The 144,179-nt window shown below is 39.4% G+C and overlaps 1 protein-coding gene and 1 long non-coding RNA gene across 3 annotated transcripts; both read right to left on the bottom strand.

Moving 5' to 3' along the window:
- On the bottom strand, positions 8,037–11,606 carry LOC110394151. 2 transcript variants are annotated; one of them, XR_002435394.1, is made up of 4 exons: positions 11,469–11,606; positions 8,697–10,290; positions 8,311–8,359; positions 8,037–8,226 (listed from the first exon to the last, which is right to left on the bottom strand). It is a non-coding gene; the product is annotated as an uncharacterized LOC110394151 (long non-coding RNA). The 2 variants fall into 2 exon arrangements; XR_002435391.1 differs by having other exon boundaries at positions 8,311–10,290.
- On the bottom strand, positions 72,181–136,963 carry POU6F2 (POU class 6 homeobox 2). The gene is made up of 7 exons (XM_021386363.1): positions 136,886–136,963; positions 132,394–132,540; positions 130,665–130,881; positions 94,503–94,783; positions 84,432–84,600; positions 76,083–76,251; positions 72,181–72,819 (listed from the first exon to the last, which is right to left on the bottom strand). Exons 1-7 carry the CDS (start codon positions 136,961–136,963, stop codon positions 72,423–72,425), a joined length of 1,458 nt encoding a protein of 485 aa, XP_021242038.1. The 3' UTR covers positions 72,181–72,422.

Here is a 144,179-nt window from a genome sequence, read left to right as displayed (position 1 = left end):
TCTCGCTCTGAGTTATGCTCAGCCACCTGGAGGTGATGATGCTCAGGAATTTATTCTCCTGCCTTCCCTTGAATGCGATGTTACCACTTTTCCCAGTTGCTTTCTCTGTAAGTACAGATATGGTCATCCTTAATAATTTTTGTTGATGTCAATGGAAGGTGTTATCTTCAATAGCAACTGCAGAGTCTAAGCAGCTAAAAGAATGGGGAATTTGATATTTAAATAAGATCTATCATTGCACATGCCATGTCTTGAATGTTACTCACTAGCCTGGAAAAGACCAAGCATAATTTCTCCAAATTTGTTTTACAAGATGTAACTTTATATACTTATATGCAGATACCTGCCTTTACTTTGCCACTGTATTTTTCTCGGCAGAAAACCAATGCAGTTCATTTACCCCTGCAAAAACCTGCCATCTATACAAGTAGCATTAGACATTTTTTTCCATTGAATTATTACAGTCCAGTGCTTGTCACCCAAGTTACTCATAGAAATGCACTGCTATTCAGACACTTACAGATTTCTGTGGGTTTGTGGTCAGAGTTGAGGCAGTTTTTAGTGTGCAGGATTACAGAGAAGGAGAACTTTCTCATCACATTTTCACAGTGGAAGACTTGCTAGGTCTTTAAGAAAACTGAAACACCAGTGGTCACGTTACCAGATCAGGCCCAGACTTTAGAGTAATGATGTGGCGCATCCAAAATCCAGAACTGCCACCTTTGCTTATCCAAAAGCTCCAATGAGTAGAGCACTCTGTGGTTGTTTGCAAGCAAGCAGGCTTGGCTCATCTTTCAAATAGCAATAAAGAGCTCCAGAGGTCTTCAAAGAGCTAGAAACAAAGAACCGCCTTCTGTTTTGTGAAACAAATGAGGTTCATGCCTTCATCTTCAGCAAATGATGCATGACATTTTGTCACTGAGATGATGACTAATTCTGACTAAACAATTTTACAGGTAATGCAACAATTATGTGGTGAAGTAGAAGTTAATTCAGCACCACCCAAAGGCCAGTATCAAATACACAGCAATGTGGCAGTGGTCTACCTTACAGAACCTGAAGTGAAAGGAAAGCAGATTTGAGACCATTTGTGCACAAAGAGGGCAAAAAGCTCTCTATAGAAAAAGAGATACTTTATATCTTCTTAAACCAGCTTCCAGTCCCTTCTCTAACTCTCATGTAGACACTGAATGACTGTTAAACATGTTTCAGGGCAATAGCTTTATTTGGATATTTCATCTATGGTGAAAAACACCTCTTAAAATGGGGACTGATACAATTCTACATGTGTAGCAATTACAGTGTGTGGTGTAAGCTTTGATAGTATCACCCATCTGTAGACTATTAGCATCAGGGTCTATTTGTTATTTCTAAACAGGCTATAAATTAAATTTAACTATCAGTTCTGTTCCCAGAACATCAGAATCTCACATTTTAGGGTCTTTTTTTTTTTTGAATAATTTAACTAATTTAATTATCTCTCTTTCTGAGAGAGAAAATATTCTCTATCTTATTCTGTTGGAGAACCACCTTTATCATAACATTTGGCAAAGACATTTCCAATTTATTAAAGTTACTATGATTTAATAATTTGGCCAAAGAACATCTTCAGGCCCTCTGAGAATCCTCTTTGCACATGTAAAATGTGTCCCTTTTTTCCAGGGAGAAATAAAGTGGTTTCTAAATGTTTTACTAATGTGCTAAAAAATGTATTAATGAACATTTTATCCTCGTGCAATATTAGCTTCTGAAAAAAAAATCAGAATATATTAGGGCATAAGATGGTGCAGCTGGTGGCTACGTGAAAACATAAAATATTATTTTGTCTGTCACACTCTCATTCCTGTGCAATGGCTGCTTTCTCTTTTCAGAGGCTCAAGCAACACAGAAAAAACTTTGTTTGCTGAGTGACTGATGGAGTAATGAAAATTAATAGCAGCCCCTATAAACACCATTGATTTTTTAAAGTCTAAAAGACTGACACCTTATCTTTGTATTTGAAACAAGTGTATGTCTGTGTGTTGTAATAGATGTAGGTATGCATGTATACTCTGATACCTGTGAGCATTGTCTGCAGACTCTGAGGCGCCCAGGGGCATATTTCAAATTCACTTCAACAAGGGCACCAGGCTGTGTTATAAGGATTTCGTAAAACTCCATCCCTTTGAATCTTGTAAGTAATCTCTTGGATATCCTACAGGCTTTCTTTCATAAAGCTTTCAACACAGAGTTGAGTGGGTTGTGCATGTGTGTGCGAAGCTTCCCTGATTGAAATGCCAATATTCTCTCTTGTGCTGCACTCTGAAATTTACTATTGCAATAAAATGGAAGCAGTCCCTGGCATACCAAACTGAAGTGGCTATGAAGAACAACAGCTAAAACCCCTCATTTATTTCATGGTTTCAGTTTAATTGACATCAGCATTCAATCCTTCCTACTGTCCTATTCATTGTCTCCCTCTCCTGGAGATTCAGTCTGGAGTCAGTATACAGCAAACTGACTACTGAACTGCAGCACCTTCCCCACTGAAAGGAAGGAAAAGGAATTCACACTGTAGTTAGAATCATAAGTATCTAACTATTTGTTTTTCTCCCAGCCAATTCATCTTTTTTTTTTTTTTTTTTTTTTTTTTAAAGCAACATATAGTTATTTCATAAAACTACAGCAAACACCCATCTCCCAGTCCAAGTCTCTGTTGAGGGAAACTATGCTAAAAGGATATTTTTATCTGTCTCCAAATAACCTGCCAGAGTGTAATAACAAACATTTCTGAATAATTCTAGGAGTGAGCCTAGGGGAGCAATAACTGTATTAGGGGTGAGGCAAGGGGCTCAGCTGAAGTGCATCTATGCCAATGCACGCAGCATGGGCAACAAACAGGATGAGATGGAAGCCATTGTGTGGCAGGCAAACTAGTTAGTTATGACTTAGTTGCCATTATGGAAACATGTTGGAATTGCTCCCCTGACTGGAGTGCTGCAATGGATGGCTACAAGCTCTTCAGAAAGGACAGACAAGGAAGGAGGGGTGGTGGCATGACCCTCTATGTTAGAGAATGTTTTGATGTTATAGAGCTTGCAGCTGGCGATGCTAAGGTCAAATCTCTATGGCGGTAAGAATCAAGGGAAGGGCTGACAAGGCAGACATCCTGGTGGGAGTCTGTTACAGACAGGCAGATTGTCTTGAGGGAGATCACACAGCATGTGTGGGACAACCAGGGGATCAAGCCTAGCCAGCATGGGTTCGTGAAGGGCAGGTCCTCCTTGTCCAACCCAATCTCCTTCTACGATATAGTGACCCGTCTGGTGGATGAGGGAAAGGCTGTTGATGTGATCTACCTAGACTTCAGCAAAGCCTTTGACACTGTCTCCCACAGTATTCTCCTGGAGAAACTGGCAGCCTATAGCTTGGACAGGTACACTCTTGCTGGGTAAAGAACTGGCTGGAGGGCTGGACCCAGAGAGTGGTGGTGAATGGAGTTAAATCCAGCTGGCAACCAGTCACGAGTGGTGTTCCCCAGGGGTAGATGCTGGGGCCTGTCGTCTTCAATATCTTTACTGATGACCTGGATGAAGGCATTGAGTGCACCCTCAGTAAGTTTGCAGATGACACTAAGTTGGCAGGAAGTGTCGATCTGCCTGGGGGTAGCAAGGACCTACAGAGCGATCTGGACAGTCTGGATCTCTGGGCCAAAGCCAATGGGATGAGGTTCAACAAGACCAAGTGCCGAGTCCTGTACTTTGGCCGCAGCAACCCCAGGCAACACTACAGGCTTGAGGAATAGTGGCTGGAAGATTGTGCAGAGGAAACAGACCTGGGGGTATTGGTTGATGCTTGGTTGAACATGAACTACCAGTGTGCCTAGGTGGCCAAGAAGACCAATGGCGTCCTGGCTTGTATCAGAAATAGTGTTGCTAGCAGGAGCAGGGAAGTAATTGTCCCTCTGTACTCAGCACTGGTGAAGCCGCACCTTGATTACTGTGTTCAGCTTTGGGCCCCTCACTGCAAGAAAGACACTGAGGTCCTGTAACATGTCCAGAGAAGGGCAGCGAAGCTGGTGAGGGGTTTGGAGCACAGGCCTTATGAGGAGCAGCTGAGGGAGCTGGGATTGTTCAGTCTGGAGAAGAGGAGGATCAGGGGAAACACTATCACTCTCTACAGCTACCTGAAGGGAGGTTGTAGTGAGCTGAGGGTCAGCCTCTTCTCTCGTGCAGCTAGTGATAGGACTAGAGGGAATAGCCTCAAGCTGTGCCAGGGGAGATTCAGGCTGGATGTTAGGAAATACTACTTTTCTGAAAGAGGGGTCATGTGCTGGAATGGACTGCCCAGGGAGGTGGTGGAGTCACCATCCCTAGAGGTGTTCAAGGAACGTTTAGATGTTGTGTTGAGGGTCATGGTCTAGTGAGAACTATTGGTGATACGTGGATAGTTGGACTGGATGATATTGTAAGTCTTTTCCAACCTTGGTGATTCTATGATTCTATGATTCTATGAATTCATGAAATGGCCGATGGGCAGAAAATATTGAAAACAATATATTTTAGGTATATTATTTAATCAGCAGCAATAAAAACCCTAGTTTTGCAATGAGCGTGAATAATTTAATACTAAAAGATGAGAATTCCTGTAATGTGTGATTTGTAAAAATGACTTAACCCACTCTAATCAGAAACTGGGAAGCATGTGCACTAGCAGCATGCAATGAGAGTATGTAGGCAATGAAAATGAAAAATGCATGAGGGTCACTGGTACCCACTTGTCCTGAAAGGACTGGGACGCAAAAAGTGCTTGAAATCAGGGCAGAAGACCTGGCATGGTGTAAGATGAAGAGAGCAAGAAGACAGATCTCGTAAAAGAATCATGTGGGGTAGTGTTGGGGTGAGGACACAGTACGTGGAGCATAACACTAATGTTAATGCAATTTCTTGGGAAAGAGGTTTGAGGAGAAGGATGTAGTAACATATTAGGAGGTATTGTGCTACAGAAGATGTTTTTTAATGCAGATCACACAAACATCCTGATGTTCTTTTCAGCTTAATGCAAACTGTGTAGTAAAGTGATCCTCCAAAACCTGGCTTTCTGGTAGTGCTCTTGTGTTTGTGGGACAAATCCTCTTCTAGAGCTATCTCTGACATTTGTGTGACAGTAGCGACTGTCTGTGGGGACCACATATCATTGGGACTCAGCTGTGGTGGAGGTGTTATTTGGGTTAAGATGCTTACATACTCTAGGATAACTACCGAAAACCTGTGAGTTTATTTTGCACTCACCACATCTCTAAAACCCATCAAAAACACAGCAGAAATTAGAAGCATCCACTAATGGGATCTCATGGCAGATGCCATATCAGTTCTGTAAAACACAGCAGCATCGGGACTTGTTTCTGGTGAAAGCAGAGTCATTCATGACATGAAGCAACTTTGCTTTAGCTACCGTAGATGAGAAATTAGCAAAGATACTAACAATTAATGTTAAAGTTGGCTAAGTCAACAGACAGTCTACTGTGAACTCAGATTCTGCGTGCATGCCTGATAAGCAGCCAGTAGATTCAAAGTAACTGAACCTAAAAAAAAGTAGAAAGAAGTTAAGTAGAAGGTAGAAGCACTGTTTATATTCAGTGGACATTTCCTAAGCATTTAGTCCTTAAAAAAAACCAAAACAACAAAAAAACCCCCCACAAAAATAGAGATAACTATAAAAATAACAACAGGATCAAAAGAGCTCTCTGCTAAGACATTGTGATGTGCTTTACAGTAAGTTAGTAAATAATGTAACCATGCATATCACTCATTAAATATGACTAAATAATTTAAAATCATCTACTTTGAATTGCTTCTGAAATTACATTGTGTCCCCTTCAGGAGAGTTTTGTGGACTCACTTTTGTTTAAACTCTTGATATTGAAATTCTTCTTTGTAGTCATTAGCATTAAAAAAACAGAAGAACAGTAGGTAAACCATTATTTGGGATGAGTATCAAGAATGGAGAAAATTCCTTGAGGTGAGAGGGAACCCATTCTTTGTCAGGTTAGCTACTGGCTCCTAAATGTTACTGCTGAGAGGAGTACACAGAGGTAAAAGGATATTATGTCTGTTCCTTCAGCTAGCTGTTGGCATATTTGCAAGGAGTCCAAGTCTTCTCTTCAGTATCTCTCCTGTTCTGTTTTAGGGCAGCAAGATGTGAGAGCAAGGTGTGGGCCATCGGTGAAACTGGCTTTGCTAACATTAGTACAGCAACTCCTTGACTCCATAGGCAGAATTTCAACCCATGTGCAGCACAGCTCACAGTGCAGCCTTCTGTTACAAGGGGAGGGGGTGGAGGGGATTGTTCTGCAGCATTTTACGCCTGTGACAAAAAGGTCTTTGTGACTAATTGATGTGCTATTCCTTTTTTGGTGGATCTGAACCAGTGTCTTGACCTTAACTATGTCACTGTCCTCCTGCTGTATACATTTTCCCTTCTGTAATAGGAAGTGAGAAACTTCACAAATTTTGAAGCCTAAGTAATGAGAATTTGTGTAGGTGTGTGAAACATGTTTTCCAATACACCGCCATAGATAAAAATCACAACAAGTATACTTTAGGTTAAACAAATGAATGAAATTTAAGACTGATACTGCAAAATAAATTTGGAGTGGCTTTTTCTGATGGGGGGGAACTCATTAGACTGTGAAAATTAATCACACTGTGCACAGTACTCCACTGGCAAGACATTACTCACTGCAAAATAATTCTGTTTGGGGACTTTGCATGCATATTGGATTGATAGTGATTCAGTGTTTATTGAGATTTTTGGTTTCCATCTCATTTATGTTTATGCCTACCAGACACTCTTTATTTGTCATAGTATTTCTTATGAATTTCTTTTTTGATCTTGGATTTGAGTGTATGCATGATGAAGATGCTGTACAAAGAAAAGAAGCAATGGCGCAATATTAGACATAAAAAAACCACAAGTGATTGCTAAGGGTAAAGAAAGTAGATTATGACTACAAATAATAGTTTAAGAGAGAAGTCTGAACTAATGTGGATTTTGGTTCTAAGGACAGGGTCCTCAATCAAAATGTACATTACTGTATTCCTAGACTTTCTCCAGTTTGGGGATATAAAGTCAGAAAAAAGTCTAAAATGGGTTTTCTAAGAAATCTCTTTTCTTCAAACATTCTAAGCTGTTAGAATCTCTTTGCCCAAGACACTTACAAATAGAAGTCCAATATGCTTAACATTGTATTGTAAGCATAGCATAGAAGGAGCTAGGTAAGAAGCAGTAGATGCCTAACTCAATCCTTTCTCAGAACAATAACTTGGTTCATGTCAGGCGGGCCCAAATTCAGTCTTCACCGCTGAGTGTTGCAAGTTGTCTTCTTGCATGAAGAACAAATCCTGTGGTACTGCATATTTGGAAGCTATTGATCTTTGTTTGGGAGCTACTGATCTTGCTTTTTTTTTTTTTTTTTTTTTCCTTTCTCTCTCCTTGAACCACTTACTGGAATAAGAAAGTCAGACAAAGATTATGGAACCCATGAGAAATCTTTCAGCATTTCAGGTAATGGAAAAGTCTTTTCAATCTGTGACAAAGCTTTATGATCAGGTGTTAGATTATACATCCTTGAGGAAGAGTTTTCCCAAAGTAGATACCAGAAAAAAATTTGATAAATTTCAAGCAAAAAGATTTCTTGCTATGGGCAACTCTGATAATCCTTCAATGTACAGATGTAGAAACTGGCATGACAAACTCTTGGTTTTGTCAATCTTGCAAATTCAGCTAATACTCAGAGATGCTGTTCATGAATATAAAATGATAAAACAACTATTTCAGCTCCATAAATAGGGCACAAAACCAAAAAGAAACAAACAAACAAAAAAAACAAACAAAGAAGCCGTAGATAAACCTATCAGGCAAAAATAATAAATCAGGAAGTCCTTCTGTTTCTATCATGAAACTAATTATCTACCTTCAACTGTGAACCGGTAAGACTTGAGACATGATATCAAAGGAGAGCTGCAGTGATTTTGTGACCATAGCTCTCAAGAGACAATACAAACAAGAATTAGTTGCATCACAGCACTTTTATTTAACAATGGAGAATAGGAGACAGTGGCATCAATTGCTTGATATAGACTTTGAGAGGAAAATTATTTTCAGTTAAACTGACATAAATCCAGAGTGACTAGAGGAGATGGAGTTGAAAGATATCCAATAACAGTTAAATCTGGCTCTTTAACTCTGCAACATTAAAGACAATCATGTTAGAAGTCTTTCACTATTATAAACAGCTTTTGCTAGAGTAGGTTGAAAGAAAATGCATACCTCCTCATCCAGGATATGATTTTTTCCATTGGGAAGTACTCAGGAGTACCTATGAAGAACAACCACAAGCCATTTTTTTCAGAGGAAGATGAGAGGACAAAGCAAGCAATGGCTGGGAGATTTGGAAACCCCCTAAAACAGACACCAGATATTTTGCCATGCACAACAAAAGAACAAAATCTTGGTGTCCGAAAGCTCTGATGACTAATACTGTAGTACACCTATGCTGTGCATTAAGAGCTGAAAAGCAGATACTGCTTGGTGTTAAATAAAGTTAATTTTTCTATTCAGGTTATTATCTAAGAAGTGACCCCAGTAACGTAGCACATGCTTAAGGAGCTTACAGGAAATAAGAGTGGGTGATAGATAGTTCTCAGAAAATATACCTGGTCTTCACATTCTGAACATTTTTTCATTTCATAGAGTCACAACTGAAGTGATAATCACAGCTGGATTGGGCACCATGTCTCACAAGACCATGACAACTCAGATTCATTGTTTTCATGGTGCCCGGTGGCAAACAGAAATTACAGCATCCCTTGCCTTGTTGCGAACATTGTTTTTTTTCCTGACCCCTTTCAATCTGAGGAAGATTAAAAACTGTCACGATTGTTTTCACAGTAATTTTTCAATAACCATTGATGAAAAAGCACTCTATTTTAATATCTGTCTATTTTTGTGTGGAACAATGCAGACATACAGAGTGAGTAGATTTTTTGGGAATTACACAACCATTTTATAAAGTTCTTTCTCACTAATATACAGCTATGCCTTTAAAGCTATCTTTAGAGATCTCTAGGAAACTAATTGTTTGCTCCTGTTCTGAACAAAAACAAACCACAAATGAACCACACAAATTCAGTAATGTTAGCTCAGTAATGTGAGTGGTGTGTCTCATCATAAACATCCTTCCTTGTGATGGAGCGCGTGAGAAAAGATTATTCTTTTTTTTGCCTAAAATTGTCTTCACTTTTGCACAGTTCTCCTCTGGCCTGTAGGTGTCATAGTCAGAATATGGATGAAAGAGATAAACAGTAATAATATTTTTGTGAAATAACTAATTCTGAAAAACAATGCTTTTGATAGGTATCTACTATTGTTTATTGAGGATTTGGAAGTGCAGAAATTGCTCTAGTGATTAGAGAAGCATAAAACTGAAAGGATTTTGTTGCATATTTCCACTGCCAAAGGTTAGCTGTCTCAGGTTTATCAGCCAAAAATATTTTTTTCTGAAGTCTTATCATGATGCCTGTGGATGTGATCTTGCCTGTCTTGATCCCACTCTTCCTCCATCTTTCTTCTTACTCTTGCTTCTTCTTAATACCTCTCTATCTCAGAAAGACTAAGTGAACTGACTTAAAATACTGAAAGGACAGTATGTGCCTCCTCCCTTTGACAGAGTTGAGTGGTGGGCCATTCATGTAGTATGGCCACAGGATGAAGCTGCAGTAAATACTAGGAAAATATTTAAGGAATCGAGGTAGCATCAAACAGCAATTCTCTACTTTGCTGCCTTCTAAGCAGTTAGGGACACAGAGGCTTAGATTTATCCAGGCTAATAATACACTTTCCCAAACGCCTACATTAAAAATCTTGTGATACTATTTTCAGTGCAATGTTCAAGCATCTCCTGGAGAACACTGGTCTATTTGAGATTTCTAGTTCTCTCCAGCTACACTGGAAGCTAATGATCAAATGCTAACATGACATCTAAGGTAAACGCACAAAGTCACTTGGGGTGAACTTAGGCCTGTTCACACTAACAACCTAGTAGGATCTGATAATACATTAATAGGCTGCTTATATAAACGTTATTTAATTTACTATTGCTCTGCAAACAACTCCGTAAGCAGAATACTACTTGGCTAGTGCTTGGCTACTACTGTTTGTAGAAAGAGATGTAAAGCATGATTTCCTTCTGTAGAAGTTTCAGTGGGAATTCCAGTTCAACAAGGAGAGAGATTCTGGAGCCTTGAACACCTGCAAAATATATAAAAGAGTGAATGCTTAGGAATGGTTTTGAGTATGTCAGTTTAAAGCTTTCCCTCTAATAACTACCTGAAAAATGGGACTAGAAAGTTTTATATCCTGTGATTAAATGTACAGTGCCAAGAAGGATTATAATTTAAAGAAGATTTAGCCACGTGATTAATTAGAATTGTTATCTCCTTGTCTTGAGCCTTCTTTACTCCTCAAAGGTGAGGTGAAATGATAAGCCATTATTTGATATCACTTGAAAAACATTTGACTTGGTATGTAGGACCCAGGGTAGTAAAAAAAAGAATCCTTGATTTGAACCACAAACCTGCAAGATTTCCATGCTTGTTGTCATAAACATTCATTTATATAAATGCCTTAAATTATAAGGCAGTGCTAATTATTGCAGCATAGAATCAGGCTTTAATAGTTTTGGATAGGAAGGACTCACAAAATGTATACAGAGAACCCTAGATCTTGACATTTGCTTGACATGTGGATCTATATACTACTTGCTCATGTATTTCCAGATAATGATACAAGCTTCTGCATAAATTTTAAAATAAACCTAGCGACCATACTCTTGGCTTTTTTTAGCTTAATGTTGTTATTTACCTCTGACTACCTGGTATAAATAATTTAGGATTTCCCTAGATAAAGCAGCTAAGTGCTACTTTAGAAAGCACTAATGGATGTTTCCAGCAAATTTTAAAATCCAGTTTCATTACCTGAATATTTCTGTTCTGATCCATATATTTAAAAAACTTCTTAAAGTTGTCTGAATGGAGCCTTTAAGTACAAGCTCAATAATAATACTCATGCTGACCATGCTACACAGTTAAACACTTTGCCATGTATTTGTCACGGAGTTATCTCTGGGTCAGTGTCCGTGACAGGGGGACAGCAAGCCCACAGGCCCGGAAAAAGAAGAGAAAGGATGAAAAAAAAGTGGCGGCGGTTTACAGGCCGGCCCGGCTCCATGACTAATGCAGCAGGGGACCCGCGGACTAACGCTCTGGGGAAAAAAAAGGGAAAAGGGGGAAGGGTAGGGGAATAGTAGACGGGTCTAAAACAAAACAGCGGCAACGATCTGTGAAGGAACGTTAATTTACTAAATATTATATCGGAATTGAGGCCAACAAATCAAACAAAAATGAGAGAGTCCAAAGCCGAAGTCTTACTCTGTAAGCTGCAAGGGTCGACGTACTTCTCAGCAAACCAAGAAAAGCACTCTAGGTCTCCCAGCAGGCTTCACCCACCCTTCCAGGCGCAAAGACCCCTGGGGAATGCAGCTCCTCCCCTCCCCCTCAGAGAACCAAGCACCCAGAAACGGCAGTCCGCAGAACCAGAACTCTTTAACTTTCAGTGCTTTACATGATGTTATGATGTGGAATACCGACAACAAAAAAAAAAATCACAAAACCATGACAGTATTTCCTCAGACCATTAACCTTTAGTCAGCTGCAACACACAGAGCATCACATGCCAGCAGGTGATGACAGTTTTGCTCATGTTCTAAAACTATCTCCTCCTTTCATTTACTATTGTATATCAGTAAGGCATCTTTTGCTATTAGAAGAAATTCTGTGGTTTGTCATTTCAATTTACTGGCAAGTAGTATGGTAAGAATGTGGCGCCTAAATCTCATTAAGTATCTTGTAGCTAACACCACACTTGAATTGCTGTTGAAAATAGAAGGTGTAAAAAAAAGCCCAGAATTGGTTCTTTGCTTCGAAAAGAGCAAGACAGGAGGACACCATCAAGCATTTCCAAGGGAAGACAAATTAGTTTAAGTTACTGTAGGGGACAGTAAATGTTTTTTTTTTTTTTTTTAAATGTGTTAAAATCAAAAAGAGGACCAGAGAGAACGTTGATTCATTACTTGATTGGAATCTTACATTACTTGATTGGTCATCTTACAAACAGGGACACTGACAAAGCAGAGATGTCTAATGCCTTCTTGCCTCTGTCATCAACACTGATAGTAGACTCTGAGACCTCAGGTGCACCAAGGTGGAGAGCCGTGTCTACAGTAACAGTCTGCACCTAACTATGACAATTTCCAGTTACTTCAGGGAACTCTGAATGTACCATGAATTAAGATGGAAGACTGGGTGATATGAATCTACGGGATATTTCTGTTCCTAAAAGTATTGGTGAGTCCTTCATGAATTACAACAGCCTCACTATAGTAAACCACACAATGGATTAAATCTCAGTAAGAGTAATCAAGAACATTTGATTTTTTTAGAAAAATGAACAAAATAAAATATGTCAAGATGAATAAAAACATTCCCCATCATCTAATCTAATCCCACTAGGTAAGTCCAGGGCAACCCTTCAAGGACTGACATGTTACAGGCTGAATTGATGGGCTGAGGCCAAAGGGATGAAATTCAGCAAGGCCAAGTGTTAGGTCCAGCACTTTGGTCACAACAACCTCATGCAACACTACAGGCTTGGATAAAGAAGGCTATTCAGATAAAAAGGATCTGGTGGTGTTAGTCAATGCTCAGCTGAACATGAGCCAGCATTGCACCCAGGTAGCCAAGAAGGTCAATGGCATCATGGCTTGCATCAGAAATAGTGTAACCAGCAGGACCAGGGAGGAGATTTTCCTCTTGTACTCAGCTCTGGTGAGGCTCCTTGAGTACTGTGCTCAGTTTCGGGCACCTCAATAAAAGAAAGACATTGAGGCCCTGGAGCATGTCCAGAGAAAGGCAACAAAGCTGGAGCACAAGTCTTGCAAGGAGCAACTTGAAGGAACTGGGATTCAGGGGAGATCTTATTGCTCTCTACAAGTACCTGAAAGGAGGATGTAGCAAGTTGGAAGTCAGTCTCTTCTTCCAGGTAACTACTGATAGGACAGGAGGGAATGGCCTCAAGTTCTGCCAGGGGAGGTTCAGGTTGGATATTAGGAAGAATTTATTCTTGGAAAGAATAGACATTGGAATATTTTGCCTGGGGAAATGATGAAGTCACCATCCCTGGAGCTGTTTAAAGAAAGGGTAGATGTGGTACTTAGGGACATGGTTTTGTGGGCAATATTGGAGGTATGTGGATGGATGGTTGGACTAGATGATCTTAGCAGTCTTTTTCAACCTTAATGATTCTGTGATTCTATGTTTCTGGTGAAAAGGGAGGGTTCTACATAGGCTGCTGGGAAAGCAAGTAGAATAACAAGAGTTCGGAAAAAGTTTATAGAAAAGAAAGACTGAATCTTCTTTAGAAACCTTGGATTTTTTTCTTCATTTCTATGTCTAGTGATTTCTTGTACCCTTGCAAATATTCCAGTTTCCTTTTTTTTTTCTTTCCTTTTTTTTTTCTTTTGTAGGCTCTGATATTTACTTTTGCAAAAGAGAAGAGATGCAACGAAGGCTTCCTGCCAGAGACAACTTCTCTCCTCCCTACAGGATAGTCTATTAAAGCAATAGCATAAATATTTGGGAAAAAAATCACAATTTTCTTCATTTTATAAAAGCAAAACAACAAACAATCAAACAAAATTGTCAAGAAAAAATCATTTCTCAAGCCCTGGATGAGGCCCACAGCTGAAAACTTTCATGATCTCCATCAGAAAACAAACAGCATATAAAGAACTGAGTTCAGCAGCCCTAACTTGGCGGGGGCTTGCTTCCCCACGCCGACTGGCAGGTAACCTCTGCGCTTGAGTGTTTTCCTACACTAACTCACTTCAGCAACCTTATCCAAATAGGCAAAAATTATTAAAGACTTTACAGATGATTATTAAAATTACTTGGGTGCCAGAAGCACTATTCTCCTGAGCACTGATTTTTGATGTTTCATTTAACAAAACAAAAAGTAATCCCTCTATATGTCTCAATAATACTGGAATGTTTGTGGTTCAAAGGCACTTATCACTTGGGAGGCATACCTAGCCCTGTGGATTTTAAACTCAGAAAGCTAATTAGCATGTGGTTTATGAATGCTTCATACCAGGGAAGAAATGACAAGTTATTGGAAAATCTCCTCAGTTACCCTTAATGAAAACTTTACAGAGTATCTTTGCAAACAGCATTATTTCTCATTTTAGAAAGAGGGAAAAAATCCTAAAGACCTTCTTAAAGTCCTAAGTAATTTCAGAATAAATTGTTGGCTTTTTTTTTAAAGCATTAAAAAAATAACTTTTTGGAGGAAGAGTTGTTAGATGCAATACGTCAGTACATTTTTGTATAACATTCTGGCAAGCAGAGCTCTTTTTTTTTTTTTGTGAAATTATTTAAGCATTTTTCTATGACTTAACAGTGTTCCCATTCTCCTAGGGATCATTTTAACAGAAACAGAAACTTTAACTTTAGAACCTGCTGCTCCAATGTGCTGCAGTTTACGAAGACAAAAATGTGTGATGGTATGGCAGGGACTCTGCTCTGAAGAACATAACGTGAAAATGGTAACTAAATAAAATTAAAAATAATAAGAGCTGCTTTGAAGGAACTGCTGCAGGCTGGGTACGGCATGTGATCCTTAGTACAAATATCAGTATAAAAAAGTTTGGAGCCTGACTGAGCTGCAGCAATAAGGGTGGACATGAATTATATTTTTTAAATTATTTACAACTTCACAGTGTCTGTGGCTTTAAATTATTGATGACAGTGACAGCAACCCTCAATGAGACAAAGCATCCACTGAAACAACAGCAGAAAGCTATGGTGCTGGGGACTGGTTTGGTTCAGCCCTTCCAATCCTTCTTATTAAGGAAAAGTGACACTTCTCTCATGGTAGGAGAGCAGAAAGAATAGGAAAGAAAATCATTTTAAAACAAGAAGTTTCCTGCAATATTTTTTGATTATAGTGTATCTCTCAGAACTCTTGGTATAGCAGAAAAGTTCTAACTGGATCACTTGCTGCAAAGACCTTGCTGGATCTTTGCAGCAAGTGACTGCATAATGTTTGCTGTAATACTTTTTTATACGTGGGGTTATAACAGACAAAAGGTTCTTGCTGCACTGTGAAGGATGAGGAAACACTGTTAGAGACACACTATGGGCCACATTTGTCACCACCTTTGCCCCATAGCATGTTGTCCAGAGCAGTGCAACTCCGCATCAAGGAAGTACCTCCTAGACAAAGTTATCAGCTTCTCCAGACTTGATAGAAGTACTTGCACTTCTCCCTTATAGCAGCAACCATCAGGAGACTTGCGAATAATCTGTCTTCTTTATTACTGCCACTCTCTCCTGCTGACCTATGTGGCTGTAATCTCCTCAATCTGTCTCCATATATCTGACTGTTTCCTAATAAAGTTTTGTCCTGCCAGGTGCAAAAAAACATGCCTGTTTCAGTATGGTGGAGTAGGGCTCTGGTTTTCCTACTGATTTATTCAACTCCACAGCAACAATGGATTAAGTGAAATGCAGGAAGAGAAACAAGTAGCTTTGTTGAGCTGTCTGGATTTGAGGGGCTGGTTAGACCCATTAATACCGAAAGAAAAGATTCCCAGTGTGAAAACATCAGTGAGCAGTACATGTATGGCATATGTACTTGGGAGTGGAAAAGCACTGTGTGCAATGTGAAACTGTAACCTGTACTTCTGAGGATCAGGTGCTGGGTAAAGACAAGTGCTGTATTAAGTGTGAGGAAATGACTGAAGAGCAATTCTCCGTCAGTAGTGATTTTAAGTGGAGGGGAATCATGCCTCTCCTGTGTTCTCTTAGGTGCATGGATGGAGATCACAAGTCCTGTGCTGTCCTTTAGGAAAAAAAAATCTTAATGATTAACAAAATAGTGGTAGGCACATAAACACATGTTGAGCAAACTGCAACGCTGCAAGGATGGAAGTGTGCTTCTATGATTCTGGTTAAGTATCACTGATGGTTCTGGTTAAATATCACTGAATGGTCTTGGATTAATATTAAAAGGCCATGGCTGCCCTCTGGTTGCAGGTCACTAAAAGGCAGGAGTCCCACCCCCTCCTCCCTCAAGGGAATCTAAATAAGGCTCATCTGTATAGCCTAGAGGGGCCTTCAGCTCTGCAGCTTTCCATTGCCCAGGGCCATGCAGAAAGAGTAGCCCAAATCTACACTGCTTGAGGGGATAGTCTGTCTCTGCAGGAGAGCAGCCTCATCATTCACAATACATAATGTCTGACCTGAGCCCCATGTGGTGGCTGTAAGATAATTAAAAAAAGACATACTTTCCTTTTTTCCCATCCCTTCAAACTAAGTAATGACAGCACTGTGTGTAACTGTGTAATGCAAATACCCTAGGGAAAATCAAGAGATATGGATTTATACTAAGTTATCTGACTATGCAAGCATACTGTATGAAATGTAGAAATACAAGAACAGATTTGCATAACTGTATTAGGGTAGTCATGATTGAAGCCGTATTAAGGTGATAATTTAAGGAATCAGACAGCAAAATAAACAGAATTTGCTAAGGTGGGCCTGAGAAAAAGCAATGTGAGGAAACTTTTCATGGGAATACTCTTTGACTAAAGAAGCCATGAGTAAAGAAATGGTCTTGTTCTAGTTCATTGGTGTTTAGGGAAACAGAACACTGCTACAGAAGCATGCAAGATTGCCAAGATAACCAGGATCCTTGATTCCATCATTGGTTTGTCTTCTTTCTAACAGCAGCCCATTGAGCCCTGACGTCTGGCTTCTTACATTGTTTGTGAGCTCAGTTTCTTACACAAGGATCTTTGCAGTAGCAGTTAATTGTGAGACTGCTGATATCATAACAAAATTGATTACATCATAATTGATTCAAAAATACTTGGTGTTCAAGGTTATTGGCTACACAGTGTTGACATCAGATAGCAGTTAAAAACATTAGGGTTTTTGATAGGAGCTTGCAGAATTCGGAAGGAATATTACATTTTGTAGTTTAGCCACCAGTTAGTGGCATAACAGCAGAAAAAGCAGAGACTTATTTTCTTTGTATAAAAACTGAAGAGATGATGCTAATGGAGAGATCTCCTTGATGATGTGCCGTGAAGAGGTGGAAACAAATGAAAGAGAAGTATTCATATAACAAGGTGCAAAGGAAGCATTTGTAAGCAGAATTTATCTCATTTGTCTAAATGTATCCTGCATGTCTTTTTAAAAGCAGAAAATGAACTAATGTAAGAGCCCAATTTAATTATATAAACTATTTGATATTTTGTGCAGAATGTAGAGTAGTACAACTGTACTCATTAGGTCAGATCATTCTCACACATCTTGTGGGTTTGTTGTCTTTGCCACTGAACATAACAGCATCTGAGGTCTTTTACACATCCTGGATATACTAAAGACTTTGTGCAATGACAAAGCTGAAATACTTCCAAGTGTATAGATTCTTCTACTAAATACAGGTAGATTTATCCAGGGCTTGCCTATCTAAACAATTTTTAATTGATCTATTCCCATATCTTCTGGAGAATATAATACATGACTGCATTGCTCTTGTCTAAATAGGAATTGTTGGTCTTGTCTTACAGGTGGGGAACCCAAAGAACCAGAGAGTTACCCAAATTAACCAGTTGTTGAATGACAGAGCTGCAGATCTCCTGAGTCCTAACACACTGTCACATCCAATGGGCCCTGCCTCATTTACGTTTAACAAAGGAGGAAGTTAAGTAAAACTAGATCCTGGGTAAAATCAGCCACAGTATGTAGAACGTACCTCCAGACTTCCATTTAGGCTAGTGCACTCCGTGCTGAAGACTTCTTCACAGACAGAAGAATCCCAGACTGAACTTGCCGCACAGTAACAAAAAGTGAGAGCCAGAGAGCTGGACAGGTGCTACAATTACTTCCACTGAGGGGGAGAAGAATTTCAGTTTACATAGTGCTTTAAGGACACCAAAACTAAATGTCTGGAAGGTTGGCCTAGGAAAGAAACTTGTGGGTTATCATAAGTATAACTCCATGCCCCAATCACTCAATACAGGCTGCTGCTAATACAGGTAATTGGATGTGGATCTTTTTCTTCCCCTTACTCAAATGCAACTTAATTTATGGATTTTTAACCAGGGCCTATACAAATATATTTAAAAACAAAAGAAAGCCACAGTAGCAAACAGCAGATGGTGCTAAAAGACCTGGGATTAAGACCTCTCCCAACTCCAGATCTTTTCGATTGTCACAGAAAAAAGATACTGAGCTTTTACTCTCATCTAAGGTAAGTCTAATTAAAGATCATACGGATACAAAAACTAGCACAGTGGGACTTGGGAAAAAAAAGAGCTCTTAGGCACTTTGATACCAATAATTTATGTGGATATTCAATTCCCTAGAGGACTGTGGAGACAGTGATATTCAGCCTGATTCATAGAAGGCCCTTTGTTCCCCCACATTTGGGCTTCTGTTAAAACCTCAGGGAGGAGATGTTCAGGGCTAAGTAGGAATCTCAGTACTGGGGAATTTTTGTCTGCCAAATCACTGAGCTCTATCTTGGAGATGGAAAGACAGAATCTTTCAAAAGGTTGAGAGTCAGAAGACACTTGCATTGTATTCCAGTGGAAAGAGAAATAGGAGTTACTATTTTTTTATTTTTATTTCTTTCCTCTTACTTATCCTTTTCTGTTTATAAACAACATGGTGTACAGACGAATAACAAATCCATCATCAAAAAAATTGTCACAGTTCCCTCACTGTTAGTGCAGTGCTTATTTGCTATCTCTTCAGGTACCTGATCCCCAGTGTTGTTTTACACTTCACTCAGTTTCACAAAACAAAGTTTGGTGGTTTGTGCCACTGCATTAAGAAAAGTTTTAACACCTCAGAGGAGCCTATTTCAAGCTCCTTGTTAATCTTCCACTGTATGAAACTCAGCTTTTACATGGAGTGGAATAATGTGCTATGTTTTAAGAGGCTTACACTTTTTGCACGGATTCTAGACTATAAAGTAGAAAAACCTCAGTAAGAAGCATAGATTTGAATAAATCCTATCAAAGATGTAAAGCCATGCACAGAAAATAGCATTATATACTAAAATTGTTGAATCTGCATTAAAAACACTGGGGCAAGATTATTTAAAAAAAAAGGGGGGGGGGGAGGTAAACAATCTACTAATAGCATTTCATTGTAAATTATAAGGGGGTAAAAAAGGCATTTTAGCTGTTTTGAGTTGTCAGTACCCAACAGATCCTAAGCTAAAAAAGCCTAATATAGAAATTAAAAGGAAAAGCATGCAAACTTGGTTTTAAGCTTAGTAACACTGAAATATTCATGCATTCAGTTAGTACAACATTTATAATGCTTTATCTTCCATTTTATTTTCCTGTATGGTGAGAACTATAAAACATGGATCCAACAATAATAGATGACAGCTATTTTTAAATATGTGTAGACTTTAGGAAGAGTAATGTTTTTGCTGGATTTCCTTGGCACAGTGACATTTTCTTTTGTTTTACTCAATGAGAGAACTGTTTATAATTATTTTTTCTAAAACAAAATCATTCACTAATTTAGATGTCTGTTTTAGAATCTAAGAATTAAAAATTTCTTCCAGGTGCGAATTTATTGAGAGAAGAAACAAAGTGTGAATTATTTCTCAGTTTAAATTTCTTTTTCTATTTGACACATTGGGAAATCCCACAAACATTGCTATTTCATCACAAGTTTTATGGCTTATGATACTGAATCAGCAAGCATTGTAGAGAAACATTAATGGGTTTTACCATCAGATGGAAAATCCTCCTTCCTGTTTTCATGCAGCAGTGTTACAGGCGACCACTGGATTATATTAGAAACAAACTAGAAAATCTTGATGAATCCTTTTGGCATTCATTGAAATGTTTCACATGACTTCAGAGTAAACCTCTTGCAAAATTTCTAAACTGGAATAGCAGCCTATCTAGCTGACTGCCTTTAATTACGTGTGAAGACACTTATAGACATCTATTAGCAGAAAATTAGGTCTTTAAATGCAGGATATCTCTGCTTGGATGTGCACTATTATTTCTGGTAGCTCTGTAACTGAACATTCAGACATAATATTTGAAATGAGAAGTATGATTTTCTTCCTTTCTTGGATGACTGTTTAACTGCCTATGACTTCTCTCTGCTGGACAACCAGCCACCCCAGCAGGGGCCTCATTTTGGATTCTATTATGTATAAAGTCTGTATATTGCAACATCATCCCTAAATACATTTAGAAAAACCCGTTGCATATTACCTGCTTTTCCTCTCATACCAGCTCTTCTCAGTTATTTGTATGGCTTCTCCAGATGCTTTTATATTAAGGACCGTGGCTTGCTTCCTTCTTTTCTATGCTTGTGGAGCAATATTTGACAGTCTTCCCAAGGGACTTCAGAGTGAAGTTTTGCATTTGAGAAAGTTGTCAAACTTCTCCTGCCTTCCTGATTCCCTCAGCTACCTTCCACTAGATTTGATCAGGGTATTTCTCAGCTCAACAGCTGGGAAGTGCTTGAGATGAACATGCTTAGGCTGCATTCCCCTCTGATATAAGGGTGAGAAAGTAGAGACAGCTAATCTGACTCTAGGTCATCCCACACAGCAAGCAGGAACCTTCTTTGTTAAAAAGCACAGATGAGAATTTGTATGATGGCCCCTGGATAAACCCAGAACAAGTAAATGTCAGACAACAAGAGATCAAACTCCTTGCATTGATTTACCTATACAACATGTGTCTGTCTTAACAGGGCTGCCATAGCCCCTACCTGTCTCTGCAGAGAAGTGAGAGTCTGTGGCTATCACTGGCAGTGTGAGCATGCCTGCACTTCATCAGCTGAGTAGGAGTCACAGGTGATGCCAGCCCATCACTGATGGGACAATAACCTACAGAACCCAAGATGGAGATTGCTAATAGGGTCCATTCTCTGAGACGGCAAGGACTTAAGCCAGGTGAGGAAGCAGCACAGGTGGGGCTAAAGATAAGGTTGTGCTGTATGCCCCAGATCTGTGTAGGAAACAGGTCTGGAGAGCAGTTACATAAAACGCATACCCTAGATCTACCCAATAAAATGGCACTCCTGTAACTTAGACCATACAAAGCAGGGCTAGAGATACTGGGCTGGGCTTAAATGGGACCCCTGGACCAGTGAGCAGTGGATATGAGGGAAAGCTCTGGGTGAAACTGCTCAGGGTTAATAGTGCTCACAGGGCCCTGGTGGGAGCAGCACAATCCTTGGCTCTTTTGTGTTTGAAGAACATGAGCTGTGAAGCGCGTGTTCTTCAGCCAAGAAAGGAGATAATGCACATGAAACAACAGACACCAAGGACTGTGTACTCTACTGATTTGAGAGACGTGTGTCACTCACCTACACTTTCCATCACCTACTAGAAGTTGCCATTCCCCATTTGCTTCATTTCAGAGTCCCCATTGATTTTGTCACATCTTCCTTCATGCCAGTGGTTGTGTGTTCTTTCCTGGCATATAGCAAAAGTTCTCACTGCTTTGCTCCATCAAACAATCAGATAAAGCAGAACTCCACTGGGAGTGGTAAACTCTGAATGATTACTGATCACTTCCAGGTCTTTGTAAAATGCAACAAGAAAAGAACTGGAGTGAAAGAATGGAACAACTGAAAGCTCCATTGGAGCCAAAACTCTCTGGAGGTCTGGAATACTCATAGCAAGTTTTAAATAGTACATTTCTCTGTGTTTGCAAGCATGTGTGTTAGAATGCAAGCAAAAAAAAGAAGAAAATCAGCTAGAAGGTTGCCCTATTTCCAGAACAGGTGTCTTTAAAGTGCTTTTTGTGCCTAATAATTTCCATGTAACTCAGACAAAAGGAAAGAAATGCTGCAACATTTACAGGGAAATTTGCAGAGTATGGAATGATACAACCACAAATAGTGAAAAATACAAACTGAAGACAAAACCAGAGAAGATGGTGAAAGAATTAAGGCTGAAGAGCAATTTTTAAAAGCTAGGTATATTTCCAGTAGGAGATGAGTCTGAGCAGAATCAATGTTCTGGGGGCTACTACCGAAAAAATCAGAATTAACTCCTGGTGAAACATGTTAAGCTTGCCAGACAAATAAAATCAACCAGTCCACAGTAATGCTATGGAGGATGGTCAGTGCTCTGAGCTTGAAGACATCAGAAAATCCAAACCACTATGAGCCATCTGATGCAGAAAGGCATGCAGAGGTCAAAGTTTCAATCTGGAAAAACAGCAAGGGAACTGGCATGTATTCTGCTCCCAGGGTGTTTTATGGGGAAATTCATCTGTATTTTGATGGGATGGAAGGCATGAAGGTTTAATGGAATGACGTTTTGATCTGGGAAAAAAACACTGGCTGAGCATGGTTGGAGGCACAGAGCAACTATGGAGAGAACTAGAACTAAACTAAAGAAAACTTAAATCCTATATGATGGAAGTCACATACCTGGAAGAAATACACATGTAGATCACAATAAAGCTAAAAATATCACTAAAATAGCTCTCATAGATAAATAAGGAGGTACAAAGATTTCTGGAAATGAGGGAGAATTGCCTCAAATTTGCACACAGAGCCTTAATAAAGGGTTGGAAAAATGAAGTCAGAAGCAGCTCAGAATTAGATACTGCAAGATGAGATTGTGACTTTCAGCATGGAGCAGCCATGTGACTGCAAAACCAGCCTAGCTTGGTAATCAGACAAGAGCTCTCAAGCTACGTGAGTGAACATCTGCAGTGAAAGTCAAGGCTCTCTAAAACATCTCTGACATCATTTTGACAGTTATCATCATGTTGGAGGCAGACTAAAGCTCATTTAAGATATGTATCACTATCACATAACTTTATAAAGAGGAAGAGTAGAGGAGAAACAGAAGAAAAATATGTAGGGACCAGGTCCAAGATGATATTATTTTAATTTCTGATTGTCTTTCAGACCAAATCTCTGCTCAAGACAGTCAGTATCTCTTAGTGAACTACAATGTTCAATTGTGGAAGTGGCAGGAAACCTCAGAGTGTCCAGTAATAGCAGCAGATTTTTTTTAGTTATTAAAAGGGTTTAAATGTATTCAGAAATTTGTGAAAAGAACTTGGTAGGAAAATTTTCAGGACATAGCTGCGTATCTTATTAGACATGACACAGATTTACATATTATGCTGTGCATTCATTTCAGTATCAATTTTAAAGGAAAACAAAGGTATTTTTTGTTCTGTCTTACAGTTTTGAGTTCTGCTCTTGCCATTGTTCTGCTCACAATTCTTTATTATTGCATTTTTCTACCAGCTCTCCCCTATGACAAAGTTATGCTTCTACATACTACCTGTGGAACAAGTCTCTTCGCCATTCAGCTTTGAATTTTAGAACATTTACATAGTAGTTAAATTTGCTGATTGTCTAAAGAAAGGAAAATGTGAAAGTGCTAACTTCTGTGAGAGGAAACATTGATAAGCAGTAAGTTTTTCTAATGAATAACACTCTTCTGCATTGTGCCCAGACTATCTACTGAAGCAAGGCAAGATTTATCCTGTAAATATCTGTACTGATGTCATTGTAGTTTCACCACAAATGGAAGTACCCCATTAACTGCACTAGAGTTACATTAGACATGAATCAATTTTTAAATATATTGATTAGCATTAGGTCATGATCTTTCCATGACTATACACTTAAATTCAAGCACTTCGGTATTAAACTGGAGTATAGAATCAGCCAAAGGTATAAATATGACAGTTTTAGCTTATGTAAGCGGTGATAGTTCAAAATTTCCTTTTTAGTTCAAAAGGACATCTGCAAAGTAGTTTTATTTTTCTGTTTTTCACAATTTTTTTTTCATTGCATCTCATGAGAGATTTACTAAGACTGTCCTTTATTACAGGCTAGGTTCATCTCCTGTGAGTTCTTATATTCCAATGAAGACTATTTGATTTTCCCTCCTCTCTCCCTCTCCCTCTCCCTCTCCCTCTCCCCTTCCCCTCTTTTTTTTTTTTCATTTTTTGATGAGAAGTGAAGATTCGTTATGTGTATCTTAATGAGGTGATATATGAGATATGTTTACACTCATGAGATGAGTTGTAGACATCCATTTATAAGCAGTGCTAGCAGTCCAAGTTTAACTATAGATAATGGGGCACTGAGAGTGGCAAGCGCAGACCCCTGCATATTACGTTTTTAGAAGAAATGATTCATACAGATTTCCCCATCAACAGATTCTGCAAAGAAGAGGTATGGATTGAACAAGTAACACCTTCCCATACTCCAAAGCACAGGCAGAAAAAACCTTACCAGGTGCTATCTAGGCTTATTACTGCTTATTCTGCCCAGGTACAGCTCAGTTGAGGTCATGATGATATTCTCGACATACTGGATATCAGTGGGTGGCAAAACTGACAGTAAGCCCCTCTAATTGAGACAGTACCAACCATTTTCCTTTTTCTTTTTGGTGAGTCAATAGTGCATTATTCTACACAGATAACTACAAAAATTCCAGGGATTTTGTAGGTGATTTTGAAACCAGAAATACCTAAGTCCACTGATGTCTTTGTGTGGACTGCAGCAGCTAGGGCATCACTTAATCCTGACTTTAAATTCTCCTCTGGTAATGACTGTTCCCTCCTGTTATAATGCAGGTGTACTGCTGTGACTCTATTAGTTGTTCTTCCCAGAATTTCACTACAAATGATTACTGGAACAAGGAGCATCAGTGGGTGGGGAGCGAAGATTTATACTGTAACAAGATGATGTACTCTGTATGGTTTTGATGGCTACCAGTGTCTGCTCAGAAATTAGACATGCTATTTCTCCTTTTCACTACCAAACACAAATTCAGCTGTGGTATTCATGCAAGCTCATTTGAAAAATATATGATACAGTGTATATCCTACATAGAAATTCTTAATGATCCTTGCAAATTTTCTGTTATCTTGTCATTTAGCATCTGCCTTAACTAGAGGTTCCTATTCAATTCCTGCCCTACTAGCTCCTCTTTCATAGAGCCATAGATGCTAGAGCCAGAAGATAAGGCAGCTAGCAACTCTTGGCTAGCAACTATCTCCCAAATGTATGATTTTACCACTGCAAGTATATACAGTGCTTTTGCAAGCCTTGTTCGGACAACTCTTCTGTTTTAGCCAGTCATCTGGCATCATTTCCATCTGATTCGTGTCTTTTTGATTGCAACCCAGGCACTCAATAGCATTTTGCTCCTATTGAAGACCCAAGTATTCCTCTTGGGAAAATCCCAGAACTTCTTGTCTATTTTTTCCTCTTTAATCTTTTGACTGTTTTTGACATGACTGGTGTCCCCCCTCTTATAAACTGTGTGCATTCTGGTCTCTCTTGATTTTCCTCTATCTGTTTCTACCAGGCCTCTAAGGTGTCCCTGACTGGCTGCTATGTTGCTCTCTTACCTGCTTAAGTATCTCTGATACCTTTGACACTGCTCTCATCCTTGCCTGGATCTATTCTGAGAGCTTCCAGCCTTCCATTCTAAGATCACTACTATTAACAGACTGCGTACTTATATTTCAAAAATGTTAGAAGCAATTTTTCAGACCTTTTCTTTTTTTTTGGTGGGGGGAGCGGGGATGTGAGAATGATAGAGAATTTGGAGAGGGAAAAAAGGAGTGACAATATAGGCAACATATTTGGACCCACAGCCAGTGCATTCTAACAGAGGAACCTGCAACTAGCTCATACATCTGGGAAACCTTTGGAGAGACCAAGTCAGGGAAAAACAACAACTAAAAAACCACAAACATACACAGACTATGGAAAAAACATGCTAGAATTGAAGAAGTGTCATTTCTCAGTTATCTTAATGAGAACAGCCCTAGATTTGTGTAAGATTGCTACTGCTTAATGAAAAAGGGTGATGAAAAAGAACGGGGATGAAAAGGAAAAGATGTGTTCTCCACAACCTTTTTTTTAAATGTCCAAGATATTACAGAATCACAGTGTCATAGGGGCTGGAAAGGACATCTGGAGATCATCTAGTCCAACTTTCCTGCTAAAGCAAGGTTCTACAGAGAAGGAGACTCCACAACCACTTTGGGCAGCCTGTTCCAGTACTCTGTAACCCTCGAAGTAAAGCTTTTCCTCATGTTAATACAGAACTTCTGATGTTTCAGTTTGTGCTCTTTGCCCCTTGTCTTGTCTCTGGGCAACACTGAAAAGAGTCTGGCCCCATCCGCTTCTCCATTACATATTCATAAGCATTGATAAGATACCCCTCAGCCTTCTCCAGACTGAAGTTCCCAGGTTTCCCAGCCTGTCCGCACAAGGCAGATGCTCCAGGTCCCTAATCATCTTCATAGCCTACTGCTGGACTGTCTCTAGAAGTTCCCTGTCTTTCATGAACTGAAGAGCCCAGGACTGATTGCAGCACTCCAGATGTGGCCTCACCAAGGCAGAGTAGAGAGGGAGGATCACCTCCCTTGACCTGCTGCCAGTGCTGTTTTTAATGCAGGATAACTTTGGTCTTCTTGGCCAAAAGAGAACACTGCTAGCTCATGATCTACCTGTTGTCCAACAAAATAACCAGGTTCTTCTCTGCAGAGCTCCTCTCCAGCAGATCAGCCCTGATTCCATGGGTGCCCGACCTTCTGGCTTGCCTGGGCTGCGCTGTGTGAAGAGGTATTGTCTTGGGCTGCATATAAAATATGTAGGTCTTTCCAAAAAAATGCTTCTTATTTTTTTCCATGTAAACTACAGCAGATACAAAAAGCACAACACTATTTGAGAGAGAAGATTCTCAACTACTAAACATTGCTTTTCAGTGTAGTCACCACCATTAGCTATGCATTTTTGCCAGCAATGAAGCCTGCACACCAAGCTTGTAAAAATCTGCACCAGTGGAGGTGACCCACTATTGCTGTCACCACCACTGAAACACATTTCTTGCTGCCTCACTGTGCTCACATCCACTGTTTGGTCTCTATAAACGTTTAACAAGCTTTTACAAATAACAGTCTCTAACATGGAGAACCACACCACCACCCCTCCTTCCTTGCCTATCCTTTCTGAAGAGCTTGTAGCCATCCATCGCAGCACTCCAGTCATGGGAGTGATCCCACCATGTTTCCGTAATGTCAACTAAGTCATAGTTTGCCTGCCGCACAAAGGCTTCCAGCTCATCCTGTTTGTTGCTCATGCTGCGGGCATTGGCATAGACGCACTTCAGCTGAGCTCCTTGCCTCACCCCTAATCCCGATGCCTGCCTAGGCACACCTCCTGCAGGGCTGGTTTTATCCCCTTCCCCCTTCCTCTCTAGTTTAAAGCCCTCTCTATAAGCCCTGCCAGCTCCTGGGCAAGGATGCGTTTCCCCCTTTGAGACAGGCCGGACCCATCAGCAGACCTCAGGCCTGGTGCCGAGTAAACCGCCCCATGATCAAAGAATCCAAAATTCTTGTGTTTGCACCAGCCTCTCAGGCAGACCTCTGATGTGGTCTGCCTAGACTTCAGCAAAGCCTTTGACACTGTCTCCCACAGTATTCTCCTGGAGAAACTGGCAGCCTGTGGCTTGGACAAGTACACCCTTTGCTGGGTAAGGAGCTGGCTGGAGGGCCGGGCCCAGAGAGTGGTGGTGAATGGAGTTAAATCCCGCTGGCAACCGGTCACGAGTGGTGTTCCCCAGGGGTCGGTGCTGGGGCCTGTCCTCTTCAATATCTTTATTAATGACCTGGATGAGGGCATCGAGAGCACCCTCAGTAAGTTTGCAGATGACACCAAGCTGGCAGGAAGTGTCAATCTGCCTGGGGGTAGAGAGGCCCTACAGAGAGATCTGGACAGGCTGGATCTCTGGGCTGAAGCCAATGGGATGAGGTTCAACAAGACCAAGTGCCAGGTCCTGCACTTTGGCCGCAACAACCCCAGGCAACGCTACAGGCTTGGGGCAGAGTGGCTGGAAGATTGTGTGGAAGAAACGGACCTGGGGGTATTGGTCGATGCTCGGCTGAGCATGAGCCAGCAGTGTGCCCAGGTGGCCAAGAAGGCCAATGGCATCCTGGCTTGTATCAGAAATAGTGTTGCCAGTAGGAGTAGGGAAGTCATTGTCCCTCTGTACTCAGCCCTGGTGAGGCCCCACCTCAAGTAATGTGTCCAGTTTTGGGCCCCTCACTGCAAAAAAGACACTGGGGCCCTGGAGCATGTTCAGAGGAAGGCGACAAAGCTGGTGAGGGGTCTGGAGCACAGGCCTTATGAGGAGCGGCTGAGGGAGCTGGGATTGTTCAGTCTGGAGAAGAGGAGGCTCAGGGGAGACCTTATTGCTCTCTATAACTACCTGAAGGGAGGTTATAGTGAGCTGGGGGTCAGCCTCTTCTCTCTTGTAACTGGTGACAGGACGAGGGGGAATGGCCTCAAGTTGTGCCAGGGGAGATTCAGGCTGGACATTAGGAAATTCTACTTTTCTGAAAGAGTGGTCAAGCACTGGAATGGGCTGCCCAGGGAGGTGGTGGAGTCACCGTCCCTGGAGGTGTTCAAGAAATGTTTAGATATAGCATTGAGAGACATGGTTTAGTGGGGTTATTGGTGGTAGGTGGATGGTTGGACTAGGTGATCTTGTAGGTCTTTTCCAACCTAGCTAATTCTATGATTCTATGATTCTATGAAATGTCAATGGGTGTCATTTTTTTCCTCATGGATGAATTCAGTGACACACCTTTGTTTTATATGTACTCCCATGTTGCACACCATCTGGTCAGACTGCCCCTCTGCTGCCATCTGTCACATGGCAACCAAATGTAGTGATATTGGTGGGAAGCATGAACCCCCTACTGCCATACCACCAACATCCACCTCTGATGCCATGGGCCAACGTAATAAAATAGGAGGCATTATTTTCAGAGCAGTCTTCATAAAATATATAATGTAGTGTATGCAAATAAGTAAAAAAAAAGATTTTTACTATTTTACGTTAAAACACGAAAAAGGAGAGCAACAAAACCATAAAACCTGTAGGATTTTTAACATTGTTGTGAAACTAATGCCTCAGTCTGGTTTGATGGCAGCGGCTGCAGTTCTCAGTGGTGAGCTCTGAAGGTGCTCATCAGAGATTTTTGATGAAATTTTATTTTTCCTGTGCTTCATCCTTGAACACAGTTGTTCACAAATGAATGTACTGCCAAAAGCAATTAGATGAATAAGGAGTGATTGTGAAGCGAGGTGTATTTCTCTCTTACAAAGGTAGGGCTCATAAAAGTCCAGTAGAGAGAGACATGGTTGGATTTTTGAGTTGAATATCTGGTTGCAACTCTACTTATTCCATTTGAAAATTTGCAGGTTATGTGTTTATGTTGACTGAAAACAGAGTCGCAAATGTAGCAAAAAAATATTTTTTTGCAATCTTTTAACCTATTCTCAAATTCCCGTAGCAGAATGGAAAGTGTGGCTGCATATTTTTTACTGCTCCCAGGTCTTTGTTTAGCCAACGTATCAAACTCCATAACATTATTTGCCATAACTGAATCATCACTGCCTTGCACCTTCCCTGTGTCCCAACGTCTGCCTGGGCAGTGCTGATTGCACACCACTGTGTGGTTACTGTGAGCAGTGAGTGCTTGACAGTCTTTTCCATTTGCCTGACTGGGAGCTATTCTTGCTTCAGAGTGGGGCTGCTGCCTCTCGTCCTCCCACCACTAAGTACCTGTGAGAGAAGTCAAGTTTCGTCTTCCATGCTCCCAGTAGGAAGCTGTAGTCAACACTCAGATCCTCCCTGAGTCTCCTCAGAGCTAAGCAAAGGCAGTTCCCTCATGCTGCCCTGGGATGCCATATGCCCTGGGTCCTCCCCAGCTCCAAGGCCCCGGGATGGGCCCATAGACTGAAACATGAAATGTAAAAGTGGTGAACCCTGCTGCTCACTTCAGCTTTTCCTGTCCAGGTCAGGAACAAGCCTCAGAAATAACCTAACATTTTAGGTATATTTCCATGGCTGCATAGAAGCTGCTACTCATATTTGAGCTTGTGCTGAGTGACTGGTCATAAATTCTTTTACAAATAGGTCATTCTTCAACCACTCCTATGCAGCTCCTGGTATTGCCTTCCCAAAAATGCTACATAATCTAATCTCAAGAGAAGTTTTATCTTGCTCTGTCCTACAGCACAACCTGAGGGTAATTTCAGAGTCTCTATTGGCTTGATGTGTTACTTACTGTGTCCTTTTTCCAGCACAGGGACATAGGTTGTGTGGCCTATGTTAGGAATTTTTTCTGAATAGCTGAACAGTCAACATCAGTAATAAGAGGGCTGCTCCAAAAGCAATGTCTCCTATTTTATTATGTTGGCCCACAGCATTAGAGGGAGATGTTAGTGGTATGGCAGTAGAGGTGTAACTTTCCCACCAATACTCTGTTACATTTTTTTAACTGTCATGGCAGCTTGGAACAATGGGTCATTTTACAAGCATGGCATGCAGTCTTCTGTTTATCACTGGCGAAAATGCATAGCTAATGGTGATGACTATGTTGAAAAATAGTGGTTTGTCGCTGAGAATTTGCTCTATCAAATACTGTTACTGTGCTCTTTCTATCTGTTGTACTTTCCATGAAAACAAATAGGAGACATTACTTTTGGAACAACCTACGTAGATTGTGCTGTTAACAAGCATTGACATTTTCCTTACAGTTCCTAAGTAAAAAGAAGTACTTAGCACTGGTTACCAGTTCTTTAAAACGTATCTCAAAACTGAAATATTACACAAGTCCCTGTGATGCTCTTTACTGCATGCTTTTATTCTCATCTAATCACATGGTTCTATGCCACTTATGTGTTGAATATTTAAAAAAGAATATTTATTATTTCTTCATTTCTCATTAGTACAGCTAGAAAAAGAATTTCAAAGCTATTTGAACCAGAAAAAGTTAAAATTTCTACTTTATTTTCTTAGAATCATAGAATGGTTTAGTTGGAAGGGATCTCAAAGTTTATCTAATTCCACCCACCCTGATCCAGACAGGATTGCCAACCACTAAATCAGGCACTAGATTGGCAGCTTGGCACCCCATCGAACCTGGCCTTCAACACCTCCAGGGATGGGACATCCACGACTTCTCTGGGCAGCCTATTCCAGCTTGTCATCAATCTCCCACTGAACAATTGCCCCCTGACATACAACCTAAATCTCCCATCTTTTAATTTAAAACTGTTCCCCCGGTCCTATCACTATCAACCCATGTAAAAAGTTCATTTCCCTCCTGTTCATAAGCTGCCTTTAACTATTGGAAGGCCATAGTTATGTCTACCTGGAGTCTACCTTCTTCAGGCTTTTTCTGTTTCTATTTTTCTTTTTCTTTCTGTTTTTATCTCCTTCTTTTTCTTTCTCTTTTTCTTTGCAAGTTCAGCAACTTATGTTGCTCTCCCATTTAAAATGTATTTTTTCTCATACTAGAGTTTTGGCTTGACTTTTAACCAAAATAGTTCAAGGAAGTAGGTTACTAGTTTCAGTATAGAAGAATGTATGAGTTAAAAAAAATATAGCCACTTAGAACATTTCTTCAGGGATATGTATTCTACTGCGTTTTTAAAAGCTTGATTCTTTATATAGTTGTTAGCTGTTTTTTCTCAATATAGGTCTTTTGATCCTGCTCTTTTAGAATGCCTTTCTCTATTTTAAATACTCGTTCAGCAGGATTCTGAGTAAAACTGGAAAGCTGCTAATGTGTGGAATGTGTGTCCTGACTTACCTGGGAATATTTTAAAGAAAGAGATGGGAATAAGGGAAAAATTCATCTGGAATCTGTGGGATTTCAACCTCTGTACTTTTTCTTTCATAGAACATACTGCAAAAAGAGTATTTAAGCTCTTTATTAATGCAAGCTAATGGCAATGGCTCAACAGAAAACCAAAACTACATAAGAACTACAGGGTCGTGCTTCCAAGGTCTCCTCCCAAAATGTTTGTGCTCTGGTAGAGGATTAGGTAGTTCTGGAAGAGTAGTAAAATGTACTTAAGTATGATATAAACATATCAGATTTATAACATACTTCATCCTCTTGTTGCATTAACTCTTTGTAAAGAATTAGGTACAATCTGATTTCAGGCAATTCACTGTTTCTTTTTCCCAAATGATACCTCTTACAGGTTTCAATTAATGGGAGTGAAAAAAAAAACTCGCAAGAAAAACAAACAAAGGACCATATATTTTCTATATGGATATAGACAGATGTCTGATAGGCTAAAAAATCTGCTGGAAATCTGTGTGTTACAGTGGATGTCAGACTAAACAGAAGCCAGCATCATGCTCTCATCATGAATAAGGCAGATCATATGCTTGGCTTCTTGGCACTAGTGAGTCTGCCGCTGGATTTCTGTGTCCAGTTTTGGGGCCTCCCATTTCAGAACAGCTGCTGAGAAACTAGTGTGGACCCAGAGGAGAGCTGCCAGGATAACAGCACATGTGGAGAGGGAGGGAGCTGGGCTGGTTCAGTCCAGCAAAGAGGAGGCTGAGGGGAAGTTTCATAGCATCCTCAGCTGCTGGCAGGAAGCTAATCAACTGAGATGCACAGTAGTGTAAAACAGTATAGCCCAAGGCAACAGCCACAAATGATATTAGCAGTTTCAGGCTGGATATTAGGAAAAGCATTTTGCTAAGAATACGGCGCGGCATGGGAGTCTGTTACTTGAATGAAGTGAGATCTCCATCCTTGCAGAGTTTCATGACTTCCAGGAAAAGCTACTTCTGTCCTGATTGGTTGTTGGCAGTAGGCACATGTGATGCAGGAGGCTGGATTAGATGTATCCCAGAGGTCCCTTCCAACCAGATTATCTGCTGTTCTGTGTTAGTCGTTCATGTCTCTGGTCAAATTCAAAGCAAAGAATTTTTCATTGCTACAAATGCAAATCTCTGTAAGGCCAATTGGAAATTTGATTGAAATGTTTAACCTGCACTGATGCATGCACTTATTCCCCCCCAGGTGCAGGACAACCCTGGCGCTGAACCTCATAAGATTCCTCTCTACAAAGCTCTCCAGCCTGTCCGGGTCTCACTGAATGGCAGAGCAACCTTCTGGTGTGTCAGCCACTCTTCCCCTCTTTGTATGGGGTCATAGAATTGCTTGAATTGGAAGAAATCTTTAAAGGTAATCTAGTCCAACTCCTCTGCAGTGAACACGGGTATCTACAGCTATGAGGCCTGCTCTGAATGTAATTCTGCTATTTTATTCTGTGGGCTCACATCAGAGGCAGATACTGGTGATACGGCAGTAGAGATTGAACCTTCCCACAAATATTACATTAATTTTTACTTCCATGCAATAGATGGCAGCAGAGGAGCAGTCTGACAACATGGCATCTGACATGGTCCTTGGCAGTATGGCAGTAGGGGTTGAAGCATCCCACAAATATTCCACTACATTTGACTGCCATGTGACAGATGGCAGCATAGGGGCAGTCTGACCAAATGAAGTCTGACATGGGAGTACATATGAAGCAAAGGTGTGTCACTGAATTCCTCCATGTGGAAAAAATGGCACCCACTGACACTCACTGATGCTCTCTGAATGTTTACGGAGATTAAGCAGTGGATGTGAGCACAGTGAGGCAGTGGATGATGTGTTTCAGCAGTGGTGACGGTGATGTGAAAGACAAGCAATGTTCCAGATGGCCATGCACAACTGGTGCAGATGTTTACGAGCACAGCAGGCAAACTCTTGTTCATTGATGGTGAAAACACAGAGCTAATTGCAGTGACTACGATGAAAACCAATGTTTAGTAGCTGAGAATTTGCTCTATCAAATAGCGTTATTGTGATTTATGTATCTGTTATAGTTTCCATGGAAAAAAATAAGAGGTATTAATTTCAAAACAACCTATGTAGATCACATTCCTCAGAGCCCAGCCTGACATTGAATGCCTCCAGGGTTAGGGCATCCATCACGTCTCTGATCAGTCTGTTCCAGTGCTTCACTACACTTACTGTAAAAAAACCTTTTTCTTATATCCAATCTAAATCTCCAATTCCTGTTGTCCTATCTCAGCAGACCCCAATAAAGAGTCTGTCCCCTTCATTCTAGTAGCCTCCCTTTAGATACTGAAAGGCTGCTATCAGATCTTCCCAGAGCCTTCCCTTCTCCATCCTGAACAGCCCCAGCTCTCTCAGCCTGTTCTCGTAGGAGAAGTGTTCCATCCCTTGGATCATATTTGTGACCCCTCCTCTGGACGCACTCCAACAGGTCCACATTTCTCCTGTACTGAGGACTTCACATCTGGACACAGTACTCCACCAAGATTTGACCAATGATCGACCTCTGGGGAACACATCTAGTTACAAGTCTCCAATTAGACTTTGTGTTGCTGATCACAAACCTCTGAACTCTGCCAGTCAGCCAGTACTCAGTCCACTTCACTGCTGACTTATGTGTCCCATACTTCCTAAGCTTACCTATGAGAATCTTATGGAGACAGTGTCAAAAGCCTCGCTGAAATCAAGGTATACAACATCCACTGCTCTCCCCTCATCTACCCAGCCAGTCATAACATCATAGAAGGCTACCAAATTGGTCAAGCATGATTTCCTCTTGGTGAATCCATGCTGACTACTCCTGATAACCTTATTCTTGGAGATGACATCCAGAATAAGTTGTTCCATCACCTTCCCAGGGACAGAAGTGAGGCTGACTGCCCTGTAGTTTCCTGGCTCCTTGTTCTTGCCCTTTTTGAAAACTGGAGTGCCACTGGCTTTCCTCCAGTTCTCAGGCATCAATCCTGATCTCCATGGCCTTTCAAAGATGATAGAGAGCAGCTTGGCAATCACTTCCACCAGCTCTCTCAGCACTTGTGGTGGTATCCTATCAGTGTCCATGGATTTGTGTGAGTCAAGTTTGCCTAGACATACTCTGACCAGATCCTCCTCAATCAAGAGGATGTCTTCCTTTCCCAGAACTCTCCCTATTATCTCCAGGGTCCCTGCTTTGAGTATATGCCAATTGTCTCAACCGTATAACCTCCTTTCAACCAAAAATATGAATTTTGTTTAAATATATATATATTTTTTCTATTTTTTGGAAAGCTTTTCATTCTGAGTCTCTTAAACAGGTTTTACTTGTTGATGAAATGATTTCTTTTGCTGACACAATTGTGTAATTGATATTTAATGTAGCCTACAAGACAAACAAGGAGGTACTCTTTGTCAGAGAATGTAGTGACAAGACAAGAGGTGATGCTTTTAAACTAAAAGAATGTGTTGTGGATGGAAAACAACTACACTACACTGCATTCATATGAGAAAAGCTATTTATTGATATAATATGGATACAATATAGTGATTTAACAAAGCTTAATTGTAACTAAGTCAGTGACTTAACAAGATTTGAGATGGCTGGACACACTTAATTATTTACTGTGTTGAGGGTAGCGTTGAACATGCACATACAGGAGGTCCTCCAGCTGAGTCATGAATTTCAGAAACGACCCCCTTACTTTCTAAACTTCCTGAGCCATGAAGGTAAGGAGTCTAGGTGCGGCTGTATCCCCTCCTATTCCCAGACTTGGCAACGGTTTGTGTCTAAGGGATTATATTTACATAGTCAATCAAAGATGTGATCTTAGTGAGGCTAACAAAGCCTAAAACCAATCTAAGATATAGGATCTTAGTGAGGCTCATAAAGCCTAAAAGAATTAGTTACTTACTGAGGATCTGTATTGGCAAGGCATATTGGTGTTAAGGTATGAGGGATCTCCATGCAGGTGTTTCTGCTTGAGGGGAGATCCTGTCATGCAGCCAGCTGCTGTGCAGGAGAGCTCTTGGGCTTCTATCAGTTCTTTCAGCCCTCAGTTTGAGACAGATTTATGGTTGTTAATCTTTTTTAGCAAAAATGTTATCAGAGCTCTTGTTCATTGTCTTCCTGCTCAGGGCCTTGTGAGCAAGGTCAGGTTGAAGAAGGGAGATGAGGGAAAAGGCCAGGGACAGGGGGGTGGGTGAGCAGGGGGAGCACACCATCACACAGGGTAGGTTTTGGTTAGATGTTAGGAGAAATTATTTACTGTGGGGGTGGTGAGACAGTGGAACAGGTCTCCCAGAGAGGTTGTGAATGCCCCTTCCCTGGAGGTGTTTAAGGCTGGTTTAAGCCCTATCCACCTGTTTAAGGTGGATAGGGCTCTGGGAAACCTGGTCTGGTGGTTAGGCAACCTTGCCCATGGCAAGGGGTTGGAGTTAGATGGACTCTAATGTCCCTCACAACCCAAGCCATTTTGTGATTCAACAATTCTTTGTACTTTACCTTCTCATATCACCCAGCATCCAGAACAGGGCCTTCAGATCCAGTGCTTCCCATCCTGAAAATGGTCTGTCACTTGTGATTTCCACCAGCTCTGAGAGATGAAATTTACACCTCAGCTGGAGCTGTCCTGTAAAAATTGCTTTGAAGCAGACATAAAAATGACCGTCTCTTCAGTATAACTTTTCCTTAGCAAGTTTCATGTTTCATGCATACAAATAAAAGCCAAATCTTTATGCTATCTATGTTTCTTTCCTACAGGAAATGCATCTAAGAGAATAGTTATTGTTATTTCTATTTTTAAACTTATTTTGTTTTCAGTTGTTACAGTGAGTAAGACAAATATTGCCTATATCTTTGTCTGGTATATGTACGTTAGTCACAGACAGCTGTATAATACAGAAGATACTTTTTTGCAGTGACTAAGACCAGGGATTTTTTTTACATGTGATGTTTTCTTTAAGAGCACTGTCATGGAAGAATCATTTATTCTTAGTTTTTGCCCAGTTTTTGTTGCTGTTGTTTTTGCATGATAGATGCATAACATATATATGACAAGGGCAAAATTGTGTTGCTAATGTGTATGAATTTTTGCGTGGATTCAATTTAAGCTGCTCAAATCAGGCCGCTGAATGAGATTCTTAGAAATGTGTTTTGTCTTTGAATAGAAAGCTAATTTCTCATCTTTGGAGCAAGAACTACTTATGTGTAAAAGTAATACCTTCCCTCCACAAGGATCTCTTAAAAACCTGTGATATTTCTGCTTTAAAACTCTCATTTTCAGTCATTTTTTTCCCTCAGTAGCCTTATTGACAAAACAAAAAATGCAATCCCCTCTGCAAACCCAAATCAAATTGGATTCTCTATTTTAGCTGCAGGATTTTTGACAGATCTACAAGGACGGATTTTGAGCCATTAAGTATGGCTCAAAACATACCTTACTAATAAGGTACAACTTTTGCTGTTCTTAAAAACATAATTAATTAAAAGCAGAGTGGAAAATATTTCTTACTCTGCTTAGATATTTGAATCTTGGTAATACTTCTGACTACCTTTTGAAAGTATTTTATGAGAATGAGTTGTTATCAGCAGTCTACTGAAGCTGAACTCTGCTGTGACAATGTTAGCACTTTAATTAGCTGATTAAAAAAGCCACAAAACAACAAAAAATAAACATAAGGAATATTGTCTCTGTCCTATCTCCGTGAACCTGTGGAATGGGTACAAGTTTTCCTTCTTCAGCCTATAAGGCAGATACCATACTGTCTTTTTGAAACAGGGACACATAGTACCTCCAAGATACCAGCCAGTGGTGGAAAGTAGTAAACTCTGGGAACTGCAGCCTTGGGGATGCCCCGCTGGCTTTGGCTGCCTTCAACAATCTGCTGCAAATTCTCAATTTTCATCTTAAAATAATGCTTTTATATTTTTGCAGTGAGCAATTACAGGCATCACAGATCACAGGAAAAACAGATGTGCTGCTGTCCAGTTAACTTAGTCTTGCAGAAAACTGTCTTCAGCCAAAGAGCAGCAGATGGCAACTTACTCCTGTTCCATTTCATTACTTCAGTAAGGTGTAAATGTCAAGGCTTGTAATTTCTACCACTTGGATATTAACATTTTTAAGCATAGGAAATTTTTTTTCTTTAAAAAAATCACCACACCAAGTAACAGTTAAGAAACATCATTGCTTTTTTGACAGTTGTACAGAACAGCTTAAGTCACAAACTGAAGAAATAGAAATATCTGAGCTTTCAGCAACAGAGCTGTGTAGGTTACATGGGTTTCATGTATGTAGGGCTCTGAGCTCTGTGACTTGGTTAGAAATGTAATTCAATTACTGTGGAATTGTGCTGGAAAAAGGTTATGGTGAAAGCAGGAAGGAGGTGGGCTTTTGCTCCATTCCCTCCGCACCCACCCTCCCAGCAAACACTGATTCTCAGAAACCTTTTAGAGTCTCTGCAGAGCAGACAACCAGCTGTTTTCAGAGATTGCTTAGAAATAATCACTAGGACAATGTGGTGTACATAATCAAGATCCTCAAAGGCACTTGGGTGCCCAATTTAAGGGAGCACATTGCCTAAAGAATCTTGCATTGTTTGAGTTTGAAAAGAAAATGTCTTTAGGCTATAATATTTACTTGTTGTCTACTGACCAGCTACTGATTCAACAGATTTTTTTTACCCGGAAAAACGTGATTCAGCATGTGAAAAATGAAGTGAAACAGAAGATATGGAATGATGAGGATGAAAATGAGTAACTTCCATGTGAATAGTTCAGTTATATATTGTGATGATTTATTAAAGGAGTCCATATAATAAATACTTCAACAACACTTGTTCCCCTGAAAAAACAAAATGTATACTTACTGGAACTCATCAATTAAATTATAGAAATCTTGATTAAAGTGCTCATAGGACAAACTGTAGTTCTTTTTCCTAGAGGTTTTTGGCAAAAATAGGTTAGCACAAAATATCAAGCATTCTTCCAAGATTGCAGCTGAGCTTCTACCACTGAGCAACTCAACTTAGCTCATCTACCCAAGTCTTTTCATGGAGATGCTGAGAAACGCCTTCGGTGCAAGCAGACAATGACATACTATTCCCATGGCTCTGTTTGCTAAAATGCACAGCCACCCAAAATAGTCCCTAAACAAACGAGGTGGTTATCCCTCAAAAGTGTGAATAGGACACAACTATGTCCCAGCTAAATGTTATGTTATTTCTTCTTGAAATAATAATCAGACATTGCTTCACAAGTGAACTCCTCCTTTGGTTTTGTGAGTATGTAGAACTTAAATGTTCACGTTACAGGTGATTTTAATGCAGTTTGATACCAGTATTTCAGCTTGTCTGAAGAAAACAACTGCATGAAACTATGAGCATGCTTTTCTAGTACAGATTTTTAAAGGTATGTCTTGCTGCATTATTTAAAACTGTCTTCTTCAAGTTGCCTACAAAACTGTATTCATATATTTTTAAAATTGTTGACATTTCCTGTGTTATTTCTTAAGAAAATGTTTTAAAACATACAAGTCGTTCAATACATTCAAGTTTGCACTCTTGAAATTCTAATTTTTGCAATGTCTTCATGGAAATAGGCATGCAAACTTAATTCATTATGATATGATGCCTGAAAGTGTGTACCCCTGCCTATGTGATTTCTTCACCCTGTATATCTACTTTTTAATGAATCCTCTGCATGACTCCCTCTCTATTTTTGTGAGAGAAGATGGTTAGTTACTGAAAATGAGAAGGTTGAAGTCTCAAGCTGTGCAGTTTCCTGCGCTGGGAAAAAGTGTCATGAAAATAATTCAAAAATATAATCACTAATGCAAGGAAAAGTTTTAAAAACTGTCAGATAATAGTATGTACCTCAAGACATCCCTAGAATTAAGTATTTTTGTCAATTATTTAGTAAGTGCCTAATTTGCTACTACTGGGGAAGAAAATTACATGGTTGCTTCTAAATTATTAAACAATATTTTGATGGCGTTGACAGAGCAAATAGCAAGATATTGACCACAGTCATCATACTATAGACAAATTCTTACTGTTTTCCTTTTTATGTTTTTTTTTTTTTATGTGAAATTGAAGAGAAGAAAAATGTCATTAACTGTTATGAACTATATGTACAAACTGTGATTGGAACCTATGCCAGGAGTTCACCTTTCTTTACATTTTCTTGTAGAGTCACTGATTTATAGGGATTTTTCTAAGAAAGCATTTATAACTTCACAAAGAAACTTGATTGTACCATACAGCCAATTTTCTGACTTTGCAGGATTTTCACTCTTCTGCTAATCATTGACTTCAAGGTCTATTTTCAGTCTCTTGAAATAAATGTATGCATCTTTAATAGCATTTTAATAAAAGGATATCTAGATTTCAGGTTTACTACAATTATACCTCATTTTTTAAGCATATTCATTAGAAAAGTTTCATTATTTTTTTCTAAATTTCAGGTTTTGATCAGATTATTATAAATGTCACATACTCAAATGCTGATTTCCAGAGAGCTCAAGAGCTCATAACGGACATGAGGCAGACACATAGCCTGCAGTAATAGGTGGAAGAAGAAGGAAGAGTTGCTGATAGATTCTGGTCAAGATGGATTTGTTTTTCTGATTGTAAGTAGTTATCACATCTGTGATATGGACAGAGACTGTCCTAGGGGAAGCTTACTTCTTGTGTTTTGGAAGAGGTGAGAGATCCAGATAAGAATAGGAAGAATGAGTGTTTACAGTGGAAGTGCTGAAGTGTTTCTTTGAATCACACAGCTTGGGTTGATGACCACACTTACAAGTACAAAGCTGTGGCCATATGCAAGAATGACAGAAAGATGGGCCAGAAACCGTGAGAAATATTTAGAGTGTTCAGAAAAATGAGGTAGGGTAGAACTCTTCAGAGCATGTACTTCCTCACTGTAGGACATTCATGTTCTTCATTTCCAGAATTTGCTGTACCAATTAAATAATGATAGAATCATAGAATCATAGAATTGCTCATGTTGGAAAAGACCTTCAGGATCATCAAGTCCAACTGCAACCTAACCGTACTACTCTAATTCTAACAACCCACCGCTAAAGCATGACCCTGAGCATCACATCCAAATAGTTTTTAAACACATTCAGGGATGGTGACTCAACCACCTCCCTGGGAAGCCTGTTCCAGTGCTTAACAACCCTTTCTGTAAAGAAGTTTTTCCTGATATCTAACCTAAACCTCCCCTGGCGCAACTTGAGGTCATTTCCCCTTGTCCTGTCACCTGTCTTTGCATGCTCTCAGGAACATATTTTCTTTGAAGGACAAGCTCCGCCAATGCTCTTAGAATAATTTGCCATCTTAGTTAAAATTCTATATTAATTAAGAGCAAATCTTGGCTAACAATGATTTAAAAGAGGAAAAACAGCCCTACTGACACATTGCCTCAAGAACTGCACACAAGTATACTCAGAATTGAAGATACAACTTTTTTGTCCTCTGTAACTTAGTCAAGGTGGCCTTCTTATAAAAAATATCTTGGTTTCATAGTCCTGAATTATTTTTCTTTCAGTGAGAAATACTTCAATAGAAATTGAAAATATTTGGGCAATATCTTCCTTCTTGCAATTTTCTATTTTCTAGTCTCACATGAAGAAGATTAGAATCATAAAACTAGTCTGATTATCAGCCTGTAAGCATTGGTGCTTAGAGACCAGACATTCAGTTGTCCAAAATATCAAAGAGGAGAGAAACTCAGAAAATATACAGGAATGAAGTGAGAGATGGAATTTGAAAGCAAGTGGAGGGGACCTTTGGATGACAGTTTGCCCTTGCTGTCTTAAGCGTGGATTGACTCTCTCCTTGCAAGGTTACTCTTTCCCCAGTGCAAGGAAACATAACATCCTGCTTTCAGATGGGAAAACGGCAGCAGAGACATATTCTGTTCACAGTGATTATTTCTTTAAACAAAACTGTGATGGCACTGACTTTTGGATTAAAGATGAGTTATTTTAATTACCAGACTAGTGTCATTGCAATACAGACTTTGAAGTGAACAGTTAATACCACACTATAATATTAATGTATGAAAGTATTCTCTTTTGCTTTTTTGATGGTTTTATTTCTCCAGGGTTCCCATCAAAAGTAGAAATAAGTGTTGATTCTGTGTAACATGCCTGATAGATCCTCTGTGCTTGACCAGAAGTTTACAAGATTTGTCTGGCATACATTTGTAATCTAAATGGTGCAATGTGTTGTCAGTGAGAATCACTGTAATAGAGGGAGAGAAAAGACTCCTGCTGATTTTAAGTTCACTGTTGTAATTCTAAATGATTTTCTTGGAAGATACTTAGCCCATGAAATCATCAGAAAAAGAAACATTAGTTGCGCATTCCAGCGTGATACTGGAATCACACGCAACTTCTGGTAGTATCTAATGGCACAACTAAGAAATAGCTCTTTTCCTCCATAGATATCAATGGCCATGTTGAAAAGCCTAGCTTGAGCTGCTGTAGAAGATGAGAACTAAAGCCACCAACACAGCAAACTATGTTGCCACAGATGGATCATCACTTTTACTGATGTGCTCTTTACACAATAAGTGGTCTCAAGAATTTCAATGAATTTTATCTCCACCATAAATGAAGGTAAAAATTAAAACTGTAAGTTCGATCTTTATTGTGGAGTCTTTATGAGAGAACCAACAGACACTATAGCACCATTGAAATGGATGATTAAAACTGCAGAATTTCACATATGAAGTCCAAAATTCTCAAAAGTTACTTTAAAGCCATTTTTTTAGATGAGGATTATAGCTATAGGAGTGTCTAATTTTTAACGAACTAGTCCCCTGATATGACAGTGCTTAGTAGTTTGGTACCTTAGGCTGCTATTGAGTGTTTGTTCAGAGGCAACATATCTTTTGATGGCTTTGTTAATTGCTTCACTTTCTACGTGTTCTCACTATATTTTCTCTGGGTGTTTTTAAAGCAAAACTCCAGATTGCTTAAATCCTAGTGTGGGCACCAACTGGCAGGGGTATTCAGAGGAAAGAAAACTGTGGTGGTGACTTCCTTCCTTCTGAAAGAGCTAAGCCTATGTTGCTATTCTTCATTTATTAACGCCTTTGGGATAATCTCCCTGCACTATCGTCAGGTTGCTGCAAGCGACAGGAAGCCTCCCCACTCTGCTATTTGGTCTAATGCTGTTGCCCAAGAGTTAGCTGCTGGAATTTCTCTGTCCACTGGAGAAGTCTGTCTAACAAGAGGTGAGCTTCACCTTGGCAATTCCATACCAGATAAATAAATAGAAATATCTAGTATCATGACCTCCCAGTTCCACATATTCAGCAGGTTTCAACAGTGTAAGCAGTCATAGTTCAGACCAAGAATATATAAACACAAAGATTAAAATGCCCTTTTGTCATCGGGCTTGACACCTTGCAAGGAAGGGATGCAGTTGCTAGTGCAGCTTGTGTCTTACCACTGTCATTATCAGTGGGACTGGCCCAAGAGGCCAGAATGCAGAGCAGCCATCACAGCCGAAGTTCTGGGTTCGTCTCCTGAAAGTTTCTTCAGGAGAAACCGGTGAGCAAAAGGAGGGGGATGGAATGTTACTTTATATATGGCAAACAAATTACATTGTCATTAATATTGCAAGCCTTTTTTGTGGAAGAAAAGAATCCCTGATTTATTTTAAGATTTTTAGTATGGTTTATTCTGAGATTTAGAAAACACAAGAGAGTCAGGCCTTCCAGACAAATGCATTCACCTTGACGGAATGCATTTGCAATAGCTTTACAACAATGGCCTAGAGAATACTTGCAATTCACATTGGACTTTTTTTTCTTCTTCTTTTTTTTCTTACTGCTTGGAAAATGGACCTGGTTCGCGGGCCTAATTCACAGCTACCACACCTACTCTCTCTGCCCAGAGAGCGAAGAGAATGAATAGGTCAATCACCTGACATATTTCCATCCAATTTCAAGGGTAGAATGTGTTCATTTTCTGACTAATGGCATGTCATTTTGCAGAAGCCTTTGGTCGCGAATTAATCCTGGAATCAAAACAGATTTTCCGGGGAGCAATCTTCCATCAAGTATTGATTTTTTTACACTCATGGAGTCTGTACTCCCTAATTTAACCTGACAATGATTCTGCACAATGGGCTGGGAGCACCTTGGAAACTCACAGAAGGAACTTTTAGTGTCTTTTCTTTCTGCAAAGTAGTGGGGGGCAAGGAACCAGGGGGAGAAAAAACTCAAACAACACACTTAGTCACTGGGGGAGTGTTTACTGTCTGATGTTTTATTTCTTACTATTTGGAATGGAGAAATAATGCTAACCTTAGAAGTAATGTAAGCTGGAGTTGTCTCTGAAAGGACCCATGACTCTGTGAAATCCTGTTTATGGCAACAGTCCCCTGCTGCTCCTGCACCTTTTCCTCACCCCCAGCACTCTTGGGTGCTAATAATACATAACCTGTAATAGCATCTGTAGTTGCAGCTGATGCTTTTATGAGATGACATTTTATCCTACAGTAAATAAAGAAATAAATTCTTACGCACAAAGAAGCATAAAAATGCATCCTTTCCCAAAAGAGTGCTTTCTGGTTCTGTGCTCAGAAGTCTAGCTACAAGAGCTATTCTTTGGTTTTGGATTCTCTTACAAGACAAACTCCTTTGTATCTGCTTCTCCACACACTCTGTATTAAACATCTGTTTTTCTGATTGTTCTATTTATTTGACTACTTACACCAATGAGAAGAAATGAAAAATCTGTCCATTATGAAACAATAAAACACAACAGAATGAAAAGCTAGAAATCACTTAGAGACAGGAAGATTGATGGGACTAGATGTGAAGAAGAAGCCATCAGAATCTGTTTTTTAATAGAAAACTGGGATAGGGCATTTTTGGTTTTGATGATACTACTGCAGAAGCAAAATAATGCAGTGTAATCACCATTCCCAGGTTAAAGCTCCTTTCTTATAGATGAGAAGCAATACATATATTTAAGAGAGAGTGGGCAAGGTGCTCATCCTTTTGCCTTATTCTGAAACTGAAATGGAAGAGGTTTTAAGTATTTTGCACAAAGGTCTTTGCGGAAAAATAACAACATCTCTGCTGATGATTTCTCCATTAGAAACGCCACATTACTGGAAACATTGCTATATGACCTGAAGAATAATACTTTTTTTTTCTTCTCTGCCACTTTAGAGACACTCACAATTTGAGAGTTATATTGTTGGAAATCATTTCCCCCCTCCCCCATTTTCTATAGAGAAGTCTTTCAGCTTTACAGGGAATAGAAGAAATACAAAAGCCATTCTTGGCCTAAGAGGAAGAAGTTTGGAGAAAATGACACCAGTCCATCTGCCAGCTCAACCACCACAGGCCTAACAAAACTGTTGTTTTTAGGCATATTGTACCAGATAGTTAAGAGCTGTAGACCTGACTGTGGAAATTTCAGAGTGGTGGAACTCTGTCACTGTCTGCTAAATTCAAGAGAGAATAAGAAATGCAGAAGAGGAAAATGGATTCAGAAAAGACTGAAACTCATCCTGTGCCTTCTGAATAAGGAACGAAATTCCTGAAAGCTGCAATTCCAGAGAATAGTACAGAAAATGGTTGATGAAAATAAATAAGCAGAGATATGCTGAAGTAAGAGGTCCACATAGGGCTTCAGTGATGATATTCAGAAATAAACCAGCACTAGTTACTCCAGAACACTAGCAGTGCTTTATTATTTTCCACTGTACTATTTTAGGGATACCTTGGAAACGGCAAGGTAAGTGTTTTCTGGCCTCATCAAAAAGGTTAGGGTGAAGAGCCCTTGTGTGAAAAGTTCTGAGTGATAGAATGTGTTTAAATTGTTACAAATGTTTATAAAAGTGCTTCTAGGCATAAAGATGATGACTGAAATCATACACAGGAACAGCTGAAGACAGCTCTCTTATTGTTAAAGAACTCTTTTCTTGTGAGCTTTTTTCCTACTTTCATCTCATTTTCCAGAGACAGTTTGAAAGAGAACTGCTTCTTTTCTTCCTTGTTTTATGAAAGTGCCTTTGTACATTAGCAAAGTGCTTTAATAACACGCACTTTGTAAAAGTCAAAAGTGCTCTATTACCCGTAAGTATAGAAGTAAATAGCACTTGTTTTAATTGAAAACATCAAACTTTTGTAGCTCTAAACACATCAAAGACACTTCCATTTGTGCGTCTGTTCCAAAAGGTGAATTCCACTGCTTTTAGGCAGACTGTGACAGAATCAAGCTTATTAGAGCTATGAGAAATTTTCAAATTGAAATGCCTTACAACCTTCAAGTGGTTAAAATATGGAAATGGTTAATGCACTTAGCATGTGAAGCCACTTTGAAACAGTGAGCAGTTGAACTGATTGTACCCATAAGCTGAGATGTGCTAACTGACCATATGCGCTGCCTGAGGTCAGTCTGAATTCAAGGTAACACACACTGGCTTACATTTTAATGAAACAGGTTGATCTCTAGGTTGCATAGCAAGGGGACATTTAAGCTGTTGTGTTTTACTTTACAGGAGCATGTGCTCAGCCTGTTACTGGGGCTTGACTGTAGGACAATGTGATTTTGAACCACTGTAACTTGACGTTTCTCCAAGTGTACTTAAACTATATACTCACAGAAAAGCATAGTGATTTACTTACTGTTAGTGTAACAAAACTACTTCAAAACTCACTTACTTTTGAGCCTTGGAGGCAAAACTTAAATGGCTTAAGGAGCACCTTGTATTTAGTTGGTCAGTTGTTAACCCGAAATAAGATAATGTCTCACAGTAGGGGTAGGAAAGTTACTGGAGTGATTTCTGAGCCAAATTAAGTTACATTAATAAAGCTTTTGAGACCAGATGAGGGCTGCCAGCTCTGGCATAGACTGCAGGCAAACAGTATCACACAAGCATGGCTTATCAAGCTACCATCTGTCAGCAGAGCTGTAGTAACTGTGATTAGATTTCATTTTGATTAAAAAACTAATGGAGAAGGGACAAAGAAAAGCAAAAATCAATCACATCCCAACCATCAAAATACTAACAGGTTTTAAAATATTTGTTAAGGACTTGACCTTCTGATTTCTACAGGCTCCTTGTCCCTAAAAGGGTGAACTTTTATTTTCAGAAGCTGCCTGTCCACATTTATTTGTATTATCATTTGCCTAAAGGCTTATGTCAGGACCCAGCCACGTGGTAGCAGCACACACGATACCATCTTTCTCTGCTTGACAAGGGTGGCAGTTGTGCTTGGGGTACCCACAGAGTATCACCTATGTGAGCCCCCAGTACATCTTCCACATTGAGGCCATTCAAAGCTTTGATACTTCCATGTGGATCAATTCTCCATCATGTCTTCATCAGTCTCTGCAAGCTATGTACCTGGCAGAACTTTCCAGAAAGAGAAGGGATGCTGCAATTACAGGAAGAGCCCAGTACCAGAATCAGTCCCTGATTCTCAGGGGAACACTGATAATAAATCCTTGTCTTCCATATCATCAGTAGCTTCAAAAGTCACAACAAACCTTTCTTTCACCCTTTAAGGTCAAGCTTAATGGGAAAAATACATTTCAACAGAATCAGTAGCTGAGTAAATTCTTTAGCCTCCTGCTGCTGCACTTTGCAGTGTGGGCAGGAGAAAGTATAACATGAAAATTTATTATTTATTTTTCAAATTCGAAAAGTAGAAATTTATCCATGCAGAATATTGACTTTCTGGACTAAATTTTGACACCCAGAAGCCAATAGTCTAGGACTTTAAGTGTGCACATGTTTGTGGGGGAGATTTAACAACAAAGAGCCCAACAGACTCCGGTAGATCTTATCTCTATGAGGCCTCCGGAGTCTGGAGACAGGGCTAAGGTGTAAACAGAATACTCTTTAGTATGCACAGCTAATGTGGTCACTTCTGGGACAGTTAAGCAACCCTTTGTTTGTTATCTACGTTGTTGTGAAGAACTTAAGGATAATTAACCGTGAGTGGATTGACTGCTTACGAGTGAAGGATATATAAGGTGTGTGTAAAACACAATGAAGAAGAACTTGCTATTAAGAGAACTTGCTATTCTGAGAGCTTGTTATTCTGATGCCACACTGACTGAGGGAATTCTGTAACGGGACCAAACGCCGACAATGTTAATGTAAGGTGTTGCACATTTCACCGAGAACGTTCATCTAACACCAGTATTTATGGTGGAGGGAGCAAGATGATGCTAAAATTAAATCACCTTTAGGATCCCTACTTTCAATTCATTTTAAAGGCAAGTTGAGTCCCCACCTGCTCGTTTTGAAGTGGCTAGCGAAGGAGCAGTGTTTTCCACTTTCAAATAGAAGCTAGAGGCCTGCATTTTGACTTCAGAGCTTCACTTCAGATCCTCTCCGAGAAAATATATTATTAATTCATTATCAATCATTCCTACATAAGGATGCACAAAGTGTAAGACATCATTGAGCACATCTCATATAGTATGCAGCCAGGGAAAATAAAAGATCAAAAAGATAGTGTGCACTTTTTGTACATATCCTTTCAAATATTCTTGCTTTGTATTGCTCCAAAGGTGAGTTGTTTAATTAGAGAAGTATCTGTTTCATCAGCTAAGGTTAGATCTCCCTGCTTGCAACTAAGAGGCAATCTGAACTGTTCTGTGGTGCTCTAGCATTGCTGAATAATTGTGTATATTGTCAACAAAACAAAACAAAGTTTCAAATTAGGATGCCAAATAGCAGTAAATGTGTCCCTAAGATCTAAGCCCTGTTTATTCTCCCTTCCCACCTTTTCGACACCCCTTCTCTCCCCTCCTAATTTTTCTTCCTTGCTTTCTCTTTCTACTTCACATTCTGTTCTTTCATTTACCCACTCTATCCTCATCCCCTTCTTTTGAGGACTCCTGCCTGCAGAACAAGAACCATGTTTCTGGTGAATCAATATATGTATGTTGCTCTGAAAATAGTGGCCCCAGTTTATTTCCATGGAAACTACAGATACAAAGAGCACAGCAACACTATTTGATAGAGCACATTCTCAGCTACAAAACACTGTTTTTCAACACAGTCACCACCATGAGCAGATACATAAGGATGAGCTGATTGAGATGCTCTTCATTTCTTGGTGTGACAGCTCTGCATGGCTGACAGGAATGTGCCTTGTCTTTCATGTTACTGTCACAACTGCTGAGACACAACACCCACTGCATCACTGTGCTGACATCCCAAAGTTTGGCCTCCATAAATATGTTCAAAAAATGTCAATGAATGTGAGTGGGTGCAATTTAGTCTTATTATTGTGACTGGACTCTGCCCATCAATGTAGCCTATCAACGCCCCTCTGCAGACCCCTCCTACCCTCAGTCAGCTCAACAGCCCTGCCCAACTTGGTGATTTCTGCGAACTTAATGAGTGTGTGCTCAATTCTCTCGCTGATAAAAATACTAAACAAATCTGGCCATTGTCCTGAGCCTGGGGAACACCAGGGGTGACTGGCCACCAACTGGACTGAACTCCATTCACTGTGACGTGTTCAGCTTGGCTACCGAGCCAGTTCTTCACCCAGCAAACTATACACCTGTTCAAGCCAGGAGCAGCCAGTTTCTCCCAGAGAAGGCTGAGGGAAACAGCACCAAACGCTTCACTACAATTCAGGAAGACAACACAGAATAGAATATCCTGACTTTGAAGGAACCCATAAGGATCCCATCACTTGACCCCTAAGTACCTCCAGCACCATGAAAGTGTTCGACACCTAACACCAGGTAAAGAGGAAAGGAAGGTGATTCTGTTTCCTGTGCAGTGACTAAATTGCAAACAGTGTGCCAAGAAATCAAGCAGACTGTTGTGGAGCTAAGGAAAATGGAGCCGATTGTGTTAGTGTTTCTGGTGACGGCTTGCTATGTTCATGATGCCATGGTACCAGGGGATCCCGACACATCCTCCTTTTCCTGGGTGCTTCCAGTGATTTGCTTTCATGTCTTACATAGATACAGGGCATAATACTGACTATTAAACTGTCCCCTGGACTAATGGGGGTGCATGTTTCCTCTCAGCTTCTTCCAAGCTCATTTGCTCCCTTTGGCTCCTGCAGTTTTTGGGAAAGTCACTGAGCAGAACACATCTTTAGAGGACTGCTTGTTGGTTCTTTGAGTTAGATTCATTGCACACAGAATGGTTTGTGTTGGAAGCAAGTTTCAAAATTATCTAATCTCTCCCTGCCATGGGTAGGAACACCTTGCTCTGAATGAGGTTGATCCAAAGCCCCACCCCACCTGACCTTGAATACTTCCACTGATGGACCATCCACAGCTTCTCTGGGCAGCCTGTTCCACTGCCTCCCTGTCCACAAAGGGAAGGATTTCTACCTTACATTTAATCTAAGTCAGACTCATCCAACCCATGGCCCTCAGGCTGCATGCAGCCTGGCTCAGCTCACAGTACAGCCCAGCCCGTGCTCCGTGCCACCATGGTGGTGGCTCTTCTGCTCTTCTCTCAGCTCTTCCATTGAGTAGCCCAGCCCCGCCCCAGGCGTACAACTGTCACTTGGCAATGACCAAACATCTGTGCACTATTAGCCCTATCTGGGCTGAAATCAGGATACTGCAGTGCCAGCTTAAGTTATGGCAAACAATTTCATGCATATTAATACACTGGCTGAACACAGTCCTGTGAATAGTAAAACATATGCAGCTATGCTTTGTGTTCTGATAAAAGAATTTGAGAATAGATCTTAAGATTGCAAAAAAAATATATCAATATTTTGTTATATTTGCGACTCTATTTACAGTTAACATAAATACATGACCTGCAAATTTTCAAATAGAATGTGTAGAGTTGCAGACATTTAATTCAAAAATCTGATTGGATCTCTTTACCAGACCACTATGAGCCCTATCTTACCACAGAGAGATCCCCCTCCCTCACCATCATGTCTTATTCATGTCATTGCTTTTGGCAGTATGTACATTTGTGAACAAATGTTTTCAAGAATGAAGTACATTAAAAGAAAAATTTCATCCAAAATCTTTGATGAGCACCTTGAGAGAATGGTAGCCACTGCCATCAAATCAGACTGAGGCATTAGTTTCACAACAACATCAAATATCCCACTGGTTTTACAGTTTTGTTGCTCTTTTTTGTTTGTTTGTTTTAATAAAACATCAAAAATCAAAATGTTTTGTTACTTATATACATTAACTATATTATATAAGAGCTGCTCTGAAAGTAATGCCTCCTATGTTATTATGTCGGCCTATGATGTCAGAGGTGGATGTTGGTGGTATGGCAGTGGAGGTTGAAGCTTCCCACCAATATTCCACTACATTTTGTTGCTGTGTGACAGATGGCAGCAGAGGGACAGTCTGACCAAATGGCATCTGACATGTGAGTGCGTATAAAGCAAAAAAGTGTCATTGAATTCCTCCATGCAGAAAAAATGGCACCCATTGACATTCATTGATGTTTAGCTGAATGTTTATGGAGACCAAACAGTGCATGTGAGCACAGTGAGGCAGTGGGTGGTGCGTTTCAGCAGTGGCAACAGTGACAGTGGATCACATTTGCTGGTGTTGATATTTATGAGCGTGGCATGCAGGCTTCTGTTCATCACCAATGAAAATGTAGAGCTAATGCTGATGACTATTTTGAAAAATAGTACTTTGTAGCTGAGAATTTGCTTTATCAAAGCAGTGTTACTGTGCTCATTGAATCTATTTCAGTTTCCACGGAAATAATTAGGAGGCGTTAGTTTCGGAGAAACCTACATATATGCAGTTCAAGACAATTCCTATTCACTCAGTGCAGCCCAGGCAAACCAAAAGGTTGGACACTCATGATCTAAACCCTCTTTAGGTTTAAACCATTCCCCCTTGTCCTGTCACTACAGAATCAGAGGAAAAGCCTTTCTCTACCTTTCTTATAAGCCTCTCTGTGTGTCAAAAGGCTGCAATAAAGTATCCCCGCAGCCTTCTTCAAGATAAATCTCACTGCCTTTCTTCATAGGAGAGGCGCTCCAGTCAGCCAAACTCAGACAAGTTTGGATTCCCTGGGGGTGATGGAGCCCTCCAACCCCTCCAGGCACCCGTTCCAGGTAGCTTTATAGATTCTGTTAGCTGAAGACACAGGGATCAATTCTTAGCAAAACATCAGAGCCCTCAGAGACCATAGTGAACTGGTTCTACCTGAAATAATTTCCTCAAACAGGTGGATAATGTGTGCAGAGGTACCTCCAAAGATTTTTTGGATACATCTGTATCCTCTGTATAGTACCCAGCTCAAAAGCCTAAATGGATATACAAAGTAGGTTGTATATGGCTTGTAAGGGAGCGTGCATAGGTACCTTCTCATCTTGGAGTGTGATTTTTACATGAACTCTGAGTTGAAGAATTTTTGAGCTGTTTTGGTCTGATGTTCTACTAAGGATCAATCCCTGTATCTTCAGTTAAAATCTGTAGAGCTGCCTGGCAATCATAACTGGTCCAATGGATTAATTACTGCTCAGCCCATCACATGGTTTGCAGCTGATTCTGCCCCCATGACAGTAGCAGCTCCACATCCACGTGGCTCCACTTGCAGGCAGCTGAGCATGGACAGTGGAGACCCCCAGCCCTCTTGTGACACGGGGGAGCATCCCTAGGAAAGGGGCCCTCAGCTCCCCCACCCTTCCTCCTCCTTCAAAACTGGAGCAACTCCCAGAGCATAGGCCCCAAATCCCAGCACCACCATGTTTTGGTCATCATGGGACATTCTTAGAATGACATCACCATGGCCTCCTGATGTCACAAGCAATATCACAGCCTTTATTCTGACCCCATAAACAGGGGGACTTAGCCCTTGATTGTCATCAGCTTTGCAGAGTGAGAACTAGAGTTTAGTTGGTAGCACATGTGGGATAAATGTACTAGCTTCATCCCAGCATGATCAAGTTAGAGTATGCCAAAATCTGGTGCAGATTCCTGAGGACATTTTATAGTTAGAATACAGGAGAATAGTTCAGTTTGAAGGGACCTTCAAAGTTCATTGGGCCCAATTGCCTGACTACTTCAGTGCTAACCAAAAGTTAAAGCACATTAATGAGGGCATTATCCAAATGTCTCCTGAACACTGACAGGCACAGGGCACCAAACCCCTCACTAGGAAGTTGTTTCAATGCCTGACCACCCACGTTGCACAAAATTTTTTCCCATTGTCCAGACTGATCCTCCCCTGGTGCAGCTTTCTGCTGTTCCCGCCTTACTATCAATGCCCAGGAGCAAAGCCTGGCACCTCCTGCTACTTCCCTTCCTCAGGGAGCTGCAGAGAGCAATGATGTCATCCCATGTCCTTCTCAAGGTTGATCAGCCTGAGTGGCCTCAGCCTCTCCTCACAGGACATGCCTTCAGGTTTTATGCCTCCTATGGGTGCTTTCAAGGCCATTAACATCCTTTTTATGTTGTGGAGCTCAGAGCTGCACACAATATTCAAAGTGAGGCTTCACAAACAGTAAACATAGTGGGACCAGCTGGCTGTGCTGTGTTTAATGCACACCAAAATTCAGTTTATCCCTTGGCTACCAGGCCAATTCTGGCTCCTGCTGAGCCTGCTGGCACCAGCACCCCCAGGTCCCTCTCTGCAAAGTTGCTCTCTCCCACATGCGCCTGTGTCCGGCATTGGTCTGTCCCATGAGCAAGACACAGGCATTTACCTTTGCTGATCTTCATGCTGTTGATGATTGTCCAAGCTCCTGTCCATGAGGATTCCTTTGCAAAGCCTCTTGTCTCTAGGGGGAGAACCTCCCATTTCAGTGTCATCAGCAAACTTGTTTTTAATATTGCCTCTTCAGCTTTCCATGTATTTGCTAATACACTCATGTGCAGGCACATGCACACATTACCTACAAAGATAAATGCTGAATTCTGGAAACCAGAATAACTGTCAGCAGAGTGGAACTTTATTTTAAAATATGCAGACATCTCTGTTGGTTCCAAGAATTAGAGTTGGCGTGCTTTAAATGTCAACACCATTTTAACATCTATAGAAGTCTGTAAAATTAATGATGAGAGAGATTCTTACCGCAAGTGTATTGGAAATGGCAGCATTCAGTTACCTGTAAATGTTAAAACATTGTCTACTAAGAGCTGACAAAGACGATCAGGAGACGCATGCTTTAGTTTGTCAGACTTTCAACCCCTAAAGACCTGTTCCTGCTCACTTTGTGTTCGTCTGAATGCTTCATCCTGGTGCCAGGAGTGGTCTGACCCAGGACTGGAATGAATTCTGCCCTTCTGGGGAGCAAAGAGGTTTAAGCATCCATAGGGTTCTTCTCTGAGTTTTTCTGCCAAAATGCAAACAAAGATGGTTTCAGCACTTTGGAGGTTGTGGATACATCCTTACAAACTTCCTAACAGTTCATAGTATCATAGAATTGTTTGATTCGGAAGGAACCTTTAAAGGCATCCACTACCTCTCTGAGCAACCTGTTTCAGTGCCTCACTACCTTCTGGATAAAAAAAATTCCTTATGTCCAGTCTAAATCTCCCCTCTTTCCATTTGAAATAATTTCCCCTTGTCCTATCACAACAGATCCTTCTAAATCTGTGTGTCCCAGTTTTTCTTTCAGCCCTCCTTTAGATACAGAAAGGCCGCTATCAGGTCTCCCCGAAGCTTTCTCTTCTCCAGGCTGAACAGCCCCAGCTCTCTCAGCCTGTTCTCGTATGAGAGGTGTTCCATCCCTTGGATCATTTTTGTGACCCTCCTTTGGATGCACTCCAACAGGTCCATGTCTCTCCTGTACTGAGGACTTCACATCTGGACACAATACTCCATGTGAGGTCTCACCAGCACAGAATATCATCAGCAAACATGCTGAAGGTGAATTATATCCCTTCATCCAAATTATTTATGAGGATGTTCAACAAGATTTGACCGATGGCGTCCAGGTGAGGCCTCACCAGCGCAGAGCAGAGGTGCAGGATCACCTACCTCTCCCTGCTGACCACGCGTCTTTTGATGCAGCCCAGGATATAGTTGGCTTTCTGGGCTGCGAGGGCACACTGCTGGCTCATGTTCAGCTTACCATCCACTGATACTTTCAAGTCCTTATCAGCAGGGCCATGACTTATCTTTTTGTCCCCTGGTTTTCTGTACAGACGACATCAGTGTTCTCCATAAATTATGTACTTCAATGTAAATAGCTCTATTACTTCAGTTTGTATTGGGTAGTGGAAAATAACCAACAGATGACATCATTCCACACCAGTGCAGATTGCTTCAAGTAATTTCCAGTAGTGACAAGTTATCTTGGCAGGATATTTTATGTCTGAATTTCATCTATTTCATGACAGAACCTGCTGTTCACAGCTGAACTGGAATTCTGCACTACATCTAAGGGGAAATCAGACCCCCCCTGATTTTGAAGTCTGAATACAGAGATAGTTTCTTTTACATCCCAGTGAGAATGTTCTATTTTTTTTCCTTATTTGTGCTTTAAGTAACCTCCCTAAAAGTAGCCAGTGAAGACAGCACTTCTGACCCTTCAGACTTAGTGAGTATTTGAGTTTTAAACTTGGACAATAAAGATGGCACTGCAGCGCAAAATCCCAAATGCCTTCAGAAAGCAACACAGAAAGGTCACTAATCAAAATTCTCCAATGAGTTTCAACACAGATACAAGACTTTTTTTTTCAGTTTTCATTCAAGTCTCATCTGTCATTTACTGCCTTTGATGCCACTTATAGTCTAATCTCCAAATGATCTCCTGCTCACCCTCTTTTTTCACCTGCTCATAAGAGGACTTATTATTTTAAAACTGTTCCAAAGCAAGGTAGATGTATCAATATCCTAACCCCACTCTTCTTGCAACCACCCCCCACCACCACCACCAACAAACCTTTGTGAATTTTGTTCCAGGAGGATGTGTAAGAAAACACTTTGAAAAAAAAGTTGTTAGAGTTTTATATGGTTATTTTATGTGTGCATTTCACTTTGCTGCAGGCAATGGCAGAAGAAAAAAATCAATCCATATTTGTGCAGAATGAGAAGATGAAAAGAAAATAAACCTTCCAAAATAATTAGCTGTACGGTATAGGGAATGAAATCACCAAAAATACTTGACCTGATCCCCTGCTGCTGCTGCAGAGCCTTTAAAATACACAAACACGTTAAGAAAAATTGTTAGGAAGGTTTATTTCAAGGAATAGGCTACTCTTGTTCTGGGCACAAGGGAAGGCTAGCCTTTTGCTGAAACCTGGAACCTCCCGAACTCTAATTTAGGGGGTGAATGCTTCAAAGCGCAACTGAAGCCAAAAATAACATAGCAAAGCATTTCTTTAGAAAAAGATTGAGTCGTTCAACCATTCTTTCAGCAATATTTTCAAATGTGGCTGCAGTAGCCACATCTGAGGCATGTTTGTTTATATTAGTAAATACACAAATACATATATTTGTGTAAACACATTTGCTTACTTGCATTTGTGCAGATATAATTCACACATATGAACACAGTAAATGTGGTCAATCTGATATCCTTTTCTGCTAAGTTTTTAAAAGATGCAGAAAGAAAATGTAGATGTAATTGGTTTGGTTGGAAGATACCTGAAAGATAGTATATTTAAAATGGGAGGACTTTTGAATGGCTTGAACATATAGCCTTACCATGACAGTGCATTAACAGTGGCCAACTCCAGCAGGAAAGATTAATACTACTTATAAAAATACTGGTGTAGAATGTTTGTTGTACTGCCAACAACACAGTAGAGGAGGTGATTTTTTTGGTCCCTGGCAATGATTTTTCCGTGAGGTACTGAGTAATCATTGTCTACAATGCACTTTTTTCCATCATAAAACCTGTAGAAGGAATAATATGGCTCTCATTTTTCCTCTGGCTTCTAAGAAGAACTCTGAAATATATACCTCATGCCAGCACTCCATAAACCCCAGTTGTGCTCAAGCACTATGCAACCTGAGGCTACCAAGATCAATAAAATTATTGAACCCACAAATATTTCTGCGGTTAGGTTTTGTGGAGAGTTTAGAGAAGCATATATCTGTATGTAGGAAAAATAGACAAAGAGGCCATTGCTGGTAGGAGGAGCAAAATCTGCTGGATATAGACTGCAAGGCAGAGAACATCAGAAATGCAGTGCTCATGCTTTGATGCCAAAAAGTATAAATTCAAGAGATGCAACACATTCAGGAAATGGATTTAAGGAGGATGGATGACTGGCTGCAGCAATTTCTAATAAGACATAGAATGTTTCCTGCCAAGGTCACTGGTTTTACTTCATTTTATTAATAATTATTAAATATCACTTCCTCTTATTTATTAGTTTACAAGTTGTTTTCACATGAGGGACACCATTTTGTGTCTTATCTGAGGTGAATTGCTGATGACAAATCAGGTTCAAAGCAGCACAGTATTTGTAACAGGAAAACCACTGTTACCTCGCACTGGACAAAAATACTGCAGCTTGCACTCTGTCAGGAGTCGCAGATGGAAGGACAAGGTCTGTGTAGGGGTATATAGCTTGATTTTTTTCTCTTTTCTCTCTTGCTGTGTGTGCTATATCATGTATTGAGAATGATAAGTCTTGATTTTTCTACCAGTCTGATATTTTAGATACACGATAAACTTCCTCCCAGCCAGGGTAGCAGTGAGTAAGTGGTAAATGGTCAACAACTGGCTTTCTACAAAGATATGCTCATGTCCAGGGCCACCTTACCTTATGAAATAAAAATCATGAATTTTAATTTTTCTTCTCCACCAGAATGTCAGCTTAAGTTAGAATTTATGAGTCTGAGAGGCAAAGAAGGGCTTTGGTCATGTCATAATGTTAAAAAATTAATAAAGAAAAAGGGCAAACTGCTTCAATATTGATATGAAAAACAAGATCAAATTTCAGGTCTTCTCAGAGAATTCAGTATTCAGAGGAAACGATCTCTGAGGTTCATTAAGAAAAATACAAGTATTTCTGGCATGTCAGTCCTCAAACAAATAATTCTCCTTCTTCAGAACAGGCATGGCAAGTTCTTCATGTTGCCAAAGGAAAATAAAAAATTAAATATTACTGAGAGGATGTAAGAGAGCAGAAAATTCAAAGTACAATCATAGGCGATGTGAATCTCCCTGAAGGACATGCTGAAAATATCAGGCATTGAATAGTTATCTGCTGTTTTGGGGGCAGATTATGGAGTGAGGATTTGGATCTGGATGACAGCTCTGTGCTCAGCCTTGTACTCCTTCCTTTCTTTTTGTACCTTCACCTGCAAATTGCCACTGGAGCAGTTTGTGTAATTGGTCTTCAGTGTGTTTCATTTGCAGTGAAACTGGTTAGCTTAGAAAATTGGGATACCAAGTGTTGAGGTTGTTGCTACTGAAATGAGTCAGTGAATGAGAACAAGAGAGTATCTGATGCAATATCTGAACAGGGAGTAATGTTAGGCAGGTAGGAATAGGGATGAAAAGGAGTAATAGCTTATTCTATTACTGTAGCACATTTGCCTACACCAGGAGAAACATATGGTTCATCATCTTCTGATACTTGTTGCCTAGCTAATCTGGGTATCAGGGTGTTCGGGAAGACTGTGAACTGCATCTACCAGATATACTTGTAGTCTTTGTCTCCAGTCAGGTTGTGTCATAAATGTCAAAGGCAGAGGAAAGTAATGGATGAAACGCTGAAGAATCTGAAAGAAAATCACTAGGACTGACCAAGCAAAGGGGAAATACGTGTACACTGATTATCTGAACTATACTTAAGAATGACCATAACAGCTCATGAAAGAAAAGGTCTCCATAACTGTTTTAGCCTAATCAGCTGTATTTATTAGCTAACCTTGCTATTTCATCAGTGCATATGAGATTATTCATTTTGGAGACTGGAAGATCAGCTCCCCTGCACTTCCCAGCCCCTCAGTTCATGTGGCTGAGGAATGAATTTGCCCCCTTACTTGTATCTCCCATACTGGCATATGAACTGTAGCTACAGTGCTGGAGTATCCATAGACATCAAGGACTTTGCTGGCCTCTTCTCACCCACCCACTTGACTGCGCATATACTGAATGCAGTGAGCTTCAGAAATTCTTTGAAAGCAGATGAGCATTAGAAGAGGAGGAAAGTACTGAAAGGAAATGTCCAAATCCCATCCAGTTCTAGATCCAGCACTCAAGTGGGCAAGCAAAAAAGCTAGCTAAGGTAAACCTGGTAGAGGTCATAGTGGATGCCAATTTGAAGCTGCTGCTCCACAGAAACAAAACCCCATATTCTTTTTGGACCCATCAACCTGTGTAATCACTTACAATTGTAGTACTGCAAACAAACAAGGCTTGTCTGCTTCAACACCACCAGTTTAAATAAAATGCATCCAGTGTCCATATTCTTGCTGACAGTAGTAAACAAAAATGGTCTCAAATTTGCTGCTGTTTTAGTAAAACTAATGAATGAATAGTTGTGCTTATTTGTCTCCTGTGATTACAAGTAACCTATTTTTCTGATTTAAATCCTAAACCAGAAAGGTACACTTTCAAATACAATACTTCATAAAGAGTTGCTACTGGGATGCCATTCCCTGCCTTCTAATGACCTTTCTAGTGCCAAGGAATTGAACATTTTTTCACCTAGAGTTTTTTTCCCCTAAATTACAATATAACTACTGCATCAGAAATGAAAATGATGGACTACCTTCTTTTAAATACAGTAAATTTCTACAGTAAAGAACAGTTCTAAAGAAAACAATGGCCTACCTGTTTTTCTGGGGAAAAGTTTGTGCCCATTTATTGTAATTTAAATGTATCCCTGAACAAATTTCTTCCTTTGAAGAGGTTAGCAGTGGGCTTTGTGGAAGGAAGGATGCAAGACCAAACAGCCCACTGGTCCTTGCTTATATACTTGTTCTGATTCATTGGTGAACAGGTTTGTAAATTGCATGAAAAATGCACAGCACTGGGAGCAGTGAAATCTTGTCTCCAAGGATGCACATCTCCTGATGGCTTGTGAACTCAGTGTGACTTTTTTCTCCTACAGATGAAGATTTTACAGAAGGGCAGTCTTTCTCCCAATTCCCTGTTGATTCTCTGTGTTGAATGAGTGTTGATCTTAGTGCAGCTTTTTTTTTTCACCTGGGACTCTAATCTGCCTCTTTCTTCTATAGGCTATTTCCATTAAACATGAAGGAACTTAGACATCTGTGAGGCTTATTCCCTTCTTTCAGGTCAGTTTGGAACAGGACAGTGTTGTAAAGGTTAAAATGTATTAAGTGCATTGAGATTAGGAAACAAGCGTGGAATGAGTTTTGTTTCTTCACGATGTCAAACTAATATGTCTACATAACATTTATATACATACAAAATAGGTCATTTACCTGTGATGAGATGGTAGATGCTGTTTTTTATGTATAGACACATTCACTTCTAGACACTATGAAATTAAAATATGTTGATATAATTAAAATAGCAAAAATCAATTTTTATATAATAATAATAAAGAAAAATCAATGCCATGAGATTCTTGGAAAATGGACAGTACCTTTCTACCCTTTAAAAATGTGAATGATTAAATATCAAGGAAGATTTAAATTAATTTGTGAGAAATTATTTGTATTACTCCAATAAAATAGTCTTACGCTTAACATTTACCTTTAAACATTTTAAAACTTGTTTAGAACAGGCAGCTTTCAAATTCAGCAAGAAATTCAAGCCATTTCCAGACATAAATGTAACTTGTCACATTCTCATCTTCAGTTGATGTCTGGGGCCACAGGACCTGCTTTTGATATTACACCTTTAACCGCAGCAGAAGAAAGTATGTTATAAATAATACAGACTCCTCACAAGCTAGATGTACAGTGAGTGTGTGCTCAGCTGATACCAAGCAACTGATAGGCTTTTATTACTGTGTACAGCTGTTCTAACACATCTTAGGAAGAAACATATTCTGTCAATTTGCCTCTTTCTCTCTCTCTCTCTCTTTTTTTTTTATTTTAAACAAATGACTGCCAGTTTTGACTTTTTCAGAAGTAGTCATTACTACATATTACCTGTTGAGAAATGTCATGGATGACACTGTGGCCTGTAAAGTGTATATATTGGTATAGATCTTTGATCCCAGCTCTTTGTGTTCCCGGTTACGCAGACTGCCTGATGAGTTTTGATGCACAGACTGGCTTATAATGCTCAAAGTCAGGTTTCTGATGCACTTACTTGGCACTAGATATAAAATAGATATGACATGATAACACCATAATTTCTCTTATTAGCGGTCAAATTGTGACTTTGTTAGGGTACCTTCAGAAGGAAGGATTTTAAATGCAGTGTAACAAACAAGGGTATTTTTAAAATATTTAACAGTTCTTAGTCTTGCATTTACCCTGTTTTCCCCAGTGCTGTCCTCCAAATTATCTTCAGCAGCATTTCTGGCAGTTGTTTCTGGAGTCATAAACTAATAGCTGCATTGACTTCAGAAGAAACGCACATACCATTCTTGTTGACGTAAGGCCATAAAATCATAAAATCACAGAATCTTTTGAGTTGGAAGGGACCTTTAAAGGTCATCTAGTCCAACTTTCCTGTAATGAACAGGGACATCTATAGCTAGATCAGGTTGCTCAGAGCCTGGTCCAACCTAACCTTGAATGTCTCCAGGGACAAGGCATCCACCAACTCTCTGGACAAACTGTTCCAATGCCTCACTACCCTTACTGTAAAAAAACTTCTTCCTTATGTCCAATCTATATCTCCCCTCTTTTCATTTGAAACCACTTCCCCTTGTCCTACCACAACAGACCCTGCTAAACAGTCTGTCCCCTTCTTTCTTATAGACCTCCTTTAGAGGCCACTATCAGGTCTCCATGGAGCTTTCTCTTCTCCATGGTGAACAATCCCAGCTCTCTAGTCTGTCCTCATAGGGGAGGTGTTCCATCCTTGGATCATTTTTTTTTTAGCACTCCTCTGCATACTCTCTAAAAGGTCCACATCTCTCCTGTACTGAGGACTCCACATCTGGATGCAGTACCCCAGGAGAGGTCTTACCAGAGCAGAGTAGAAGTGCAGTCCCCTCTGAGTTGTGTTTCAAAAACAACAAAGAACATATTGGGATTTACAGATGCATGAGATCAGTAGAAAAAGTGATAAATATGATTATTGATTCACAAATGCCTAGGGTGGGTCCAATCTGTGAAGACTTTCACATGTCACTAAATGTATCTATGAAAATATCAATGTATCAAAACATCAATAACACTAGTTGGGCTAATAATGTTACTTACATTATGCACTTGCAAGATCAGTCCCATGTGTTTCCACAGCTAGTAACTGAAAATATCTGTTAGTATTCAAGATATAACCTCTTTTCTTCAGATAATGTCATTTGGATGAGTTTCAGGGGTCACTTTGAGGATAGTTTCGTTCTTCCTTGTTTAAGAAGATACAATTACACTGAAAATGTAAGAAGGACAGAGCAAGATGGTCGAAAAAAAACTTGAGTACCTTCTTTGAGAAATTAGAGTTTTCATACCTTTGCCTTCTTTTCATAACAGTTGATAGTGAAAAGAAAAATCTGTATGTATACAGTAAAAAAATGGTATAAACAGTGCAAGTGAACACAGGATTTTTAAAGTCAACAGCATTAAACAGTAGCAGAAATGATTGAATGTCAGCAGAAGTTCTTCAACGAACTTAAAACAAGGGCAGGAATGAAGAAGTTACACACTGAAGTTGGAGACTTCCATGGGTGCAGTCCCAGCTCCCTCAGGATATCAATGTAATTGCAAATTACCACACAGTTAAGGTTCCTGCAGGGTCGCCATCTTATTCACTGTCCTTTAAGACCTTTAGCATCTTGAGATAATTTCAGGGACCATCACTGAGAGAGAACATATGAGGTGGGAGACGCTCCTGTTGATGATAAGCTGGATGGGGTGTGGAGTTTTCGTTAATTGAAATCTAGGAGCTCATTAGCTGAACGCCATCATAATGTGGTGTCTGAACAGAAAAAAGCAAGACCAGACCTGGTGGATGGTGGTCATGGTAGAAGCCATTCCACATTTTGAAGCTGCTGCTCCACAGAAGCAGAACCTCATGTTCTTTTAGGAATGCCCCACCCACGTAGTCCTTAGAACTATTGTACTGCAAAAGCCATTTTTAGCTGCTCCTTGAACCTGTGTATGGGTATGCATGGGCATGTGGCCTGAATCAAGTCATAACCACGCTGTGCATGCGATTGCACGTAGGGCTTTTGGCCTGAGAAGTCAGCTGCTGTTCAGATAGGAGACCACTGGTCTTGTGATTATATAAGTAGAAACTGGGGGTTGAGAGACAGGAGAGCTGCCCCGTGGAAAGGAATCTGGGGGTTCTGGTTGGCATCAAGTTGAATCTGAGTCAGCAGTGTGCCCTGGCAGCCAGCAGGTCCAACTGTACCTAGGAGTGGTGCATCAGACCCATTCTGCAAGCCAGGTGAGAGAAGGGGTTGTCTCCCTCTGCTCTGTGCTGTGTGGTCTCACCTCGAGCACTGTGTGCAGTTTGGGCACCACAATCTAAGAAGGACATTAAACTATGAAAGAGCATCCAGCAGAGGGCTACAAAAATGGGGAAGGGTCTGGAGGACAAGGTGCATGAAAAGTGGCCAAGGTCCCCCTGTTTGTTCAGTCCAGAGAAGAGGAGGCCGACCTACAGTTCCTCATGATGGGAGTGGAGGGGCAGCAGGTATCTTTGCTCTCTGGTGACAGTGTCAGTACCTGAGGGAATGGCATGGAGTTGTGTCAGGGGAGGGTCAGGCTGGGTGTTAGGAAAAGATTCTTCACTGACAGGGTGTTTGGCATGGAACAGGTTTCCCACGGCAATGGTCACAGCCCCAAGCTACCAGAGTTCAAGGAGAGTTTGGACAATACTCTCAGACATAGAGTTTGTGTGGTCCTGTGTGGAGACAGGAATTGGACTTGATGATCCTTGTGGGACCCTTCCATTTCAGGATATTCTATGATTCTGTGATTTTATGAAGTAGTTTAGTGTCCTCATGAGCACAATAAGATGAAGGACTGGGTACTACACGAGCTGCTACAAGCCCTGTCCTACAACTGCATTTGTTGGTTAGTAAAGGCTGATACTGGCATTTCAAAAGAAATCAGAGCAGTTGAGTCTAAGTTAAAAACCATGGTCACTGTTGGCAAGCTACCTGGTGACTGTCCAGTTCTGACCACTATTGTCCACAGTGTGTCATAAAGGCAAGAGTTAAAGACTCTAAACAATTAAAAAAAGAAAACAAAACAGAACAAAACATAGCAAAACAAACAACCCAAACCTCCAGGTCTGTAGAGCACAGGGAGAGAGAAGGAAAAAAAAATCCCTTACTCTCGAATCTCAATTATTTTCAAGAACATCAGGATCTCATATGGGAGCAATTCATATTGAATCTGAATTCTCAGATTAAAAACTAAACCCCAAGAGACCTTTCCCTCTTTATCAGTCTGTTTGGCTTCCTGAGTGCTTGTTTAATTGAAGTTTCAGTTAGCAGAACAGAATCTTTACGTACCAAAACCCTGCTAATACTGCAACTTTTTCTCCCAGATTCACATTTAGATTGTGATCAGTCATAAAGTGGCTGCACAGGGGAGGCTACATACAAACACATCTTCACTGCATAGTTCTCTTAGTTCCAGCTTTCTTTCTACCTCAACTGTCTTAAGGGAGGGTCAGGGCTCAGATAGGACTTATGATTCTACGATAAGAATATTGCAAATATGTTATCTTCTGCAAGAAATGCAAAAGAGAAGCCACTGAAAAAAATGTGCTTCTAAAGATCTTTTTCTTAATGTTTCACTTAGGGAGCTTTAAAGTACTGCTATAGACAAGCTCTAGAAATTTTATTCTTAGGCAGTCAGGAAGGAGAGGATGAGTTCTTGCTGTTAACTTTCATTGGTTTTACAGTAGGATTTATTTTGAGCTTTCATTGGTCAATGTAAAAAAGATTCAACTTGCAAAGTCACAGTTCCTTGCGGCAAAACAACTCAAGTTACTTAAGTAATGATAAGTAGAATCATGTGCCTATGAGGCACCTAAAATACTTACAATATCAGCCAAGGATAAAACTCTGCATTTTTAAATTGGGTGTGAGGAAAAATGCTCTAATCTATGGTGGTTGTTGCTTGATCAGTGCTGAATTAAACAGTACATTTTTCGCATTTTAGTAGCTGGCAGAGAACCAAAAAGTGTCATTCTTCATATCATTGCACCACGTAAGCAGATGAGTCTGAAATATGACTTCAAATCATCATGGTACCACAAGACCTTCTTTCTCTTTGGTCTCAATTTCTGTTCACCTTTGGATTCAGCTGCTTTTGTGTCAGACCAAAGAAGGGTTTCTGTACTTAAAAGCTTGTCTACTTTTTCCACGTATTCTAGCTGGTCTAACAAATGGCTATATCCCTATAATTTTTTGCCCTGCTTGTGAAGCCTGTATCACCATATCTACAAAAAAGTTACCCTTCTCCTTTATCTTTCTTATGTATCCCTGAAAATGCAGAAGAAAATGAACAGAAAAGAGAAATTCCCATCTAGAGAAATTAGAGATAAATAAATATCACAGATGTACCCTGTATTTTGCGTGCAAATAAATATTTTGTTTTCATTTTTGATTATTCAACAAGTGGTATTGGAAGTATAAAACAATATTTAACAAAATCAGATGGAAAAGGCTTTGCAAAAGTTTTGTTCCCTAGTGTCAACCAAAATGTTCATAGAACCACAGAATCATAGAATCACCAGTGTTGGAAAAGATCTCCAAGATCATCTAGTCCAACCATCCACCCACCACCAATATTTCCCCACTAAGCCATGTTCCTTAGTACAACATCTAAACGTTTCTTTAACACCTCCAGGGACGGTGACTCAACGATCTCCCCGGGCAGCTTGTTCCAGCACCTGACCAACCTTGCAGGGAAGAATTTTTCCTAGTATCCAACTTGAACCTTCTCTGGAACAACTTGAGGCCATTCCCTCTCATCCTATCACTAGTAACCTGGGAGAAGAGGGTGAACCCGACCTCACCACAATTTCTCCCCTTAGCCTCCTCTTTTCCAGACTAAACAATCCCAGTCCCCTCAGCTGTTCCTCACAAGACTTGTGCTCCTAACCTCTCACCAGCTTTGTTGTTTTTCTATGGACACGCTCCGGGGTCTTAATGTCTTTTTTGCAGTGAAGGGCCCAAAATTGAAAACAGTACTCAAAGTGAGGCCTCATCAGAGCTGAGCACAGGAACATGATTACCTCCCAGCTCCTGCTGGCAACACTATTCTGATACAAGCCAGGATGCCATTGGCCTTCTAGGCCACCTGGGCATACTGCTGGCTTACGTTTAGCTGGTGTCAACCAACACCCCCAAGTCCATTTCTTCCACACAGTCTTTCAACTGCTCTGCCCCAAGCCTGTAACGTTGCCTGGGGTTGTTGTGGCCAAAGTGCAGGACCCAGCACTTGATCTTGTTGAACTTCATCCCACTGGCCTCAGCCTAGCGATCCAGCCTGTCCAGATCCCTCTGAAGGGTCTTCCTACCCTCAGGCAGCTCAACACTTCCTCCCTACTTGGTGTTATCTGTGAATTTACTGAGGATGTACTTAATCCCTTTGTCCAGGTCATCAGTAAAGATATTAAACAAGACAGGCCCCAGTACCGACCCCTGGGGGGCATCACTTGTGACCGGTCACCAGCTGGATTTATTCTGTTCACCACCACTCTGTGGGCCTGGGCCTCCAGCCAGTTCTTTACCCAGCAAAGAATGTACCTGTCCAAGGCATGGGCTGTCAGTTTCCCCAGGAGAATACTGGAGGAGACAATGCCAAAGGCTTTGTCTTTGTCAACAGCCTCTCCCTCATCCACTAGGTGGGTCACTCAATCATAGAAGAAGATCAGGTTGGTCAAGCAGGACCTGTCTTTCATGAACCCATGCTGGCTGGGCCTGATCCCTTGGTTGATCTACACACGCTGTGTGATCTCCCTCAAGACAATCTGTTCCATAACCTTTCCTGGCAGCAAGGTCCAGCTGACAGGCCTGTAGTTCTCTGGGTCCTCCTTATGACCCTTCTTGTAGATGGGAGTCATACTGGAAAGCCTCTAATCCTCTGAGATCTCTCTAATTGACCAGGAATGCTGATAGATGGTGGAAAGCAGCTTGGCAATCACTTCTGCCAGCTCTCTCAGCACCCTCAGGTGGATCCTATCTGGCCTCATGTACTTATGATAGTCCAGGTGGTGTAGCAAGTCTCTAACAGTTTCCATCTGAATCATAGGGGAGTTATTCTGCTCCCTGTCTGAGACTTCCAGGTCAGGAGGTAGAGTACCGCAAGGATAACTGGTCTGACTTTTAAAGACAGATGTAAAGAAGGCATTGAGAACCTCAGCCTTTTCCTTATCCTCAGTGGTCACATTCCCCACCACATCCAGTGAAGGATGGAGATTCTCCTTAGCACTTCTCTTATTGTTCTAATATTGTCCGATTTTTTTTCTCTAGGCCTTCTTTTTTGCCCTCAAATGAATTTATAAGGCACGTGAATTTATTTCTCAAAACTTGTTAATGTTTCAGAATCACACATTTAGGCAGAATACAATACAACTCGGAATAAATGGCTTGAATGAAAGGTAATTCTACTGTCTAATATCACAGCCACTGAAAGAAAAGTGAAACAAACTTTATGAGCTCTGCAAAAAGTGCAGGAGAATTTATCTGAAAGGATGAACGAAGCTTACGAATGCATTCCCTTTCCATATCTTACCTGGCTTTGCTATGGGAGCCACAGAAGAACTGGGAGATTCACTGGCTGAGGACTTCATGCCCATCTGTGCTCTGCTGCTCTTGGCCTGGTTGATAATGCACACTTACCTGCCTGATCCCACAGTATTCCATTCGTAGATTCTCTGCTCTGCTTATCTGTAGAGAAAAGAAGACATCACCAGCGTAGGTGCCCACTCTGGACATATAAACAGTCTTAGTTTTGCAGACAGAGTGATGCTCAGTGGTGCAAACAGATTTTCTATCTTCTTTTTTTTTTCAAGCATTTAACTATTTTTGTATTGAACTCATGTGAAATTACATGAACTCTGATCATGCGAATAATACATGAGATTTAAGACAAACACGTGAAAGTTTATTTTTCATGTCAAACAATTCTTTATTTTTTATGGTACAAATTAAAAGTGACAGATCTGAAGCTGTTAAGAAATACACAAAGTGCAGCTTTACTGACCATACAGATATTGCTCTAGATTAAGTACAGTTTTTGTCAGTTTTTTTTATTTTTTTTCCATGTTAAGCAACCTGTGAAGATAAATCAGCTTTGGTTTCAAAGTCAGAGTAGTAAGGAGCTTTTAAATATCCAGTTTGGTTTCTCGGTCACAAGTCCACCACATCAACTCCTTTTGGAATTAATTAGTATTTTTTAGCAACATAACACAGTCCGTTTCATACTGCCATCTTTCCGCTGCATGCTCCATGCATGGAAAAACAGATCTCTTTGCAGTGCTTCATAAGTGACCCTGGTGACCATTCTGTAGATTATAGCACATAGGACAAAAAATAATAATAATAATAATAATAGTAATAATAATAATAATATCACTTTTTAACAATAAATAAACAAATGTGCCCACATAATCTCAAGTTGGAAACAAGCAAACCACGTGACAAAAAGCTCATTACAAAATGTTATCCAAACAGATTTTACAGTCAAACATTGACATGGAAATTAATTTCCTCTCTTATCTTCTTGTTTGAATGTTGGTCAATAACTGGGTACAAGTAGAGTGCTGAGGTAAAACACTGATGAACAGTTTTATTTTTGTATTTCTTTTTTTTTTTTAAATAGTAACAGTTTAGTATTGCGAGATTGTCAGCAACATTTAGCCATATCTATACAATGTGCATATACCTACATACATTGAGCTTTGGTCCAGCATTGAGAAGACGAGCAAAGGCATTTTACATATTTCTTTTTGGTTATAGCTTGAGTTCTTTGATACGCCTCTACTTGTTCCTTCCTAGCTCCTTTTTGCGTTCTTGTTCTCTCTTCTTTTTTTTTTTCTTTTTTTCTTTCTTTTTTTTTTTTTTTTGTTAATAACATAAAGAAACTGGAACCATTTGAATGCATTGGATTTCTTCAACTGTCCAAAACAGCTTTTTAGTGAAAAAACACAAAAAGACAGAAACAGATGAGTAATTGAACCCTTTGTTCATTATTCAAATAATAATTATATATATATTTTTAAAAATTCAATGATCAGTAAATTGTAAAACCATTAAGCTTTCACATATGACTGAAGAGACTTCTGTTCCATTTGCTGGTAGCAATCTATCTTTTAGTCACATGCAAAATTAAAAGGTATTCAAATGTAATCAATAGATGAAAATTGTTTACAAATGGAAACCAGAAATGTTGCCAGTAACAAAATAAAACAAAATATTTATGGCCCTCGAAAGATGTATGACTCACACGTAATTTATCTTCCTAAGAATCTGTTCAGGCACCATTTATGCCTCATAGCAAAAATTTGTTTATAAAAAAATTAATATAAGAAGCATTACAACACTTTATAAATAATTTACAAAACATAATATAAAATTAGAAAACTGTAAAAAAAATCTCTGCACATGAATGATTTTAAGATTGTGGGATGAACATTATTTTTTCTTCCAAGCTGGCGATTTATATTTATTTCACATTTTCACTGTCCTAGTTATATCCCTCTGATATGTACTTTGGAACAGAAAAGACTTCATATAACCACTGCCAGCATATTTTTAAACATTTAGTACCTTTCATATGCCGTTTAGTTAACTTTTCTTCTTGGGAGATTTTTTTTCATCACAAAATTTAGAGCAGTCTCTGGGATAATCAGAAATTTTGTTTTTGGGCAACAAATTGTTGATGGTTTTGTTCCCAGGCTGTCGATGATTGGGGTGAAGGGAGGGCATATGCTGTCAAGGGTGGATGAACAAGTAAAATATCCATGGCATCAATGACCAGACAATTAGTAGTGTATAGGAGATGTGGGTAGGGTGTCCACTTCCAAATACTATCTGTTTTTCCCTCCTGATTTCTGGGTGGCCTCCTGATCATTATGTAAATTGAATTGTGGCCATAAGTTTAGCCTTGTTTGGTATAGGTAACATAGACATATCCATGGATATAGGTGTCCATAGATAGAGGGTGAAAAAGATATTCCAGAGCGGCAGATGTTGCTGTGAGGTTTGCTCTCTATTTCACATACTTAGCTTGGGTAAAGTGGCTTTTTTGCCCTCACACATTTTACCTGTAGTTACTGAGGGTTTTTTTTAATTATTATTATTTTTTATTTTTTTCCCCAGGATGTACTTATATATCAACAGTTGGAAAACAGTCAAAAACAATTCTCACTCTCCTCCCATAAAAGCAATACTGAAAATATCCTTAAACATACCCCACTGAAGCTTGAAGTCTAGGATGTATTCACTGGATGTGAGCCCAGCCTGGAGTACTGAATCTTCAGTGCTCTCCAACCCTGACCTTTGAGAGTGCTCACATTTAGATGCAGTTTCTGGCACAGATGATGGTCTCAGAAGCTTTGAAACTCCACCAGTAATGAAACAAATACCCCATGTTACATGGCAAATCCCATTAATAAAATAGCAAGGGCTAGATTCAAAGCTCAGTTAAATCAATGGAAGTCTTTCACTGTATTTTGGATATAGCCTTGAGTTCTTCAAAACATGATTCTGTACAAGATGTGCTATTTGTCCAGCACTTCAGGAGCCTTCTTCAGCATCCTGGGTAGGCTAGCAAAAGACCAGTACAACAACCCCTGAAATAATTGAATGCAAGCAGGAGTTACACCAGCAGAATTTTACTCTACCACCTCTACATTGAGGTCCAAACACCAAAGGCTATATTTTCATAAGCTCTGCTCAAGACATAGCTTCCATCCTAATAATGGGCTAAATCTCACAGGCTGCAACAGCATTCAGCACAAGATGAAAATCACGGTGACCTTCATGGACCAGGATGTACCCCATCTAGAACCTGCAACACCTTTCTCTCATGAGCCTTGGCATTCTCCTATGTCCAGTGTCCACAGTGTTTTAGCAGACACCTGACCTATCAAAATGGAAGTCATAGAAACAAATTGTCTTTAAAGGGAAAGCTCTTCATCTGAAACACATTGCAGGTCACCAATCTCACTATTCCCAAAAGGTATTCAATAGGTTTTCCTATATCCTGATTGATTAATCTAGGCAGTGATCACAGCAGAAACCCATCTTTCTACTGTAGAGGTCAACAGGCAAACACCTATATCAGGATAAAAAAAAAAAAAAAAGCAGAAGAAATGAAGCACTACCACTGAGGCAGTCCATAGTAACATAATGATCAGAAGACCCTCATCACTTCTTGGCATGTCTGTTTGTTTCCATCAGAATCTCAAGGAATTTCTTTGGCTAGCAGACTTTGGAGAGAAATTGCTTAAACAGAACCTCAATATAGATGCAGTACTGAGCCAAGTGTGGAGTTTATGTTCATACTACAAATGAGTTTTGGTAACCTCTCAAGGTTCATAGCTAAAGGACTGAGAAATCCCAAGCTATGCAGTTGACAATGAATGCACTGTTCAGCACAAGCTGACAGTTTAGCAGACACAATCCTAATCCTTTGTTCTCTATTGCATTTCAGCATATTGGTATGAAAGTGTTTAGGTTGCACTTCTCTTTCTAAAAATCTTCAAATAACATTGGGCTACGGGAGCATAGGGAAAGGGTGGAGAATGAGCTGAAGGCAGCAAAAAGAGTCAGAAAAAAAATCAAAAATGGAAATGCAAACGGAGATTTACACCCTTAGAAGACAAATACCAAACCCTGCAAACCACAATTAAAAAAATGATTTTTGGCACCCAAACACTTGGAGATTGCATAACCATTGACTAAAAGCAAACAAAAGAAAAGGAGATGACTATGATGGAATGGCTTTGACACCTGTTTGTACACACCTGCAGGGGTGCGACCATGGATGAGAGAAATTAATCCTGTTGTTTTCCTCTTTGCAAAATACAAATGTAAAAATTCATAACACAGATTTACACCCATAAAAGAGTAGACTAACAATCTAGTTTGCAATTCCATGTTTCTGACTTTGGTTAATAGTTTTCATAGTGAATCAGCACTTGATACCTGAAAGGCTACAATCTCTCCTCCAGGTGGCAGGCTTGTATTCTCTTTTAAACAGATAAAAGTTTTTTTTTTTCTTTTTTTTTTTTTTGTGTGTTTTCTTTTTTTTTTTTCCTTAAAATGTGTTCACATTTTCATAATATACAGAAAAAAGTCAGCAGTTATTTGGTTTACTTTAAGTCCATTTAAAAAAAAACAAACTGGCTTTTTCTTTTTTGGGGAACTAATTCTACGACACACACGCTAAGTGTTGTGCAGTTTTTTGTTTTGTTTTTAAATAGGAAAACTCACGGACATTTATAAACTGTTCTGTCCTTCTTGTAGTTTTCTCAGTCTTTTACTTACAAGGGTGATGAACAGGTATTTTCACAGAGTTCGAATGGTTAGGTTTCTGTTGGTGCAGGGTTTTTTGTATGTGGTTTTGTTTTGTTTTGCTTTTAGGAGTTTTCTTCCAGTGAGTCTGTTAAGGGCTCCATAGGAACTGTTGTCGCAGGCTCATGCTGTTTCAAACGTTTAATTGTGTTCTTCAGTGCTTGCCTCTTATTGCAGAACCAAACTCTAACTACTTCCCGGTCATAGTTCAGTTTCTCTGCAATCTCTGTCATTTCCTGCCCAGAGGGGTGCGTGTTCTTCTCAAAGTGGGCATTCAAGATCTCAAGGGCTTGTGGCGTGAATGAGGTACGCCTCTTGCGCTTTTTGGATGGTTCACTTCCGATAAACTCAGTAAGGTTCTGCATACCTGCTCGATGGCGGGCCTCAGCCTCAGCCATCCACCGCTCAAGCACCGGCTTTATCTTCTGGGCACTTTTAGGGGTGATGTCCAGCTTTTCAAACCTGGCAGGATACAAAAGGCCAGGGTTCAGTTTGGCTGTCAGACTGCTAGCTATAGTGTTCTCTTGGGCTTCCTGTGGTAGGAAAAAGTGGCTTCTCAGGATGGTGTGTCTGAGGGAAAATTGAGAAAGAAGAGTCTTACACTGATGCTCTGCCAGGGTGGGACTTCCTGCCTGCCTAACCAATTGACTGGCAGAGATAATTTACAATGGATTACCAAAACTAGCAGATATCTATATCTATAAATACATATACAGCTAGATATTTAAACTATCACAAAACAAATACTACAACAAAATTCTAAGCACACTGAATAATACAGGTTATGATTCCCATTTTCATATTTCTGATGATCTTCAAAACCGTTCAGGTTAAAAGTCTAATTACAGGAAATGACATCAAAGGCAATTGCTTTTTATCATCTCTTCTTTGCAATTAATCCCTTTGTTTCCCCTCCCATCCCATCTAGTCCAAATACCACAGCTTTAATAATACAAACCAGTGGCAGCTACTAGCCTCTGAATATCACATTTCCTTTCCTTTCATTTTTCAGCAATTTTCTCTGTTTGCAAGTTAACACTATATCCCTTTTCTGGGTCCGAAACAGATTCTCATAGCTCTGGTGGTGTTCGGCTGAAACAGCTGGATGCTTTGCAATTATCTTGACTACCCCCACAACGTGCAAAGACAGACTCATGTTTTCAAGATGAAACCCAGCATAATAGTCTACTAATATGCTGCGGCACCAAGCTGGGTTTATTGTGGGATTTCTGCAACCTGTACCAGAATGATATCATTTCCTGTAAATGAGGTCTTCTATATATCATTTTGCCATCAAAAGTCTTTTGCCAAACCAGATTTTACAAGTATTATAAGACATCTGGAAAAGCAGCTACACAAAGCTTTCATCTTTTCATAAACAAGCAGAAGAGCTGAGTTCATTCTTCACACCGCATAAGTATTTGTTTCTTCCATTTATCAGGTTAATACTCTCTTTCTATGCATTAAAAAAATCTTAGCCCAGTTCCTCTGATGTCACCCATTTGTATTTCTCTACTTCACCTATGTCCACCCCATAGGCTGAAGTATCTAATGTTGCAGACAGTTATCGCCCGGTGCTGCTGCCCTCTCCAGCCCTCCCAGTACTCAAGCACCTCTGCCACTGCTGATCACACTGTGCTTGGGAGATGAGACCAGCTGAGTCAATACCTAGGTGCAAAGCAACTCAATGACTGGAGTTAGCAGCTTTTAGAGACTATATCTGCAGGAAATACTTCATCAATAAACAAAGCATTTCTCACAAAGAAAGAAAGAGATAAGAAATGATTTCAAATAGTAACACGCCTGGCATCCTGCAAGGTGTCCATCCTTAGCACCCAGTGATATTTTGGTCAACTTGGTCATTCAGCTTGATTACATTGCTGCTCCTTCCATTGAGTCTCCTTTGTTAACACTAAAAGAAATGTTAAAACTTAAATTTCTGAGGAGCAGCAGACTGCTATTGGAACATAATAACTTGGTGTCTAACAAGAAATGCATAGTCATAGCAGATTATTACACCCCAAAATGATATCCATCTTTGGGGGTCAAAGGAAGGAAAAACCACTATAACTTTGCAAGTATCCAGGACAAACATCTGCATCCAGTCATATTGTTCTGAGCCACTTGCCCCACTAAGGTGGCAAAATTTGCCCTCTGTCAAAGGCTTCCATATTTCTGGGCTTTACTTAGCTGTGTCTGCGCTCCACCTTCCTCTTTATCTGGGTTTTCATGACAATACATTAGTGAAGAACCCTTTCTTTTAGTAAAATTCAAATAATCCCCACTGGTTTTCTCAGGCGTGACATAGATTGATGAAATTAGGACACAGCAAATTAGCCATAAGCAAAGGGAACTGCAATTTATCACTTACAGGTATTGTATGTTAAAAAGCATCTTAAGGCTATATCAAATTGGCAATTGTTAAAAACTCCATCTGTTTTAGGCATTCTTTACCAACGGACCATATGGAAGAAAAAAAAATCTTTAGCAACAGGGAGCAATAGCATTCGTATCATCGGCTTTGCTTGTTAGTGTTGATACTGCAGAACATGTTGTTTGGAATAACGATATACAAGTCTTGAAACAAATTTCCCAGCAGTAGTATCCTTGTATAGACTGAATAAAGGTTATTTTCTACAGGGAGGTATCTTATAAGAAAAAACAGTAGGGGAGGCCATAGAAGTGAGAGGATCCTATGGAGCTTTTTGTATTTAACAACAATCAATGGGTTTTATGGAAAATCATTGAGCAAAATGTGAGCTGCAAGCTCACTACCCCATACTGATGTTATTTATAACCTTAGTCTTAAACTGCAGGAAAAGTACACTTCCGTTCTATGGGGAATACATTAAAAGTATAAAGAGCAGATAAAAAGACAGAGCATTTCATGGATCACCAAGAACAAAATCCACTTAAATGAGCTCAGAGTTGGTTTCTTGGCTTTCACTGATAGAGTAGGACTATAAGGCATTGCCCAAGAGGAAAAAGCTGTTACCTAAGTGTGTTTGTTATCTCATGCATAAACATGGGATTACTGTAACACACATACATGCATATACGGTGTTTGCTTCTAACTAACTCTGTCAAGACTGTATTACCATTTCTTATGATTAGGACACATTTCTAGTTCCACTTTGCATATGTGGGTTGTCTGTTATTTTTCAATTAATTAATTAATTTATTAATATATATTCAGGTGATAAAAGATGAATAACTGCTGATCTACAAGAAAGCAGGTAGGATAATTTTTTCCCTTCTGTGTTGCCTATGTAAATCATCATTAACATCCTATATGTGAAGTGCTAACCACAGTAAGACAGGTTTTAACTTAGCAGGGATGCAGCCATGAAATATTTGTTCAGTAACCCTACCTGTAGAAAATGGCACAGTATGAAGAGGGTCGGCTGGTGCTTATCTAGCACCAGCAGGGTCTCCAGCTTGTCTACTGAATTAAGTCTCTATCCTAGGAACATTGTTTCTCACTTGTTTAAAAAGTAGAAGGAGAAAAAAAGTAGAAGGGAAAAAAAAGACTAAAGTTACTTGAGGGCTACACAAGAAGAACATCTTATCTGCCAAGATACCAACATCATCGGTGAGTTGAAATCCCAGAAAAAATAGCACATGCTAAAGAAATATGACTCCAACCTGAGCATGCTCCTCAAAATAAACTGAATAATTCTGAAGAACAAAGAGAGGAGAGGAGAGTTTATGATGTAACTTGTTACCTGCAGATGGCAGACTGGCTATAGGCTGGGCCTTCGGTGGCGCTTAGGGCTTGGCCAACTTGAGTCTGGGTCAGGCCAAGGGACAGGCGCCGGATTTTAAAAGCTTTGGCAAATTCTCGGATTTCTTCCAGATTCACCCCATCCACTTCTCCAGTGGCTGTTTGAGGATCTGTTGAAATATTTTTTGAAGTGTGTCAGTTCTTCACATCACATATGAGTGGGCTATGCTTACACCATGCTTCCCTGCCATGTTAATTTATTTTTTAATGCTTCTCTCTTACTCCCACAAGCGGAAGCAGGCTTGCTTTGTCACGTGTGTTACAAAGGATGTTCAGCTTGCTAAAATCTAACAAGGCAGCAGTGCTTCCAGGTGGTGGTGAAAGATGTTCAAAGACATCATCGCTGAACTCCTGAAAAATGGGCAAGCTCTCCTCAGCATGAGGGGTTGGCTGGGCTCCTCATTGCCATCTGGGCCTCATATCTCCTCCCACTTCTCACAAGTCATGTTCCCTGCTCACCCTTCTCACTGCATGCACAAGACAGGCTTCTGTCGATGTATTTATTTGCAGTTTGTGGGGAGTGCAAAACACAGGCACAAACTGCTTGGGTTTTTAATCTGAAAGCAAGACTTCACATTTCATCTAAAATTACTGTTAAATAAGGAGATTTACAAACCTTCCTTCCCTCTTCTGCAATACTCAGCCCAAACCACCAGTCAAACATCCAAACTAACCCATCAAAAGAACAAGCGCAAACAAAAAAACACCCTTCCTCATTTACAAATCATCTTTTAAAATATGCCCTTGTGAAAAGCAGCCTTTCAGGCTTTTCCTTCTGCCTCCCATCAGGATGATAATCAAGGAGCAGTATTTGCAACATCAGCCATTAGGCTTTGGATGGTAATGCTGCACAATTTTTTACTTTTACATTAGCCCCTCAGAAGATAATGCTTATGATGCTGTGAGAGTAAATCTGTCCTTCCTCTCCATAGTGGTTTTACTGACACAGAAGCCTTTGTCCCTGAAAGGGCACATAATAAAGCATGTCTACCGCAGAAAAGCTCCTTTGGTGCTGGATAACTCAGCCAATTTAGGACTTATCAAGGGAGATGACACAACAGCTGGAGAATGCAACTTTTTCCCCCCCAAGCTACTGATCCCTGGCTAAATGAAAGCGTTTGCCAAGCCAGAGACAGCATGGGACTTGCATGGTGGAAAATTTCAAAGTGTTGTGCAGTACTGCGTGTAGTGAAGCCATTCTCCCAGCGAGACATCTCTATTGTTCTCCACTTCATTCCTCAGACTTCTTAGGTTAAAATTTTGCAGCACAATAACCCATCAATTTCTGTAAATACAAGCAGTTGTCCAAGGACAGTGCTAGCCTACATTACTATTCTGAACCCTATATTACCCTGGCTCCTGTTAGTGCTGCTATAGCTAAGGGCATGTCAGCATTACAGTAACAAAGATTTTATTTTCGGTGGTTTATAAACCTGATGTAAAATTCCCTTATGGTGGAAATGTCCTATAAAAAATAGTTTAGTCCAACAATAGAGACAGAGGGAAGAGTATACAAATTTACCCTATATTGATTCAAAGCCTGAGTAAAAAAAGCATGTGTAGCAATAGGATTTTAGAATACTCATATGCGCAGTTAGAGGCCACATGAACTATGAATAGAGGTGAACAAACATATAGGCTGAACCTCGTGTTGGCAACGCTCAACACTCCTCCTGTCAGTGTGGTGCTTGAGCTCACCTGTATATACATCGGTGCACCCAAATTGTAAAGTTCAGAAACATATTATTTATGTATAAATAGTGGGAGGCTAAGGAAGGGGCTACTCAGGTTTTTAAAGTAATTGCCTTTGTGGATGTGAAATGTTCCTACTTATCCTATACACAGTCTACCTAGCATACCAGTTGTGATTTTCATAAGCACAGAGTGGAGCTGGTTGCCTATCAGCCCTTTGGTTCGCTGAATAGCAACAGATAAATATACAAAATCTCATAAATGATAATGACCTCAGATTCACTTTAGTAAAGGGCACTAAGATGGTGAGTTTTCTCACCTCTTTTCTCCATTTTAAGGCCTCTGACTAAGGCTATCAGAGATGTTACAAAGCACAATTCAGATGTTCCCAGAGAATGTTCAAGTCAGCAAACTCTGTTGCTACTGTCACCTGTAACACTCCTGTCCCCCAGACTCCTGCTAGGAATATAGAGGGAGGTAATAAAGCTAAGGGGTTCTAGGCTTGCTTATGTTTATACAGAAGTTCTGCCAAGTTCTGCTGAATTCTTCTGGTACGACATTGTTGTAACACTCAGTATCATGGAAAGTCCTTTCCTGCACAGGGGTATTGGACAAGAGAACAACTGGACAGAGCGCTCCTTAACATGATAAAAAAACCAAACCTCTGATGTACTTCAGGAATACGGAAGTACATTCTTATATACGGTGTTGAGAAAAAGGCTTCATTCTTACATAGTATCTTTGGGAGGAGGAAAATGCTAACAGAGGTGGACAAAAACACCGAAGCCTTTTATCCCTGCGCTCTAGGGAAAACAAGTGTTTGTATCAAATCAGAAACACTTCTACTTCAGGTGTGATTCAAAGCCATTTGAAAACCATAGAAATAGTCCCTTGATTTCTATCAGCTCCATACTACTCAAGTAGTACTATGAAGCCCTCTCTACTGATATCATCACGTAACAGCATCTATCTGTTTTATTCTGTTGTCATTAAAATGCCATCAATACATAATCTTGGACTCTGTGGACTAGTATATCCATATGCAAAAATATACACAAATAAATAATGGACTTGGTTTCAATAAATTTTGATCTCTCAGAACAGTTAAGTGTAGAGTTTACTTCACATTTTAGGAAGAGTAGTTGATTGAAGACTGTAAATAAACTGGTACTTTTTAAATTAAGTGGATTTCTTACAGAAGACTGCACAGTGCCAAAAAAAAGTATAAAGAAAATAAAGAATACCAATCTCACTAAGTGGTTAGGATCTACAGTAACAATATTTATAGTGAAGATTCCCAATGTATATTATGGCTTCTTACTCTATGATTGTTGTGTTTGTGAAACTAATAGGCCCTTGAAAAAGGTGAAAGTTGTCTGGGACTACTATATGAAACATACAGAGAGCAAAAGAACAAAAAGAAATTCAACTAAGATTCCACCAAATGTCTTGGTGGATAGTGAAAGTGGATGAGCAGAGTAGAAGAAACGAATCCACAGGCTCTCCTGTACTAAAAACTTCTTAACTGCTGAAGGGAATACTACTCCCCTTCCACTTCTGAATCCTTCTGTGAACATTCCACGAGTTTCTGGTGATCACAAATTCTTTGTGATTTTAATGGTGATAGGAAAGAGTTGCACTCCAAAGGAGAAAGCAAATTTCTGTTGTGCAGAGTTCTACTGCGGGAGGGATTACAGGAGTTGGTTTCCCCAGTCAGATAGGAGGAGAAAAAGCTGGCAGAGAAAAGCCAACAAAATATGATTTGGATGATAGAGGCAGGACAAAACACTGTTAATGGGAAATGTAGTGGAGCTCAGGGGAAAGAGAAGAATAATTTGTATGTGAGAGGCATTCTAATTTTATAGAAACAGTACAGTAGAATGAATTTGGAAAGAAGAAAGGAACTTTACTGAGACACAAGTCTCAGAATATGAGGGGAAAAGAGCAATTTCCACAAAAAAAATCTATGGTAGAAAAGGAAAAAATGAGAAGAGGGATACAACTGAGGACAGGAAAATCAAATATCATAAAAAATAAGGAATGGCAATATAGAATTAAATGAAGAGAAAACAGAAGAGAACAGAGACAGGATAAGGCAATATGAAAAAATCACACAAAAGGGACATGAAGAGTGGAGATGAATCTTGCAGCCCTTAGTTAGATAGACCATCATTTAAAATGTCCTTTCTCTGGAAACAATCATAATTATATGTATTAAGAAGAACTAGCACTGGTTAATGGTGAAGGATGATGGGGTGAGGATGAGACAAAAGGGAAAACCTAAGAAGCATGAAACAAGTCAAGAAAAAAAAAGTCAAGAAATTTAAAAAAAGAAGAAAATAGAAGGATAAATAAAAAAAAATACAGGGCATCACAGGAGGAATAAATTATAAAATGAATGAAGAGAAGTAGTAAGAGATGAAGAATTTTTTTTAAATTAGAAAATCTGTTAAAGAAAAAATGCAAAGTCATATAGAAAATACGATCACAGTGAAAAGTGAAATGAATAAAAAGAAAGAGCATGGAACAGTAAAGTTATTAAAGCCCAATCCTGACCTGTTTCTCGTGGTGTTTTAGTAATTTCAGTGATGTGGCATGACCTCTTGTAAAGTTACTCTCTATTAGTAAGTGTGCACAATCCTGCTTCAAGCAATTATTTAACTACTCAGGTAGTAGCAGGCTTATGCAAACACTATTAACTCCAGTTTGTGGTTTGCTGGATGCTATGTAGAATATGCTAGATAACTATCAAGTATCACTCCATGGTTTCCGGCCATGTGAGAACTCAATGCAAAAATGGCAGAAATGTGTTGATATTTCCCTCACATTTATGTGCTCTGTTGGTCTTGGGACTGACTGAAGCCTGAAAAATAAATTTAAAAGATCAGCTCCAGAATTTCTTATTCCTGTGTAATTATTGCCACACTTTTTTACAGGGAATCCCTGTAAATGCCCTCTCCCTCTGGAATGCTCTTAAGATCCAAGTCTCGTTCCTCAGTCTAAATGTATGAAATGTATATTATTTACCCCAAGTTTTCCACTCATTGATTTAACTGAATTGTTCTTGAGGTTTGAGCTAGGAAGAAGCACTCCAAATATCTTCTCAGTGCCATTCATTCTCACTGGCAGGGTATTGACCATGGCCAAGTTCACCTGGCATTGGCAATATAAGACAAATTTCAGCTCAGCCATTTCTGAGAATTAGGTTAATAAAACATGCTGTTTTACCTAGGATAAAAAAAAAATGTAACAATTTCAGTTGTTTTATAACCTTCAGTTCTTGATGCACGACCTTAATAGTTGTCAGGAAGATAACTTTTAAGTTAGTAATAGAGTTCTTGCCATCCCAAGTGAAAATCTGTCTCAAACAAGTCCAGCCAGGTGAGCCTCTAAAATTCCTTTTTCCTCAGTAGAGATGTGTTAGACCTCTGTGTAGTATCTTCTTCGAGGTTTTCTCTGTACTGAGCCTAGGACTACAGGATATGGAGAAGAACCCCTCTTGCTACGGTTGTGGCTTTGGCCTGCCTTAGGCCAGGATGGCAGTAAGGATGAGGAGACCAAATTGCCTTTTTTCCTGGTGATCATTTTCCACAGTCTTCCAACAGTTTCCAGGGAGGGCTGGAGTAGATTTAGATGCAAAGGGGGCAATAATTAACCTTGAATCTGGAGTAAAAGAAATGGAAGAGAAAAAGATGAAGACTACTAAGGGGCAGAGATTTGAATTTGGATCTGAAGGAGGGATAGCCTGACTGTGCAGAGAAGAGAGTAGGACTCACTTGGGCAGAGGAAAGAATTCAGGGGAGAAAAGAGGAAGCACTAGTGATAAAGCAAGGCAGAAGATTGCAGTGATTACCTGGTAGAAATGATGCAGAAATGATCTAGGGACAGGGACTAAATGGGAGCTGGAAGAGGACTGAAATGAGAAGAGGAATTGAGGATTGATGGATGATGTGGAAAGAACAGAAAGGAGAAGGCAGAAGAAAAGAGGAAAAGAAGTACTGAGGTCCAGGGAACGCAGATCATGAGGAGAACAATGTGAGAAGGTAATGAGAGTGGAACAGAACAAGCACTATGGGAATCAAGTTTGAGAGGAACGAGTGAAAAAGGCCTATACTCATTAAAGCATCTTCCCCATTCAACCAAACTGATATTCCTATGCCTTGTATGCCTCTGTCCTCAGCTCATGTGCACAGCACATGACTCATTCCCTTTTAGAGTAGGATAAATAAGATGATAACACAACCTCTCAGCTTCTTCATCCATTCAACTGACAGAAGATCTCATATTTCCAGGTAGAAATATAATCTCACCTAACAACTGACTAATGATACTATTCTGCTTTTGTAAAAGCCTTGAAATATATCCAAGTAAAAAATGAAGCTAAAACAATGTCCTTAGAGTTGTATAAATAAACACTGAAAAAAGTTACAAAACAGTAGGACAACAGTAGCCCACAGTCATTGTCTGAGTACCGGACCAGTTTTTTTCCACAGACTCCCGCCTTGTCCAGTGCACAAGATGAATGTACTTCATTACAGAGAAAGTGATTGAAGTATTGTCTTTTTACTTGTTCAGTGTGTGGCCCTAGACCTCTGCTAAAGCTCTTCACCAAAGACATAGTTATTCGTTTCCTCTTGAGCTTCTCTATTTTTTGAAATCTTAATTTATTTCCTTGTGTTTCTATAAGATGAGGGTCTTCTCCTCATTCACAAACAAGCGGACAGATATCACGGCAAAAGGCATTTTTGGCTACCCTGTCAAGGTCAAGCAGAAGATGAATTTTTAGACCGTGACTTCAAATGGTGCTGTACACAGTTCCACAGCGGAAGTGCACTTTGAATTGTGAGTACCAGGTTCTTCTGTAAATTAAAGTCAGGAGTCTCAAGCTGCAAATTGAGGGAGCACTTGTGAAAAATCTGCTGTAAGTGACTTGCCTGCAATTGCACCATAATTATGTGGCATACAGAGCTGCAGCTATTCAGCCCTCTGCTGCCAGAAGCAAGACTACCCTTCTCCCTTCAAGTCCCTACCTCAAATGTTACACAAACTGGGGAACAGTTTAGTGAACCAGGTAGGGAATAAATGGTGGGACAACAGCTTTCCTTACTATGGGATTCATCCTCTGAAAAATTCTATTGGAAATGCATGGAGTGAAGGATGAGAAAAAAGTGATTCTGTGATGTTAATCACAACATTCTTGGTTATTATAAAATACATGTTCTAAGAGGAGATAGAGACAGTTGCACAAATTACTCTTTTTCTAACATTTGAGTGATTCATGTTATGAACTTAAAAGGGCCTCTTCCACGTTATTTTTACTGTGTAGGGTGCTTATCCACATGGGGAAATTCACTGGAACATCTACTGTGGGTTAGAGTACCCTCAATAGTTAGTTTTTTTTTTTTTACAGGAGTGTCTACAAGGGAAACTATTCTAGATCAGCCATTGAAAAATAACTTATTCTACACTAGCTATTTTAGTCAATTTTCCCACATAGATAGGGTATAACCTTATGTATTTTTAAGGTGAAGCTTCTTATTTGCCTTCTTTCCACAAGCTTGCAAATTTACTGATAGAACAACAGCAGTGTATTTATTTCAGCATAATTATATCTATATCTATACATTTTATGTACTTACAGCTACCCATGTAGGTGCATTTGTTCCAGAATAGAAGTATTCACACTGGGAATTATAGAAGCATTATTTTACCACTATAGCTCTGCTCTGCTAATAACTTCCCCATACAAACAATCTCTGAAGTAATCCAACCAAGATTTTTGAAACATTTTCCAAGCCCTCCTCAGTCATATATTTAACATTACCAATATGATGTGTTACACTATTTGTTTACTTGAAATATGCACATGTAGTTATCTTTCAATGAGGTCATCCAATACCATTAGATTTTTGCAGATGTGCCAAAAATTGTTAGTGCTTCTTATTCATACTTCTATATATAAAGACCAAAGCTAATCAGGTAATTGCAAAGACTCTGAAATGTGTGATCTGGAAGAAGGGGCTGGTCAGGAGGTCAGCTGTTACAATCCTAACAATGAAACTAAAGGTATTTGTTCACAGAATTCTTTTCTCTCCCACATCTTACAGTTCTTAGTTGCTTAAACTGCATAAGCTTTTCCTGCCAAGAAAGGTCTCTTGCTCTAGATTTGTGCACTGTTAGGGTTTGTAAAACTAAGCAAACAAGCAGTAATGAATAAGCAGCTTAACCAAAAGCACGAGGGGCTGCCCTCCAAATATCAAGTGATGTAATTCATTATACTGATTCAAAACATTGACATTTCCAAAGAATATAAACTACATTTGAGTTTTAAGAATTGTCCACTGTTAACAAAGTCAATTAACATCTGCTACCATTTTTATGTGCATTCTTAGCATTTTCTGCAATTTCTTAAGGCATGTTTACCTTAAGCCCCATCTGTCACAGCACTTAGTAGTTCTTACTGGTAAGAGTTACTCTAGTTAGCAATATACAATCTGATATATGGAAAAAAAAAATTAAGGAAATCAGATCAGGAAACTCAGCAGTGAGAAGGACAAACAGAGAGGAGAAGCAAGGAGAGCCAGGGAGCAATACTTACTGCTGACTAACTGGCCAACACTCAAAGCTGAAGAAGAAGAAGATGAGGAGGAAGAAGAGGAAGCCTGACGAACTGGGCTTTGAGACATAGATGCTTGACTGTGAGCCAAATGCAGGAGATTGGGCTGTGAGGCTGCTTGTCCCACTTGCGTCTGGGAGGGCTGATGGAGCTATATGTTAAAATGTAAAAATAGGTATTTAGAAAATGAAGTAGTAATAGGAAACTTTCAGCGTAACATCTCACCCATCTATTTCCAGGGAACAAATCCCATAAGAGCATTAAATACCATGGACTCAGTTCAGACGACAGTGTTACAGCAGAAGAAATTTGAGCTCCTTTGCATTCTGACTTTAAACTTTTTTTTTCAGTTTAATGAGATAATCAGCAGCTAAATTCTTGTTTGAAATGGGTGGTGAGAGATCTTTGATATTCCCAGAAGCACTCTGATTTAATAAGTACATGTTCTTACCTGTTTTCTGACTCATGAAGCCAGACTTTTATTCTCTACACAGGTTTTCATATAAACCAGCAGTTTCAGAGAGATCCTTTCATACTGCAGGACCAGGGCCAAGCAAAGTGGGAATGGGGAAGAGAAGATGACATAGGGGAGGTCCCTTTCCTACTGAAGTGAATAATTTGTTGTATGACATTGGATTTAGCAAAAAAAACTAAAATGCTAAAATCTTAATTCTCAAATAATGAATTGTCCTTTCCTTAAACACAGAACCCCTTTTGCATGAAGACTGTGGCAAGTAAGATATACCTAAAATATCTAGCAAGTACAGTAGATGCAAATGATACACTGTGATACATGCATTTGTCTTTAGAAATTTTTGTTTACAAATTTTGCAATAGTGTAGTCTTTGGTTCTTGTCTAGGAGAAAGCAAAGAACCATGAATCCCTTCTATCACAAACTTTCATGTGGGATTGAAAACTAAAATTCTGTGCTTCTGATTTTAACATAAACCTTCCAGCAAATTCAAGGGGTAGTGAAGGTACATGATAGACCTTACAGTTTTGAACTGGCTTCTAGTCATCCAGTACAGTCCTTTCAGAGCCTAATAATACTGCAATACAGTCCTGATGCAATGAAGCAGCTGATACTTCGTATACCTTTATTTTATGTCAGTTCTTGTTATTGATGAAAAAAGATTGCAAAAATGTACTAAAAAGCTTCACTTTTAAGTGATAGCCATTATTTGCATTCTCAGGGAGGAAAAAAGATAAAGGCTTATTTGGCCTTGCTCAAAATCAGTAATTTAAATCTATTTCTTGAATTCTGAGGAATTTTTCTCTTTTGATGTTTAACTGAATGAGCGAATTCAGAAAAGGAGCTGAATTCATTAGTAAGACTCAAATTATATATAATATGCTCCCAGAACACATAGAAATGACTGATGCTAAGTAGACAATAAACTGTACGCCACAGTAGATAAAGGCACCTGATCACCTTGACGGTGAATGGAATACATATGAACAAATTTAATGATATTTTTCCTGTTATGGGCCCGCTTAAGAACTGAACAGTTACAACTCCTTTTTTTTTTTTATCTTCCACATAGAACAATGTAACACAAAATGAAGCAAGAAACCTTGAGCTATCCTTTAATAATACAGAAAATTATTTGTCTGTCCATGTTTAGCCTATTCTGACTTCCCTAGGGGTCAATTAACAAAAACGTTTTATTGTCTTGTGGAGTTTTTTGTTATTTTAAAGTAACTTTTAAAAGAGAAAATGGGCTCTGTGTCAAAGGGATAATAGTTGAGAAGCTGATTGCAAGTCTTCCAGATTTCAGACTCATGCAAACATTGGGTAACTGAAAAAAAAATCACTAAGGGCTGGATTTTATCTTTAAAGTGCTTCCAGCCCAGAATGTCTATTTTGCACTATCTTCTTTCAGAGAAGGAGCCCACTAGGAAGGCTAGCTTCCCCTGAATGCTGCAGAAATGGATGTCCCATCCATTATGCCCACACCACTCCAGACTGGTGTCTTCAAACATCAGACTGGAAAATGGCAGCCATTTTGGCTTTGGGACTGTTGTCAGAGGGATTCTCTGGCAAAACTAAAGATTTCAGCCTAGCTGAGGGAAGAAAAATACTGTATTTAGATGAGCTAGACGTTTCCACACTGGCTGGAACAGGCTTAGAGATGTTAGTGTTTATTTGTAGGGATGGAGGAGCAAATGCAATGGCTATCTAAACAGAAAGATCTGCAAAATTATAGTCCAGTCAACTGAACTTCAACCCCTGGAAAAGTACTGAAGAAAATAATCAACCAATTTGTAAGCACCTGCAAGAAAACAAGGTAGTAACAGACAACATGGATTGTTAGGAACAAACTGTGTCAAACCAATCTGATCTCCCTGTAAGACAAGGTAATTGGCCTTGTGGACAGGGAAAAAGCAGTAGGTGGTTTGACTTTACAAGTTTCTCGACACTCCCTCGTGTGACATTCTTTATAATGTAGGAAGACACAGTTTAGATGAAACTGCTGCAGAATGAATGCAAAAGTAGTTGGAGAACAAAACTGAGAGGATGGTTATCTCACTGTTGAAATGGAAGTGCACATTCATAGATGTCTCGCTTGTTTCTGCACTATTCGGTATTTTTCTAATGACCTGGATGATGGAGATGAGGATATGCTGACTAAATTTACATGCTGATGGCACACTGGGAGGGACTTTTGATAGGCTAACATGCAGGATTAGAATTCAGTTTGAACATGTCACCAACAGGGGTGTTGCAAAAATGAAGAAAAAGTAACTCCTATTCTGAGCTGTGTGAGCAGGAGTGATGTCTGTAACACGTACGCTGTGAAGAAGGCAGAGCTAGTGAAAAGAGGGGAGAATGAGTCTGTCCTGTATTTTTTAGGGGACAGGATGAGGTGCAATACTCTGGAAAATTCAAATCATATGCTGGAAAAAGCTTTCTAACATGACAGTGAAGCACTGGCATACATTGCTGGGGCAACTAATGAGGTTCTTACAAGAGTGTTTAGCAGCAAGTTAGACAAATGCAAAAATAGCTGCTCCACTTGGGAACAGCAGAGCAGACTGGATAATCTCTTGAACCCTGACCTTCCAGCCTTAATTATTTATGATTCTGTGTTATTTCCCATCAGTATTTCTCAGGCAGAAACACATGGTCATGTAAGAGACAGATGGCATATGCAGAATTTATAGGCCACAATACAGATATTATCCCTGAAAGTTCAACTGCTGAGCATGGACAGTTAACTTAATGTCTCTAGGAAGCATCAGCATGGAAGTACATTCTCCAGTTGTCCTTGCATAAAGAGCACACAGGCACAACCACCATGAAGCACACACACAGTAAGCTGGTTAAATCTAGGAAGTATTTGAATCTCTGCACAAATATTTTGCATACTGCATTTGTGACATCCAGAAGCTTGACAGACCTCCAGAAATCTTTGGACAAATGTATGGAATTCTAAGAAGTTTAGTTGGGCAAAGAGTTCTATGGTGAGTAAGTCTGCACGAACAGTGACCTTAGGTGCAACAACAGTATAAAGGGGATATTTACAGATCCTTGGGCTGTAACGTAATGCTTGTGAAGGGAGCAGGGGGGCTGGAGAGGCTGAAGAGTCCCCTTATGGCCTGAACAGAGACTAAGGGAGGATTCCATGTTTAACTCTTGACATAATTTTCAGCACACCCCCTGTTTTAGAGATGTGATGGTTAAGCTGTAAATGTCCTGCTTAAAGAACAATGATAGTTATCTATGACATGAAATTGCATTAAAATACTCTCTCGCTTTTCATCCACTATAATTTCCATTCCAGAAATAGCCTTAAGGAGAGGCGACGATTAGATTATGAATTAGATTCCAGATGACAGAATCAATTCAAACTTACAATAGCTGACATTTCCCAATTTTGGACATGTACATATGATATGAATTATATTTATGACTGTTGTGCATTTTCCATTGAAAGACAGAAGGAGGCACAGAAATTACGGAAGCCATTGCTGTAAGTGCCATTCTGTGTAGGTGGATATAGTAGACATGCCGAGAATGATGACTGCATGCAACACTGATCAGTATCTGGCAGGAATATATGTTTGCACACTACAGCTGGAGGAACAGGATAAATATGAGAAGCATAAAGTGCAGCATAATACTTTGTAAGAATAAACTGGAAAATGCAAAGGGGTTGATTCTTATCTCTTACATCAGTTTTACATTCTGCTGTCAACAGTGAAGGTGGTATTGCTTGATAATGGCAAAGAAGAATGAATTAGGTCTGTAAGACTGAGTTTTGTTCTTCAATTATGTATGCAATATATTCTTGAACTTGGGATGGTTGACTGGAACCCTGATGAGATCAGGGATATTGTCCCATTGTCCCAAAGTTACAGGGTAGTGACAGAGTAACAAGGAATTTTGCATAACTTAAGGAAAGAGAAAGAGACTAAGTGGAAATGAAGAAACTTTGAGACTCTTGATCTGTATTCTAACAGAACTGCTACTGGTTTTACAGTCTGGACAAACAACCAGGACAAGTTATGGCCCTAATGGAAGGGAGAAGTAAGCAATGGTCTTAAATTGCATCAGCTGAGGCTAAGGTCAGTCATTAGGAAGACCTTCCTAGCGTTAAGGAGAAGTGGCCTAGATTGCCTTGGGATGTCAGGGAATCTCCATCCCTGGTTATTCTTGAGAATAAGTTAGACAAACAGCTGTCAAGAGCGATGCAAGGACAGTTGATCCTGCCTAAGGGAAGGGGATTTTGGGGTCCTCTCCAGTCCTATTTTTCTATGATTCAGTGAAACGTACATCTGAGAGACAAGGAAACATAACAAATTACAGAAGATAGAGGTGAAAAAGACAAGTATAACAAAAAAGCCAGATGAGATGAAACTAGCAGTGGTTGCACAAAGGTGCTACAAATAAACAATTCCAAGTTATTTCTGATGTTACCTAGGGAAATACATTTATTAGCTCTAATAAAAACTAAAATCCATAGAAAATGTTGATGTAAAACGACTTTTTCTAAATACTTAGAAATGCTACCATAATGCCTTGCAGAAGTAGTAATTTAAGATTTTTAGGCTTCCATTCTTCCTGCAAGCTGAGATCTCTGCTTAATCTACATTTCCTAAAACATGAGAAAAACTAGTGGTATACCAATGTCATTGTTTGATTTGAAAGCACCATGGCAGAAGAAATCTGCCTTCAAATCTACTCATGGTGCATGAACAGGCATGGGCTTCAAAAATGTTTTCTTAAATCTTCCGTCAAGTTAAAAGAACAAGCTATTACACAAATCTACACACATCATGCCAAATAATTTTCACAGCAGTTCTAACAGAATGTTTCCACTGTGGCCTGAGGACTGTACCTCATCAGGTGAATTTAGTTGAATTCAGGTAAATGAATACGAAAGCTAATTGATGCTTAATAAATCTCTCTCTCTTATTATAGTATAATATATTATGGTATAATACAGTACAAGGAGCTTCTATACACATTGCTTCGACTGACAGAATTGTTACATTTGGAAACCAGCATAAGATAGCTGTTTGGGTTCACACAGGCTGTGCATATGCTCAACTCAAAATAAAGAAAACAGTGAAGAAGTGCTGGTGTGCTGTGGGCAAAACCGGAATAGGACTTTGGCAGCATCTGACTAAGCTTTCCATTTGAAGCCTTATTGTGGGATCAAAACTGTTCAAATTATACACTGTAGTTGAAGGTCTCTGGGCTCACAAAATGAGGTTGAGAACACAGGTGTGCTTCTGTAGAAGACATAATCTTATATGTAAATCAGGTGCATCAGTCATTTTTCTGACCTCTATCAGGAATGATATAAAGTCACTATTATAGTAACAGACTTAAAGTTATATAGAGAAGTGCACGATTCAAACGTATCAACAATGTTCCCACAGTGAAGTGTTTTACTTTTCTATGGCTCAGTTCCTTAGAACGATACAGGTTGTATAGTAATATCTTCCTATTCCCAAAGGTGTGGTGCAGTTATATTGACTTTTTTTTTTTGAGAAATCTTATTGGCAAGTGCAGATGCCATAAAGAAAACCAGTCAGACCTATCTTACAAGTCAAGTGTTCCCGCTATGGCAAGGAAAATCCAATGTATTAAATAAATACTTATATTCTTGAGTTTTGAACTCTAGTATTTTATCCAAAGATAAAATGGAATCGTGGAATGCTAATGATAGAGGAACAAAGAAAAAGTGAGAGAAAATGACATCGTCATAACTTAAAGTCAATATATTAAAAAAGCAGAAGAAATACAAAGCTGGTTTGAGATAGCACAGTTTACTGGCTATGTTCAAACAGAGGAAAAAAGAGTGCATTTCTCATAAAACATGACAGTATCAAAGTACTAAGACCACAGCAGAGAGAAAATGTTTGTGAGCTGGTTAGATTTTAATGGGAAAGAGGAAAACAAGGGACTGCATGGACTTGTGATAATGAGATGATATAGTGCATGTGGTAGGTTGAGACAGCAGAAAGAAAATGTTTGACACGAAATTTGGAAAGCAGCTGTACAAAGAATGACCACAGACTCATCTGAGAGCTCTGTCTTTTCAACAACTAATCTGGAGCATGACAGCCAATGACAATGAAGATGGGAAACCAACTACGTAAGAAAATGCTGCCTAGGAGCTTGTTTTATTGTGTTAGAGTTGGCAGAAGCCCAAAGCTAGTAGTGTTATAAGACACGATGAAATATGAAAAGATCTGGCAGGCAGTGTAGATAAAACACAACTGAGGACAACTGGGACTACAAGCCAGATTTAATGAATCTAGACAACAGCAAAAAGGAAATGGAACCCTCTTGATGAGGTACACTGGAGAACTATATAATATGCAGAAACTGTTTCTGTGCTGTAGGCAAGCAAATTGTTATAAAAAAACACCAATTAGGAAAGCAGTTTAAGGAATACAGACAGGAGTATGTTTTTGAATCTCAGTGTTCTCTGTCAGCTGGTTTCTTCTTGCCTTATTTCACTCATTTAAGAATTATGTTTCTATCCTAAAATAGCTATTCTAGCTTCCTCTTTAGTCATTGGAGACAATAGATAGCTAAGGTACCTATAAGAGATTCAACCTATCTATAATGGTTCTTTTTCAGCTGCGTGAGTTACCTTCTAGATATGCCTATGTCTCTTTATGAGAAATCTATTTAACTAGCCTTCACCAAGTACCTAACAACTGTATGGATAACATTAAGCAAGATGAAACCTTTATTGTATTTCTGACACTTATAAGACTCTAATCTTGGTTCAAGTTCTTCTGTCAGTTGAGTTGGTGCAATCATATGTTGTTAAAGGTACAAAAGAACTCCTTAAAACAAGGTTCTTGAATCTGGTAGCAAACAATGCTAACAAGTTGATAAGAGAAGCTCATCTGTTCTTTGAAAAAATGTGCATTTAGCTGTATGACCTATATTTTGACAAAATGCCTCCTTAGAGGCATGAAGGAAGCGCAGAAGTTAAGTTTACAAGGTACTTTTCTATTATGAGACATAAAAAGTTTAAAAATGCAAGAAAAATAAAATAAGGGAATAAATCATTATTTTTCAAGTAAATGGACTGCAAGTGGAGATCAAAGAATTGTAAGAAATTTGGTGGAATGACTAAGCAGCAAGAAAAGATGGAGAACAATAATGAAGTTGTATTAGCAGGTGAAATGCATGAATTTCTTATGTTAGTACAGAATAACATGAACAAATTACAGAATCTGCTTACAATATACCAGGGGAGCATTTTGACAGATGAAATACAGAGTAGGTGCAAAAGTGATTCACATTAAAAAAGGAATCATTTTAGTGACGCACATGGTAATGATCAAGGCAGCAAAGTTATATCATGGTGGATACATCTGCTTATTGAAAAACCTGCTCAATGGGTAGAGACAGAAAAAAAAGCAGGATGATAGACTGCATTGAGATAAAAACAGAAAATAATGCTGAAAATATTATAATGTTATTATATAAATCAGTGATGCATCCTCACTCTGTTCATGGCATTCAGTTCTGATCACAAAATCTCTAAGATATTATTGTGGAAATTGAAATGGTTGAGAGATGGACAGTAAAAAATTATTAAAGGCAAAGAAAAACTTGTTTATGAACAGAGATAAAAAAGACACAGACTACAACAGGAGTAAGCAGCTGCCCTCTTTAAAAAGCCATTACAATTTGCAGGAGAATTCTCAGTGTGTGCATAGACGCTGCTGCTTAGATTAGCAAAATCTTGGAAAACAGTGAAAACACTGAGGCTGTAAATACTCAGTGTAGTTTAAAGAGGAACATTCCCTACTGTGAATAGTTTAAAGAGCACAGATCAAGAACATCTATTTATTCTTTAAAACTAGAGCAATAAGATTACAAAGGAATTGGTTGTCTACATTAAAAAGCAACTTAACTACAACAGAGAAGAAACACTGCTTCACTCTTCACGTAAGCAATCTACAAACTCATTTCCATGAGGAGACATTGAGGTTTTAGTCTGTCAAGTTTGAAAAAGTTGTATGAACAAACAAAGCACATAGTCTACCTAAGTAAAGGTGACTGAAAACGATATCCAAGGCATTTAAGTCTTCAGGCAAAAAGTGAGCAATAACATGCATTACTTCACAACTGAAACAGGCTACATAGGTTCAATTATTGTGACTCAGCTAACAAGCAGCAGCTTACTATCATCACTTGCGATCACCTCTTTCTCCTGTAGTACTTAGTTGCCAAGAAAGTGGCAAGTTGAAAGTTAAGCTAGGATCATCTAACAGGAAATTTTTATTACATTATTTATTTCTTCAATTGTTCTCCATGACTTTCTCCAAACTTTTCCAAAACTTGTCTTGTACTTTTTTCCCCACTTCTGAAGCTTCTTTTATCAACTTACAGGGCACCAAATGCAGTGTGATCCCATTGTCAGAAATATTTTGAATTCCTGCTGAGCCCTCTGAGCATTCTTCTTCTGTGAGCAAGGTTTTAAGCTTATGACTAAATATATTATCATTAGCAAACACACCTCAGGAAAGACTTCACCCAGGCAGTAAGATAAATTCAGGATCTCCTTATAGCATGTATAATTCTATTTACTTTTCAAATGAGATGGCAGTTCACATAGTACTATCTCAATTGCTTCTGACTGTTCATCAGCATTATTACTATGAAGGGTCTGACTTTTATAACTCATTTCTGCTTCTACTGAAATCAATAGCAAAATTTCCTTTTCTTTCAGTGAAAGCTGAAGAGCCAGTAGAGGGAGCACAAACACATCAAAATAATTTTCTGTGGCAGCTATAAAAATGATAATGCATACTATCTGTTCCATACTATATTTGCATTATCCAATTTTTTTTTCCCTGATCAAAAATGCTTCCTAGAGCAGGTTCCAACGGAGGCAAGTAAGGAGTCTCTGTGTTGTTTGGTGTCCCTTACTACAATCTCTTGGGACCTCAGTGTGAGAAGTAAAGGCTGGGCGCTGACCTTAGCAAAATAATGAAATTGACTTTAGAGTAGTATAAAAAGAAGTATAGAAAGCTTTTTAGGTATCACTGAAGTTGCTGTACCCATCCTGTAGCTTGTGAACTACGTGGTGCCTTACACTAAACAATAATTTCTCTTTATTTCCCTTCCCTTTGTTTTCCCTAAAAATCCTTTCCTTCACTGAAGGGTACTACCATTTGTATACTTTTCTTTATTTCCTTCACGCATTGCAAAATATTTCAAAACCCAGTCTACTAGGTGATCCCCATGAACTAAACGTTTATAGGCCTTATATTCCTACTCTGCATTCTCTGCAGAAAATTTTTGTTGACACTGTACTGACCTTTTGAAGGAAAAAAGAGAAGAGTAGCTGGATAAAACATGACTGTATAAATACATCATTTAAAATGACATTATATTATATTATAATTACATATAGAATATGCAGTAATATACTACATGCAACAAAATTCATCTTTCAGTAGCATAAACAGGAAAGAACTGAGTTTTCAGAAAGAGTGTGAGAGTCCATTAGGAGTAGAAGATTTTAGTGCATCTGTTCCAATAATTATTCAGGCTACAGCTGCTTTACCTGTTGGCCTGGTTTGAGTGGCGATAGTGTTATTCCCTGGGTATTGATCACTGGGAGTATCTGGTTGCCGATGACGGTAGCGATGATCTGACCCTGGGCATTGGTCAATAACTGTGGAGTTATTGGCTGTACCTGAAGGCCCTGAGCTCCACCTGCTGCCTGGCTGGAGGGGACTGGATTAGGCATCAGTGGGATTGTTCCAATAATCTGGAGAAAACAACACAGAAAGGGAAAATGAACAAATGGCACGTACACTTGCCACACAGAATGACTTGTTTTACCTGCGCTAAATCAAACTTAGGTGACATAAGCACAGAGATAGGTGTGACAGGCTGTGTGGAAACAATCTTTTCTTTATAGTGTGCTGAGGACTTTCAAAGTCATTTTTCAAGTCATGTTTCACCTACACATCTCAACACTGTCCACTGCCACCCTCAACAAATCTGCTGTGGCTGTGAGTGTACAAAACAAATGCTGGGCCACGTTTGTCCCCTGAGTGATGCTTTGCTCCACTTCTTGGATTTAGAGTGAAGTAGATGCAAACATCAGGCCTATTTTTCTTGCTTTCTAAAATTTTACAGCATTATTGACTGTGAACTGATACACTTATATAATTTTCTTTGAGTTACTAATAATTTTAGCTATTTATTATTATTATTATTATTTAGTTATTATTTAATTAATAAACATAATTTTCTTTGGGTTGCCTAATACTCTAAACGACCAACTAATTTTTGTGGCTTCAAGGAGACCAAAGAGATACTGGTGCCCTCTAGGATACAGCTCATAAAGTTATATTCATGAAAACGCAACTACTTTTGGATGACAGCTAAGCAGTACAACACAACAGCAGGAGAGATGGTGTTAGATAAAACATTTTAGCTAACATTTCTGGGGCAAGTATTTGCAGAAAGAGACACTTGTGACATTTTAGATTTCAGAATGTACTGATTTCCTAAAATGTGAATGTGCCTGTAAAACTAATATTAGGATGAGTTGTCAAATGGAGACTGTATGAAAGACTGTCAGTCAATAAGCCCCTAGGTTGAAGAAAGCAACTCTTTTCAAGGACTTTTTGTACAAGTATGAGAGCGTCTGAAACTAGCTTCTGATGAAACTTGTGAATAAAATCAAACTTTTTATATAAACAACAAATGAAGCTGGAGTAATAGGAATATTGCAACAGAAAAAGAAAATTCAGAAAACATCTGTGTTTCCTTCACCATGTCTCGAGGTAGGTGACAACTTAAAATGTGACAACTTAATCTAGCCCCTTGAGTGGAAACAGTTCATTTGGTTAGATAGGGCAACTCAGCTATCAAAGGGGAAGTGGTGAAGTCATCATCAATTTACCAAACTTAGCCAGTCAAAAAAGGCTTGTATGGGAAGAGCAGAGAAGACAAAGAAAAGCGGGACACTCTCTGACAGAAGGACTTGGTAAATGGGAATCTTGCCTACTGAGCTGTATTGAAAGAAATGCACATATGAAAAGTGTTTGAAACACTAAAGTGACTCTTAACTTCTCCTTAGTATATTCCTGAAAGGTAGATGGATCAGTAATGATTATTACCCCCCTTTACAGAGCATGAAAGTGAAGCACAATGGAGCATATTCAGAGAGAGGCTGTGAACTGGAGATTTAGTCTTGTAAGCTGGAACTGCCTGTGAGTTTCTCTCTGCAAACCACGGTACATATATACTTTTCCTGTGGAATCCCTAGCTGAACTGCAGCTGCTTTACAGCTCATGTGAGAAGATGGCTGCTCAATGTTTTCTAAAATCTGACTTCCAGCATTAATTAAATCCAACATCCAAGTGGTACAACATGTACATTTCTCCCAGTTCTTGGTGACCTAAAATATTTATGGATCACAAATATATTCTTTCAGTTTTAACATATGTCACCAAACACAAAAAATAATCCGTCTTAATTTTATCAGCAGAAATTCAGCAATGGCCTGCCCTTCCTATACCATGTCAGTAAAAGGAGGCGACCTTGGAGTGTCATTACTCCAATATAACTTTAACTATCAAGGTCCTAATCCCAGCAAAGCAAAAAATGCTGCGCTGGTCTTATCAGTAATAGAAATGTTTGCATTCATGTTTAAAATGCATTTCTTGGATTGCAGTTAGACATTTAATAGAATGACAGTGCTGAAGTGGACAGTTTGTAAGGTCAGAAGCAGAAAGCTATCTATATGTATTCAACGTGTGTCAGACACTATTCAGTCCATGGTGGGCTGCACATGCACACACACAGAAGTGGAACAGGGAATCACAGAGCTATAGAGCTGAGAAAGGAGTTCCAGAAGGTCAAGTACACAAATGCCCTCAAGGATTTGGTGCAACCGCAGGAACCAGGGGTAAATCTCAATGGGAAACAGTTTTATCCCTTAGTGGAACTTACAGAGATTTCAAGATTTTTTCCATTTTATATCAAAATAGGACAAAATCTTCTCTAGTTAAAAAAACAAGACAGACACCTGCCACTAGTTAACTCACAGACTACTTCTCATGGCATGCATTTTTGATACAGCTAAACTCAGATTCAAATTTCCCATTTCAAGTTCCCCCTTCCCGAGGTACCCTTTCCCAAGTATCCTAACTGCTCCCTGATTCACTCTGCCCAGCTTTGGATGATTAAATAAAATATTCACTGGGGAGGAGTCCTGAGTCTGACTCCCTGCCTCAAGCTTCGTGTCAGTGTTCTGATGTTGGGACAGACTATGGTTCCTCTAATTCTGGTGAGAAAGGCCATCCTGGTGGTTTCTAATCTCTTCTGTTAAAGTATTTGGTTGGCACTTTATGATGACAATTTTTGTCTTTAATATATTGAAATTTTCTGAACACAAAATAAGATGATTCCTTGGACATTTCTGGTCCATGAAAGAACAGACTATTTAATTCCCTAGTGGGGTGGCATTACTCCTTTCTAGCACCCGGTGCTGTTTCAGATGATATTCAAAGACAGCTCACAAATATCATATGACATGGATTTATTCCATAAAATAGTCTGGGAAAGTTCACTCTGCTTTGGAAGGAAGAGAACTGAGGTATGTAACTACAATCCCTGCTGTGTCACCTGGCCTTAAAGCCAGGAAATCATGTGTGGCCTGATTCATGCCGGTAGAAGAGAGACACAGATGAGGTTTCTTATTCTGCAGTGTTTGGACCCAAATTCTTGAAGAATGCCAACTGTCAGGCACATTTATGAGACACTACATCCTAAAAATATCTCATGTTGCAAACAAACAAACATATTAAAAAAAAACAACAAAAACTATTTTAAAAGTTTTTATGCTATGGGCATGACTTTCACTATTCCTTTTATGCCTCATACAACTCAAATTAAGAACTACATGCTCACAGAGGAGTTGCAAAACAGGGGCTGCATGCAAAACACATCGTAGTTCTAAAAGTCCATGGGTCAACTCATCGCACCCTCTTGTCAGTGCTCCACAACCTCTAACAGAACCAAGTACATTACTTTGCAGAGCACTGTTGATTAAAACAAACTGCACCTCTTGGAGGTACACATTCCAGAAATAGGTAGAAAATGTGGTACGAATATGACATCAGAAATCCCGAATTCAGATCTCACCTTTTTTATAGAGACAGAGCTTTGGTCCATATCTAATTAAAACATCAAGACTCTAATTCTGACCCTATTTGGGTGACAGAGTATTGCCAGAAGCCTTGGTAGAGTCAATTTTCAGTAAGGAGTCAAGTTTTCCATAAGATTTTTTCAATTTGCTTATTGATTAATATATACATCAGTTGTGTCTTGAGTTGCTTAGCAAAGATTTTTTTGGTAGATTCAGATTTTTACGCTTCCCAATATTAACTAAATTTTAAGAATCAGCGATTTGTTTCTAACTCCAAAGGAAATCCAGAGTGATTTTTAAGAGCGTCTGAATACTTTCCACTGATTAGGCTGTTAATATCATTTTACTATGCTAGGATTTCAAGATATCTGAGATCAGACCTCTAAACTCTTACAGCTGAATCAGCCACTTCCAAGACAACATCCACAATTAAGTATTATTCATATGAAATAAAGTTGTACAACTTGGCTTGCACATAATTTTTGTTGATTTGCTCCTACATATCATCTGTGGACTCAGCATCTTTGCCTACATAGTCCTGCAAGTCGTAAATTCATCCACACGGAAAGAATATTCACAGCAATATGGTGAAGGTAAAATTCCAAGGAATAAAGCTGACCACAGAGGGAAAAAATCACAAGCTGTCAGAGTATCAACAGTATCTGTCAGTGTTACTCCCAATGGCAGTGTAATGTCCTAGCACTGCTAAACTGAAGTACTCTTTACTACTTGTACTGTTAAACAGATTTTCATCCCACAACAATTTGCGTTGATCAGTAAAAGTTTCTACTAAAAAAATTAATACAAATACCCAATTCCTTAAGAATGATTGAGTATGAAGAATAACATTAAAAAATCCTTTTATCCTTTCTTGTCTGTCAACACATCTTCATATTTAATTGCGTGTTTTAACTTGCACTTTCTGGCTATTAATGTCTCATGGTAGCCTCACTTGTGCTGCAGATATAAACCAGATTTTGTGTAAACGTATAAAGTCCTAATTGCTGATTTCCAAGCAGTGAGTCCTTCCTTATGGCCCCAAATAAACCAAAAGTATTTTGACCTTAGGAGAAGCTACTGTGATATTAGATAATGAAGCATAAAACTGTTTTTTTATTAAGTTCTTCCACTTCCCTCATCAGAAAAAAAGGATGCTGCCTTCCATCTTTGTTTTCCTACCACAAACAAAGGAATATTACAAACAGTACCTAAATAGATGGCTCAGCTGCCTGTTTCTGCTGTGAAAAGGCTAAGTAAAATAAAAGACTGCCTACCAGAGGTTGTTTCTACTATCAGCCAGGGCTGACATTAAGCAAATACTGTAGTTTCTTCTTAAACATGCCTTTAACTATTAAAAATAAAATGTTAAGTTTTTTCATTAAGTAGCATCATTAAAATGTACTTTTCTCTGATTTTATCAATGTTATATCCCTTTAAATATTGACGGTTAGTTACTCACTTTTGGACAAAAGAACAATATAAAAATCAAATAGAAAAACTGGGAAAAATATAAAAGAAATTGTTCAGTAAAGTTAGGCAAACTACCCCACTCACATAAACAGAAAATATGATACAAATGTGACATTTCAAGTCAACATTTCAAACTATGAATAGACAATGCATGAAACTATAACTTTTGTAGTAAGCCCAACAAATCACTATTTCAGTGAATGTTTGCTGATCTGAGTATGCTTCACTCATCTTCATTTTCTAGGTCTTGTTTCAATGGCTTGTTGAACATAATCTGAAATAAAAGCTCACTTCGGTGTTGTACGGTGCTTGTAGATTGAAACCCCTTCTTTTCTAGTTTTACAAGGCTGAAAACTAATTTAACCCTAGCAGTCTACAGGAACCATTGTACAACCTATAGCACACAGGACAGTGTTTATGGTTTAGATCATTTTCTACAGTTTTGCAAATTTGTCTTCAAACATGCTTGTTTTCTCAGATATGTTCCTTCTTTTGTACCAGAATGAGCTATCTTAAGGATAATATGACAGAGGAATGGGCAGAATAATGAGAATGCTCCATTCTTAATTATATATATGCTACCTATATAAAAACATATGTACCTATGTATAAATGGTACAAGAAAATGCTGTTGGGAGAACAAGGCATCAAATAGTGATTCTAGAAAATTATGAAACTACTTCTGAGTCATCATTTCATGTAAGGAATTATAATTTTCAAGGCTAGGCATTGTTTGTATATCATACAATATATTGTATGGTATATTGTTGTAAGTATCATAATGGAACATGAAGTCTGACATTCTGTCTGACTTCCTCAGTGCTTTATTTTTTAGAAAATAATGTTTTTATAGTAACATCAAACTATACAGGACTTCATTTGTCACCACTGTAGGAATTATGTGGTGAAATATTTCTCAAGTAAAGACTTATGTTCGGTTAGCAGAGGCATGTATATGGTCAGAAAAAAAAATGTCTCTTCTATCAAACATCCTGAATAATACAGCATAACACTTTCTCATTGCAAGAATCTAAAGATATATAATTACCAAATTAAAAATGAAAAATTATGTTGAGTCTGCTTAACTAGTCTAAACAATCCACTTTTTGGATTTAACTTCCTTTTAAAACCAAGAACTACTAGGTTTTAAAGGAGTTCTTTAGAAGTCACAGTTCTTTGAGTTTAGCAGAGCACCTGATGACTCTAATGAGATCTATAGGTTCTGAGCACTTCTGAAAGTCTGCTAGTTAGATTCTTGTGAAAGTATTAATTATTTAAAATTCTTGGATGACTTGTATAAAACTGTTCAGTAACATTTCTGCTTGCCAAGTATTGTTATGACAAAACAGCCATAATTTCTAACAGTGTTTGATGATTACAAAAAGAAGCCACAACTTCCTGCTTTAGCAGTTGACTGTTTGCATTCCAAGCCATGAGTAGCCTTCCTGACTGCTGTGCAGATCCCTGTAGGGTGCGCATATGCAAATACACTTTTCTGTGTTTGGCTTTGGTATTTTTTTTTTTTTTGCTGTAAATACTTTTGTGAACAAAAAGTCACAGTGTTCATTTTCTTAAGAAGTAAATATGACGGGATTTAGCCACCAACATGAATTTCTAGACTTAATAAGATAGGGTATTTTTGTAAAATCCATTCACTCCACGTTCTTCTCATGTAGTTCCATGCAAGCTAAGATTTTTATAGCATCTCACAGGAAATAAGTGCCAACTTGTGTTTAAAAACACTGAAAAGTAGGTAGCCAGCTCTTTGGCTTCTCTGAAGATTTAAATCTCAACTTACAATCAAGCATCTCCAAGTCAAGAAATCCCTGTTCTGCAGTAAAATTTCTCAACCTTTGCAAGCTTTGTACTGCTATGGTGAAGATAGTATATGCACTTCATCTCTGAACCCTACCATTACTTGGTGTCTTTAGATTATAAACCATTTAGGACAAGGATTGTCTCCTTTGGGCACTAATATGATATAAATATTTGCTATTACTTCTCCCTCATAGTACAAAGATGGATCTTGCTTGCAGTCATATCAGAATCTAACGCACTGGACGCAGAGCAGAGGAAAATGTAAGCATCCCTACGCTTTGTAATATGTGCCATGCTGAGCTATTCAAAGCTAACTTGGGAAACAGATTGCACTTTCTCAGCAAGCCTAATTAGACCAAGCACATGAACCAATGAGATTAGGTTGTTTCCATGCAATGATGACATTATCAGCTAGGAAGGAGCATTGCTACATGGTTGTATTGCACTGTACTGGCCTACTCTAGAGATGCTATCTAGAGGTCAGAAGTAAGAATGAGGCAGAACTTAGTAATTGCTCTTTGATCCTGTCTTTTTTAAAGTAAGAGCTGCTATTGAGAAGTAACCTTGTGCAGAACAAGATAATGCTCTCCACTGCCATAACAGTTCTTATTAAAACAGCACTGAAAATTTTAACTTTTTTGGTCATCGTACTGCCCCTTTAAAAAAAACAGATGTTACACACTATTGTCAGTGCCTGTGTTTGGGTGAGCAGGACAATTTTTGTGCTGTGCTTTTACTTCTTTCTCTAGTTACTCCTTTCGACTTGATTTGCATAGACATGAAGCTGGATTAAGGAGATGGTATGCAACTAAGTGCCTTCAGCAGGTAGTCACAGCTGTCACTGTTTTATCTTGTGATGTCATTAGTGAGAAAGTTATTTGACCAGAAATATGTTAGTGTTGCAAATATATATTGAATTTTTAACTCTTAAAGAGTTCTTTTTCTTTTGCTTTAAGGAAAGTTCCTGAGAAATTAGAAATCTATCCTAGACAAATGACTTTGAAGGCTTAATAATGTTTTATTCTAGCTTTGACATGTTTGTTTAAAATACCAGTGCAGTTTTATTTTCTTGGATACATCTCCATGACAAAGTGGACTGTAATCATTAACCATCAAATCTGTAGGACCAAAGATCTGGTAGTCTATCAATATATTCTTGAACCATCTATTCTAATCTTCTCACTATAAAATTACATGCACTGTATAAAATATTTACCAGAGATCAACAAATACTTTAATCTGTAACTCTTAAAAGAGAAATTAGTCAAGCTGATTAATTCAGTAATTTCAGATTTCACCAAAATTCGCCACAAGATGAATAACAGATATTACAATCAATCAGTAGCAAAGATTCTCTACATTGTTGCTTCATAATCACATTTCTCCAAATACTGTTATGAATCATGATCTTGTTGCCCAAATGCAATGACTCTAGATGACATAGCAATTGCCTGTCAACCCATAATTTTAGTATTCAATATTCAATATTGCACCTCCACAACAGGGTGTTGTTTGAAATATAAAATTATGCCCTACTGCAGCTCTTGTTTCTATGGATTTATGTTCTATGTTCTGGACTTCTGTTAAATACAAGAGAGATGTTGGTCATATTAATTCAGAGTTGTAACTTTTAATGTGATAGCCTACAAAAGCACGGCTGAGATGAACAATCTGGTCAGACAAATGTATTACAGACACTTTAAATGTTACAGTGCATGCATTTATTCAACAACAGATTTTCAGTGTCCTGAGAATGAACTGCAACGTTAACCACCACTATGACTATGGTGGAACGAACCATTTTGGATGAATCATAGAAGCATAGAATCATAGAATTAACTAGGTTGGAAAAGACCTACAAGATCATCCAGTCCAACCATCCGCCTACCACCAATAACCCCACTGAACCATGTCTCTTAACGCTATATCTAAATGTTTCTTGAATGCCTCCAGAGACAGTGACTCCCTGGGCAGCCCATTCCAGCACCTGACAACTCTTTCAGAAAAGTAGAATTTCCTAATGTCCAGCCTGAATCTCCCCTGGCACAACTTGAGGCCATTCCCCCTCGTCCTGTCACCAGGTACAAGAGAGAAGAGGCTGACTCCCAGCTCACTACAACCTCCCTTCAGGTAGTTATAGAGAGCAGTAAGGTCTCCACTGAGCCTACTCTTCTCCAGACTGAACAATCCCAGCTCCCTCAGCCGCTCCTCATAAGGCCTGTGCTCCAGAACCCCTCACCAGCTTCGTTGCCCTCCTCTGAACATGCTCCAGGGCCTCAATGTCTTTTTTGCAGTGAGGGGCCCAAAACTGGACACATTACTTGAGGTGGGGCCTCACCAGGGCTGAGTACAGAGGGACAATGACTTCCCCACTCCTTCTGGCAACACTGTTTCTGATACAAGCCAGGATGCCATTGGCCTTCTTGGCCACCTGGGCACACTGCTGGCTCATGCTCAGCTGAGCATTGACCAATACCCCAGGTCCGTTTCCTCCGCACAACCATCCAGCCACTCTGCACCAAGCCTGTAGCGTTGCCTGGGGTTGTTGTGGCCGAAGTGCAGGACCCGGCACTTGGTCCTGTTCAACCTCATCCCATTGGCTTCAGCCCAGAGATCCAGCCTGTCCAGATCGCTCTGTAGGGCCTCACTACCCCCAGGCAGATCGACACTTCCTGCCAGCTTGGTGTCGTCTGCAAACTTACTGAGGGTGCTCTCGATGCCCTCACCTAGGTCATCAATAAAGATATTGAATAAGACAGGTCCCAGCATCTACCCCTGGGGAACACCACTCGTGACTGGTCGCCAGCTGGATTTAACTCCATTCACCACCACTCTCTGGGCCTGGCCCTCCAGCCAGCTCCTTACCCAGCAAAGAGTGTACTTGTCCAAGCCACGGGCTGCCAGTTTCTCCAGAAGAATGCTGTGTGAGACAGTGTCAAAGGCTTTGCTGAAGTCTAGGTAGACCACATCAACAGCTTTTCCCTCATCCACCAGACGGGTCACTCGATCATAGAAGGAGATCAGGTTGGTCAAGCAGGACCTGCCCTTCACAAACCCATGCTGGCTGGGCCTGATCCCCCGGTTGTCCCGCACATGCCACGTGATCTCCCTCAGGACAATCTGCTCCATAACCTTCCCTGGCACTGAGGTCAGACTGACAGGCCTGTAGTTCCCTGGATCCTCCTTACGACCCTTCTTGTAGATGGGAGTCACATTGGCAAGTCTCCAGTCTTCTGGGACCTCTCCAGTTGACCAGGAATGCCGACAGACGATGGAAAGCGGCTTGGCTATCTCCTCCACCAGCTCCCTCAGTACTCTCGGATGGATCTCGTCCGGCCCCATGGACTTGTGGGAGTCCAGGTGGAGTAGTAGGTCTCTGACCATTTCCTCCTGAATCGTGGGGGGTTTATTCCACTCCCCATCCGAGACTTCCAGGTCAGAGAGTAGAGCACTCTAAGCACAACTGGTCTGGCTTTTAAAGACAGATGTAAAAAAGGCATTGAGAACCTCAGCCTTTTCATTGTCCTCAGTGGCCACATTCCCAGCCATGTCCAGTAAAGAATGGAGATTCTCCTTGGTCTTCCTCTTACTGTTAATATATTTGTAGAAGAGTTTCTTGTTCCCTTTTATCCCAGCAGCCAAGCTTAGTTTGAGCTGGGCCTTTGCCTTTTTAATTTTCTCCTTGCACATCCTAACAACCTCTTTGTACTCTTTCTGAGTTGCCTGTCCCTTTTACCACAGGAAGTAGATTCTCTTTTTCTCCTGGAGCCTCAGGAAAAGCTCCATGTTCATCCACGCTGGTCTCCTTCCCCGCTGGCTCATCTTGCAGCTCAGGGGGTCAGCCTGTTCCAGCACCTTCAGGACTTCCTTCTTGAGGAGCAACCAGCCTTCCTGGACCCCTTTACCCTCCAGGACTGAATCCCAAGGGACCCTCCCTACCAGTCTCCTGAACAATTCGAAGTCTGCCCTCCGAAAGTCCAAGGTCACCGTTTTGCTGTCCCCTCTCCTGGTTCCACCAAGAATTGAGAACTCTACCATTTCATTTCTACCTGTCCAAGGCAGCCCCCAACTTCCACATCCCCCACCAGACCTTCCCTGTTTGTAAACAGCAGGTCTAGCAGGGTACCTCCCCTGGTAGGTTCTCTGACCAGCTGCAGAAGGAAGTTATCTTCCATACACTCTAGAAACCTCCTAGACTGCTTCTTCTGCGCCGTGTTGTATTCCCAGCATATATCAGGGAAGTTGAAGTCCCCCATGAGGACAAGGGCTGGTGATCGCGCAACTTCAGCCAGCTGTTTATAGAATTTCCCACTACAACTGTGAATCATCTCTATGAAAACCAATATTCCAGCCTACAAGGTGGAATTTAGTTGTATTGTAATGCAGCAATATTACATGGAAGTTTGGGACAAGGAAAAAAAACTCTCCAAAAGGAGGTGGGAAAATTTAGATGGGTCATACACAGTTTATTGGGTGGATATTTTAGTTATCAATCTCTGGGAAAAGAAATCCTTTGTAAGAACAAATACAACTTCCCTTTGTCACACAACCATCAGAAATATAGTTAATTATTCATTTCAGTAACAACGCTTTCTTTAAAAATTGTCAACTGAATATAAAGCCAGTCTTAGCCCTTCTTACCTTGTGAAAATTGGTATGGCTGCTAGTTCAGTGTGCCACTTTGCCAATCACTTCACTTTTGGAAATTCACTAAAATTCCGGTCCTCCATTCCATTATCTGTAATACGTTTGTAAAAGTACTATTTATCTCCCTGGCAGTACTGCTATGAGCCTGAAATACTTTTTGTAAGGCTACCTTCAAGTTATCAAGAAAAGACACCATGCAATGATAGATCTTTTTTATATCCAAGGTGGCTCTCTCACTGAAAATATCCCTTGGTTCTTCTCTTGAATGTTAGTAATGAGAGAGCATGCTTCAGTGCTTGAAAGCACAACAGCTTAAATATCTCATATTATCAAATGCAACATTAATTCATTTCACTGAAAGTGACAGAAAGAAACATGTTTTTCTGCTCACATTGTAACTGCTTGATTTAAATTTCCACTCTGATACAAATCACAGTTATAATGAGTTGTGTAATACAGATACTTAGCATGTCATGGCATCAACCATAAATGACTTGTCCTAACATCTCTCAGGACAACACATACTGCAGATTCAACGGCATTTAACTCAAGAGGTAGCTGTCCTTGAATTTGGAGACAAATATCCAGGATTCAGTTTTGCCCTGTTTCCATTGTTCAAAATAAATTTGTTTGCAGTAGGTATACGTGGATTTGAGTCTCCTCAAGGCTATCAATTTAATTTTTGCATACTCATATTGTTCCTAACTAAACAAATACTCTAAAATTGAAAGCAAAATGTAACTAAATTATCCCCAGATGTGGGTTAGACATAGCAAGAGACTGCTTTTTACAAACACATGAGGAGAACATGCAACTTAACTGTCAGTTTCGTTCAGGGCTGGTCTCTAAGATCACATCAGATTTAGATAACTGGGGGTTTCTTATTAAAAGCAATAGTGGCCTGTGCACTTACATTGTTACTGTACTGAAGGAATACGCTCCTGACACAGACTGGCAAAGTGAAATTTCTCTTTAGGTATTTTGATATGAATTCAAAGTATCTTCTGCTGGCAGCAGAGTCCACATCCTTGAGGCCAGTTGTGCGGAAGGTGGAGAATCACAGACATTTTGTATATTTGCTATCCTTCCATGTTGTCTCTGTATCAGTCCTACAAAGATTTCCTTTTCTTTTTGACAGTGTTCTGCAGAAGACCAAAGGGCAGGAGCTCCTTTACCTTGATTCTAGAGAAGGAGTAGGTAAAGGCAGAGCTCAGCTGTTTACCAGATCAATTTTCTGTCTATATATTTGCCACTCATCTCACATTACATTGCAAATTATTTGGGGTAGGCTACCTTCTTTTTTTTCTTCTTTTTTTCCCCGATGTTAGAACCAGCTGAAAGTACAGTATTCTGGTCATGATGATGGTGGTGCTTTAGGCAATAAACAGTAAAAATACTGTTTGTCAAATAAAAAACAAACAAACTGTATTATATAACATGCTCATACTTCATAGAATCATAGAATATCCTAAACTGGGAGACACCCACGAGGATCATGAAGTCTAACTCTGGAAGGCTTTGTGCCATGACCACTGCCCTAGGGAGCCTGTTCCACACCTACCATCCTCTACTGAAGAACCTTTTCCTAACACTCAACCTGACCCTCTCCCAGTGCAGCTCCATGCCGTTTCCTTGGGTCCTGTCACTGTCACCAGTGAGAGATCAGCACTGCCCCTCTGCTCCCCTCCTGAGGAGCTGTAAGCCACCATGAGGCCTCCCCTCAGCCTCCTCTACTCTGGGCTCCAGTGGCTCCTCATATGTCTTGTCCTCTAGATCCTTCTTGTTAGTTAAGATAACTGAATACTGAGATGCAGTCCTTCAAGACAAGCAAGTGGGACAATATTAATGCACTTTATGGTAAAATTTACTGGCATTCCTCAAGGAAGAATTAAGGGAGTACTACTTTACCTTCATTAGCAATGAAATGCTAACAAGGCAAAAGGAAAATATGTCAATTTTACCCTTGTCAAGAATGTTTAAGAGCACGGCTAGAGGTTGGGGGAAAATAATGAAACAATAATGCTAAAACGAGACTCTTCTTTTGTCTGCACTTCAAACATTTCCCTAGGGCAAATGTTCTGTACAGCTTATTCCTGCAACTGTGGCAGCTGGAGTGTCAATGGACCTCAATGAATTGCATCAAAACAGCAAATCTTTAACTTCAGAGAACAGAGGCTATAGCTGGACCGTGAATTTTCTTTTTATCCATATGTTCCTCCCTAGGTGCATCCAGAATACTTTCACAGCTTGGCTTTGCCAGTCTACACTTGGCCAGATTCAGCTTATCTTTCCAGGTTAAGTAATACCTTAATGAGGAAATGATACCAAGGAAAAGAGCAGGTTCATTATGGAAGGATGTACTATACTCACTGCCTGAAGAAACAAGAGGACCTAACCACAGAGATCTGAAAATTCAAAACTGCCAATGAGGATGGTCAAATGTTGCTTCCTTAATTCAGGTTTTGCCTTACTTTCTGTAGTCTCCCTGATACCAATTCATGGAGTAAGGTATTAGCTAATAAGATTAAAAATGCTAGAATCTTCTAAAAGAAGAATGATATGAAAAACAGAAATAACAACTGCAAAATTCAGTCTACTTTTAAGTATTATCAACTAGCATATTGTACTTACAAATGTCCTTGTAATACATAAAAAAAACCAAACAAACAAACACAATGAAGTCTTAATAATATAAACCCTCTGTAAAAAAGTACTTATTAAATCTTGGAGAAATAGTGGAGAAGGTTCCTTGGTGTATGTGAATTACAGCAGAACAGGATGAGTGAAGTGCAAATGCCACAGTAAAATTCGTAGATAGAAAATTTTAATTGTGGGTAATAGCAGATTTTCAATTTTGTAAGTCAAGGAAATGTGATCACTTCTAAGACAGAACTGAATATATTAACTGCTCTTGAGACTGTATCAGTATTTCTTCCTGCACAGAGCAAGACAAAGTAAAATACACTTAAAAGATGAAAGCTCTTTGATCCTTTTGAATGCTTAAAGTTACTGGAATAATGCCACTAAATTTTGAGGAAGAGGCTAGACAGAATAGAGATTTTATTAATTGCCAAGATATCAAAATATCAAAAAATAGTGACATCTAATGTACTAAGGCCTACAGAAATATTGTTTGTGGTTCTACTGACTGATTCTTCTAGGCTACCATGTGTTCTTTTTTTTTCCCTTCTTCATTCAGGTGAAGTCATTAGTATGCAAGCATATTTGATCTTAACATACACATCAGGCATACTTTTTTCAGTTCCCAATTAGTATTGGATAGAAAACTGTCTTGGATCATATCACTGTGTAGTCAAGACTGGAATGAACAACTGGAATCTCAGAAGTCATTTACAAGAGCCACTGAGTTTCACTCAATGGTCCACTGGTTCTGCTGCACATAATCATCCACTGGGGGTTCTGCTGCCAATTGCCAGGGTAATATATTTTTGGAAAATTTAATCTCATGAATTCTCATTCATTGAAAATAATGCAAATTATCTTCAGACTCCATTTTAGCCTGGAGGAGTTATGCTTGTATAATATTATCAGGCCTCTCTTTGATTTGGCTTTTACTAATAAAAAATCAGAAGTGAATTTACCGACCTGAATGTAACGGCTCCTGGGACTTGAACATTACACAGGTTGATGCTTGGGTCTAGCTGCAGCCTGTCCTTCTTTTTAAATTATGAACAGTCTCTGGTTAGCTTCTACTTTGCACAGCTAAGGTCTGTTTTTGATTTCTTTTCTCAGGTCTTGTTTTCAGTTAATATAAAAATATAAAAGTATAAAAATATAGGGAATTATTTCTCTTTTTTTCCTGTTCATATAGAACCCATTCTGCTCATTGGAGCAACCTCATGCAAATCAATTGGATAACTCATTAGTTTTTCTGTAAATAAAGTTGGAAATTGTTATTTCATTTTTGTTTTCACTTTAACATGGAATTAAAGCTAAATTTAAAATGAAATAAAAATCTGAAAAAACTGTGCAAATAGAACAAGTAAAACCGAGACACTTAAATCTGATCCAGGCAATGTACTCTAAATTTTTACAGAAAAAAAAATTGTCAAAATGATACATTTTGTATTTAGATTAAATGCCATTTTTCCATCAAAATTCAGCAATGACAAAACTCATTCAGCTCTGCTTTTTTTTTTTTTTTTTTTTCATAGAATGGCCTGGGTTGAAAAGGACCTCAAAGATATTCTAGTCTCAAACCCCCTGCCATGGGCAGGTCTCCAACCAGTAGATCAGACTGCATGTTCTGCTCATAATGCTGCAGGAATTTATACTAAAAGACTGATAAAAGAGGTAATAAAATATTATTATACATTCCTCTTTAGCAGAGTTTTATATGCAACTAGAATCCTTAGGGATGCTTCTGGATTTATGGTAGATTTCCTTCTCTATAGCCCACTGCATCCACTGATGCTGAGGTCTCCTATAGCACTTACTTACACTAGGGCAGCCTCAGCTAACAACTAGAAGCCTGAATGTGTTAGGTAGTGTTGAAAGTAAGGTAATCCCTACTTTGGAAAGGGTGAGGAAGTCTCCATGTTGTCAGGATGTGTACTACATTGTATGCTCCAGTGGTGCAGAAGATAGTTTTTCTTCCCTGGTGAATCTGAGTCTGGAAAATGCAAAACAAGAGGACACTCCCCTTGTTACCTCCACCCCCAAAGCTCCATGCATTTGTGAGAACCTAAAACTTCCATTTACTCTGCAGCTTTTAACAGGAAGCCTGCTTTTTAATCTCTTGGGACATGGACAACCTGGCCTCTAGTTTGAGAGTTGCTGCTTGGTGAAAGAAAATAAAAGCAGTGCACTGTCTACCGTGACCCTTCCTCTAGCCTAGTGCTCTGAAAATACTTACATGCATTTCTTACCCACCACCCAATCCTGAACAATGCTCAGAAAACTCAGTGATGTCTGACAAAGATAGTTAAGAGTCTGTGCATCTACCTGTCTCTCCTTCCTCCGTCCCTCCCAGAAGAGAAAAGTAACCCAAGTCTTAGATTAAAATGAAAGTTCATCCAGGCTCAAGGTGCATAAAATCTGTCACTCACATTGCCTCATTCAGAAATAAAAATGTAAAGATGTGTAAACAACAAATAACCTCAAAAAAGAAATAAGCCTCTCTCTCAAAAAATAAAAATAAAAGAAGGTTATCAAATATGCATTTGTTTATCACAGTCAAGTTTTATGATTCAAACCTGATTCATATATATTTTATGAAGAGAATATCCATTGTGGTGGCAAAATTAAATGTATTTTGAAACTTGTATGCGACATTTATCTATCTGCTCTATCAGAAAAAAGTTGTCATATTCATTCAGACATATATTACTTTTTCAATTTCCTGTCAGTAATGTTTTTTTAATATTCTGTAGGGTGAGACCACACAATTTCTCCTTTCTCACAACAAAGACCATAACTCATTATAATTATGTTAATGAGTTGATACCTAGAAAAGTTGCGTCACTTTTTTAGAGGTGAACAATTTGCACCTTTACCCATTGGCAATCGTGTTTTTTTATTTTATTTTAAGATGCAGAGTCAGGTAGAAAATTGTTGACTCCTTCCCCCCCCTTCTTTTACAGATGTTTGTCATCTAAAATACAGACTTATGGTGCATTCTTATGATGATTCAGGTTCTATTGTAAACGACAAAAGATAAAAAAAGATAGCAGAAGTATTGAAACTCCTTATCACATATCTTTCCAAAGGGGGTGATTTTGATAGGAAATCTGGAAGAAAAAAAAAAAGTGTTTAAGAATAAGTTGTGCTGTGCCACAGTCAAAGCCAAAGGGTCATAGTTAGAGAAGAAACAGGAGCCCATTAGTGTGAGTTAATTGACAAGAGGCAACAGCTCCCATACAGGAGATTGGCTGGAGAAGTGCAAAGTGGAAATGGCAACTTCTGTATCACAGTTGCTATTAAAGTAACACAGTAATAAGAACATTATCTTGTGCTCCATACATTCACTGTAATGCCTGCAAATGGTGTTCAAATGCAATTGGGTCTAGCCTTGGGTAAAAAGGCGGTATGATTCTCAGTTTTTGTTTAGTAGGTTACTAATGACACCACTGTTTTGGGATTATGTGGCAAGGTTTTTCTAGCAGGAGGTCTGAAGTGGTGGCCCCTGTGAACAGAGCCCTGCAGCTCCCCCATGTCAGATCAGAGCTGGCTCCAGCTGCTCCAAAAGGGACCTGCTGCTGCCAGAGCTGAGCCATGAGTGATGCAGGTTGTGCCTCTGGGAGAGCAGATTTAAGGAAGGGAAACACTGCTGTGCAACAGCAGTTGGGTTAAAGAAGTGAGAAATGTGAGAGAAACAGCTCTGCAACCACCAAGGTCAGTGCAGAAGGAGGGCAGAAGCTGCCCCAGGTGTGGAGCAGAAGCTCCTCTGTAACCCATTAGAAGCCCGTGGTGGAAAAGCTGTCCCTCTGCAGCCCATGGGCACGACGCAGAGCCGATCTCCACATGCATTCTTGGAGGAGCCCGCAGAGCATCAGTGGATGTGGCCTGGAGAAGGCCACAGCCCATGGACAGACCCTGCAGGAGCAGTCCCAGGCCAGAGCTGCTGCCCCTGGAGAGGAGGCTGTAGTGGGGCAGTAGGGCTGAGGGAGCTGCCACCTGCAGGGACCTGTGCTGAAGCAGCCTTCTCCTGAAGGATGGACCCCATGGTAAGAAGCCATGTTGGAGCAGTGCTTGGAGAGCTTCAGCCTGTGGGAAGCCCAAAGAGAATCAGTTTGGGAAGGACAGCATCCTGTGGGACAGACACCACACTGGAGCAAGGGCAGAGTGACCACGAAGGAGTGGCAGAGATGAAGTGTTACGGACTGATCACAGCCCCCATTCCTCATTCTCATGCACCAGTCAAGGACAGGAGATAAAGTGAGTGGAAGAGTGGGGCAGGGAGATGTGTTTTTAGCTTATTTTTAGTTTATTTCTGCTCTAGTCTGTTAGCAGTAGGCAATAAATTACATTAAACTCCTTACGCTGAGTGTTTTTCTATGATATTAATTGGTGAGTGATCTCCCCATCCTTACCTCAGTTCATGAGCTCTTTCCATAGTGTTTTCTCCCTCTGTCCTGTTGAGGAGAGGGAGTGAAAGAGTGATGTGGTGGAGCTTAGTCTTCAGTGTGAAACCACCACAACATTCCATTTTTGTTTCTGAACAAAAGCAGAATATTTGGAATGAAATGTGAGCTCCTCTTCTGAGGATATATAATATTTGGGAGTAAATACAAATCTTAGCAATGTTTAGTAAAGTTGGAAATAATTATGATGGTCGAGCTTCAAAACATGTTTGATCAGTATGACTTAGATGTGTAACTAAAACTATTTGAACACAAGCACCTAAGGCTATTTTTAGGACAGAAGTTCTCATGCTGTACGAGTCTCTCATGACAGTTATAGCATCTGCTGGTTGGAGCTGTGCTGGAAATTCTTTTAAACTGGCCTGTGGTCTGAGGATTTAGTACACCCCATTGTCGTCCTAACCAAAATAATAGGGCAAATGCCCAGAGAAATGTAAAAAGTAATTTATCAAAAGGAGAGATTTCACCCTGACTACTGCAGGCTCAAAGTCTTCTTTTAAACCAGAAGAATCTCGGAGATGAAAAGTTCATTTATTCCCAGCTAGTTTCTAAATAATAATTTGCCACAGATTAGATACTTAATCCTGCTTGCAAGAAAAGCTACTGAATAGAAAGGCTTTCCTTTCACATTTCTATCCATTATTTAGTTCAAGTTAAGTACACATTAAATAAGTAAAACAGATATAATTACCTTTGGTCTCTGGGATGCTGATTCTCTGTTTATACAGGAAACACAAACAAGTGAACAAGCAAAACAGGACCACAGTTTTCACAAAAATTGAAAAATATTCCAAACAGAGCAAGTTCTGTGTGGCCATTATCATGTGCTACCAGGACCTGAGTTAAAACTCCAGTGACTACCATGGGGAGATTAAGACTCTTCTGGAATTCAGGAGAGTCAACTTTGTCCTCTTCAAAGACCTGCCTGGAGGAATCCCGTGGGTTAGACCATTGGAAGGTAAGGGTACCCAAGAAAGTTGGTTGATGTTCAAGGACCACTTCCTCCAAGTTCAAGACTGGTGCATCCCTGAGAGTAAGAAATCAGATAAAGGTGGCAGGAGACCCACATGGATGAGCAAGAAGCTCATGGAAAAACTCAAATGAGGATAATTGCCTTCTCTACATCTGTCTTTAATAGTCAGACCAGTTATCGTTGGGGTACTCTACCCTCTGACCTGGAAGTCTGAGGTAGGGAGAAGAATAAACATGCCACGATTTAACAGAAAGCACTAGAGACCTACTAGTCCACCTGGATTGTTATAAGTCCATAGGGCCAGACGGGATTTACCTAGGTGCTGAGGGAGCTGGAGGACGTGATTGCCAAGCCACTTTCCACCATCTTGTCAGTGGTCCTGGTCAACCTGAGAGGTCCAGCTAACTGGAGACTTGCTAATGTGATGCTCATCTATAAGAAGGGTCGTGAGGAGGATCTAATGAACAACAGGCCTGTCAGCCTGACCTTGGTGCCAGGAAAGATTATAGACCTGATCATCTTGAATGAGATCACTCAGCACATGTGGGACAACTGAGGGATCAGGCCCAGTCTGCACGGGTTCTTGAAAGGCAGGTCTTGCTTGACCAACCTCGTCACCTTCTATGACCAGGTGACCAGTCTGGTGGATGAGGGAAAGGCAGTTGATGTGGTCTACCTAGACTTCACCAAAGCCTTTGACATTGTCTCTCCTAGTATTCTCGTGGGGAAGCTGGCAGCCCATTATCTTGGACAAGTACACTCTTCGCTGGGTAAAAAACTGGCTGGATGGCTGGGCCCAGAGAGTGATTGAATGGAATTAAATCCAGCTGGTGACCAGTCACAAGTTGAGGAAGATCTGATCAGACTGCCTAGACAAACTTGCGCACAAATCCATGGGCCACGATGGGATGCACCCATGAGTACTGAGGGAGCTGGTAGAAGTGATTGCCAAGCCACTCTCTACCATCTTTGAAAGATCATGGAGATCAGAAGAGGTGCCTGAGGACTGGAGAAAAGCTAGTGTCACTCCAGTCTTCAAACAGGGCAAGAAGGAGGAAATGGGAAAGTAAAGGCCAGTCAGCCTCACCTCCACCCTTGGTGAGGTGATTGAACAGATTATTCTGGATGTCATCTCCAAGTAAGTGGAAGAAACAAAATCATCAGAATTAGTCAACAAGGATTCACCAAGGAGAAATTATGCTTGACCAATCTGGTAGCCTTCTATGATGTCACAACTGGCTGGGTAGATGAGGGGAGAGCAATGGATGTTGTGTACCTTGACTTCAGAAAGGCTTTTTTACTCAGTCTCCCATAGCATCCACCTAGGTAAGATTAGGAATTGAGGGATAGACAAGCGGACAGTGAGGTAGATTGAGAACTGGCTGACTGGCAGAGCTCAGAGAGTTGTGATCAGTGGCACAGAGTCTAGTTGGAAACTTCTAGCTAGAGGTGTTTCCCAGGAGTTGGTACTGGATCAGATCTTGTTCAACATCTTCATTAATAATCTGGATGAAGGGATAGAACGCCCCCTCACTAAGTTTGCTGATGATACGAAGTGAGAAGGAGTGGCTAGCACATTTGCAAGATCTAGACAAGCTGGAGAGCTGGGCAGAGCGATACCTGATGAGCTTCAGCAGGAGCAGGTGTAGGGTCCTGTAAATGGGGAGGTATATGCATCCCCATGCATCAGTGCAGGTTAGGGGCTGACCTGCTAGGGAGCAGCTCTGCAGAGAAGGACTTGAGTGTCCTAGTAGACAACAGGTTGACCATGAGCCAGCAGTGTGCCTTTGTGGCCAGAATGGCCAATGGTATCCCAGGTTTCCATCAGAAAGAGAGTGGCCAGGAGGTCGAGAGACGTGATTCTCCCCCTCTACTCTGCCCTGGTGAGGCCACATTTGGAGTAGTGTGTCCACTTCTAGGCTCCTCAGTTCAAGAAAGACAGGAAGACTCTCTTCTCCTCTCTCTCTCCTAGAGAGAGTCCAGCCAAAGGCCACAAAGCTGATTAGGGGCCTAGAGCATCTCCCTTACAAGGAAGTCTGAAAGAGCTGGAGCTGTTCAGCTTGAAGAAGAGATGATTGAGATGGGGCCAGGCTCTTTTTAGTGATGCCCAGTGACAGAACAAGGGACAATGAGTAGTCTGGAACATAGGTAGTTGCATCTGAACATGAGAAAAAACTACTATGACAGTGACAGAGCACTGGAACAAGCTGCCCAGAGAGGCAGTGAAGTCTCCTTCTATGGAGATATTTGGCTGCCTCAAAAGAAGTCTGGCCAGCAGGTCAAGGGAGATGATCCTCCCACTCTACTCTGAGCTAGTGAGACCTATCACCTGGAGTATTATGTCGAGATTCAGAGTTCGCAGTACAGGAGAAATATGGATCTGTTGGTGTCTGTCCAGAGGAGGGCTACGAAAATGATCCAAGAGATGGAACACCTCTCCTATGAGGACAGGCTGAGAGAGCTGGGGCTTTGGGGAGACCTGATAGAAGCCTTTCAGTATCTAAAAAGGGCTATAAAAATGAAGGGGACAGACTCTTTAGCAGGGTCTTTTGTGACAGGACAATGGGAAATGGTTTCAAACTAAAAGAGTGGAGATTTAGACCAGACATAAGGAAGAAGTTTTTTCATCATAAGGATAGTGAAACACTGGAACGGGTTGTCCAGGGAGGCAGTGGATGCCTCGTTTCTGAAGACATTCAAGGTCAGGCTGGATGAGGCTCTGAGTAACATGATGTACCTGTAGATGTCCCTGTTGGACAGGGGAGTTGGACTAGATGACCTTTAAAGGTTCCTTCCAACTCAAAAGATTCTATGATATTCAAATCCTGCCTGGACGCTTTCCTGTGTAACCTGCTCTAGGGAAACTGCTTTAGCAGGAGGTTGGACCAGATGAATTCCAGAAGTTCCTTCCAACCCCTACAATTCTGTGATTAGCAAAAGAACTGAAGACCCACTAAAAATAACCTGTGTGTGGTATTCCAGGGATGGAATTTATGACATTTAACATTAGCCAGTTAACATTAAAGAGTAGCTGTAGATTGTCATTTGAGGTTTTTTTCACTGTAGAGAGACAGGAATCTCTACAACATGACTCATCTCAGCCTAGAAGACATGCCTGAGAACAGTGAGATATTTTTGTTTTCAGGAGTGCCTATTTTTTTCCAGTGGAGAAAGAAAAGACTAACCCACTAGCTTAAATCTGATGCACCCAAAGCTAAATTTCATGTGGTTAAAATTAGGAAAATTGAATTCAGAGTTAAAAATCTAAAGAGATACAGTACTTTGCTGAACACCAAATATAACTCTAATATTGGCATACAGCCTCTTAGTCATTTGGAAAAGTGTTACCCTTTTATTTAATATGTGAATATCTTAGCTGTACAAAAAGGAGGAAATAAATCTAGGTAATTAAATAAATCATAAAGGCTATTCAAGTAAAGAGGATCAACTTTTTTTTCTCCATCTATGAATTACTACTTAAATAAGACAAGGTTTTGAGAAGTTGAACCACGCAGGTTGAGGGGCACAACATGCACAAAATGAAAACTGTTTGACCACTCCTGTCTTACACAAACATAAACATGGAAAGTTAGACAATTCACTTAAATAAATTCAACTTGACTCGTAATATCTTGACACATTTCACTGGGGGGAGAGGTGGGGTATAACTTACACAGGTCTTAAAAAAAAAGTTTAAAAAAGGACGTAGCAATGACTGTGGACTGAAGATTTACTAGAGACATTCCCTAACCATCTCCTGGAAGTCAAATTTCCATGTTCTATTTCTATTTATAAGAAAGGGAGGAGGAGGCTGGTGAGCCTCACCTCTGTGCCTGGAAAGATCTTGGAAGATATATTAAGGCACATGAGGGATGAGCAGGTGATCCGAGACAGCCAGCATGACTTCACCAAGGGAAGGTCGTGCCTGACCAATCTGGTGGCCTTATATGATGGAGTGAAAGCACTGGTGGACAAAGGGAAGGCAGCTGATGTAATCTACCTGGACTTCTGCAAGGACTTTGACATGGTCCCCCACCACATCCTTATCTCTAAATTTGAGAGATATGGATTTGAAGGGTGGACTATTCGATGGACAAGGAATTGGTTGGAGGATCACAGCCAGAGGGTTGTGGTCAATGGCTCTATGTCCAGGTGTGAACTGGTAATGAGCAGTGTCCCCCTGGGGTACGTCTTGTGTCTGGTTCTCTTTTACATCTTTATCAGTTATATAGAGGGGATTGAGTGCACCCTCAGCAAGTTTGCTGATGACACCAATCTGAGTGGTGTGGTTGATATGGCAGAAGGAAGAGATGCCATCCAGAGGGACCTTGATAAACTCAAAAGGTAGGCCCTTGTGAACATAATGAGGTTCAACATAGGAAAGTGCAAGGTTTTGCACTTGGGTTGAGGAAATCCCAGATAGACATACAAACTGGGAGAAGAACTCCTTGAGAGTAGCCCTGCTAAGAAGGACTTACGGATTCTGGTTGATGAAAAACTTAACATGAGCCAGCAGTGTGCACTTGCAGCCCGGAAGGCCAATGGTATTCTGAGTTCCACCATAAGAGGGGTGGCCAGCAGGGTGAGGGAGGTGATTGCCCCCCTCTATTCTGCCCTCGTGAGGCCCCAGCTGGAGTATGGTATCCAAGTCTGGGGTCTCCAACACAGGAAAGATGTGGAGCTTTTGGAACTTGATCCCTGAGGTTCCATGCAACCCAAGCCATTCTATGATTCTATGCAAACTCAATGAGAAAAGGCTTTCTTGAGATAATGACCATTTATCTCCCCTCACTGTGTGTTCTTGAGGGCCCCGTTTGTGTTATTTGTTGGGTAGCATCAAGCTGATTTAAACATTTCTGCATTTGTGCTGTTGCCAGAGACTAACATGATTTGGTGAAGCAGGCATGCGTCATTCATGTTTGTACTATTTGCACTGCATATGATTTTAAGGAGAAATAAAAGGCAAGAAGGAGCCAAGGGTGCATCTTGCCTCAGTAAATGCTTTTTCACTTTCCATTGATGGATTTTTTTATAAGACTTTGAGCTCAATTCAGTAATATTTAACACATATATTCTTATCTGTATTTAAAAAAAGGCTTTTGCACACTTACCACTGAAATGTTGTTGAATATTGTTGGCTAAGAAATTCCATGTAAACAAAGCTCTAATTATACAATAGAAGCGTTTCTTCTGTATATTATCAACAGTATTTCTAGGACAGCTGTCTAGCATTTAGATTTGAAATAAATACTAGAGTATTATGAAGCTGGCAAAAAGTTTGTCTTGTCTCCTGTCCTTCCTCTTTGTACCCTTCGTACCCTACTACACACTATAATACTTCCTCACAAAAAAAAAAAGTTTGTGATTAGCAATTGCAGAATAGTTTCAGTAAGCTTTTAGACTTCATAGAAGATAATCTTATCAAGGCTTCCTCTGCTTTTCTGAATCTGGTGATCTAAGCATCAGGTAGTTCTTTGCATCTTTGTGAAGAAAATTAAAACCCAAATTTTTAAACTTTCTGCGCAGTCATTAAATATTGTGAGCTTGTTTTTGTTTTTATAGAATCACAGAATCATGGAATGGTTTGGTCTGGAGGGGACCTTTATGATCATCTAGTTCCAAGGCAGGGACACCTCCCACTACACTAGATTGCTCAGAGCCCCATCCAGCCTGGCCTTGAATGCTTCCAGGGAGGGGAAATCCAAAACTTTGCTAGGCAACCTGTTCCAATGTCTCACCACCCTCACAGTAACAAATTTCTTCCTAATATCTAATCTAAATCTACCCTCTTCCAGTTTAAAACCCTTTCCCCTTGTCCTGTCACTAAATGCCCTTATAAAAAGTCCTTCCCCAGCTTTCCTTGTAGGCCCCCTTCAGGTACTGGAAGGCCACCATATGGTCTCCCTGGAACCTTCTCCAGGCTGAAAAGCTCCAGCTCTCTCAGCCTGTCCTCTCAGGGGAGGTGCTCCAGCCATCTGATCATCTTCATGGCCCTCCTCTGGACCAGCTCCAACAGCTCCATGTCCTTCTTGTGCTGGTGGCCCTAGAAATGATGCAGTACTCCAGGTGGGATTTCATGAGAGCAGAGTAGAGGGTCATGGTTGGCCTTTTGGGCTGCAAGTGCACGTTGCTGGCTCATGTTGAGTTTTTCATCAACCGACACCTCCAAATCCTTCTCCTCGGAGCTGCTCTCAGGCCATTTTCCTCTCAGCCTGTACTTACGCTTGGGATTGCTCTGACTCAGGTGCAGGACCTTGCACTTGGTCTTGTTGAACTTCATGAGGTTGGCATGGGCCCACCTATCAAGCCTGTCCAGGTCCCTCTGGATAGCATCCCTTCCCTGTAGTGTGTCAACTGCACCACTCACCTTGGTATTGTCTGCGAATTTTCTGAGAGTGCACTCGATCCCACTGTCCATGTTACCTACAAAGATGTCAAACAGCACCAGTCCCAACACCAATCCCTGAGGAACGCCACTTGTCACTGGTCTTCACTTGGACACTGAGCTGTTGACTGCAACTCTCTGAGTGGGACCATCCAGTCAATTCTTTATCCAGCAAGTGTTCCATCCATCAAATCCATTTTTTCTCCAATTTGGTGACCAGGATATCGTGCAGGACAGTTTTTTGGTCATTGTAGCAAAAATTCTCTGCTGTGTCAGAGGAGAATGTGGCATTCTGTTCTAATGACAATTAAATGTTCTCATTCAAAGGTGGGAACATTATGATTTATCTACCTTCTGTGCCCAGAGATTCCTAAACTTTCTGCTTTAGCTAAGGGAGTATCTTTCAAAATAATTTTCTTGACCTTTTAAATACCTCACTCTGTCTTCCTGTACAGAGCCTGCCAATACTAGGCCATGTGGTACTAGCTAGCAATGAAGGGCTAGTGTGTTAAGGCACAGAATCTCCTAACTCCGATTTTGCAGTCATTCACTACTATTAATCTCTTGGTGAGAATTAAACAGTTAGAAAAATACAAGCCTAGTTTTATTTCTCAATTAATAGACTATATACAATTAATACAGAACATACACTCAGGATTACACATTTCTAACATTACTCTAGAGACAGATTTGAGGTAAAAGAGAGCTGCATGGCATCTCTCATGCTAAGATGAGAAGGCTTAGTTTATTCTCACTCGTGTCCAGAGTAAAGGTCAAAAAGATCCCAGAAGTTCAGGGAACACAAGCGTGGCTGAATGAGGTAATTTAAAAAATTGTAATCGTTACTCATTGTGGGTACCTGTATCCTCCCTGAAGACATAAAGGTTCAGGTAAGCTCCAGTGATTCCAGTACCCTTTTCAAACTGGCCCTGAGATTTAGAGGTCTTTCCAAAATCTGTCTTTCATTTGCTTGCAGTGATGATTTGGGGCTTCACAAAACCAGATGATGCTGATTATGTTCACGTATGCTAAGCTGTGTATTCATATATGGACACACATGCACGTGTTCATGTAAGTGGGAAACAATTCAGCTGAAGAAAAGTAAGGCATCTACACTATATGAAATGCTTTAGAATTTAGGCAGGATAAGACTTAGAGGGAAGAGTATTTCTTCTGAATTGGCTACAGGAAGCCTGATGGAATATTGTATAACACCTACAATACCTCTGAGGACTTACATTTAAGTAACTGAATCCCAGATGAGGTATGAGGCAGAGCTGCTGACAAGAAACAGAAGTAGTAGAGATGCAGAAAGTAGAACAGGAATGAGGAAACTGGATATGCCAGGATCTTTGGGGTCATTCACTGACATTGGCACCAGATATTTGTTCAACAGTGTTCTTGCTTCTGCATGGTGTTATGCTTCCACTTAGGGAAGGAATCGAAAGAGTAAAACCAGGACAGGTGACCATGAACTACACTTAATAAAAAGAACTGATAAAAAAAGAAAGCTGAAAGTTTAGCATGCCAAATGGTGCTGATTCCACCTCAAAGCTAAGGCACTGCATGAGTCTCATATAATCTTTTCTTTACTTTGAGGCCTTCTGTCTATCTATGCTATCAAGAAAGTCATATCTCAGCTTAATGTGCAGCCTGCAACAAAGGGAGTGGAGATGTTAAAATTAAACTTTTTTTTCAATTGGGCTGCAATGACCTATTTATACATTTTCTTTCTCGCTAGCTAGGTTTTTTTTTTTTTTTTTTAACATTACAAGATGTACCTGGACTCTCTCATCTCTCTCTAAACTGTCTCCCTGATGTCCTGATCACTCTCTGATCTATTTCTCTTTCTCTTATCTGCTGGGTGGATGCTAATATGACATATCCAACCTCTAAAACAAACCATTTATTTTGAAAGCTGGCTATGTCAGAGTATTTGAAGCGTCAAACATTAAAATGAATGTATATTTAGATATTGGGTACATCATGTCTTGATATTAAATTATCTCCTGAAAAGTGGATTGATTTTTAAACTGACAGGATATACGTGTTGCTTTCTTGAATCTCTAGCACAAAGACAGACATGAGAGTAGACTAGGAAAGGTTCCCTCTGAAGCCGAGACAGAATTTCTTGAAGGGTATGAGTGTTTTCTTTATAAGTTCTTTTTCTGTGCTCAAGGAAAAAGATTCTGTCATTCTTTTCCATTATGATGTGACAATAATACATTTATCTTCTATGAGAGATACTTATCCTAGAGATAATATTTAATTAATGTGTGAAGAAGGAAGTTTAAGTGAAAAGGGTACTTTAAAAATCATATACATTTAATAACATTGGCATAGGCATTTCAAAGTCCTTTTTTCTTTTTGATATCTGGGCCATTTACATACATACATGCTGAAGCCTAATACTGTCAGTCTCTGAAGAAAAATGACAAACTAATATATATACTTTTAGAAAGATAGATTGAATGTCCATTCATGGTTATGACTGTGATTTTTTTTCTGCTTGAACTTTCCCTGCCATTGTTCACAGATGCAACACACATGAAAAAACAGATGCAACACATATGAAAAAACATCACACAATTCTTTGCAATATTCTAGACTCAAACTGGAAGTCTGAGTTATTTCTATTCCAGAACAACTCCTGTTTAATGTAGTACTTGGAAGCACGTGGGTCTGCATCTGGTTGGTTCTATCACTACAAACGCTACATGCCTTCAACTCAGTTGTTGGCTTACTCTCAAATGAGTCAATCAAATACTTCTGAAACCTTTTTCTCCTCTGTTTATGTAGGCAGCTTAGGAAAGACAATTCTTTTTCTTTTTGAAATTCTTCACAAGATATTACTATTATATCCGGACTCCTCATCCTTTGAGATTTCAAAACAAATGCTGACTGCTCTGCAGTCATAGGATCCCCAGACTTTATCTCCTCACTGGTATCTCTAGGACATTCACAATGACATGTCAAGACGACAGCCCTACAAGAAAGTCCAATGGCCTTTTGTCCATGAAGACTTGTGACTTCTAAGAAATTCCAAACCTTCCTGAAATAGTAGCAACACACTGTACACAAGTACACTGACTTCCACTTTTCACAGAGTGATCTCCTATGGCCTTTCTCAACTGCAATTCACAGAGCACTCTCTTGTAAGAAGCTTTGGACAGCCCAAAGGGGAAATGACAAAATTAAAAACAGTCTTGGATGCCATTCTCATGTTTATTTCTTATGTAGAGGGATTTCCATCAATTCTAGTTGTATGATGATGTAGCTTCAAATTATTCTCAAATTTGCCAACTCCTGAAGGCATGTAATGATGTAATATCCCTGAGCACGAAAATTCCACTGCTTGGGAAACATCAGTAATACAGAAAGGACATTTCTTGCCACCGTCTACATGCATCAACTCAATCCATTCCTTCGTTAATGCCATCTTAAGGGATTTTTGATGAACATGAAGACTTCAGCATTTACACTCAAGTTCCTCTGTGGTCAGATTCCTGGGAATCTAAATAGTCACCTAATGCTCCTGGACAGAGGTCCTAACTGCCAAATTCAGTCTTCTGGAATAGTAATGGTCAAAACTTCTCTATGTATGGTAAAATTTGTTTTCAGAGGCTGGACAAGGGCTTGGAATAAATTCCAACAGTAATAAAGCACTGTTCATCAGTTTACCACCATTGGTTTCACCACATTCTGCTGCAAAAGCTAAGCATGTTTCTGTTATCTGCCTTTCTCTAACATAAATGTCAGCAATATGAATCTTCGAAAAGATTTTTAAAAACTAGATGAGAACAAAACCTTAACTGCAAAGTGAAAGAAAACAAAACAAAATCTTAACAAAATGAGACAAAGCCAAATGCCCTTATCAGACACAGCCCTATACTACAAAGTTCTCCTTGGAAGGAGAAGACTGATTTGTGACAGTCAGTAGTCATGTTCTTAATACGTTACTGGAAGGTGATAAGACACAGTGATAAGAAGAGCAGTGTAAGAACTTCCACAGAGCAGAGATTTCATTGACTGTGATGTGTGTCACTGGTGATAACAATGAAAATTCGCCACGCTTATAACCACCTCATGATGCTGGGCAGATTACAGAAGTAGTAGGTGCATCTTTATTTACTGGTTAGCTTTCATGAAAATGGTAGGAAAAAAGATATGATAGTTACTTTGGCTTTCTCCTCCACGCAAGAGTAATTAAGAAGACACTGACAAAAGGACAGTATTTCTGACTGGAAAGATTTAATTTAGATCAGTGAATAACACTTTCAAGAATACCAAAACGCTTCAGGCTTTTAAGGCTCTCTACAAAGTGTTTTTACTACATGTAATACAGCATGCTACCAGACCCTAGAGCTAATGACTAATGAGCTAGATCCTATGTCACCTTGTTGAGAAGCAGGATTAATTAGTCTAGCCTTAACACCATACTACCAAGGCTTTTGGCTTCTGGGATCTGTGCAAAAATGGCACTGTTTGTGATACATAAATGTACTGTGTCTTGGAGTTGGCTTGCAGTGCTCTCTTACGGTACAGACACCTTCAAGCATGAGGACTCCTAACACTGATTGAGGGAAACTCGGGCTTTTATAGGTATATAAGTTGGTTTGGAAAGTAAGACTTAGACATCTCTGAAAAAAATTGTTAGAGATCCAAACTTTGACAGAGATCCAGGCAAGGGGCTATAGATCTGAAGTGTGAAGCTTGGCACTCAAAGTAAGATTTGATGCAATCTAAATGAAAGAAATTTCAGTGGCCTTTCTGGATAAATGCTGATAATTTTCAAGCTCGTAGGAATTTCAGTACACAATTAATCTTTTCTTGGTACATCTAATTGGAGACTGCAGCTGTAAACCAGTACAGCTCCAGTATGTATTTTGCAGTAAGGAAAAGTTCTACATTATTCTTAAACAATTGTGTTTCCCCTGCAGTTCCTATTTACAACATATAGGCTCTTGTCTTGGCGTTTTTTTGGAAAACTGGAATCTCCTCCACTTCAAGAGTTTTGACTTCAGGTCATCAGCTAGTCTGAACTACTCCATTCTAATACCCATTTTCTAGCAGTTCTGGAGGAAAGTGGTGTTGCTTCTACATTAAATTTGGCTTCTTTGTCCAAGCAAGTTTTGATCTTGTAATACTGTGATTCTGAAGCATTTTTGCAACCAATTAATTTTGGATTTTTTTTTAATGCTGGATTTTTTTTTATTTCCAAAGAGAAGGCTAGTTTTTCTCCATTAAATGTGGTGGCACCATGGTGTTTCAGAACTTCCTTCTGTGAACTAAAGAACTGAGTATCACTTTTCCACATTGCAGATGGTAACTGTTCTAAAATCCACAATTGTTTTTAAGAATGTGGATATCCAAAACCTACCAGTGATCACTGTCCAAACTGTACAAAACAGGCTAGCCCTCTTTTGTTATGGTTTAAATAAGCCTACTCTGTCTACCTTCCTATTTCAGTGAAACAACCAGTTTACATGACCTGAGACTTTGGTCCATACATTTTTACATTTATGTCACTATGGCTGCAACTGAGGTAAGACAGACTCTCCAGTAAAATTAAGACACAGTCAGCAGAAGCATTAAAAGAATTGTTTTTTTTATTCAAATCCACATGGGAGTTAATTAAACAAACAGACTCCTTGATGTTTATCTGTAGAGAGGGGAAACCAACAGAAAAACAAATCTTTTCTTACAACTGACCTTTTCTTTTAGAGTGCGCCCTTTTGTTCCTGTGAACAGCCAAGCTGCGTGTACTCTGCCCAGTGAAACTTTGAGAGTAAAAATAGAGAGTAAGACTCCACCCAGCAGTAATTTAATGTATTAATATGAAGGTCTGTCAAAACAGATTCTCCTGGCAAAGAGTTTCCCAAGGAATGTTCTTAAATATTATTATTATCTGAGTGTTACATTAACCCTTTCTAATAATTCCTTCAAAACATGTCTCTTTTATTATCTCAGGCTTCTCATTTAATTTCCTTAGTATATACCAATCTGATATCACCTATTCAGATTTCTGTCAATCTTCACTTTGGGAAGACATTGTTAGTAGCCACCATTTAAACAATTATTGTTTAGTTTTTGCTAAGTACAGTTAGATGTTGTGAGGGCTAAAATATTAGTGCTTAACATGTATTAGAGTTGCATAGCTGAACCAGATGTAGCAATGATAATGATTGTTGAGAGGAAGAGCTGATGGACATAGCACACCTGAAGAACAGTATGAATTACACATATTCAAAAGGACTTCAAGGACTGACTCTCATTACATGTCTTTGGGCCTCCTAGAAATTCTGTGACAGTTAAAGTAAAAAACAAAAACAACAACAACAAAAAAAACCAAAACAGAAGTAACAACCGTTATCCTGCATTTAAGTCCTAGAAGGAGGCCCACTTTGCATTCCCAATGACAGCTGCCGATTTTGTGGTTAGGGAAAAACAAAGTCCAGGTCACATGCCAGTCTCTAAAATATCTTCTTGGAGAACATTACTAATTTTGTAGTATTGTTTATACTACTTTGCATAGATCTTTATATTAGACTGCAGATGTCAAGACATTCTTGCAGCTGTGGCTCAAGAACGCTGGAAGTTTTAGAAGTAGCTTTTTATATGCATATACTCATTTCCTTGTCACAGCCTATTCTACCAGCAGAACACAGAAACAAACAAACAATAAAACACAGTGAATACAGCAAGGTAAAAGTAGTAATGTGTATACCTCTACAAAAAAGAATATACTATTGTCACAGAATATGTACTTCAAAGTGATTTAAAATAAACAGTGTAAATCCTTGTAAAGCTATACATTTCAATATCAGAATATCTTTGATTTAGCTGAAACTTGATCATAATCAGCTGAAATTAAACTAAAACAAACAAACAAATTCACATTCCACTGTTTTTTCTCATCAGTTAAACTAAATTGGATTAAACTTCTCAGATTTTAAAAGTGTATTTTCCATTGGAGGTGAGAGAGTCCCAACTCAGCACTATCAGAACAGAAAGAAAAAGCTAACATCACCATTTACCACACAATTTTGAAATTAGCTCATTCTCCAAAAGAAGGCAATGGTCTCGTCTGTGAGAATTAGTTGGTCCTAGCACCACAGCCTATCATGTATTTCCAGACTATGGCCTCAACCACTTTAACTAAGACAAGACGGCTGCTATGCTTAGGACTATAAATTCAGTTTGCAAATAATTCTTACCATGTTGAGGAAAAAAAAAAAAGAAAAAAATCAACAAAAAACGCCCCCAGAAAACGGTGAAAATAATACTGTCTACATGTACATATATAATAGTTGGCAAGGCAGAATTTCCCTTCTGAATGAGAGATACTTTAGTGCTTTCCAAGCCAGTCCACAATAAGGACAATGCTGTTTTTTAAAATCCTATTCCTTGTTTTTATTGCACATGACATATTACATTGTGCTGCAGAGTACGTGGTGATGATAAATTCCCTGGTTATTTAATTGTGATCCTTCAAAAGATTTGAAAGGGAGCACTTTATTTCCATTTCTTTAATTTACTAGTTCTTTAGCTGATGATTTTATTAACCCTTGTGTTTGAGAACTGATGCTTAACAAAAAAGAAGAAAAGGCCCTTGGCAGTATTGTGAGGGCCTGGAACTGAATAATGCACTTTAATAATGAGGGATAGAGCTATGGCTTTTGCTGATGGCTGTGACCGGCTCTGTGACCTGATTATGTCGCAGAGTGTCAGCAGCTGAGACACTACAAAAGTGAGCGCATCCCATCAAATCTATCTCCATTGTAATCACTCGCTCTGCTGAGAGGCTTGTTAGGAGCAGGGAATCCATCAGGCCTCATTAGCACCATTTACCATCAAGAAGCTCAAAGAGCAAACGTGTACCCTCTCATCAGAATAATGAGAATCAAAGTACTCCTATTATCTAATTGGATCAACAATGCCTCTCTCTCCATTTAGTTTTCTAAGATACTTGTGGACTACAGCTCTCAAAAATTAGTTATTCTTGCTAATTGCTGGGGTAGAACTGTCCAAGGTTTTTCATATACAGAAGATTTTTGTATCTAAAGAGCAAGTCATGGGCACAATGAAGGCTGAGTTCCTTCAAGGGCATGCTTGGATTCTATGGATGCTATCTCTGTTAAATTTCTTGTTCAGCTGAAATATGCACTGTACAATTACACCATACTTAAACCCTTTTCTTATTAACCTACCAGGAAATACAGTGTATTGCTCTCTTTAACCACAAAACAATTCATAACATCAACAGCTCTTGTCATACTACTTTTTCACTCCTTAAGGTAAAAATGGTATTTTGTAACTGTTGAATGAGGATTAATTTTTTTTTCTCCCAGTTAAACAGCTCACATCTTTCTAAAAATGAAACCGATCTTACACAGCAGCCGTGGTTAAATGCATTTGATTCTGCTGATGTCAAAAGACTTACGTGAATGTAATTGATAGACAATTTAGTTCTATGTTTTAATCAAGTAAAAACTTGCTTGTAGGTAGCATTTATAGAATCCAGATGCATCAGCCACATTTCCATATTTTTATCAATCCATCTCTTTGCAAAAGAGCTAAAAAAACTGTTAAAATAAACATATCATGTACTTAATAGACAAAGGAAACACACTCAAGTCTCAATATTTCCATTGATTTGCAGATAAAAATAGAGGAGTTTCTGGTTCTTATAAGGAATTGAAGTGCAGAAATGGAACTATGATCCTACTATTAGGGCAGGCTGACGCTGAAGGGTGCAAGGCCTCACTTTGAAATCAGAGTGTATCAACTGACAAGGTAGATTCTAGCATTTCTGCTACCCTTGCCTTTACACTTAATATATAAAAGCCCAGTCCTGCAAACGCTTCCTGGAAAGTGCTGAGGGCAAACAGAATATAAGCAGTGTTACATGGGCCAATAGCTCTTCATAATATGCCTCTGAAAATGAAAATTTGATTTAGAGTCTTCTATCTGTACTATATCAAATTAATCAGGTGATCTAGACATATTATTCCAATGGATTAGATCTCCTTTCTACAGTAGTCTTGGAGAGCTCTGGTATTACAGTTCATATTGCCATCCAAAGGAACAACAAATCATATAATCATTGTGAAAGCAAGAATGAAAATATTAACAAATGCACAGCATAAATATTTGTTAAATATATATAATTTTTTATTGAGATTGTAAGAACTCTTAGGCTATTGGGAATTAAGGCCATGCCATATGTCATTTAAAAGATCATTTCCCTAAATTTGCCATAGGATCTTTGATTTGACCTACAGCTTCCTGTCTCCTGGGTTTACTGATCATTATATATTTAGCCAGACAGATGGACATTAATAAGCCCTGACTTTCTATAAAAGGAGCAGCATATAATTACAAAGACTGCACATACAAGCAGCCTGATAAGTCACCCAGCGTTATGGTTGCAGGAAGGAATTTTGGGTGTCACACTTGCGATTCTTTGAAGAAGGCAATGTTCAAAGGGCAGATTCTTAACACATCATGGAAATACAGCTCCTTAATGAGGTCCAAATAGATCATTCACAAATTGAGGCATCTCACGTTACCATTCACTTATGTTCTCAATTTTGAAGAAACAAAGCAAAGACCTTTCAGTCTTTGCTTAGCTTCTATTATTTTATTTGCAAGGAACGTAATTTAATTTATGGAATGTAATTTAAGTATACTGAATAGTCCTGTTTTGCAGACAGATAATTTCAGAAGTGTGCTGTAAGCAATGTGGTTTTACACTGAATATTATAAAAAAATTGGTGTTATTTTACCTACTTAATATTTATTTATATTGCAGTGATATCTGCAGTACTGATTATAAATCAAGAAACATTTGTAAAAATAAGTAATAAAAAGACAACCCTTAATTAAAAGAGCTAGTCAGTCAGATTCTGTAGTTTCATCCAAAAATAGTGGAATATTCTTCCTTTCTGTGTAACCTGTGGAATTATTGGACTTCATATTATATGTGGAATAAACAAGGCTCAGTCTGATGGAATCTGTAGTTTCATTCAGTAATATAGTCACAGTAGGAACTTTTTTTAAACATGCAATGAATGTCTACACTTTATTCATGTTTTCTAGGAAGAACATATAAAGGAAAAGCTACTGAATAACTAGTCTGGGTTTATATCTTCAGCTCTTACAATGATCACTTTTGGTGCCAAGTGCCTCATGTGAGTGGTGATTGTGAACCATCTCTGGAGCACAGATAGAAACAAGCAGGTTTGTAGGTTGGAGCTGATCTGAGTATGAGTTATAGGTATTATAACCAACTTCTCTTCCAAACCAATACCCCATCCCTCCAGAAATCTTAATAGGCTTTTGAGAGCCTCCATTTAAAGCTGGCTGCATAAAATGATCCTTTGATGAAAAGGGATTGAAACAAGGGTTAAAGTAGACATTGAAAGGTTATTGTAGAGGGCACATTGTTCATACAATCCTCCTTTAATATGTGTGGTGTGCACCTGCGATAAGATGATTCATTAGATAAGGCCTCACTTTGACAAGCTCCATCGTTCAACCCTCGGGGTAGTGATGGAACAATTCTGCACCCACCCAGTAAATATAACAAGGTCAGCATTTTTTTTTTTCCTGGGACTTAGATGGGGATAGTGAAGCTCAGGATGCATCTTTGTTTATGAGTTATGCTAAAAAATGGGGCACATTCTATAAAGTACTGTCTTTGATTTTCAATGGGCAAAATTTGAAAATACACCCCCTGTTCCAATTCAATAACATGACAATGGAAAATTATCAGGAAAAAAACCATACTTTTCATGGGTTTTTTTTGTTCCCTACAGAAAACAGTGAGAGTAGAAACTAAACTTTCACATATCACACAAGCTGCATCATTGCAATAAATGTTTACCAGGGCCTAACAACCACATAAGCACTCCTGATATCACTGGACACCTAGTTCGTCAGGCTTAGAATAATGACATACAAATTACTCAGTTATCTGCTCCAGTCATAAATTATACTGACAGATTTGCTACAGCAATTTTATGCAAAAAAATAGTTGTGCTAATATCATTTCTAGTAACTGAAATAAAGAATGACAGTGGCCACAATATGAAAACTACTTAAGCATGTTGCATCAATAGAATTATTTACATATATGAATTCAGATGCATATATTTCTGGATCATACTAAGATCAAAACTGAAATACTTCATAACAAATAAGAATATCTCAAATACAAGTAGTATACAATTCATATTTTAGACACTCTATAAACTTTGCTCAAATTTCTGTTCAGAAAATTTTAAAACAAAAGTTTCTTCTGAATTTGCATTGCAGACTGATAGATTCACTGCAAATTGCTTGATTTAGTTAATCAGCAAATAAGAAACCCACCCAGTTAAATTGATCACGGATATCTCATTAAAATTTAACTTGGGTTCCTTTACTGAAAGTATTTAATACCTTAGTAGAAATGGTTCACAGTGAAGTAATACCAAAATGCTACAGTTTACAAAAAGTCTTGTCTTAATAGCACAATAGCATATTTATATAGTTGTCTGTTACTACACCTGTACAAGTGGAACAAGATATCTGGTACATTTATTGAGAATCACAGGGTTACTGGACTTTCAAATATTGTATTATTGCACTATTTTGATGTTTTCAAAAGGTTGGATTTGAAACAAAACAAAACAATCTCTAATCCTTTTCCAGCTTGAAAAGGGTTTCCATCAGTGCCTAACTTATTTCCACTTCTCAGACTTCCCATTTCTTCCCTTGTCTGGCAAATCAATATTTATTTACCTTCAATATGTGCACTTTTAAATTGCTGTCATACAAGTGGAACTCATTTTGGTCCCAAGATCAGTCTGCCATCAGAATTCACTGCTTCCTCCATCTTCTACTCACCTGTCCTTGTGCATTAGTGACGAGTTGACCTGTGACCCCCTGAAGACTGGAGAGGGCATTGCCAAAAGCCTGGGAGCTTGCTATTGAGCCCATGGCTGCTGCTGCTGCAGCCGCTGCTGCTTGACTTGCTAGTGGATTGTTAACCAGCTGAAAAAAGAAAGAAAAGATCATGAAGAAACCCTTGACAAACACAGAAACGCAGAGTACTAACCGAATAAAACAAAGGCGATTGTGCTCACATAGGGAAAAATAATCTGGCTACTCAAAGAGCTTGAGTAGTTTTGAGGGGTTCTTATTTCTCAGGTTCTTGTCTCTTTGACAACAAATGGTTTCAAAACAATCCAGAGGAAGTTACATGTTAAAACTGAAGGATAAAGCTTCCTCTTTAAAAAAAAAAACATTTTTTTCTTGTGAGTTCTGCGTGTTGTATTTCTTTAGGTTCTACATTCTAATGTCACAGATGTAGCAGCTTAATCTTTCTGTTTACAGCAATTAGTGAAAAATTAGCATTTTATTTGAATGCGAGAGGGATATTTGCTTGGGATATTTAGAAGAGAGACTAACTAAAGTCCCCAAAATGAAGAAAACCTGGAGCTCCTTTTAATTTATATCATTAAAGATTCAGACTCAACATCTAGGTAAATCATAGCATGAGTCTCAACTCTGTGATTAAGTTCAATAGAAATCAACTACAAATTCAAAAATGTCTATTCTGGATTGCAAAATCTGTTGAAAAGTTGCTAAGCAACTTGCTGTTTGTCAGCTGCAAATGATTAAGACTGACATAGGTAAGTTTTCAGGAAGTGAGTTGTAATGCCCAGTTCAGTCTGGTTTACCCGGGCGCTCCATATAAAGCACAGAGCACACCCGTGGCTTTACTCTTTTCTATCACCACTTAAGTTTATCAAACATGTGAAAGGTGTGTTCCCCTGTCAGAATGAAATGTCCTTTGGGAGATGCCTTGTTCACTGGATCATTTTAAATTTTATATTTTTTCATCCTCTTCTGAGAATGAACAAATTTTCAAAAAAATGCTGGGAACTTTTCCTTAGGCTGATGTGAAAATGCAGAAGCTAACTCAGAAAAACTTGACATTTGAGTTCAAATTAAAAGGAGTTCCAAGTCTTTACATGAAAAGAAAATTTACAATCCTATAGAAATGGAAAGTCACAGACCCAGTTAGGGATGTGCTCTACAGACAGGCTCTGCTTCAAAATAGGCTATAAAAAATTAACCAGTGATTAGAAGATGTTTTAAGCATGTTACAGATATGAGGAGTGTGTATGTTATTGATGTTTAGAAGCTCATCAGTAGAAGATGTCAGATATGGTTATAATCTATGCTTATAAGAAACCTACTTGTCTGTTGAACGTTACGAAATCTACAACAATTGATTGGTCATACATTAAAACATCTATTAATCATTCATTAGCCCTTCATGAAGTATTTATAAATGGAACCTTGATATAAAGTGTTGCCTAAAGGGGTGCCTTGGGCACATCCAATCCCTCTAGAAATTGTAAAGTAAATAACTAAATAAAGATTAGTAGCAGTGCTAGACAGAAAAGATGACATTGTTGGAGGAAGTGTTTTGATTTGGAAAGAATTGTTATATGTATCTCCAAAACCAGCCCGCTGTACCCCATGGCAAGAAAACCAAGCAGGAATAAAGTACAAAGGGGGAAACAGCAAAAAACTACTTGATTAGGAGTCTTGAGGAGCTGCGGAAAAAAGCAAAGATGAGCACAACCACTGAGGCAAAGTTCAGTCTCTGAGTATAGAGTGCAGACAATTCCATTGCCTGTACAAGGTGTGAGCCCAGATGTAGGTGAGTGCAGCAGATAACAGATAGCAGAATAGATAAATCTGCCTATTTCTTGTTCAAAACAGATACATTTATTTATTCCCCAAATTAGAAGCTGGTAAATTCTGTCTTCCTCTATACCACTTTGTGGCCAGCAGTGGAACTTGGGGTAACCACCTTCAATCTGTAAATATTTGGAGAAAGGTCAGCAGCCAGACTGTATGACTTTCAGAAAAGGCCTTCCCAGTCGACACCCACAGATTTCTGCTTCTATGATACTACAGCATCTGACTATAAGTATAAATAATCTTTGCACAGTTATCTGACATCAGCTAATAAAATACACCAGCTTCTGTAGTTTACCTCTTCAGTCGCATCTAGGAAATTGTTTGCGGAGCATATGTAAACTTGTGAATCTGGAAACTGCAAAGGGTTAAAACCTTTTAAAAATCAGACTATCATCTCCCAGAATCTTCTTTTCATTTTTTTTTTCTGCTCCACTTTTCAAAAACGGTACATTTTCAAATACAACAATAAAATTTAATTACAGCAAACCCTGGAGACACTCAGGATTGCTTTTAGTTGCATCATAGAGATAAGCTACTTATTAAAAATGATGGCAGAAGCTATGATATGCATAGGTTCCCTGGGTAGTACTATGTTCCAGGAAAAATCACAGTGAATGGGCCAGCTCACAGGATAAGAGTCTTCCAAATGCATATAAAAACATCCCTATCTATTCATAAGTCTGATTAAGAAGAGGAGATACATTTTTCTTTGAGTGTTTTGGAAGCTGTTGACTGCAAGTTACACTTTACTAATTTGACCTCTTCTGTATCAAGTGCTAATTGGGGATGGAGAAATCCATCTCATTTCATTACATCTGGACCTCAAGGTAACTTCTGACATATTTTATCTTGCTCTCAGTTTAAATATAATATATATTTAATATATATTTTAATATATAATATATATTTTATATATATATTATATATATTTATATTATAATATATATTTTTATATATATATAATATATCTCTCTGACTTGAGAGATTTATTCCATTTCTCAATACGGGTTGGATCCCTGCGAACACTTAATAGAAATACGAGAAATATAAAGATGAAAGATCCCACAAGATGATCTTTTTATTTTGTTTCTGTATTTAAATAATGAGTTCATTTGGAGCTGTCAATTCCAGTGCCAAAGCTTCTGCTCCCACTCAAAACACCAACCATAACAGTGATCTCAGAGGAATAGGCGAGTTTTCTCAAGGATGCCTCTGTTAATGACATGATTATTTGGAGAAGTAAACTTTATGAGGAAGAATCTGATAATAACCGAGTAGCTTCAGTACATTTTTCTGACTTCCCAAAGCAGAACTTTTAAAGGAAAATTGTTTTGCTCTAACACAGCGTAGGAGCCATTCTACTGCAGGAAACAGAACTCACACAAACAAAACTACCCTGTATAATGATGGAGAAATGAAAGAGGCACTACTTTAAAGATCCAAAAACTGACACGTGATGTGAGATTTTTTAAGCTTAAGAAATAGTCTTCTTAAGGAACAATTTCAAGAAAAGTGTGGTAGAGTCACTGCAAAAAGCAGCTTCTTGAGAGCTATAATTACTTTTTTCTTCTGGAATAATGTTTTCTCCCCCTTTTTTTTCCAAAGCCAACTAAATATCTTGGTGAATTTGCTGTGAGAAACTGAACAACTGTTCATGTATTGCTGAATACAACATTGGATGTGATAGCCTAGGCAGTAATTTTACATTTCTCTTTAAAGTGCTTATCCTGTAGAATTTTCATTCCATTGGTTTGGCAATGAAAAAAAAATCATTTTTACTCATTACGATATCAGTCATTCAGCAAATGTATAGAGAAAAATAGATCATTTCACTGATGAAATGAAAAGCCAAAACATTTCAGAATACCAGAGCATTACGTGAAAAAATGTGACTGTAACCTGAAAGGTAAGGTCACTTTATGTAATGTTAGTATTAGAATAAAGTTAGATCTTGTAGCTTTTCTAAAGAATATCTTGGAGAGCCTAAGAGTGAAGATATTCTATCTGAATGCAGTAACAGTGGAGGGAGGGACATATTGTGGAACAACACCAAGTATACCTTCTTAGTAAAACTAAGAGTATCTGTGTTTTCCAGGAAGGCTTTTCTCATATTTTTGTATACCTCCTAGTTAGGAAATTAGTGTAGAAAAGCAAATATGTTTGATTAGAGATTGACAGATCCTCAGTTTCTTATGTTCTCAGGCAATCCTTTCACTAGAAAGCTTCACACAAGATCAGCTGCATTTGCCTAAACCAATGTTCTTCAAGGGACAGCAAACCCCTTTGATTTAAATAACCTCAGAAGTCGAGAAAAATTTAGCAATGGCTCTCAATCAGAAACACATGACAATTTTCTTTTCTATCCAGACTACGTGAAAAATGAACATAGAAATGAAATCTTTATTAGCACTGCATTTCCTTTTATAGGAATCCTTTACTATGAACTTATGCGAACTGTAAGTTTAGATTATGAGAAGAACTACACAATGGAGCAGTTGTCCACCCTGCAGTCCTTGGAGGATCCCACACTGGAGCAGATGCGTATTTCATGATGGCAGCTGTGACCTGTGGAGAGCCAATGCCAGAGCAGGTAAAAGTGTGCAGAGGAGGGAGCTGTTACAGGCGGACCATAGCCCCTTGACCCTTGCAGCACTGGCTGGTGGAGGCAGGAATGAAGGAGCAGAGATGAGCTGGGCATGGTGGGGAGGAAAGGTGTTGCTTTAGTGTTGGCCTTTTTGTTTCTCACAATCCAAGTACACTTTCACTGGTAATAAAGTAATTTTCCACAAGTTGATGATTAGAGGGCTGGAGCACTTCCACTATGAGGACAGGCTAAGGAGGTCTTCAGCCTAGAGAAGAGAAGAGTCTGAGGAGACCTTATAGCAGCCTTCCAGTACCTGAAGGGGTCTACAGGAAAGCTGGGGAGGGACTTGTTATAAGGGCATGCAGCGACAGGATGGGAAGAAATGGATTTAAACTGGAAGAGGGTAGATTTAGACTAGGTGTTACAAAGTGGTGAGACACTGGAACAGGTTGCCCAGTGAGGTTGTGGATACCCCCTCCCTGGAAGCATTCAAGGCCAGGCTGGATAGGGCTTTGAGCAACCTGGTCTAGTGGGAGGCGTCCCTGCCTATAGCAGGAGTTTGGAACTAGATGATCTTAAAGGTGGATTCCAACCCAAACCATTCTATGATTCTAATTTGAGTATTCTTTGTCAATTACAGTAATTGGTGAGCAGTCTCCCAGTCTCTATCCTGACCCATGGGCTTTCTCATCTTATTTTTCTCCCACATCCCACTGAGAAGATGGATGAGCAGTTGGGTGGGCAACTGGCTGTCAGCCGAAGCTAACCCAGCATGGCATCCCCTGCCAGTAACAGCAGACTGTATGTAGTAACAGCAGCACGAAAATATCTTCAACACCTTGCAGGCATAGGAGCAGAGCATTCCATATATATCCCCATATATTCAGTTTCTAAACATAAATGAGTTGATGAGAAAGTACAGTTTCCCTGGATGTTCTCAGTGGCTCTTCTGGTAAATTCACTGCATAGCATTGATGGTTATATTCCTAATTGTTTTAAATATGCGTGTATACCTTCTAACAATAGATAGCTCCCTGGACCCGAAGGAATTAAATTCCTGAAGGAATTTTAAAAAAAGACACAGGAAAGACTGATTCAGCTTAATCCTGGGAAAGCACCTAGATGTCACAGGGGTGAGTAGCAAAGAAATATTTATAATAATCAACAATAAGAAGACCACTAAGTCAATATATAGAGTTTTGCAGATAAATTTTCAACTGTGGGTGCCTGCACTCTGTCAGTTTATCTTTAGAGTCTTAAGCAAAAATAAGTCATATTTTCAATAAATTTGTGAGCATGCAGATCCCAAGAAATGCAAGCAAGAATCAATAAGTAACACAAAACAAAATAAGTTATTTTATACAGAAGGATACTATGGCCCAACATTTCGGGAGCACTATATATTTCAGATTACAGAGACTTTTTTTTTTTTAATTTTGATACCACCCCACCCCCCAGCATTCTGTTTTGTTTATGTAATAGGATAATTACAACATTTAACTTTTATAAATGAACAACAGGGTAAGATGTCCAATAAAGTGGCTGTCATAGAGCCTAATCATGCATAACTCATGTAAATATGCCCCAGCAGGCAAATGCTTGAAGCAAATCCCAAATTATGAAAAAAATGTATCTGTCAACAACTGTTATTTCTACAGAGCTAGGATATGAACAGCCTTTATACTATGCAATATAGTTACAATAACCAACCCATCCAGTAATGCACAGGTCTGTATTTGCAAATGCTTGCAGATAGAGTTCTAAATAGGTTGCTTAGACAGACATTTTAGTATATGCACATATCTCAGATATTTATGTGCAGAATACAGTGTAGAGACAAGGATCCTGGAATATCTGAAAGCACTGACTGTCAGGGACACTTAAAATATCTGGTTCTCACAGACACTTAATGTGCTCATTATATACATTTATTGTGGCTGAGCTACTTGCTGTCTAAATCTATGCTGAATTTTCTATCATGAATAAGTACTGATAGTGGCATCAGTGATGTGACATGACTTGATTCAATGCAAAGTGACGCGACCTGAGGTGATGGGAAGCACGCAGCACTCATGTACACCCTGATATGACATGGGGAGAGGACAACGCACAAAATTTCTCACAGTACCTTGTAAACAAGGTACTGCTAGTCAAATCAGAATAGAGCCATGGCAAAGCAAATTAAGAGCAGAGTTTCAGGACCAAACTGCTGGCAACGTGAATAATGAAGAAGATATTAGGACAGAGGCAAGGCATGAGTGGAAACCACCATAGCCATTTTTATTTCTGCTCCATTAGAGATGGAGAGAAAAGAGAGTAAAGGGAATGAGAGGAAAGGGATCCTATTTGGGTCTATCCATATGAGATAAGGTACATAGAAGATGCTAGCATGTCTGTTCTTGCGTCATTTATATTTAACAAAAAGAAAAGGAAAAAAATAAGTATGTATATACAGGCAGGCAACAAATAATATATTAGAAATATTGAAAAAACATGTAACTACAAAGAGCAGCTGACTGACTCCTTTAGCAGTTGGTCAGTACTTTCAGACTACCCACACACTAGTTTTGTGGGTTCCTAAGACATTGCATTTATCACTTTTACTTACTGAATGTTTCTGATCTGCATCAGCTGACACACACTGTCCCAGATTTGAATTAAACAATCACCTTCATTGAGTATGGCTAGCTACCTTTATGTTTGAGGGCTCTTTGAAACATCTACAATTGTATATTTCATGCATCATGTAAATGCACAGTAGATATAAGGAATTTACATCATAGAATCATAGAATATCCTGGGTTGAAAAGGACCTCAAAGATCATCTAGTCTCAACCTCCCTGTTGAGTGCAGGGTCACCAGCCACTAGACCAGGCTGCCCAGAGCCACATCCAGCCTTGCCTTGAATACCTCCAGGGATGGGGCATCCACAGCGTCCTTGGGCAACCTGTTCCAGTGCATCACCACCCTATGTGTGAAAAAACTTTCTCATTCTATCTAACCTAAATCTCCCCTGTCTCAGTTTAAAACCATTCCCCCTTGTCCTATCACTATCCACCCTTGTGAACAATCGTTCCCCTGCCTGTTTATACTCTCCCTTCAAGTACTGGAAGGCCACAATGAGGTCGCCCCAGAGCCTTCTCTTCTCCAAACTAAACAAGTCCAGTTCCCTCAACCTTTCTTCACAGGAGAGGTGCTCCAGCCCTCTGATCATCTTGGTGGCCCTCCTCTGAACTCGTTCCAAGAGCTCTGCGTCTTTCTTGTACCGGGGGCCCCAGGCCTGGACACAGTACTCCAGATGGGGCCTCACAAGAGCCAAGTAGAGGGGGACCACCACCTCCCTCTCCCTGCTGGCCACTCCTCTTTTAATGCAGCCCAGAACACTGTTGGCCTTCCGGGCTGTCAGCGCACGCTGCTGGCTCATGTCCAGCTTCTCGTCCAGCAGGACCCCCAAGTCCTTCTCCCCAGGGCTGCTCTCAAGGGAGTCATCTGACTTTATGAAATTTTACAGCTGTACTAATCATAAATTGCATCAGTGAGACAGAAGAGTATTGAAAAAAAATGTGAGTTCTTTCATTTTCCAAGAAGTTCCTGTGTGTGACAAGCATGAAAGGAAAGAGCATCTCCTAAACTTTCTGAAAGGGGTTGCCAATCAGCTCATTTCATGTTGATTAGTTTCTCTGTGTTTGTCTATTTTAGAATGATTTATCTGGCTTCTGAAAGATGTTTTCCCCACAAGAAAAATGGTTACTTCAGGGCTCTCTTGCTGCTAAAAAATGAACTCTTATTGAAAGGAAAGTGCCATCTGTCTTCTTAGATAAGAGCCCAGAACTTGGGTCTCCATGATCTAGCTTCTGTAGAAAGTGTGTCAATTGTGAGACACCACAAATCAATCTCTTGAATCTAAAACATTTATTTGCCTTTAATTTGAATGTGTGAATGGCACAAGTACATGCAAATGTGACAATTTGCATATATAAAGGATAACGAACCTACAAATGTTAAAAATGCCATGTGAGGTCACATCATGAAAATATGAGAATTCACATTGGGTATTTGAGAAAATCTTTCTAAAAGTCTTGTTTTACAGTACAATATGCAATCCTACTATGCATGCCCTGATTGTTTTATTTGAATATTCATTTTAAAACCCAGACTGTTAGGTAAAGTCCTTCAAAGACTAAGTACTTACAAACACATTTCTGACTGAGTACATCTAACAGATTCTTTAAAAATTGTATGCCAGCTGATCTGCTCATTTTCGAAGCTGGAAATACATCTGGATTTTTTCATTTATTTACAATGCAATAGCATCACTGAAAAGGTCTGCCACCATGTAAGCCAAGTGCTTACACTGAAGTCTCATTGACTTGAATATGGGCACGATCAGATCTCCAAGTGAAACTGTGTGGCATATTTTTCTTTTTGCTGCTTTCAGCTTCCAGCTTGGCCTTAAAAGACACATCAATTTGATTCAAAATGGTGTAGATGACTTCTGAGTGCAGTGGAAAGATTAATGGCAAAGACAGAGGTCAGTTCAAAATCCAGATCTGATTCTGAATTCAGGAACCTAGAAAGTGGGAAAAATTTAATGCTCTGCAGTATCTTCAGTTCACCTAAAATTAAAATGACTTAAACACCATAATTGGTGCCATGTGTTTGAGAAGTCATCTGTATATTTTCAGAGTTTGCATGGAGAGTGTATGAGCTACCGAGTCAGTTGAGAAATGGATTTTTAATTATAAGCTTGAGTTTTGCAGAAATCTCACTATATAAAATGAGATTTGAGAAGCATGAACAAACTTGAAACAAATGCTTCATTTGAAAACCCTGAAGTCAAATTCACAGTTCTAATAAAGTTAATGTAAGGAGTGAGTGATTGCAGTGAAAAACAAGCAACCTGATTGAAAGTCCATGTGAGGGGAAGGAGTATGCAAAAATGGATACTGAGGGTTCCCTAAGAAGGCCACTATTAACATTTTTCTTCCTGCTTTATTTTAGTACTTTACTACAGTTTTGAGTGTCCAGTGATGGACAGGGACTTTGTTCAACTCTTTGCTGTCTCTGTGTCAGTGGAGGGTTATCTCTGCTGCTCCTTTCCTTAAGACAGAGCAAGGTACACATCTGAGGCTGTGGCCATTCTATGATTCTATGATCTCCTTGTGCTGCCACTATGTGGGCATACTGCATCTCAGCTAGCGGCAACCTGCAGCCACATTCACCTCTGGAAGGCTTGACTGTAACCATAAGAAGCCACCAGCTGCCGGAGGATAGAACACAGAACTTAAAAAACTCTCTTGTACATACATACACACATTATTCTCTTTTTCACAAGTAGTCCTGCTCTGTATGTAAATCTACATATACCCGGGTAACTACTGCATATTTAACATGACAAAAATTGTGCCTTTGGTGTATTTCCTACACAATAAGAAAGGAAGAAGGGTTAATAGTGCAATGCACTCATATTTGAAACATTTCCACATTCTCTCCCTGGCACTTCCATCTGATTTGGTGGCAGAGAGAATCCTGCTCCCCACATGAGCCGTACATCCTGCCTTAGGAACAGCGAGGAGCTGGGCTGGGCTGGTGGCAACTGGGTGATTCCAGGTTTAATTTGGGGAATGCTCTTCTGAGAGGTGCAGAGAACTCATTTACCAGTTATTTTAAAATCACTCATTGCCCTGAAAGCTTTTTTTTTTTTCTCCAGCTATGTCTCACCTTTCTAGAACTCCAGTAGTTTTTTGTGGCTTGGTTGCTTTTTTTCTTTTCTCTTTTTTGGGGAGTGAGTGGAGTCCTTTTACAGAATGCAGTTTTCTGTCTGATTTTACTTATTTCATTCCTTTTCTCTGACCTCTTATCTCCAGCCAGTTTGTTCAAGTCACTCTGGACCTGGTTGCAATAGCTCTTCCATATGGGAGTTCGCGCAGAGCTGCAAAAGCAGCACTAAATCTACTGCATTTGTAATGCTGCCATATTAATTCCTAATCAATTTCAAAGCTGTATTTGAAACTCACATATTTCATCTCAGCAAAATCAAAATAACATCAAGTTGCCAACAGCAAATGAAACTTGGAAATATAATTAAAAACATATAGGCTAGCAATGTATTGTTTCTGAGGTCTTTGTAATTGCCATGGCGCTAGGCACTATAAATTGATGGCAAGAGGGTATATGAAACTGAGATCCTCTTATAACAAAAGCATAGCTCCATATTGCTTGAGGTAACAGAAGAACTGCTGGTAGCTGAATGTGAGTGATGACTGCAAGTATAAATGGAGGATTTTTTTTTGCTGCAAGGATCAATTCCAAAGTGGTTAAAATCTAAGCCTGAGATCCTGCAATGACTGCTTGAAGTTAGACTGTATGCAAGTCCAAATACAATCCTGAGTAAACCCAAGAGCGTGTGTTAGTGTGTTCTTATGACTGTGATCTGTCTGCTTCACAGATAAAGAAGAGATGTGACATACTCTGTGTTACACATGTGATTACACAAAGTCACATGCAAATGTTAATTTTCTCCTGTGCTGATAGTACTGCATATTAAACAAAAGTCATGGCAAGATTTAGCTCCTATCACCCTTTTTTTGTATGGAGGGTGAATGTCAGAAAAAAAGCCTGTGTTATTATTCAGTATCTGCTACTGGCTGAATGCATAGCCTGGGGAAAGTCTAATTATCATTTATAATAAATAATTTCCTCCATATTTATTATCAATGGAAATCTACTCATAGACAAGGAATTCTGCTATATGGGCAAAAATATGTAGCATCTTTTTCAGCAGCAGCTCAGCTTACAATCAGAATGTCTGTAGCTTTTTCATTAAATTCATTATTGCCTTATTGTACCTAGAATCTTGTTCTTCCATAAGGCACTGTCAATAGACAGACGAATTTCTTCATGTTCTAAGTATTTCCTACTTTTACCTGTAGACTAGATTCACAAAATATTTATGGGCCCTGTAGCATTTCTTGTGCTTTACAAAACAAGAGTCTTGTTGTTTTTTTGTACTAAAAATAATGCAAGTTCTATGTTCTTGGTCTGATTCTGATTTTTCTCTGTGTTGATATAAAGCTGGTGTAAGTGTAATGAGGTCAGTAGAGTTGCAGTTGGGTAAAATAGAAGTAACTACTATCAGAATCATCCCCTTTAGTTCTTATAGGCTACAAATCTGCTGATAGAAGGGAAAAAGTTGAAAAAAAAAAACATTTGGATGTGAAATTCTGGTGTTAGTTAATTACACTGATATTTTGTTTAAATAAAATCTGCACCAGAAATATGGTTCATCTTCTTTTTTTTTTTTCATTTTAACTTTGGCATTTAGGCCATT

Source organism: Numida meleagris, chromosome 2 (assembly GCF_002078875.1).
Source record: "Numida meleagris isolate 19003 breed g44 Domestic line chromosome 2, NumMel1.0, whole genome shotgun sequence".
Lineage (NCBI taxonomy): Eukaryota > Metazoa > Chordata > Aves > Galliformes > Numididae > Numida > Numida meleagris.
Note: the sequence above shows the minus strand (reverse complement) of the source record. Positions and strands in the feature narration are given on the sequence as shown.

Bases quoted from the DNA above. Each gene is read 5' to 3' on its own strand.
- POU6F2 (XM_021386363.1), bottom strand. From the start codon at position 136,963: ATGCCCAGCTCATCTCTGCTCCTTCATTCCTGCCTCCACCAGCCAGTG. The intron at 130,882-132,393 runs GTGAGTAGAAGA...TTTTCATCAAAG, and splicing joins TCACTAATGCACAAGGACAG to GATCATTTTATGCAGCCAGC. The intron at 94,784-130,664 runs GTAAGAGCTGAA...GATTTAGCGCAG, and splicing joins TGGCACCAAAAGTGATCATT to GTAAAACAAGTCATTCTGTG.